The sequence below is a fragment of the Adiantum capillus-veneris genome, chromosome 15 (assembly GCF_014529385.1).
Source record: "Adiantum capillus-veneris isolate H3 chromosome 15, ASM1452938v2, whole genome shotgun sequence".
Classification (NCBI taxonomy): domain Eukaryota; kingdom Viridiplantae; phylum Streptophyta; class Polypodiopsida; order Polypodiales; family Pteridaceae; genus Adiantum; species Adiantum capillus-veneris.
In genome coordinates, this window is record NC_140945.1 from 129,460,843 (window position 1) to 129,605,021 (window position 144,179).

The 144,179-nt window shown below is 42.6% G+C and overlaps 1 protein-coding gene across 9 annotated transcripts; it reads left to right on the forward strand.

Moving 5' to 3' along the window:
* The first annotated feature begins 16,825 nt into the window (after nucleotides 1-16,825).
* Nucleotides 16,826-117,783, forward strand: LOC147441485 (putative pectinesterase 53). Of its 9 annotated transcripts, none has more exons than XM_086483113.1 (6): nucleotides 16,826-17,770; nucleotides 71,918-72,110; nucleotides 72,774-72,980; nucleotides 73,062-73,297; nucleotides 93,850-93,982; nucleotides 117,332-117,783. In XM_086483113.1, exons 1-6 carry the CDS (start codon nucleotides 17,175-17,177, stop codon nucleotides 117,431-117,433), a joined length of 1,467 nt encoding a protein of 488 aa, XP_086339239.1. In that variant the 5' UTR covers nucleotides 16,826-17,174; the 3' UTR covers nucleotides 117,434-117,783. The 9 variants fall into 9 exon arrangements, with proteins under 9 accessions (XP_086339239.1, XP_086339242.1, XP_086339243.1 ...); XM_086483116.1 differs by lacking the exon at nucleotides 117,332-117,783 and adding an exon at nucleotides 94,130-94,171; XM_086483117.1 differs by having other exon boundaries at nucleotides 16,827-17,770; nucleotides 117,327-117,783.
* Nucleotides 117,784-144,179: the final 26,396 nt, after the last annotated feature.

The following is a 144,179-nucleotide window of genomic DNA, read 5'->3' on the forward strand; positions in this document are numbered from 1 at the left end:
CTGATGAATTCCCAAGTCAAATCAACTCCAAATTGGACCAAATTTTCCTAGGAGGCCTTATCTAAGGCTATATGACAACATGGTATGGTCACAATAGAATTTTGGTCTCAGAATCATGCAGTAGACATCCTACGCATAGGATGTCTTTTGCTCAAAATGAACCCAAACTTGGACCAAAGATTCCCCTAGTCTTCAACAACCCACTGGCATGCTTAGATTTGAGTTTGGATGTCAAAAGACCCCAAAACTAGCTATTCTTGCCTTTTGTCCGTCCAAAAACGGTAAAGTCTGTTCAATCTTCACTTTCACTGACGCAAATGAGATGAAATTTATCACATGCACTCAATACAACATTTAGAGCATGCCTATGGAGTCATCCTATGGTTTGGTCTCAAAATTAGGCCTTGGACACAATTTGGGTAGGATGTCTAGCAATTCTCGTCTTTTGGCTTTAATCTGTCAAAATTTGGTCAAATTTCCACTTTCTAGGTGAAAATAGGGTAGAACCTACCTTCTAAACACACTGGTCAACTCAAAATTTCAAAATTTCCACCAGATCACCCTGTAAACATCCTACGCATAGCATGTCTCATGGCTTAAAATTTAATTTTTTCCTGACAGAAGTACTTCTGATGCTCTTCAGCTCTCTCAGAAACACTCACAGAAACTTTTGAACTTCACTTCAGCTTTCAAACACTCTTTTCAGTCTTTTACAACCTTGTGATGAACCTAACAGCAAATATAACATGCATGAAGTGCTCCAAATCATAAATCATGATGTCCTACTTACCCTACTCATACTCATCATGTGAGATGGTGATTTTGACGTCTTGGTTGCTTCCTAGCCTCACACAGACTCTCAAGTCAACCTACCACCACATCTACCACTCCAACTCCTACTCTCTACACCACAACCTACTACTACCTAATACTACCTAAGACGGAAGATCCAAGCTAGACACACGGTCCCTAGACTCCTCCTAAGACCTAGAGAGTCCACCACCCTTTGATCCTCTCTAAATGTGAAATAGTAGTCTGGCAAGCCAGAGGGACCTCTATCCTCTAAGACTAGTCTCGGTCACCTACCTAAGGCCCTCGTCCCCGGCAGCGGCTCCAATGTTGGCGGATACGCCGCGATGGACATCAGCATAGCGAGAACTCACCTAACATATAATTTCAACTGAGGACGGAGCTCGACCCGTAGGCACGTGGAAGCAAGCAAAGGGTCTCAACCTCTACTCGACCGACTAATGACTACTTCCTATAGAGATATCAAATCTACATGCCATCGGTTCTGTGAATGCGAGAGTCTTCTATAATGCTACCGCAAGCCAAAAGCCCATTAGACGATCTCGAAACGTCACGAAACTCAAGGGAAGTCCTACACACACTGGAAGGCCGCTATCCGTTAGGTCTTTGACCACAAATCCTAACCCAATACCCTTCGTGTAGAAAATGCATAGTATGTCTGGTCGGATTTTATAGGTCACTATTTCTAAAATCTAACATGCCTAATGCGTAGCTCTACTCCCTCTGATCGCGTGGATATGCTGAAATGCAAAAACGGACAACGTTTACTCACGAGAACTCTCAAAGTAGCTCGCGGTGAATCTGCCAAAACACAGACGAATGCGCGTGATGCAAGCATCAATGCGTAGCTCTCCTCATGGGCAACACGCTGCTGCTCTCCGTTTGCAATTCCGACCACCGTAGCTCTTGTAGCACACACACACTCTCTCACTCTCTCGGAGTCTCCCAGTCGACACAGAAGATAACATTATTAGAAGTCGCCTTATAAAGCTTTAGGTTTTGGTTTATATACTAAACCTTGGAAAACCTAATGTTTGGCCAAAATGACATGATTTGTCCCTAGGCTTCTATAGAGCTTAATTACAACACCCTGAGCTGGATTTGCTCATCCAACAAGCATCTGTGGCCAAAATACAATTGCCGACTTAAAATATGAAGTTCCTGTAAACATTACAAAAGTGGCCGTAATGGCTCAAAATGATAATAACGGGATATTTGATGATGTCCATGAGCTTGTATCTTCACATTACAACATCCATCTTCATCTTCATCACTTCATCAACATCTTCATATGGAATCTTTAAGGAATCTTCATGAGATCTTTGTGGAAGCGTTGTTGAAAGGATGGCCTGTCAATAACCACATAGTGCTCTTGCATTAGAGCAAGTTTTTTGGCATCAGTTGAGGGGATTTGCTCATTTTGTTTCATTACATTGATCGTCATATTTGCTGATACTTCTCTTAGACAGCTTGTGCTTGGTCTTGTCACAGATTATCTCCATGGATTTGGCATGTACATCATTGTCAGGGTTTGTGCTTTTCCATACAAAGTTTGATGGTTCAAACTTTGAGCATTGGAAAGCAGGTATGCATGATGCATTGACTCAGCTGGGCCAATTGTTGCCACTAAAGAGCATGGATTCTAGGCCAAAGTATATGACTGACGATGAGTGGGAGGACTTGGATGAGCTTGCACGTTCGACGATCATGTTACACCTTGGTGAGTTTGTCTATCATATTGGTTTGGATGCATGCACAATAGAGAGTTATGACAAAGATTGTGCAATGCTTTTGGCACAAATGAGTCTAGAGAGATGCCTATAGTCAAAGGACAATCTTGCAAACATAGAGATGTTGTGTGTTGGCATTGTGGTCATACATGACATGTACGTAGGTGTTGTTTTTGACGGATGAGATAGAACAAGAGGTATGCTATCACTTTGGATGATGTGGGAGCAGATGTAGCGTATGTGGCTACGCATGACAGAGATGTCGCCTTTGCTTCCATGTTTACTCTTGACTTTCTTATGTTGGTTTTTGACGACACATTACCTTTGCATTGGATACTAGATATGAATGCTAGATTTCATGTCACGCCGAGTCGTGAGTGGTTTACCACATATGCTAGTGGTATGCTTGGACGTGTGTGTCTAGCTGATTGTTTAGTGCATGACATAGTTGGTGCAGGAGATGTCAAACTATTGTTGCCGAGTGGTACATCATACATGTTGCGAGATGCACACCATGTGCCAAGTTTGATGCAGAGCTTGATCTTTGTGAGTCAGTTACGAGACAGCGGATGCCAAATAGTGTTGGATGAGCACAGTTTCAGATTGCATCGTGGACAGCTAGTCATAGCGAGAGGTGCTAGTGTTGGCATGATTCATGTGATGCGAGTAAATCCTATATGAGACGGCACAGTCTTTGTATGTACGCAACCATGCAGAGAGACGAGGCATGTCTCCTTTGCGGATGGGTTGCATGATGCTCCGGTTAGTGAGCATGTTGTGCAGACAGCTGTGCAACAAGGCATGTCATTCGTGGATACGATGACGGATATGGATGGATTGAGTGTTGAGATTCAGCCATGATTCACTCATTCATGGATATGCTTAGGCAAGAGGCTGATACATGTGAGTTAGAGCTAGGCATTGCTCTTACCACACAGGGTTCAGGATAGACAGATGCTCTTGGTGCCGCATGTGACATGAGATGGACACGAGGATGGATTCTAAGGATTGGAGTTTGGGTTTCCATGAGTAGATTTTTGAGCCAAATTTGACTAAGATGATCAAATTGGTAGTTATTGCTAGGATTGCATCACGATTTGGGAGTCTCATGTACGAGATACTCGTCTCGAGACCCGAGATTGCATTTGTGGTAGGTACATTTGCAGTCGGAGGAGTTAGTCGTGCAGTGACTAACGTTGGGCTTGAGCAGAAGGGCACTTTGCAGCATATGGTGAGATACCTGCAGGATGTGTGCGGCTTTGATGAGGAGTATGGTGTCAATCGCTCTATACTTTCTCTACAATCAGAGCTGGATGCACACAGATTCAGTGAGCCAGTGGGCGTTGGTTGAGGTCATACTTGTGATGGCCTTGTACAAGTTTTGTACGATTTTCTTTTCTCTCTCACGGCCACATTGGCCTTTATGTGGGAGGTTGTTGGGGTAAAGCCCGATGTGGTCGGTTTAGGCCAGGTGCCCACCCACTATACTTATTCATTATGTACATAATAGAATAAGGGGGCTCACATGTAGAGATTAAGTTTTAGCCCCTGCAAACACAAGGTCTCCTCTTCTCCTCTCTTCTCCATTGCTGCACACACTCACACACGCTGGAGGTTGTTGGGGTAAAGCCCCATGTGGCCGCTTTAGGCCAGGTGCTTGCCCACTATACTTATTCATTATGTACATAATAGAATAAGGGGGCTCACATGTGGAGAGTGAGTTTTAGCCCCTGCAAACACAAGGTCTCCTCTTCTCCTCTCTTCTCCATTGCTACACACACTCACACATGCTCTTGCTCGTGCACTTCAGTACACACAACCAAGTCTCCCACTAGCAAATGTGCTAAACCACTCACAACATGGTGTGACGTGGAAAGAAGCATCTCTATCTAGTAACCACTGTGGAGAAAGTGTGTTATCCATAGAGAAAACTGTAAGAGATACACTCGAGGCATAGGTTACCACTGGAACTGCTATACAACCTTCAACTAAGCAAGAGTGTATCCTCCTCCAATTGGATCTCGACAAAGCCTATGACTGGATTACATGGTCCTTCATAGAAGCTTTCACGAAATTTAATGGGCTTTGGTCCACGGATATGTGGGTTGGTACTCACCCTTGGTGCTGGAAGCCATTGTGAGCTTCTTTTTAACAATAGAATTGTGGGCACTTTTTCCATTATAAAAGTTCTATCAAGCATGGATGCCCTCTAGCCCCACTGATGTTTGCCATCAACTCTCATCCTTTGGTTACAATGCTTGAAGCCAATGCTGTGAGAGAGAAGATTAAAGGATTGTCATTACCTAATAATGATCAAATTTTAGCGAAGCTCTTTGTGGACAACTCCCTGTTATTTTTGTAAGCATGTTGGTAGGTGATTAGGAAGGCCTTGGAGATTGTGCAAGCTTTTGCCACTGCCTTGAGGTTCAAGTGCAGTATTGAGAAGTCAAGATTGATCTCATTCTCAAAAAATGGATCTTTTGACCCTTCTATGTGTACGGTAGAGCCTGTGACAAAAGGAACTATTTTCAACACTTGGGAGCCCCCTTGTGAGTCAACATTATGCACAATAAAATATTCCAGTGGGTCATAGATAGATTCAGGTGTAAGGTTAGAAGGTGGGAGTATGTGTTGCTTCCCCTTCCTAACTTGTTCAAAGTGATCATTCATTCATGCTCCCGTATATAGCCTTCACTAGCCTGCTCCTCAAGATAGCCAAATGCAACTAGAAAGAATCCTTAAAACCAATGAAAATATTCTGGTGGAAAAAGAACACTAAAGATTCATTGCCTTGGTAATGGGCCGTATGGGAGGCGATCTGTAATGACATTGGCCTATTAACTTGAGAGTAGCAGAAATAAAAGAGAGTACTTTTGTGAGCATAGCGGGTGAACATAATTGATGGAAGCAACATAAACATAGCAATTAGTTAACTTGGCATGAACAATACTTTTGCAAGAGAGAGAATTTAGAGAACATGACAACAATTGAGGACCGGATTTATGTGGAGCCGGCAGTCCCCCCTCCAATAGGCATTTGTATTATGTTTTCTCCCATTAAGAGAGACTTGTTACAATACAATTTTTTGTGTTCCTTGTGACATAGGTGATGCAATGAAGAGGTAAAACTTCATGCATCACAAGCATAACATAAACTTTGTGGAAAGCTTTAACTATCCCAAGCCTCAGTCCCAAGACCTCAAACACCTTTGAAGGTGGAGCGAGCTAGCAGGGAATGAGGGTAAGGAAGAGGAAGAAGAAACATTTCATAGGAGAAAGAATTAGTTCCTCACTCATCACTCTTCTTGCTAGCATACATAATAGCATAGTAATGAAGATGGAGAAGATAGCAAGCTTAAGAATTGAAGCATGGCTCTTGGTTGGATTTGCATTCCATAGCCAAGAGTGTTGGTGTAGGCTCTCCACCTCTCTACTTGCTTGGAGAAGGAGAGGGAGCTCTTGCAGTTTGCACTTCACCCAATGAGAGTGTGTGGGAGAGTATACCCCCTAAGCAGGCCCCCAGCTTCCTTGGTTGACCCCCTCTTTCAGCTCATGCTTGAAGCTCATTGGACCCCTCCAGGCCAATCAAAGCAGGAGGTAAATCAAGTAACAAGGGTAGCGTTGGGACCAATTTCCCCCTTTCCCCTTTGAGAGAGAGGACTTGATAAATGCAAAGACAATTAATTAAATCTTCTAAATTATCATTGGACCCCTTGGCACACCATGAGGGCACAATAGGCTTTAGGCACACCATGAGGGCAACATGAGGAGGTACTTGACAAGTGTCCCTTTTGCTTTCTTTGTACCAACTTGCCTTGAGTGAGTGTGTGGGTGTTCTCTCTCATCACCCCTCTTGTAGGGATTGCCCCCTCCTTATAGGGAATGGTGTTGAATTTTGTACACCTCAAGTCACTCAACCTTGGGCCCAGTTCCCACCACAAGCTTGGCCCTTAAGCCCCTCAAGCTTGGGCCAGGTTCCCACATTAAATACAACCCTAGCATCTCAAGCATGACAAGCACCTCAAGCATCCCAGTCATCAAGCACCTCGAGCACCTTAAGCACCTCAAGAACCTTAATCATCAAGCACGACAAGCACATTAAGCTTGGGCCGCGTGCCCACACTACAAGAGCTCACTTAAATTTTGGTGCCAAATTACCAGCGTCAATGGCGGGCGTCAGTATATGTATAGGTAAGTATGGAGGAGATGAACATTTAAAAAATTTTCATTTTTAAATTTCCAACACCTATACCGATGTGTCTTCCGACGCCTGTTTCGATGTATCTTTCGATTCCTGTTTTGATGTATCTTCCGATGCCTGCACCAGCACTTGTACCGACAAAACCTACAAAAAAAACAAACCCGCAGGTCTTTCCTTGCGCATTTCTCTAGTTTTGGGCCTCTTCTCTTGCTCCCCTCCTCCTCACCTGCAGATCTGGTGCCCAACAACTTTCCGGAGGTGAGAATCTTGCTTGTGAACTACTCCCTAGCATCAAGGTGAGATTCTTTTCAAGTTTACTTGTAGGTTTAGGGTTTAGGGTTTAACATAGTGTGTGTGTGCGTGCGTGTGCGTGCGTGCGTTTTTTGCAGGTTTGAAGACGTTTACAAGATCCTTTCTTGCTCAAATAGGTTACATGTGAGTGCTCGAAAGTTTTATGCCTATTTAATTAATTTAAAATTATATTGTATATTGACAAAATAAATTTCATTCATTAAGCTTTCAATGCTTTAAATTTTTATGCAATTTTGTTTAAAATTATGCTTTGGAAAAAGTTTGTTTTGAAATTATGGTTTGGGATAATTTTTTATTTGAAATTATGCTATGGGGAAATTTTGTTTTGAAATTATGCTTTGAAGAAAATTTGTTTTGAAATTATGCTATGGAAAAATTTTGTTTTGAAATTATGTGTTGAAATTACGCTACCAACTCATCATCATCATGCGATTGATGAGGTTTAGGTTATAGGTTTTGGTCAGGTTTAGTTTAGGTTATATGTTAGGTTAGGGTATAGGTTATATGTGAAGTTATAGGTTAGGTTATACGTTAAGCTAGATTAGGTTATAGGTTAGGTTAGATTAGGTTTAGGTTATAGGTTAGGTTAGGTTAGTTATATGTTAGGTTAGCTTATAGATTAGGTTAGGTTATAGGCTAGGCTAGGTTAGGTTATAGGTTGATTAGGTTAGGTTAGCTTATAGGTTAGGTTAAATTATAGGTAAGGTTCTAGGTTAGGCTTATGTTATAGGTTAGGTTATAGGTTATAGGTTATAGGTTAGGTTAGGTTATAGGTCAGGTTTAGGCAACATGTTAGGTTATAGGTTGTACGTAAAAGGTTATGTTAGGTTACAGGTTAAGTTAACTAATGTTTAGGTTATAGGTTTAGTTCGAAAAAAATATGATGCTCCCAATTGAAACATTGGCGGCCCATAACCATGATGTCAGTAGCTTACAAAATCATTGCCAAGTCAAAGACTCTCTCCCACTCTGGATAAGGGTATCACTCCTCACCAACAAGGTTTCATCAAAGGAAGATCTATTTAAGATAACACCTTGACAACAATGGTTGGATTAGAATACACACCAATCACCATCATGTAAGATTGTGTCAGTTATAGGTTAGGTTAGAGCTAGCAACAAATAGTAGAAAAAATGCAAACGAACTTCGAAAATGACTCTTGTACTTCAAAAAACGTAAACGGACTTTGATTAGGTTAGGTTATAGGTTAAGTTTAGATTATAGGTTAGGTTTAGATTTTATGTTAGGTTAGGTTATAGGTTAAGTTTAGGTTATAGGTTAGGTTTAGATTATAGGTTAGGTTAGGTTATAGGTTATGTTAAATTAGGTAATATATATGTTAGGTTAGATTATAGGTTAGGTTTAGAGCTAGCGGCAAATTAATAATAGAAAAAATATAAATGGACTTCGAAGATGACCCGTGTACTTCAAAAAACGTAAATGGACTTTAATTAGGTTAGGTTTAGATTATAGGTTAGGTTATAAGTTATTGTTTATGTTAGGTTACAGGTTATGTTAGATTGGGTTTAGGTTATAGGTTAGGTTAGATTATAGGTTAGGTTAGAGCTAGTGACAAATTAATAGTAGAAAAAACGCAAACAGACTACGAAGATGAGTCGTGTACTTCAAAAAACACAAACGGACTTCGATTAGGTTAGGTTATAGGTTATAGGTTATGTTAAGTTAGGTTAGGTTTAGGTTTTAGGTTAGGTTAGATTATAGGTTAGGTTAGAGCTGGCGACAAATTAATAGTAGAAAAAACATAAACGAACTTCAAAGATGACTCGTGTACTTCAAAAAACACAAACGGACTTCGGTTAGGTTAGGTTATAGTTTAGGTTTAGGTTATAGGTTTTAGGTTATAGGTTATGTTAGATTATGTTAGGCTTAGGTTATAGGTTAGATTAAATTATAGGTTAGGTTAGAGCTAGAGGCAAATAGTAGAAAAAACACAAACGGATTTGAAAAATGACTCGTGTACTTCAAAAAACGCAAACGGACTTCGGTTAGGTTATGTTATAGGTGAGGTTTAATTTGGTTATAGGTTAGGTTAGATTAGGTTATAGGTTAGGTTAGGTTATAACTTTCAAAAGCGCAATTGGACTTCAAAAACGCACACAGACTTCAAACACGCACACAGACTTCAAAAACACTAATATATAGTCATTGACCCTGTGGTCCTCATCTCCGTGCACCTCTAGACCAAGGTGTGCACGGATCGGGCATGGCTAGAGAATGTGAGGTTGTTAGAGCTAGCGACAAATAGTTGAAAAAATGCAAACGGACTTCGGAATTGTCTTGTGTACTTCAAAATGTAAATTGATAAACGAAGTAAAATAACGCAATCACACTTCAAAAGAGCACACAAATTTAAAAAACCTTAATATATAGTCATTGACCAATAAAGAAGAGATCATTACCCTGTGGTCCTAATCTCTGTGCACCTCTAGACCGAGGTGTGCGGGGATCGGGTTTGGCTAGAGAATGTGAGGGTTGTCATGTATTGTTATGTAGTTAGTAGTGTGTAGTTATAACAACTAGAGTGTTTTGATTATTTGTTGAATCATTGGTAGATAAAGTATGGATGATAGGATGGCGTTTCCTTGTACGCATTGCAAGCATCAGATCTTTCAAAAACAAAAAATATGTGACCAGCACATACACAATCACGGTCTCTTTTCGATAGAGCAACTACAAGACCTGCATTATCGATATCGTGGTCCGGAGACAATAGATCAAACTTCGCAAGTAGATATTGCTCCAACTTCATCCCAGAGAAGATAATTTTTAAATGAACAGCCATCGACTAATTCCTCCCAACCAATACTTGATGTGGCATTTCAAGAAGTAGAGATGAACAGATGTTAGACGCGTTCTTTGACATGGATCCCATCATTGAAAACATAGAAGACGATATCATTCAAGGCAATATTGCCAACCAACCTCAACCATCCTGTCCATCTCGATGGCATGATAGCAACGATAAAGAGGGCGATATAATGCAAACTCTTGCATGCATGCCACTTTACAATGGTGCAAAAATCTCAGTTCTCCGTATCGCTTTGGCAATGCTTAATTTGTAGTCTGTCTACGGGTGGTTTGACACCTCCGTCACTGAGATTTTCAGGTAAATACATTGTATCCTAAGCATGATCAAGTGCAAGCTACAATTCAATAATGTGATCAAGGAATTGACGTGTTTATGTAACGACAGGTTGCTCAACGAGCAAATCTTGCCAGAAGGGAATCACATGCCCCATACCCGTCTAGCCGCTAAAAAGTTTCTTACTAACTTGGGCTTGGATTATCACAAAATACATGCATGTCCTAATGATTATATACTTTTTTGCAATGAGTATGCAAATTTGGAACAATGTCCCAATTGTGAATCAAACAGGGTATAGAGAGAACACACAAGCAAAATTTATCCCTGCAAAGGTCCTTCGACACTTTCCTATCATTCCAAGAATAAAGAGAATGTTCAGGTGCAAGTCTATAGCCACTTTGATGACATTGCACTCAAATACTAGATCGACAGATGATGTGATGCGGGTACCTGCTGACTCTCGTACATGGAAGCACATAGAGGAAAGTTGGTCTACATTTAAGAATGAGCCTCGATATATTATCTTTGGTCTGGCAATGGCTCGGAAATGGATGGAGTAAACCCATTCGGATTACGGAGTTCGTCATGGAGCACGTGGCCTATTTGTCTGGTTAATTATAATCTTCCACCATGGCTAGCTATCAAGAAGGGCCATCTGTTGTTGTCACAAATCGTCCCAAGAAAGTACACAACAAAGAATGTGGACGTCTATCTAGCACCACTTATAGAAGAGCTCCAAATCTTGTGGACAGAAATTGATGTGGTTGATATGTCCCAACCAATCGGACGACGGAATTTACATGTGCAAGGCATTCACATGTGGACCATGCATGATTGGTCAAGCTTCGATGAATGTTCAGGTAAGTGCCTTTGAAACCCTCGCACATGTCATGTTATTCCTGGCTATGCCAATGCTTTTATATTTTAAATTTGTGCTTTTTCAGGCTTGAGTTACTCGAGAAATCATGCATGTCCAAAATGTGGTCCTCGACTTGGCTTCTGCCGTTCTGAGCATTTGAGCAAGACAGTTTACGAGGAGCATGGTATATTTTTTCTTGAAGGACATGAGCTACATGGACCAAACATATGCAAACATGACATGCATACACTGAAAGCGAGAGATTGGAAAAACATGTGGCTGGAGAGGAGAGATTTCATGCCACTTGGAATGAAAAGACTTTCTATTTTCTATGAACTCTCGTACTAGAGTGACCTGTTCATTAATCATCTGCTCGACCCAATGCACATCTTCAAGAATATGGGGGACATCATATGGAAAACCATCATTGGAAAAAGGGAGAGCAAGGCCCAAAGAGATGACCTACAGGCTGTGGACAGATGCGTGGGATACATTCGTACTTCCACAGCATTGTGAACAAGTTGTGTTCACACTAGATCCACTATGGAGAGAAAATGATGAAAATGATTTGTCTAAACCGTGTTGGCTCTATGTTGTTCAAGTTGCTCCACGGAGCAAGCAACTGTGTGAAGGATTGGACGTTGAGGTCGAAGAGGTGACTCGTGAACAAAGTGCAGGGCTGACGGATGATATAAATTTGGATTTTGAGCTGGAGGTCAGTGGTGAGCATATGCTTGAACCTAGAGATGAAGTGTCATGCGGAGAGCGAAGAAGAAGTAGGGTTTGATAACAAAGATGCAGAAGTACAGATTGAGATAGACATCTTTGGGTGCATCAGATCTCATAGAAGATGAGAGATTAACTAATGATTTTTGCTAGGAACTATTTTGTAAAACTCTTTTTATTAGTCTACAATACACTTTAGATTCATTCATTTGTGTTGGCGATTTGTTTATTTGTTATTTGTATTGATTAAGCGTTCCTTCTCTGTAAACTAACATATTTTGTGGGTGTTATTTGTGTATCTATAGCCATGGCCGATGATGATGAGCCATACTCTCCTAGTTTTAGTTTCCTGTCACTCCGACTGGCATGTCACCCAAGCAGATGGGTCTCTTTTTGACACAGTTCACACTAGAGCAGGTCACGATGACACCGAACCTTTGGGCAACAGGTTCCTCTAGACCTATTATGACCAACCCTATGCCTAGGACTCGTGTGGTCCCTACACTAACCGGCCCCACACCTCAGTGGAGTGTGACCCCTACGCCTAGGACTAGTGTGCCCCCTACACCGACGGGTGGTTCATCCTCAAGACGAGGTAGGCGTCATTTTGTGATGGGTGGCTAGGTATGGTGGATGAAGTCGGTGAGGGTTCATGGCGAGGAGAAGAGCGTGCTAGAGAGAGAGAGAGAGAGAGAGAGAGAGAGAGAGAGAGAGAGAGAGAGAGAGAGAGAGAGAGAGAGAGAGAGAGAGAGGGTTCATGGCGAGGAGAAGAGCGTGCTAGAGAGAGAGAGAGAGAGAGAGAGAGAGAGAGAGAGAGAGAGAGAGAGAGAGAGAGAGAGAGACTCGATAGCTTGTAGAAAAAATAACTATACGCTACATTTGGATTGATGATCTTACATATATAAAGTAAATGGCTTTACGTGATATTAGCCATTCTTTTTTTCATGCAAACTCCAAAATAACTTGAGCTATGTCTCCATGCTATAAGGGACTGTGCCCACCATGGGTATGGACAATCGAACGGGGCTTGCAAACCCAACATTTTGGAGGTGGTGGTTGCTATGGTAGATGTTCTACCAATACGTCCACACCACCGAGACAGCATCCCCTACTCTCTTCAGTAGATAGTTCACCAATTGGCACACCACGTACACCTTGGGGATCACACGAGCATGATCCTAGCAAGGTGTACAAGAGCAGGGATGGGGCAGTTGTGGTGGATAGGGTTGGAAAGAGCATGTGACAGAGGATTCAACAGCTCTGTACAGTTGGTCACTGTGTGATGGATATTTAGGATAATCTCGACGATGAAAGAAAGAGTTACATCGTCGAGGCCATTCACAGAGAGTACAGGCCGACCGAGGGGTATGATCCAATCTCAAATGGCTAGATTTTGGGCGTGGCAAAGGCCATAGTGTCACACCGTCGGTCAAAGGCGAGAGATAGGTACAATGCCGGCAGTCCAAAGCCGGCATGGTTGGACGCAGAGGAGTGAGCGGGAATTGCACGAGAGATATAAGACAATCCAGACAGATTTCAGCAGTAGAGAGATGCAACGAGAGCACGTTTGGAGTCTGATCGAGCATCACGTCTTGGGAGTGGAGGCTACGACACACTTCAATATGAGTTTGTAAGTATTATACGTATGCTTTCCATTTTTGAAAATATATATGAAGTTTGAAGATTTATCTCATGATCAAACCATAATCTTGTAGGAAGTTACCATGAAGCGCCTTTCGACACGCCGAGAGGAGAAGTACGGGTACAAGCATGGACTTGTGGCCCTTTTGACCCAACTGCAGGAGGAGGGAGAGGATATCAATTTGGAGGCATTACCATGAGGGTCTCCTTGATACAGTCTTACTCAGTCATCTTCATACAATCTTCTTTGTACAGTCTTTTTTGTAGGTGTGCTCTTCTTGATATAGTCTTACTCAGTGATTGTTTGCATGTACAGTTTTGTAGTGCTTATGCTTATGGTTTTGCATTTCGTTTGCGATTATGATTTGTTTCGCAATTATGGTATGGCACAAAGGTTATGGTTATGGTATTGCACAGAGGTGTTGGTCATGGTTTGGCAATCAAGTTATGGTTATGGTTTTGCAATGATGGTATGGCAATCATGGTATGGTTAGGGTTTGGCAATCAAGTTATGGTTATGGTTTTCAGTGATGGTGTGGCAATTATCTGATGGTTATGGTTTGGCAATCAGATTATGGTTATGGTTATGGTTTTGCAATGATAATATGGTTGTTATGGTTATGGTATGACAAGCAAGTTATGGTAATGGTTATGGTATGGAAAGTGGGTTATGTTTATGGTTTTATAGTTTTCGAATCATGTTTTAATTATGGCTATAAAATCTTTATGCCGTTGGGCCTATGGTTTGGGAGTTGACGTTATGGTTATGCTTTTGAGAACTTGTCATGATTAAGCTTTTGATTTTGTGGTTTTGTTCTTTTTACAGTTTTGCTAATCTTTATACACTCGCTCTTTAGTGTCAACTTGTAGGTGGAGTGTGGTTGCTTGTGCACTCTTCCTTTGGGTAGAGAGGGTTGTTTTCTATTGCTGCATTACATGCAACATCAATTCCCAGCCCTCTCTACCCAAAAAATATTTGTAGGTTTGGTCGTCAGAACAGAGTTCGGTATACGCTTCATTAAAGGCCTCGGAATAACCGTCGGTATTAGAAAAATTTCCGACGCTAATAACTATGTGTATTCCGATGCTAATAACTGTGTGTATTTCGACGATAATAACTGCATGTATTTGGCGGTTTTTATCGGTGCATATATCGACGCTACGATACCAGCGCTTATTACGATGCTTATTCCAACACGTTTTACTTTTAAAAGAAGCTTTGTCTCGTCGGTATCTGCACTGATTTTTGCACGATGTGTTATAGTGGCACCTCAAGCGAAGTCCTAGCTTACCTAAGGTCAAAGGATTTTTACACTAGCTATTGGAGGTCTTCAATGAAGCTAACCCTAAGGTCTGTATGCTCCATTGGTTAGCCTTGCTCTTTGATAGACCATCTCACATTTGGGCCCCTTTACCATTGGCCCCGTGTTGAGATAGATCTATAAGCACATGTCTATATCTTAACCCTTGGTCCCATTTATTCTTCCACATCAAATGGTTAGTTTAATATGAGAAAATCATTTGGATTGGTTAGATATTAGATTTTATGACACGATCACTAGGCCAGTGGAGCAAGGAGGTATCGAGGTTCTTAACCTGCTACTCATGCAGAAGGCCAATGTGCCAAATTTGTGGTATCAATTGCAAAGCAAGACCAGGCATGGACGATTATGACAAAGGATATGATGGTCAAGGCTAAGCTATTCTCCTAAGGGGGCAGTGGAAAGGGATAGAAGTTCATGACAAATTACTCGCCATGAGATGGTCCAACTTGAGACTAGGTGGTACAACAGGCGAGCTAGTGCACAAGTGTACAAAGCAGTTGAGGCTCTAGAGTGGGGAGAGTTCACCATATATTTCCAAAACTTCATAGCACACTAGTCCCTTAGGCTCTCCAAAGTAGGAGGAGTACTCTTGAACTCCTTTTGGAGAGAAATAGCCAAAGGGGGATTAACAAAGGTCTTTAATGGTTGGCCCATTTTTGGGATGACAACATTAAGAGCTAGAAAGAAGTAGACTAGCTAACTACCTAGTTTCACCTAAATGCCACTGAAAGGCTGCTGATCAGTGAATAAGAAAATTGAAGGGCTAGAAAAGTGTGTAATGTCTATCTGTGAGTCCAACCTCAAAAGCCTAGTGATGGCCCAAGCACATACATTTTTGTAATCCACAAACCAAGAGTATATACCACATGTTCATGTTCAAGACTGATTGGTTCTCCCCCTTGAACAAACAGTGGGGTTTGCAATGGTCAGAAGCAAGATGGGTGAAGGTAATGAATAACATTTGGAATCCACAATGGCTCTCATCGATGAGGATATTCTTGTGGAAGGTGTTGTGGGGGGCTCTGTCGACAGGCGTGAAGATTGTAGCCGGAGGTATTGGCTCAGGTAGGTGCCCGATGATTAGTGGCCAAGTAGGAAAGCTTTGTAAACGGGTTCAATGGACCTAGAAAATAGGGTTCTACAAGAAAGACTTGTTTTTTGGAGGGATAGTGATGAAAAGTCAAGCATTGTTAATTTGTGTACAAATTGTTAGGTTCTGCTACCTTCAACATGTTTGGAAGGCCAAGAACTATGGGGTGTTCAAAAACGACTGCACTATAGCTAGCTTTACGGAGATCATATAAGAAATCAGGAAAATGATTTTTGACCTTGGAGAAAGGAGGAACTCGGACGAGTAGAATCGGACCATTCTCTCTGCCTTGATGGATAAATATAGTATGTGAGCTAGAAATGAGGGGCTTTTATTGGACAATTTTTTTAGAAATTAACAAAATTACATGTATAGAAGGGAGTTTTTATTGCATTTTGAAATAAGTTTTATAGAATTTTTATATAAAAAGAGTTATTTTATTACCTTAGAGCATGTAATTACAGGGTATTTTTAATACCTTTTGAACGCACGTGATATAGGTCTTTCCTTATAATCCGAGTGAGCATGTTGGCCACTATGTTGTTTACACACCCTTTCATGCCTTTTACCAAGCTGCCTACACATATACAGACACAATAGGTGACTGATGTATAAACTAGAAGTGTAGAGGCACCCCAACTCGTGTGTACACTCTCTAAGCTGTGTGCAAAGCTGGAAGGACATGGGGTGGAAAGGGGACAACGCAAAGCTAACTTAATGCCTAGCCCAAAGAGGAGAGGGAATAGGACTAGTCTGCAAGTAGTCAAGGGGTGTTGGCCTCATGGTTAAGGTGAGGGGCTTTAAGCGCACCCACTATGGTTCAACCTTTGAAACATGTGGGTGTGGGTGAGTGGACGCAATCTCATAAAACTATTTAAAGCCAAGCTTCAAACTAAAAAAAAAGGGACTAGTCCCAAAGGAAGAGGGTGAAAAGTAGGTCACACAAATATATGAGGAGTGAAAAGTAAGGGATGAAGGTGTGAAAGGTATCATGCTAAAAATGGGGGTGTGAAACATTTACTGTGGTGAAGTGTGTGTGCATGTTGGGATAGTCTAGAAAAAGTGGCAAGAAAACCAAAAGGGCAGCAAAAGGTGGTCCTAGCTCACGAGGGTACCGTGGCATGGTGCCAAAGAGACAGCTGAGCGTGAGGCCGGACATCCCCGTGAGGTTTTAGCAGTTTCCCTGCCATCATTCCCTATCTGCGCCATTAAAGCTGTGTTTTGATCTGCATGTTATTGTGTCTTTACCGTATTCTATCCCCAAGACCGCTTTAAGGGGATGGAGGCACCTTCTCTACTGCAACTCTAGCATCCCATTAGAATGCACAATAGTCACCTTTGCTGTCTTCTATAATTTAGCAGAACCTTTTTACGATGCCCAAGACCTGTATACGGCTACTCCACCACAGAACTATCCTCTCACAACAAATGTCATTGCTCCGTTTCACAGTTATTCTTGTTATTTCAAGCATTCATCAGGAAATTCTGGGTGTCGAGGCAGCGACTGATCTAGGAAGATATGGTAGCAGTGGCATGCTTATGCGGCCGAGGCAGCCGCCGTCTCGGCGCACCACTAGGATAGACGGTGCTTCTCCAGTGGTGCCGGAGAGGCGGCCTGCGGTGAGCCCCGCAACACCGGCACCATTGGAGAGGTCCCAAAGGCGGGCTGCGGTGGCGGCACCGCCGACAAGGCACACAGTCGCCGCCGCTCCAGGTGGGTCATCCGTGGAGGAAGGATTCATGGAATGGGTGAGCTACATTGGCTCGCTACAGCATTCCACGTATGCGGTGGCGCAGAACCAGCTGACGGATCACACGTACCTGGTGGTGGACCCACGACGAGCAGCTGCTGCCTCCTCTGGCGCAGCCAACGCCAGTACCCGCTTCAGAAGCATCCAGGCCGCCATTGATGCAGTGCCGGACAACAACGTCGTTCGCACCAAAATCCTCATCGCTCCCGGCACTTACACGTGAGTTTCCTCGTTTTCTATGAGAGAGAGAGAGAGAGGGAGCGAGGGCGGACGCGATTTTTTTTTTCCCCCTAAAACTTAGGGCAAACCAGAAATTTTAATGGTAAATTGACTAAATTTGAGGTTTTTTACACGAAATTACAGTAAATTTTTTGAAATTTTGTAAGGGTTTTCACCTTCAAATTCTAAACTTAAAAGTAAATCTCCAAATTTGTAGGTGAGATTACACTAAAACTAGGTTTATTTTTTGGAGGGAGAGAGAGAGAGAGAGAGAGAGAGAGAGAGATGACTTTGATTAGATGTGGACACTCCGCAATTACAGAAAAATAACTAGCGTGCCATGATTACTTAATGGGAAATAGTTGAATTCGACTCTAATTATTAAATAGTGTGCAAGTATTAAGCACTACAACACGCTCTAAGAATCCTTGCGTCCACATCTCATTGTCGATTTGCTTAGCGTTTGGCAATAGCATCCATTGAAATACAATACGTACTCTTAAAAATGCCCTCACATAGCAAAATAGATCTACATGAGCTTGCTAAACTATCACTAAACATGTTATGCTCCAATGTAAAGTAATAGTACTGAACTTTATAGTGTAGGTTTATCCCAAGTGTTTGGATATAGTTCATTCAATGTCCAAACCTCGCGAGATTAGAGAAAACTATCAGTTATAAGATTTAATAGTAATAAAAATTTACAAAAATGATATTGGAATCGAAAGATCATGATCAATGCATTACGTGCTTGTATGTTGTGCCCATTAAAAGTTTGAAAAACCATACTTGCATATGACGGGGAGGTGGCATTGTGAGGTGTTGGAGAGTCACGGCATGCTTCTCCTCCCATGTTGGTCACAGTTTATTTTTTGCATTTACAATACATTAGAATCCATTACCTTAAAGTTTAGTATACTTGCTGCTACAATAACCCTTAAATAAAAATTTCATTATGTATTTTCTTTCCTTTGTCGATGGTTCCAATTGCAGATACACTTACTATTTTGTGGTATCTTTGCTAACATCTGATAGAAACTACTACCTTAAGCCTTTAGTTCTTGCCTTCCTTGTGCTGCCCGTGTCTCCTGTTTTTTGTTGGCCCTTTATTGCCTTGCCATCATGTCGACCGCCCCGTTCACTCAAGCAATCCATCTTTCCCACCTACACACCATATCATTTTGAGATTTTCTAAAAGCTACATTTATTTTGTGCAAGATAGGGCTTTCATTGCTCTTCCCCATCTACAAAGTCAGGGCAACAACAAGAGTGTTCTCCTTGAATCTCCTCACCTTAGATATCACCCTACACAATATTAGTATCCAAAAACAACTTGAAGAATTCATGGACTTTCTTCACTCATACCACCTCCTCACTCACTCTTGCTTTCATCTGTAGTGCTTTATTGATCCTCTTGGATACCTCTTCCAATATAGATGAGTAGTATCTCATTTGGATGCCATTTTGTACTCATGTTCATGTGTTCTTCCCATCCCTCTATAGAGAGACTTTCATTGGTTGTTGGTGTTGTGGGTGCATTTCTTGAACCTCCGAAATTCTATCATGTACTTGCCCTCATGTGAGGACGTGACTTCTTCCTCTATCGAGTTAGTCTCAAGAGCTATGGGCCAAAATGGATGTGGATCGACGTTGTGTTCCACTATGTAGAAATGAATATCATGTATGTACATCACCACATCCTTTGTTATTGGACACCATTAGGATGCTTGTGGTAGCCCTCGAAACTTGGTGTTGAACACCTCTCGAGCACCCAGGTATGATTTTTCCACACCTTCTTTTTTGAATTTTTGTGTCACTACATGATACTTTGTTCCCAATGAGCGTGCATTGTATCGCCCAAAAATCCTCATTCACTCTTTGCTCCATCACATACTACTCCTTTTTTGTCCTCTTATTGGGAATCCTCAACATTGTTTAAATTGTGTTTTGCTTTCTCTTGTGACATGCTGACTCTGGATCCCCTATCAAAGGAACTTGTGCTTGATACATGGGAGATCTTGCAATGGTTGTGTTCACCATCCTAACTATGTTTTTTGGTTGTACGAGCTTTGAGGGTCTCTAAACTAAGGTCGGACCCAAGGTGCTTTCCTAATAAGTAAGATATGGCCTTTGTTCTCTATATAATTGCATTTGCTATGACCATTGTGCCATTGTGCATGTGTCATAAAGAGAGATCTTCCTCCAAAACCCTTCAACTACCAACCAACTACGGTGTCTTGACTCTGACAAGTTTGTGCGAGGGGTTCCCATTCCTTCTTCTCCTCCCTCAATTTTGGGCATGCCTGTTGTGCAACGAGTGTCGTATTAATGATGCCTCAATGGCCATTGCTTCTTTTGATGGTAGTGTTCTCCACTTCTCACACATTGTCTTATGCTCTTGTCGAGCATGTCACTCAACATACTTAGAGTGAAACTGCAAACTATGTCTCCAATGCCACTCAAACGAGCATTCCCGTCTTAGGAAGGACACTCATATATATGTAGATATATCACGTGGGCTCAATAGAGGTGCTTATTAGAAATCTACATAATAAGGGGCTTCTGAACAAATCCTTAAACACATGTGATATAGAGGGTTTACATATAGTGACCCCCCTTGAGGTTTCCTTCTATGCAAAACATCGGATCCATTTCAGTCGCCAATTGATCCAAACTTCAGCCTTCATATCTCATTCACCGGGCATCCAACTGACGAGCGGTGAATTCTTTCTAGCTCCATGTAGCTCTATGTAGCGTCAAACTAGGACGGAATTGGCCCCCCATGAATCTTCAAACCCTCGTATCTTGGCATCTGGGACTCTAATTTTCGATCGGAAAAGACCGACAGGCTTCATAAATCAAGCACCAGGCATCTATTTGTTGAAATTGCCTCGAACAACCTGGAACCACTTGTCGTGTCCATCTCGGAAATGAAACCACTTCTAGTTTTAAATTTCCATATCTTGCACTTCGTGGCTCCGTTTGACAAAACCAACCTTGTGAACCTCCTTCACCTACCATCCCATCAGGCCCTTCTTAGAACCCTTTTGGCCTAGAAAATCACATAAAGCATACATCTCAGCTACCACTTGTGTAGCATATTGCCATGCATCTGTAAACATACACACCCCTCCATGTGCCCTCTGCTAGGGTCGACACACTTTGGCTGCACCATCTTTGCGCAACCCCCTTGTTGAACATTCATGTTCAATAAAAAACTGCTTTATTCTTCTACCAACTGCAAAAACTAGCAAACACTATTAGCAAACCAAAAACCACTACCATATGTACAAGGCCCTACTCTTGCCTACTGCTGCCAACAATCAAGTGGGTTGCCCCACCCCCTACATCACATAGTCTCCGCATGGATCAAAAACCTGGCAATGATTCCCTCCATTATCCATCTGTTTCTCTACAAAAGTGCTTCACCTAGGTACGTAACCATCCATGTACACAAAATGCCCATAGCACTTTAGCACCTCTCCGAGCATTAACCTGTCTCATCAACATACCTAGCTCTGCAAGTATATCATCTGCTGACCCTCCCTCCCAACCATGTAAAGTAGAAATCCTTTCAAGGGAATCCTGTATCTGGCATATAACGTATTGCACTGCTGCACTTACAAGCATATACCTCAACCATGCATTGTATAACTCTTTAGATACTCTGGACACACTATGAGAATCTCCTCCATCTACCCTAGAGCACATATACTGCATCAGACTCTCCACCATCTTTGAACCCGTACACTCCTCTTTTTGCAAGCAATGTCTTTGAATTCAACCTCATCAAGCCCTTCTTCTAGCATCAATTCTTCATCATTGATTGGTCCTTCAAGATCAACCAACTCCAGTTTCCTATCCGCTTCGACTGCCTGCACTTCAATCTCCTCTTCTACCACTGCATCATGCTCTGCCAAAGTGGAGAGAAACTCGCCCCACATTGCATCATCTTGGTCCTCATCCATAGGCAATGCCAACTCATTCCTTTTGGAAAAATCCTGCACCATTTCTACCTGCATACCCTCATCGGTGGGCAAAGACTACTCCACTTGATCCTCATCAACCATTCCAGCTTGCATTGCTCCCTGCTCTTCATACATATCCACCGTATCTCCATGCACATGCAAAAGATCAAACTCTTCATACCTGGACTAGGTTGACTCTATTTCCTAGCTTGTATTCGTGTCTATAGAGCTGCACTCACTTGTTTCAACCTATCTTTAGTCTCAAGCTCAAGAATCTCGTATCATTATTCAAAGGAGACTGAACAACCATACCTCGATTTGGCAGTACTTCTCTTTTTGGATCTCCAACTAACACTTCTTGCAAAATTGGAGCTACACTACTTGGCATCCTTGGCATGGGAACCACTCCATCTCTTTGCAGCCACAAAACCCTTGGTTCTCCTTGCACCGGTACATTTGTTTGGCGCAGTATCTTCGGCTTGATTTTCACTGCTTCAATTGTCCTATGCACCACAACATTTGACAACCCCTACTTGGTTTCCGCTTCTTCAATATCTTCTTGGTCTGGTCTCTTAACAATTACATCACCTTGACGTACGTCACAGGCCCATCTGTCTCCACTTTATCCCTAACCTCCTCATGCAGGCAATCAAAAAACTTGCTCAACTTTAGAAAATCAACACTTTGGGTAGTAGCTACCTCCCTCAGCTATCTCCAAAGGGCTTCAAGCTCCCATATGAATGCCTGAAAATCTCCGTCCAGCCTTTGCTTTAGATCATCCAGATTTCTCTTCACCTCATAGGGGGAAAAACAATGTAATCCAGCATCAAGATGTTTGTGTTGATTTCATTGAACCTCCCACACAACTATGAACGTATGTTTGCTTATCTAGGCATAGATAAAACTTGTTAAATTGCAATCCAATGTTCCAAAAAATAGTAAATTAATGTCCATGTGCATTCTATAAAGGAGGTGAAAACTTGCATCCTTATATATGATGAAATGAAGGATCCCTTAACACACCCATCTTTAGTTTTGTATAGTAATCATTCACAACATGACATGTAGAGAACGTGCATAAATAAACTATAGAGAAAGTCATTTTGGTAGTATGTATCACATTCAAGATTAGATACATTGATTCATAGGGGAGACATGCATGGTTGAATGATCACATTTAGAAAGAGAGTAGACACAAGTAACTTCTATTAAAATGATATGAAATGGTCCTCTTATAAAGAGATGAAGTAGAATCACAACTTACTCACTTAATGAATCCACTACCAATTACTCAAGGGATTAATTGGTGGAGTTGGTAGATACACTTTTAGGAAATACCAAGTTGTGGACTGCATGTGGGCATCACTCCTTGATTTTTGGATACATGTGAAGGATATTGTATGATGACCATACAACTATGCCTCACGAGAATAATCATTAGAGGAGATACACACTACTAGGATATAAGTCAAAGGTTATCCCTACAACTTCTCCCCTAAGATTTGGTGTATGTTCTAAACCTAGTACCTCCCCTTGGTCTAATGGGTGTTTATTAGGAATAGTAATGGTCAACTTGTGACTACTGGGATTTTTTCACTGCTAATTGTCCCCATAAGTCTAAAAAGGTTAGAAGACCCAAAGATACAAGACAATATGACTTGAGTAACCCTCTATGGAGGCAATCATGAAGGTTTTACTAAACGTATGGTTGTGGTTGCGATGTGGTTGGCCCTTTGTTGACACCCTTCTCATTGTGCTAGATGAGTCCATGGTTTTCAATTGTCTATATACATAAGTCTTATTACATGGTCCTTCACTTGGGTCCATTTGGGCATCATGTTGAACTCCTTAGATTTAGGTGTTTGAAAGATTATAATGAATATCTCTAAAATGTACGCAATAAGACCATAAGTTGCATAAAAGATGTTCTTATACCCTCAACACTCACTCACACGGGCAGGGTGGGATCGATGATGTGATGAATGAGGGCCATACATCATGCTGGTTGAGATTACAAACTATAACCTTTTGCACCTAGGGTGTCATCCATGTGTTGAGTGTGTAGGATTTATCTCATGGCATCAACGTCTCTTTGTGAACCCTAACTTATATCTTGTTAGAGCCTTCATGTGTAGCACGTCTTTTTCATATGTAGTACTTATATAGTCATGTGACTACCATATGTATTTGATATGTTTTAGATGACTCGAACTGAGGTTTACATCATCATGCCAAAGGAGTCCCATAGCTTCATAGGGGCTCATTTTAAAGCTTTCTTGTGGCCTCACATGCTTGTACTACCTACACCCTGGAGATCTACTTAAGCGAACTTCTTCTAGCCACTTTCTTTAGTTGATTAATAATGCATTTCTTGTTTGTTATTGGGTTATCTCTTATGCCATTAAATTTATCATGAATGTTTCTCTAAATTATCCTCCTTTGCCCAACAATTGGTATCAAAGACACAAGAGGATATAAATTAAAAATCCCTTGAGTTAAATTTGTTTAAGCAATAATTACATCATCGAATTGTTTGTGCTATTGATCAAGTATGATTCTATTCTTGAGTATTAGTCCCATGGGCCACTACTCATATCTTGATTAATCAAGCTTTGATTGGTAGAGAATTGGTTTAGAGAGAGAGAGAGAGAGAGAGAGAGAGAGAGAGAGAGAGAGAGAGAGAGAGTGTATGCGTATTAGAATAACTTGGCCTTGTTGTGTCTCTAATCCTATTAGAAAAAATCTGAACCCACAAAGGTCCTTGTAAGGATCCCTAATTTTAAGGGATTAAGGTTAAAAATGTGTGTGATTTAAGAGACAAGGCCATTGAATGAGGGTATTCTCAAAGGCTTTCTTTTAGACTATCACTCGGCTGTCATAGGCTTGTTGTAGGCTAAAATAGAGGCTAGGGAGGGAGGATAAGTACATTCTCTCTCTACCCAAAAGAGTGGTGGCCCTTATGACAATAACTACCCTCCCCACTTTCTTTTGCCATATCATCAAGGGCGTCCATAACCCCATCCCAAAAAGTAACTTCAATAAAATAAAATCAAATAGATCTAATTCTTACTCTGAACTTCTCCCCAACCTATATGTATACCCAAAATCAATTTTGTCTCTCAAAATCTCACTGCTAGACCTGCAAAATGTCAAGCTTCTCACCTTATTTATTTCTCACTCCCCTCTCTTTCATTCCTCTCCCTCTCTCTTCTCTCTCCTACTTTTCAACACACACTCTTCCTCCTTCCCTCTCCTTGTTGTAGGTCCACTCCATAAATTTGTTGCAGCTCTCCCCCCATAGATCTCCAATACATGGCTATCCTCTCCACTTCGTAGCTCTGCTCTACAGCTCTCCATTCCACAGATCTTCACTCCATAGCTCTCCCCTCCAATTTGTAGCTCTTCTACAGCTCTCCATCCCATAGCTTTCCACTCCATAGCTCACCTCTCCAGTCTGTGGCTCTCGCTGCAACTCTCCATCCCAATGCTCTCTTGCTTGAGGCCAAATTTATTCCCCTTGCCATGGAGCTCAATGACATTACAAACCTCCCATACATAGCAAGATCTTCGAGTAATTCAGAAACAGTGTCTCTACATGTTTGACTGCTAAAGGACTTTGCACCCTCCAAGCATCATTACTTGCAAACTGCACAACAACTACGTGGTGCAAGTCACACCAATGTGGACCTTTGGGTGCATGGTTGCTTCTACCCTAATGATCAAGCCATCAATGTGTATCCAACATTCCATAGCCTTGCTTCATTCTTACAGTATGTACGTAGAGGGGAGCAAGGTCTTCTTGGACACTGCAAGCGATTGTCGACTATTGCACCCGATAGCGCACAATGGTCTTTGCATCAATGCCAACTTCTTGTTGGGGTATAAAGCCCAATGTGGTCGCCCAGGTAAGTGGGCGGGTCGCCAGGTATGTACACATATTCTTTTGTAAAAACCTAATAAGAACTCACTATGCTCTGTACATTACAATAGAGCGAGTTCACCATATCGTCGTGCTCTTCTTCTCGCACTCTCTCTTGCGTCGCACTTCCGCTCGTACTCCTTCAACTGGTATCAGAGCTCAGATTGAGGCTCGGGGCAGCACTACAGGAGGCTAGAGTCACCAGCTCAGATTGGAGTGAAATTCGACAGGCAAAGACACGGCCCCAAATCCAGTGGGATCGACCGTAGGGCTTGGTGTTCTCAGAATTTCATTCTGAGGTCATCTCGGCCACCGTTCGACTTCGACAAAGTTCTGCGCAAGCCATTTTCGACTACGTGGTCTCGGCAGGTGCAGATCTGACTCTGCAAATTTGGGGTTTCGGCTTACGATTGCAGGTGCTGAGGATATCGACACTCCCAGAGTGCTGATTTGTGGCTGTCTACACATCGAAGGACGGCTCACAGTTCTTGGAGGCGTGTCACATACGACACGGGCGCATCTACACACAGACTGTAGGCGGCATCCACTAGTTCATTAGGTAGCTTGTGTTTGCTGCTTGATATTCCAGATTTCATCCTGACATTGCAGGTACTTCCACATGGGATGTATTGTCAGAGATGATGTATGTCTGTTGAGGGTTTGCTGGCTGTGAGTCACGCAGCAAACAACCGCTGCAGCGGTTACAACATATAGTGGGAAATTTGTGGATGTATGACTTTGTGGGAAGTCTATGTACTGTCAGATTTATTGCAGCCATTGTTGAGGGTCGAGTGAGGTTTTATTGAGCTGGGGGATTCTCGAATGTTGAGATCCTTTCGGTGATACAGGTCTTGGAGCGATCCCTCGAGCACCCTTAGATAGGCAGCTAGGATGTATTGACTGTGAGTTAGATAGTTGGGATTGCATCTTTGCTTTACTGTCGTTGAGGCATTGTCGCAGTCTATGCTTACAGGACAGTGACAGGACAGTGAGAGACAGTACAGGTGCAGGACAGGTTTACCCACAGCTTACAGTGTTAGAGAGACAGTGTTTTTTTGAGCTGTTTTTGGTCTGTTTTTTGAGTACACCAGAGCCATTTTACAAAGGAGACTCTGCCGAAATTTATGCAGAATCTGAAGCTTTCTTGGTTCATTTGACAGGTTGATATTGGTTCAGAGGTCAGTTTACAGGGGAAACTCTGCCGAATTTTTCCCAGGAAAGTAAACCACTGTGAAGCGTAGCTATGGCTGGATCACAGGACACTACTCTTTACAATATCAAGAAGCTGGATGGAACCAATTTCCCATTGTGGAAGAAGCAGATTTGGCACGTGTTGGTACAAAAGAAGCAGATAAAACCTATAAAGCTCAAGGGGATAAAACCAGAAGATATGGATAATGATGAATGGAGCGAAATGGATGAATTGGCACTTTCTACCATTATGCTGACTTTGGCAGAAAGCGTTTACTTGAATGTAGCAGACGAGATGTTGGCTTATCAAGCATGGATAAAGCTGAGTGATCTTTATGAGAAGCAGAGTGCAGCTTCACAGGTATACTGGCTTAATAAGCTTGTTGACTTGAAGATGAAAGAAGGGACCCCTATGTCCAATCATCTGAATGAATTCAACACCATCTACAGTCAGTTGTCAGCTCAAGGTGTCAAGTTTGATGAACCTGTTAGAGCTATGTTCCTGTTGATCACATTGTCGGAAAGTTGGGACACTTTTCGCACAGCTTTGATTAATTCTGCACCTCTAGATGGTTTGAACATAGCAGGTGTAGAAGGAAGTCTGCTTACTGAAGAAACAAATAGAAAGACAATGGACAAAGGCAAAGGAACAGCCTCAGTTTTCAGGGGAAGGACCAAAGAAAAGTACAAAGGTGGAAAGAGGAATCAGTCTCGTAGCAAGTCCCGCAGTGCTAAAGGCAAGAGTGACATAGAATGCTACCATTGTGGCAAGAAGGGTCACATGAAAAGAGACTGCAGAGAATGGAAAGCAGAAAAGGAAAAGAGAAAGCTGAAGACCATGGTGAGAAGAACAAGTCCTCAGTGAAGATTCAAGAAATAAATGTGACAAACACTGTTGCAGAGGATGACAGTCTAGTGTCAGGAGACATCTACTTCTTGAAGAATAAAATGGACTCAGCTCTTCTTACAGCATCTGATGGAAATGCACTGAGTGACTGGATTATAGACTCAGGGGCATCACTTCATGTGTCTCCAAACAAGGAGTGGTTTACCTCTTATGTGACCACTAAAGATCGTGTTCGGCTAGGCAATGGACAGACATGTGAGATCTTAGGTGTTGGAGATGTTCAATTGAAGTTTCAGAATGGATCTTCTTTCACGCTGAAGAATGTGAGACATGTTCCCGCAATTACAAAGAGCTTGATCAACACAGCTTTACTCCATGTGCTACGTCACCACTTTTGGACAAAACATGTGGAAGATATCCAAGGGTTCGATGACAGTAGCACATGGAGTAAAGCTGGAGGACTTTACATGATTTATGTATCAAATGTCTCTAAAAATGTAATCAATGTAACCGAGCAGCCGAACGTTTCTGTGGCATAGCCGGTTAGGACATATGTCCAAGAAGGGAATGGAAATCTTGTCTCATTCTGGTTATTTGCCTGGCTTTTCATTTAATGATTTTGAATTCTGTGAACATTTTCTGTATGGTAAGCAAACACAACAGCCACATAAGCATAGAAACAGTAGAAGAGATACACAGTTGGCACTTGTTCATAGTGATTTGTGTGGACCTATGCCTAACCTATCTCTAGGGGGAGCTTCTTACTTTATGACATTTATAGATGATTACTCGAGGAAAGTATGGGTTTACTTTCTCACGCACAAGGATGAAGCGTTTCGTGTCTTCAAAACGTTTGTGACACTTGTGGAGAATCACAGTGGCAAGAAGCTTAAATGCTTATGCACTGACAATGGTGGAGAGTATGTTTCAAAGGCCTTTCAGGACTTTTGTGAGTCAAAAGGTATAAAACGTGAACTTACTGCTCCTTACAATCCTCCTCAAAATGGTGTTGCTCAGAGGATGAATAGGACCATACAAGAGAAGGTCAGAAGTATGTTGTCTAATGCACAGCTGCCAAATGGGTTTTGGGCTAAAGTTGTATCAACAGCTGTTCATCTTATAAATAGATCTCCTAGCAAGGTTTTGCAGAAGGATTCAGTGCCAGAGATGGTATGGTCAAGCAAAATGCCCTCATACAAGCATCTCAGAGTCTTTGGCTGTGAGGCATATACTCACGTTCCAAAGGAATTTAGGAACAAACTTTAGCCAAAGAGTAGAAAGTGCATCTTTCTAGGCTATGGTAATTCTGGTGAGATGGGGTACAGACTTTGGGATCCCGAATCCAGAAAGTTATCCGCAGCAATGATGTTCACTTTAATGAATCCAAATATCATTCTAAACTAGAGAGGGTTGAGGAGATTAGAAGAGTTGTCTTCCAAGAAGATGGACCTGCACGTGCAAGACAAAATGTCAGGGCTCAAGAGGAGCAAGGACAGGATAGATTGGAACCACAGGTTGTGGCTGAGCCTGAGCCACCTATTGTGCGTAGATCTGGACGTGTCACGCGACCTCCTGATAGGTTTGTTCCATCTATGAACTATGTCATGTTGACTGATTGCAATGAGCCTTCATATTACAAGGAAGCAGTGCAAATGAAGGACTCCGGGAATTGGCAATTGGTCATGCAGTCAGAGATGATAGCTCTGCATAAAAACCATACATGGAAGCTAGTTAAATTACCACAGGGCAAAAAGGATCTACCTTGTAAATGGGTTTACAGGTATAATACATGTATAAGATCACCGCTCATGATAGTCAGCCAAAGTACAAAGCAAGGCTTGTTGCCAAGGGCTTTAAGCAAGAACAAGGTATTGACTTTGATGAAGTCTTATCTCCAGTGGTCAAGATGACTACATTGAGATGCTTTCTTGCATTGTTTGCCATATTAGATTTGGTGTTGCACCAAATGGATGTCAAGATAGCATTCTTGCATGGTGATTTAGATGTGGAAATTTACATGCAGCAGCCAGAAGGGTTTGTTGAGAAAGGTAAGGAAGATTTGGTATGCCATTTGTTAAAGAGTCTTTATGGCTTAAAACAATCACCGAGGGCATGGTACCATAAGTTCCACAAGTTTATGCTTTCTCAAGGATACAAACGTAGTGAGTTCGATCACTCTCTATATACAAAGAAGGCTAAGGATGGCAGTTGGCTGATCCTTATTTTGTATGTGGATGACATGTTGATTGCTGGCAAGCACTTGGAAGAAATTTCAGCTTTGAAGTCAAAGATGGAAAAATCGTTTGACATGAAAGATATGGGTGAGGCAAGTCATATACTTGGTATGCGCATTGAGAGAGATAGATCAAGGAAGTTGATTTGGTTATCTCAAACAGAGTATATTGAAAAGGTTTTGCAACGTTTCAATATGGAGAAGGGAAAGGCATTGAGTGTTCCATTGCCACCATATGTGAAACTTAGCAAACAAGATTGTCCTGTGTCTGAAAAAGAACGAGCTGAAATGGATAAGATTCCATATGCGTCTGCACTGGGTAGTTAATGTATGCAATGATTGCTACTCACCCAGACATTGCATTTGCAGTGGGAGTAGTAAGTCGATACATGTCAAACCCAGGCAAGAAACATTGGGAGGCAGTGAAAGGAATATTGAGATACCTGAAAGCTACAAAGAGTATGCGTATATGCTATGGGAGTCAGGAGCTAAGTGTAAAGGGTTTTAGAAACTCAGATTATGCAGGTGACTTAGACAACCGAAGGTCTACGTCAGGGTATGTATTTACATTGGCTGGTGGAGCAGTATCATGGCGTTCTAGATTACAAGATTGTGTTACTCAGTCTACTACAGAGGCTGAATATGTTGCAGCATCAGAAGCATGCAAAGAATCAATTTGGCTTAATCGACTAGTAACGGATTTGGGAATCAAAGAAGAGATGCCTGTGTTATCTTGTGATAGTCAAAGTGCTATACAATTGGCTCGCAATCCAGTTTATCACTCAAAGACAAAACATGTGGATGTGAAGTATCATTTCATCAGGGAAATGCTCGAGGATAAGCAACTTCAGCTTGTCAAAGTTCACACCACAGAAAATCCTGATGATCTACTTACAAAAGGACTTCCCTCAGAGAGCTTTGCGCATTTTCGCAAGCAATTAGGTGTAGGGTAGTACATCACTTCTCTACATCTCTTGTATATTAGCTTGTATAGTAGCTTCTCTCACACTTAAAGTACCACATTGGACTTTAAGTGGGAGGTTGTTGGGGTATAAAGCCCAATGTGGTCGCCCAGGTAAGTGGGCGGGCCACCAGGTATGTACACATATTCTTTTGTAAAAACCTAATAAGAACCCACTATGCTCTGTACATTACAACAAAGCGAGTTCACCATATCGTCGTGCTCTTCTTCTCACACACTCTCTCGCGTTGCACTTCCGCTCGTACTCCTTCACTTCTTTCCCATACCACTAGTGGATTGCGCAAAAGGACCGTTCATGTAGAGGAGGAAGTGGAAACTCTTAAGCTACAGGTGGAAGAGAAAGATACTAACATTGCAAAGCTTGAAGATAAGATTTTGCATCTTAAAAAGACGCCCTTAGGTGCAAGGGAATGTAAGAGGATCTTCGCATCCATAGATACTTTAGCCCCCAAAGGCGGTGCTAAAAAAAGAAGGATTACAACAGCAAGGTGCATTTTGCTATGGTCCAATATGTGCTTTAATTTTGTCTCTATGGTAATGTTTTTGTCCCTTCTTGTAGGAATTTTATCCAGTGGTGGTCACAACCAAGAGGATTGCATCCATTTGTTGAGTTTGTGCCTCAAGAAATTGGATGTCATTCCTCTTCTACAAGCACCAAATGAAGAACATTTAGCCATTGTTGTTACAAATAAGGTGATGCAAAAGTTATCAAATCTTGTGAGTGATGATGATGTACAGAAGGATTGTGTTGAAGTGGGAATTAGTCATAAGGGCTACATTGCCTTATATGGTCTCCTTAAGGATTCTTTAAGAGAAAGAGGAATTAATGAGACCGGTTTTCCTATACCACTTAGGGTCAATCTTCCTAAGAAGGATTTGAACAAGGATGTGTACTTTCAAATAGGGGGCTATTTGCACAAAGAGGAGATAATGCCTTCATCTATCTTTACCAAGCGGTCAAAAGGGGTAAGAAAATGTACCAATGCAAGCGTAGGTGCAGATAGAGTGGACAAGGGATTTCCTTACTCAATGTCAAATGATATTTTTGTTGATTTGAGAAAGCTTGTAGTAGCAATGGTACATTTTTATGGTGTACCACCTAATGGTGAGGCTACAGTAATGCATAGTCTTTTTTTTCAAATTATGGTATTTCATATGTTATTTTGAAAAGTTTGTAGTTTTTTCATTGTTTGATTGTTTATGTAATTGTTCATGTAGACGTTTAGCTCTATGTGTTTGAATAGTTCTCTACTTTCGTGTGGCTTTTTCCTTCAAAAGATTATTTTCTCGTCCTTTTAGCGGTTCTTTTCCACCGTGTGAACACACCCTTATATGACCGCCCTATATAAAGAGGGTGTCATAAAAACCTAATATCTACTTTTCCAAATGATTTTCTCATATTAAACTGATCATTTAATATGGGGAGATACCAAGGGGAGCAAAGGCTAGATATTTGGAAAGAGTTCCAAACCTGTCTCAACAAGGGATCCAAAGAAGGGGAAATAGGGATCCAGATGGGGATGGTCTGCTAAAGAGAAAAGTGCACCAGTGGAGTTTAAAAGACCCTTAGGTTTAACTCCATTAAAGACTTCCAAAGGCTAAAGTTCCAAATTTTTACTCTAAAAGTTCTAGGCCATGGGAACTGCTCTTAGTGACTAAAGTGCTGAATGCTAAAGTCAACAAAGTGGCTACACAGAAGAGCGAGCAAGCTGGGAAAGAGACATCACACTCTCTCTCACACACACACATCAATTTACCTTTACACCTAAAAGCAAATAGGACACATTTCAAGCATGCAGGAAAACCCCCAATTCTTGTTGAATCCTATTGGATGGACATAGAGATGGACCAATGAGGACTCAGCTAGTGTAAACTAAATTTCTTATTTCAGAAATGCTCGATAAAAGAACCAATGAGAATTAATCTCCCAACAAGACTATTAGACAGTCAAAAGTTCCAATGAGAAATAAGCAGCCCACAAATTTGCTTAATTCCTATTGGCCAGAAGACTAAAAGGTCCAATAAGAATTTAGATAATTATATTAATTATCTAAGATTTTACAAAAAGGGAAAAAGGGACGACACTTGTCACAAGGCTCTTGACTTGGCATCTCAAATGCTATTGTCTAAGCTTTTCAAGGGCCAATAGGGAGCCAACATGAGTAAAAAGCTTTCTCAAATTCTATTGGCTAAGCTTTTCAAGGGCCAATAGGATGCCAATTACAAGAGTAAATTGGAAAAGGGGTCGCCCAAGAAGAGAGAGAAGCCTCAATTTTGCCTAAGACATTTACACACACACACACACACTCACACAACTCATGTGTAGAGCAAGAAAGTGATCTCCTTCTCCAAGCTTTAATGGAAAGCTCATCTTCTTCTCCAAGTTTTGAGAATGGAGGCTACACCAACAACTCTTGGATATGGAATGCAAATCCAACCAACAAGAGCCAAGCTTCAATGCCATGCTTCTCTCCTCTATTATCTAATTACTAAGCTAAGCTAAGCTACAAGAGTAAATAAGAGAGGAAATACTCCTTTCTCGTAAGAATACTCCTTCTTCCTCTAGATCTACTCTCATACCCCACTAGCTCTCACCATCTTCAAAGGTGTGTGAGGTCTTGGGCCTGCGACCGTGAGGGAATTGATGTTATGTGCTATCACGTGTAAGTTTGGTGCATGAAGCTTCCATCTTCATTGCATCAACGAGTTTTTACCAAGGAACACAAAGAATTGTATTGTACAAAGTCTCTCTTAATGGGAGAAGCTATAATACAAATGCCTAATGGAGGGGGGACCGGTCCATGTAAATCCGGCCCTCAATAGTTGTCAATTGTTCTATTTCTCTTCCTCTTTCAAGTATTGTTATGCCAAACTAATTAGGTGTTATGCTAATGTTGTTATCTCCAACCAAGCACTCTTCTATGCTCATTAGAAACTTGCTCTTAATGAAATGCTCACTATGTTAAGTTATTTTCCGCTATTTAGACCATTAAATGTTACATTGGTATCAGAGCTATCGGTTTCTCTTTTCTTGATCAAGAAGAGAGGTCCTTAAGCTTGCTACAAATGGTTGGTATTATTAAGTGCATGAGGGTAAGTAGAATAGGGATTTATTATCCTTGAGGTGCGCCTGCTTCGTGCAGTTAACGGGGTATCACCGTCGAGAGCTATGGTCTTAATAATGGAGTCCCAAGGGGATTGCCTACGGCTTAACCATTGTTGAGCTATTAGAAGCTTGACAGGAACCGGTGTCGAACGGGCTATGATAAACCCTCTCTTCTATTACTTGCAATTAATGATATTTTGAGCCATGGGTATAGATGCTTGAGTGCTTATCTTTGAAAGTAAAGAGGAGTAGCAACTAGGGCTTGAAGTTCCAAAGTACAAGTAAAAATTCACCATAAAACTTAGTTAGAATGGATGACAATAGTAGAGATAGTGAAATTGATGTTGATGGCTTTGATTTAGCTAATGATCAAGCTACTAATGATGCTCCTATGCTTGTGAACTATCTTGTTACTAGGCTTCAACAAGCCATGGGCAACCCATCCCTCCAAGGAGAAGTGCAACAACAACTACGCATCCATGGGATTCTCCAATCTTCTCACCTAGAAGACGGAGTGACTATGAAAGCTGCTAGTGAGATTTCTAAAAGAGGGCTCTCTAGAGTGAGAGAAGAGGAGGACCCATATGAAGGGTTCAAAAGCTTACAAGTTGATGGGGCAACTCCCTCACAAAGGAGAGCCCAAATCTCAATGGTAGAGCCCCCACCGAAAGAACGAGAAAGAAGTGAATCTCTCGCCACCTCGGTGGAGATGGCACTACGAAGAGGGTGGGCAAAACACTCTTCACCACTCCCTAAATAGAGAATACCATCTCATAGTCCTTCTCAACATAATTCAAAGAAGGAAGAAAGGAAGTATGAGAAGAAAAAGGGGAAAAAGAGGTCACCCTCTTCTCCATCTTCATCATCCTCCTCCTCTTCTGAAGGAAGTAATGGTGCAGCTCCCAAAGAACTTAAAAGGAGAGGCCATAGGAAATCCTATGCCTCTTGGAAGAGGCTGTCCAAGCTCAAACAGCTCAACAAGGGGGGAAAGAGTATCTCTTTTCTTACCTACGATGACACCTTTGGTGCTACAGAAAAAGTCTTGGCATTTATTCAACAATTTGATGCGGCATTTGGAGATGAGGGCTTCATGGAGTCCTCTAAGATACGTCATGTAGCCATGCATCTCCAAAAGTCTGCCAAGCAATGGTGGTCTATCCTACGAGCACACGGTGAAGCTCGACGAACATGGAAAGCTTTAAGAGCTTTCATTATGAAGCTGTTTTTTGCTAGCGATGCCAAAGACAAAGTACTCACCGAATGGCGAAGCTTGAAGCTCTGTCCCTACGAATCTATTCACAAATACGTAGACAAGTTTTAGGATTTACATCTCAAAGACACTGTCTACAAAAAAATAGATTTTGGAGAGCAAAAACAAACCAATTTTGTGCGGGTTTATGGTGGAGTATGTCAACTCCCAAAGGCCTCACAATATTTCAGTGGTCATATACCATACTATGGTGGCTTCACGAATCAACTTCCAACAAGGGGCTAAGAAAAATCTTAAGCCCATGGAAAGCAAAGACCGTAATGAGTCTCAGGGGAAGGACCATGTCCAATAGTCTCCCAAGGGCAATTTCAACAACAACAAAGCTAAGGAGAAGGGAGTCGACAAAGGCAAAAATAGACTCTCTCTTGAAGAGCTAGAGTGTTATCACAAGGATAACCGTTGTTTCAAATGTGGGGAGCAAGGGCATGTTTATCGTGCTTGCCCACAAAAGAATACACGCAATGAACCTCTAGAGCTTCCATAGTTGAAGTTCAAGAAGAAAATGCTCATCCCAAAGGTTCTCCTCTATGTCATGCTTGGGGAAAGGTAAGAGAACTTGATTCTTTCATTCGCTTCGATAATGGATTTACTCACAATTTCATATCCACGGAGTTGACCACTAAGCTAGGAATCCAAGCCTTTGAAATGGGAAATACCCTACCAGCCGATGGTGATTTCAAGGGAGAAGAAGTCCCAGTTACTCCCTTAATTAGAAATTGAGGCTTTATGTCCAAAGCTATGTGGACAAAGAGGATTTCTTCATCTCTCCCCTTAAGCATGAGGACGTAATCCTAGGGGCACCATGGTTTGATCGCATGGCGGCCAACATCAAGTGCCCAGAAAGGCAAATTTACTTTAAGTACAGGGACAAAGACATGTACATATTTGCTAACGAGTCAGGTAACACTATACCTCTTGTACATAAGCAAGCTTTTGATAAGTCAATAAAGAGATCTATTTCCGTGTACATGATATTTGTAAAAGACTCTCAAAATGAACCTAATGTTTTGTCAAATAAAAATAGAGGGAATAAAAGAGATTTAGATTTATCTAATTTCCTTAATGAATTCCAAGATGTTTTCATTGACGACATCCCTAATGAATTGCCTCCAAAAAGAGGGGATGATGACCATGCAATTGAGCTTCTTCTAGGAAGCTCACCGCCTAATAAACCTCCTTATCGAGTTTCTCAAGCTCAAAAAGAGGAAATTATGCCGCAAGTGCATGAGTTGGTTGAAAAAGTAATGGTTAGGCCTAGTTCATCTACATTTTGTTCACCAGTTTTATTAGTGCAAAAAAAAAGATGGCACGTATTGTATGTGTGTCAACTATAGAGCACTAAATAGGATCGCTATCAAAAATCGGTTTCCCGATCCGCGGGTAGAAGACCTATTTGATAAGCTACAAGGATCAACCTACTTCAGTAGAATTGACCCGAAAAGTGGCTATTACCAAATAAGGATAGTGGATCAAGACATTGTAACAACCACATTTTGCACTACGTTTGGTCTCTATGAATTTATCATCATGCCTTTTGGCTTGAGTAATGCACCAGCTACATTCAACCTCATGATGGAGAAGCTCTTTAGGCCTCACCACAGTTACACTGGAGTGTTCTTTGATGATATAATTATCTATTCCAATTCCGTGGACGAACACAAACAACATCTCCAGATAATTTTTCAAGTTCTGCAAGAGAATAAGCTTTACATAAATACAAAAAAAAGTGAATTTTTGTTACAAGAGATTCAACATTCAGGTCATATTATCTCTAAAGATGGTATCCAAATGGATCCATCAAAGTTACAAGTAATAAAGGCATGGCCTAATCCAAAGAATCTACATGAATTAAGAAACTTTATAGGTATGTGTGCATACTATAGACCCTTCATAGAAAAATTCTCACTCATAGCAAGACCATTGCATGACCTAATAAAAAATAATGTTAAGTGTGCATGGTCTACCAAGGAGAACACTGCTTTTGAAAAGCTTAAAGAGAAGCTTATCTCTCAACCCGTGCTTACACTACCGGATCTCTCAAAGCCATTTGAGGTCCAATGCGATGCTTGTGGTGATTGCCTTGGAGCCGTGCTACTCCAAGAATCGCACGCCATAGCATATGAAAGTCGAAGGCTCAACCCAGTTGAGCAAGCTCTAGGCATATATGAAAAGGAACTATTAACAGTTCTACATGCCCTAGACACATGGAACCACTATTTATTGGGGACTCCTTTCATTCTGTGAACAACCAACCTCTCCGACAAACAAATGATGTGGGCAAATTCTCTTTTGAATTTCATTTTCATATTGCTCACATTGCTGGCAAGCATAATCAAGTAGCCGATGCACTCTCAAGACGACCAAGAGTGAATGCGGTTTCCATAGGAACTCACAATGATGTATCTTCTATGATAGATGAATAAGGTATCAATCCCAATTTTAAAGATGTGATGTCAGTCCTTGCACTAGGGAAGAAAGAGGAACCATTTACCCTACAAGATGGTTATCGTCTCTATGGTAATAGGCTATGTGTTACTAACTCACTACGTGAGAAAGTAATGTATGAATCTCATGCTCCTCCATATGCGGGGCATAGAGGGATTCAAGCTACCCTAAGAGGGATAGAAATGTACTTCTATTGGACTACCCTGAAAGCGAACATACAAGAGTTCAAAATGTGTGGTTTGCCAAAAGACGAAGTTTGATAGAGGGAAGCAACCTGGTTTGCTTCAACCTTTGACAATCAGTAATTCACCCTCGAAGAGCATATCCATGGATTTTATCTTTGGATTGCGTAAGTCTATCCATGGAGATACGGGAATATGGACAATAGTAGACAGGTTCAGCAAAAACAAGTGCATTTCATGCCTGCCAGAAAGACTATTAAGGCCCATCAAATGGCAACTCTCTTTATATCACAGATCTTTAAGTACCACGGATTGCCAATGTCAATAGTGTCGGATAGAGATCCTAGAATGACCAGCAGATTCTGGAAGGGTCTCTTTGAGAATTTAGGTACAAGGCTAAATTTCTCTTCGACCAAACTAAAAGCTTATGTCACTGAAGTAGATCAAAGGTCTCAATGGGAGAAGTACTTACCTTTAGTGAAGTATGCTTACAATAGCACAATATATACATCCACGAGAAAAGCACCTTTTGAGGTAATTGAGGGAAGATCAAAAAGTCCCCTGCTACTTAAGGTACATGGGAAGATCTTCACTGCATATGAAAATAGCTGCGACGACCTACAAGAATCTTTCCAAAAGATTAAAGATGCTATATCGATCTCACAACAAAGGAAAACGGCTACTACTAACAAGAAACAGAAGAGCCCTGACCTTTAAAGAAAATGATAGGGTCTTGCTTAAATTTCCCAAGGCTCGTTTAAGGTACACGATGGGCAATAATCCTACAGGACATCAAAAGTACTATGCTAAACTAGCAAAAAGGTACTATGGCCCCTTTCAGATTCTTAAGCCAATCAATGAGACGGCTTATCAGCTCAAGTTTCCCAACCACTGGCTCATACACAATGCTTTCCATGTGAAATGTAACATTAATGGTCTAAATAGCTTGTAAATAGCGGAAAAAAAGTTAACATAGTGAGAATTTCATTAAGAGCATAGAAGAGTGCTTGGTTGGAGATAACAACATTATCATAACACCTAATTAGTTTGGCATACCAATACTTGAAAGAGGGAGAGAAATAGAACAATTGACATCTATGAGGACCGGATTTACCTGGACCGGTCCCCCCTCCATTAGGCATTTGTATTATAGCTTCTCCCATTAAGAGAGACTTTGTACAATACAACTCTTTGTGTTCCTTGGTAAAAACTCGTTGGTGCAATGAAGATGGAAGCTTCATGCACCAAACTTACACGTGATAACACATAACATCAATTCCCTCACGATTTCAGACCCAAGACCTCACACACCTTCGAAGATGGTGAGAGCTAGCAGGGTATAAGACTAGATCTAGAGGAAGAAGGAGTATTCTTATGAGAAAGAAGTATTTTCTCTCTTATTTACTCTTGTAGCTTATCTTAGCTTAGTAATTAGATAATAGAGGAGAGAAGCATGGCATTGAAGCTTGGCTCTTGGTTGGATTTGCATTCCATATCCAAGAGTTGGTGTAGCCTCCGTTCTCAAAACTTGGAGAAGAAGATGAGCTTTCCATTAAATCTTGGAGAAGGAGATGCTTTCTTGCTCTACACATGAGTTGTGCAAGTGTGTGTAATTGTGTTAGGAAAAAGTGAGGCTTCTCTCTCTTCTTGGGCAACCCCTTTTCCAATTTACTCTTGATGGCATCCTATTGGCCCTTGAAAAGCTTAGCCAATAGCATTTGAGATTCCAAGTCAAGAGCCTTGTGACAAGTGTCGCCCCTTTTCCCCTTTTTGTAAAATCTTAGATAATTAATTTAATTATCTAAATTCTTATTGGATCTTTTAGTCTTCTGGCCAATAGGAATTAAGCAAATTTGTGGACTGCTTATTTATCATTGGACCTTTTGACCGTCTAGTAGTCTTTTTGGGAGATTAATTCTCATTGGTTCTTTTATCAAGCATTTCTAAAATAAGAAATTTAGTTTACACTAGCTAAGTCCTCATTGGTCTACCTCTATGTCCATCCAATAGGATTCAGGCAAAAATTTGGGGGTTTTCCAACATGCCTGACAAGTGTCCTATTTAATTTTAGGTGTAAAGGTAAACTGATGTGTGTGTGAGAGACAGAGAGAGTGTGTTGTCTCTTTTCTAGCTTGCTCACTCTTCTGTCCTTGCCACTTTGTTGACTTTAGCATTCAACGCTTTAGTCACTAAGAGCAGTTCCCATGGCCTAGGACTTTTAGAGTAAAAATTTGGAACTTAAGCCTTTGGAAGTCTTTATTAATGGAGTTTAACCTAAGGGTCTTTTAAACTCCACCGGTGCACTTTGATCTTTAGTAGACCATCCCCATTTGGATTCCTATTTTTCCTCCTTTGGATCCCCTGTTGAGACAGGTCTGGCAGTCTTTCCAATATCTATCCTTTGCTCCCTTGGTATCTCCCCATATTAAATGATTAGTTTAATATGAGAAAATCATTTGGAAAATTAGATATTAGGTTTTTATGACATTACCTCTATCTTAATATCATAATCATCCTCGACTATGAGGTAGAGAAGATAAATCCTAGTAATTACTCCATTTGCTAGCGGGTAGAGGATCCCTATTTTACCCTATGACATTGTTCTAAAATGGATGACTAAACCATTTGGTGCTTGAGAGACTTAGCTGCCGCAAGAATGTCTGCTCATTAGTCTGTATCAATCTTCCATAGTAGAGTGACAAGCTCTACTTGGTGTTTGGGAGATGTCGTCGCCACAAACATGATCCTAAACATGCATACTTCTTAACATTTGTGCACAATAAAGAAAAAGAGAGTCTTATAAGACAAAAACATTCATCATTTAAAACATATTTACATTTGCTTACTCTAGGGAATCATTGTAAGCAGTGACAAGGTTTAGGTTATCCTTTGATTGTATGCCTTGCATCCATCTAGCATATTCAAAATGATAATTCTTAAACTTAATAAGATACCGTCACATAATCTTACTGCCTCTCAATAACTTGTCTTCATATCGGAAAATGGACTCGGGCTGCAGTACCTCTTCTTGGTCTTCAATCTCCGGTGGTTCTTCTATGGTTGCTTCTTGGGGTGGCTCTCCTTGGTAAGGCTTTAACAGGCTCACATGGAAAGCATTGTGTATAAGCCAGTGGTTGGGCAACTTGAGCTAATAATCCGTCTCATTGATTGGCTTAAGAATCTGAAAGGGGCCATAGTACCTTTTTGCTAGTTTAGCATAGTACTTTTGGTGTGTTGTAGGATTCTTGCCTGTCGTGTGCCTTAACTGAGCCTTGGGAAATTTAAGCAAGACCCAATCATTTTCTTTAAAGGTCAAGGCCCTTGTGTGCTTGTTAGCAGCAACCTTTTGCCTTTGCTGTGAGATGGATATAACATCTTTAATATTTTGGAAAGATTCTTGTAGGTTGTGGCTATTTTCATCTGCAGCGAAGATCTTCCCATGTACCTTAAGTAGCATGGGACTTTTTGATATTCCCTCAATTACCTCAAAAGGTGATTTTCGCGTGGATGTATGTACTGTGTTATTGTAGGCATACTCCACTAAAGGTAAGTACTTCTCCCATTGGGACCTTTGATCTACTTCAATGACATAAGCTTTTAGTAGATCAAGAATTGTTAGGTTAGCTATCTCACTTTGGCCATTCGTTTGCGAGTGATAGGCCGAAGAGAAATTTAGCCTTGTACCTGAATTCTCAAAGAGACCCTTCCAGAAATTGCTGGTCATTCCAGGATCTCTATCCGACACTATTGACATTGGCAAGCCGTGGTACTTAAAGATTTGTGATATAAAGAGAGTTGCCATTTGATGGGCCTTAATAGTCTTTTTGATAGGTATGAAATGTGCTTGTTTTTGCTGAACATGTCTACTATTGTCCATATCCCGTATTCCCATGGATAGACTTAGGCAATCCAAAGATAAAATCCATGGATATGCTCTCCCAGGGTGAATTAGGGATTGAAGGTTAAAGCAAACCAGGTTGCTTCCCTCTATCAAACTTTTTCTTTTGGCAAACCACACATTTTGAAACATACTCTTGTATGTTCGCTTTCATGGTAGGCCAATAGAAGTACATTTATATCCCTCTTAGGGTAGCTTGAATCCCTCTATGCCCCGCATATGGAGGAGCATGAGATTCATACATTACTTTCTCACATAGTGAGTTAGTAACGCATAGCCTATTACCATAGAGAGGATAACCATCTTGTAGAGTAAATGGTTTCTCTTTCTTTCCTTGTGCAAGGACCGACATCACATCTTAAAAATCAAGATCGATAGCGTACTCATCTATCATAGAAGATAGATCATTGTGAGTTGCTATGGAAACCGCATTCACTCTCGGTCATCTTGAGAGTGCATCGGCTACTTGATTATGCTTTCCAGCAATGTGAGCAATATGAAAATGAAATTGCAAAAGGAAATTTACCCACCTCATTTGTTTGTCGGAGAGCTTGGTCTGCGTCATAAAGTACTTAAGGCTTTGGTGATCCGTTCGCTGAATGAAAGGAGTCCCCACCAATAAATAGTGCTTCCACGAACTGCTAATAGTTTCTTTTCATATATGCATAGAGCTTGCTCAACTGGGTCAAGCCTTCGACTTTCATATGCTATGGCGTGCCCTTCTTGGAGCAGCACGGCTCCAAGGCAATCACCACAAGCGTCGCATTGGACCTCAAATGGCTTTGAGAGATTCGGTAGTGTAAGCACAAGTTGAGTGATAAGCTTCTCTCTAAGCTTTTCAAAAGCAGTGTTCTCCTTGGTAGACCATGCATACTTAACGTTTTTTTTTGTTAGGTCATGCAATGGTCTTGCTATGAGTGAGAATTTCTCTATGAAGCATCTATAGTATGCACACATACCTATAAAGATTCGTAATTCATGCAGATTATTTGGATTAGGCCATGCTTTTATTACTTCAACTTTGATGGATCCATTTGGATGCCATCTTTAGAGATAATATGACCTAAATATTGAATCTCTTGTAAGAAAAAATCACTTTCCTTTTGATTTATGTAAAGCTTATTCTCTCACAAAACTTGAAAAATTACATGGAGGTGTTGTTTGTGTTTGTCCACGGAATTGGAGTAGATGATTATATCATCAAAGAACACCTCCATTGTAAGTGTGGTCAGGCCAAAAGAGCTTCTCCATCATGCGGTCCAATCTAGCTGGTGCATTGGTCAAGCCAAAAGGCATGACAATAAATTCGTAGAGACCAAACGTAGTGCAAAATGCGGTCTTTACAATCTCTTGATCCACTATCCTTATTTGGTGATAGCCACTTTTTAGGTCAATCTTACTGAAGTAGGTCGATCCTTGTAACTTATCAAATAGGTCTTCTACCCATGAAACGGGAAGCCTATTTTTGATAGGGATCCTATTTAGTGCTCTATAGTCGACACACATACAATATGTGTCATCTTTTTTTTGCACTAATAAAATTGGTGAACAAAATGGAGATGAATTAGGCCTAACCATTCCCTTTTCAACCAGCTCATGCACTTGCCACATAATTTCCTCTTGTTGAGCTTGAGAAACTCAATTAGGAGGTTTATTAGGCAGTGAGCTTCCTGGAAGAAGCTCAATTGCATGGTCATCATCCCCTCGTTTTGGAGGCAATTCATTAGGGATGCGGTCAATAAAAACATCTTGGAATTCATTAAGGAAATTAGATAACCCTAATTCTTTTTTATTCCCTTTATTTTTATTTGACAAAACATTAGGTTCATTTTGAGAGTCTTTTACAAATATCATGTACAAAAAAATAGAGCTCTTTATTGACTTATCAAAAGCTTGCTGATGTACAAGAGGTATAGTGTTATCTGACTCGTTAGCCTATATATACATGTCTTTGTCCCTGTACTTAAAGTAAATTTTCCTTTCACGGAACTTGATGTTGGCCGCCATGTGATCAAACCATGGTGCCCCTAGGATTATGTCCTCATGCTTAAGGGGAGAGATGAAGAAATCCTCTTTGTCCACATAGCTTTGGACATGAAGCCTCAATTTCCCAATTAAGAGAGTAACTGGGACTTCTTCTCCCTTGAAAGCACCATCGGCTAGTAGGGTATTTCCCATCTTAAAGGCTTGGATGCCTAGCTTAGTGGCCACCTCCGTGGATATGAAATTGTGAGTAGAGCCATTATCAAAGAGAATGAAAGCATCATGTTCTCTTACCTTTCCCCAAGCATGACATAGAGGAGATCCTTTGCGATGTGAATCTTTTTCTTGAACAACTATGGAAGCTCTAGGAGGTTCATTTCATGTGTTCTTTTGTGGGCGAGCACAATAAGCATGCCCTTGCTCCCCACATTTGAAACAACGGTTATCCTTGCGATAACGCTCTAGCTCTTCAAGAGAGAGTCTATTTTTTCCTTTATAGACTCCCTTCTCCTTATCTTTGTTGTTGTTGAAGTTGCCCTTGGGAGAATTTTGGACATGGTCCTTTCGCTTAGGCTCATTATGGTATTTGCTTTCCATGGGCTTAAGATTTTTCTTAGCCCCTTGTTGGAAGTTGATTCATGAAGCCACCATAGTATGGTGTATGACCGCTGAAATAGTGCAAGGCCTTTGGGAGTTGACATATTCCGCCATATCTTCAGATAAACCCGCACAAAATTGTCGTTTTTGCTCTTCCAAATATATCTTTTTGTAGACAGTGGCTTTGAGATGTAAATCCCAAAACTTGTCTACGTATTTGTAAATAGATTCGTAGGGACAGAGCTTCAAGCTTCACCATTCGGTGAGTACTTTGTCTTTGGCATTGCTAGCCAAAACTTGCTTCATAATGGAAGCTCTTAAAGCTTTCCATGTTCGTGGAGCTTCACCATGTGCTCATAGGCTAGACCACCATTGCCTTGCGGACTTTTGGAAATGCATAGCTACATGGTGTAGCTTAGAGGACTCCGTGAAGCCCTCATCTCCAAATGCTGCATTGAATTGTTGGATGAAGGAAAAGACTTTGTTCGTAGCACCAAAGGTCCCATCGTAGGTAAGAAAAGAGATACTCTTTCCTCCCTCCTTGAACTATTTGAGCTCGGACGACCTCTTCCAAGCGGCATAGGATTTCCTATGGCATCTCCTTTTGAGTTCTTTGGGAGCTGCACCATCACTTCCTTCAGAAGATGAGGAGGATGATGAAGATGGAGAAGAGGGTGACCTCTTTCTCGCCTTTTTCTTCTCATACTTCCTTTCTTCCTTCTTTGAATTATGTTGAGAAGGACTATGAGATGGTCCTCTCTGTTTAGGGGGTGTTGGAAAGCGTTTTGCCCACCATCTTCATGGTGCCATCTTTGCCGAGGTGGTGGGAGATTCACTTCTTTCTTGTTCTTTCAGTGGGGTCTCTACCGTTGGGATTTGGGATCTCCTTTGTGAGGGATTTGCCCGATCAACTTGTAAGTTTTTGAGCCCTTCATATGGGTCATCCTCTTCTCTCACCGTAGAGAGCCCTCTTTTAGAAATCTCACTAGGAGCTTTCATAGGCACTCCCTCTTCTAGGTGAGGAGATTGGAGAATCCCATGGATGCGTAGTTGTTGTTGCACTTCTCCTTGGAGGGATGGGTTTCCCATGGTTTGTTGAAGCTTAGTAACCAGATAGTTCACAAGCATAGGGGCATCATTAGTAGCTTGATCATAAGAAAAATTAAAGCCCAAAACATTAATTTCACTCTCTATACTATTTTCAACCATTCTAGCTAGGTTTTAGCTATTTATACTTTGGCACTTCAAGCCCTAGTTGCTACTCCTCTTTAGTTTCAAAGATAAGCACTTGAGCATCTATACCCGTGGCTCAAAATATCATTAATTTCAATGAATAGAAGAGAGGGTTATCTTAGCCCAATCGGTAACGGTTCCTGTCAAGCTTCTAATAGCTCAATAATAGTTAAGCCATAGGCAAGCCCCTTGGGACTCCATTATTAAGACCATAGCTCTCGACGGTGATACCCCATTAACTGCACGAATCAAGCATCCCTATTCTACTTACCCTCATGCAATTAATAATACCAACAAGCTTGAGGACCTCTCTTCTTGAGCAAGAAAAGAGAAACCCATAGCTCTGTTACCAATGTAACATTTAATGGTCTAAATATCTTCTAAATAGCAGAAAATAACTTAACATAGTGAGCGTTTCATTAAGAGAATAGAAGAGTGCTTGGTTGGAGATAACAACATTAGCATAACACCTAATTAGTTTGGCATAACAATACTTGGAAAAGGGAGAGAAATAGAACAATTGAAAGCTATTGAGGACCGGATTTACATGGACCGGTCCCCCCTCGATTAGGCATTTGTATTATAGCTTCTCCCATTAAGAGAGACTTTGTACAATACAATTCTTTGTGTTCCTTGGTAAAAACTCATTGGTGCAATGAATATGGAAGCTTCATGCACCAAATTTACACGTGATAACACATAAAATCAATTCCCTCACGGTCTTAGACATCACACACCTTCGAAGATGGTGAGAGCTAGCAGGGTATGAAAGTAGATCTAGAGGAAGAAAGAGTATTCTTACGAGACGGAAGTATTTTCTCTCTTTATTACTCTTGTGGATTAGCTTAGCTTAGTAATTATATAATAGAGGACAGAAGCATGGCATTGAAGCTTGGCTCTTGGTTTGATTTGCATTCCATATACAAGAGTTGTTGGTGTAGGCCTCCATTCTCAAAACTTGGAGAAGAAGATAAGCTTTGCATTAAAGCTTGGAGAAGGAGATGACTTTCTTGCTCTACACATGAGTTGTGTGAGTGTGTGTGTGTGTGTAATTTTGTTAGGCAAAAGTGAGGCTTCTCTCTCTTCTTGGGCGACCCCTTTTTCAATTTACTCTTGCTGGCATCCTATTGGCCCTTGAAAAGATTAGCCAATAGCATTCAGATGCCAAGTCAAGAGCCTTGTGACAAGTGTCACCCCTTTTTCCGTTTTTGTAAAATCTTAGATTATTAACTTAATTATCTAAATTCTTATTGGACTTTTTAGTCTTCTCGCCAATAGGAATTAAGCAAATTTGTGGATTGTTTATTTCTCATTGGACCTTTTGATTGTCCAATAGTCTTTTTGAGAGATTAATTCTCATTAGTTCTTTTATCAAGCATTCCTAAAGTAATAAATTTAGTTTACACTAGTTGAGCCCTCATTGGTCCACCTCTATGTCCATCCAATAGGTTTCACGCAAGAATTGGGGGTTTTCCTGCATGCCTGACGTGTGTCCTATTTGCTTTTAGGTGTAAAGATAAACTGATGTGTGTGTGCGTGAGAGAGAGTGTGGTGTCTCTTTCCCAGCTTGCTCACTCTTTTGTCCTTTTCCTATAGCCACTTTGTTGACTTTAGCATTCAACACTTTAGTCACTAAGAGCAATTCCCATGGCCTAGGACTTTTAGAGTAAAAATTTGGAACTTTAGCCTTTGGAAGTCTTTAATGGAGTTAAACCTAAGGGTCTTTTAAACTCGGCTGGTTTACCTTTCTCTTTAGCACACCATCCCCATCTGGATCCCTATTTTCTCTCCTTTGGATCCCCTGTTGAGAAAGGTCTGGCAACCTTTCCAATATCTAGCCTTTTCTCCCCTTGGTATCTCCACATATTTAACTGATCGGTTTAATATGAGAAAATCATTTGGGAAAGTAGATATTACCCAAATGATTTTCCCATATTAAACTGATCATTTAATATGGGGAGACACCAAGGGGAGCAAAGGCTAGATATTGGAAAGGCTCCCAGACCTGTCTCAACAAGGAATCCCAAGGAGGGGAAATTGGGATCCAGATGGGGATGGTCTGCTAAAGAGAAAAATGCACTAGTGGAGTTTAAAAGACCCTTAGGTTTAACTCCATTAAAGACTTCCAAAGGCTAAAGTTTCAAATTTTTACTCTAAAAGTCCTAGGCCATGGGAACTACTCTTAGTGACTAAAGTGTAGAATGCTAAAGTCAACAAAGTGGCTACAGGGAAAGGAAAAAATTGTGAGCAATCTAGGAAAGAGACATCACTCTCTCTCTCTCTCTCTCTCTCTCTCTCTCTCTCTCTCTCTCTCTCTCTCTCTCTCTCTCTCTCTAGCTCACACACACACACACACACACACACATCAGTTTACCTTTACACCTAAAATCAAATAGGACACATGTCAGGCATGCAGGAAAACCCCCAATTCTTGCGTGAATCCTATTGGATGGACATAGAGGTGGACCAATGAGGGCTCAACTAGTGTAAACTAAATTTCTTATTTTAGAAATGCTTGATAAAAGAAACAATGAGAATTAATCTTTCAAAAAGACTATTGGACCGTCAAAAGGTCCAATCAGAAATAAGCAGCTCACAAATTTGCTTAATTCCTATTGGCCAGAAGACTAAAAGATCCAATAAGAATTTAGATAATTAAATTAATAATCTAAGCTTTTACAAAAGGAGAAAAGGGTGGACACTTGTCACAAGGCTCTTGACTTGGCATCTCAAATGATATTGGCTAAGCTTTTCAAGGGCCAATAGGGAGCCAGCATGAGTAAAACGCTTTCTCAAATGCTAATGGCTAAGCTTTTCAAGGGACAATAGGATGACAGTAAGAGTAAATTGGAAAAGGGGTCGTCCAAGAAGAGAAAGAAGCCTCACTTTTGCCTAACACAATTACACACACAAACACACTCACACAACTTATGTGTAGAGCAAGAAAGTCATCTCCTTCTCCAAGCTTTAATGGAAAGCTCATCTTCTTCTCCAAGTTTTGAGAATGGAGGCTACACCAACAACTCTTGGATATGGAATGCAAATCAAACAAAGAGCCAAGGTTCAATGCCATCCGTGTCTCCTGTATTATCTAATTACTAAGCTAACCTAAGCTACAAGAGTAATTAAGTGAGGAAATACATCTTTCTCATAAGAATACTCCTTCTTTCCTCTAGATCTACTCTCATACCCCACTAGCTCTCACCATCTTCGAAGGTGTGTGAGGTTTTGGGTCTGAGACCGTGAGGGAACTGATGTTATGTGTTATCACGTGTAATCTTGGTGCATGAAGCTTCCATCTTCATTGCACCAACGAGTTGTTACCAAAGAAGACAAAGAATTGTATTGTACAAAGTCTCTCTTAATAAGCGAAGCTATAATACAAATGCCTAATGGAGGGGGCACCGGTCCATGTAAATCCAGTCCTCAATAGTTGTCAATTGTTCTATTTCTCTCCCTCTTTCAAGTATTCTTACGCCAAACTAATTAGGTGTTATTCTAATGTTGTTATCTCCAACCAAGCACTCTTCTATGCTCATTAGGAACTTGCTCTTAATGAAATGCTCACTATGTTAAGTTATTTTCCGCTATTTAGACCATAAGATGTGTCATAAAATCTAATATCTAACCAACCCAAATGATTTTCTCATATTAAATTGATCACTTAATGTGGGAGAATAAACGGGAACAAGTGTTAAGATATAGATATGTTCTTATAGATTTATCTCAACACGGGGCCAATAGTAAAGGGGCCCAAATGGGAGATGGTCTATCAAGAGCAAGGCTAACCAATGGAGCATAAGACCTTAGGGTTAGCTTCATTGAAGACCTCCAATAATGTGTGTAAAAGTCCTCTGACCTTAGGTAAGCTAGGGCTGAGCTTGAGGTGGGAACCCGGCCCAAGCTCAAGGTGCTTGTCGTGCTTGAGGTGCTTGTCCTGCTTGAGGTGCTTGTCATGCTTGAGGTGCTTGATTAAGATGCTTGAGGTGCTTGGCTGGCTCCATGCTTGAGGTGCTTGACTTGGTGGATGATTAAGGTGCTTGAGGTGCCTTGAGAAGCTTGCCTGAGATGCTTGTGGGAACACCCCCTACTTCAAGTGCTTAGTCATGCTTGATGACTAAGGGGCTTGCTCATCCAAAGTCAAAAAGATCCCTACAAGGAGGGGGGCGAGCCTACAAGGGGGGGGGGGGGTATGAGAGAGAACACACACACACACACTCAAGGGAAGCCCCAGCTTGAAGAGGCAGCAAGGACACTTGTCAAGCTCCTCCCCATGTTGCCCTCATGGTGTGCCTGAAGCCTATTGGTTGGCCACCCAAGGGGTCCAATGATAATTTAGGATATTTAATTAATTGATTTTGCATTTATCAAGTCCTCTCTCTCAAAGGGGAAAGGGGGACACTTGTCCCAAGGCTACCCATGTTGCTTGTAATGGCTCCTACTTGTGATTGGCTAGGCCTGGAGGGGTCCAATGAGCTTCAAGCATGAGCTACAAGGGGGGGTCGACCCAAGCAATCTAGGGGGGTGCTTAGGGGGTATACTCACCCACACATACTCACAAACACTCTCATTGTGTACTATGCAAAGTGCAAGAGCTCCCTCTCCTTCTCCAAGCAAGTAGAGGTTGAGAGCCTACACCAACACTCTTGGCTATGGAATGCAAATCCATCCAAGAGCCATGCTTCAATGCTTGAGCTTGCCATCTATTTCTTCTTCATTACTATGCTATTATGTATGCTAGCACAAGAGTTATGATAAGTGAGGAACTAGCTCTTTCTCGTATGAAATGTTTCTTCTTCCTCTTCCCTACCCTCATTCCCTGCTAGCTCTCTCCACCTTCGAAGGTGTTTGAGGTCTTGGGACTGAGGCTTGGTATAGTTAAAGCTTTCTTCAAGTTTAGGTTATGCTATGATGGTGATGCATGAAGCTTTCCATCTTCATTGCTTCACCTAGGTCACAAGGAACACAAAGAGTGTATTGTAACAAGTCTCTCTTTATGGGAGAAATCATAATACAAATGCCTATTGGAGGGGGGACCGGCTCCACATAAATCCGGTCCTCAACTGTTGTCATGTTCTCTAAATTCTCTCTCTTGCAAAAGTATTGTCCATGCCAAGTTAACTAATTGCTATAATTATGTTGCTATCTTCAATTATGTCTACCCGCTATGCTCACAAAATCATTTCTTGAAAGTACTCTCATTAAATTCCACTACTCTCAAATTGAATAGGCAAATTCCATTACATTGGTATCAGAGTATTTGGTTTCTCTTTTCTTGCTTAAGAAGAGAGGTCCTTAAGTAGCCTATAAATGGTTGATGTTGTTAATTATAATAGAGTAAGTGGAACTGGGATCTAATATCAGTTTTGTTAAGCCCACTATGTGGGGGATGGTGCACACCTCGGGAGCTTTGGACTTACTAATTGAGTCTTTTTAGACTTGCCTACGGCTTTACCATTATTGAGCCATAAGAAGTCCGAAAGGAGCTAGCCCTTGGCAACTCTGCTATGTTAGACCTACTCCTCTACTCTCTATAATTAACCACTTTGAGCCGTGGGTGTAGATACTTAAGAGCCGATTTTCAAAGGCTAAGAGGAGTGGCAACTAAGGTTTTGAATTTCCAAAGCATACACTAAGTATAAACATAAATTTTGTTAACATGGCTGACAATAATCAAGAGAGTAGAATGAACATTGATAGCTTTGATTTTGCACATGAAGGTGCTAATGATGATGCTCCCATGTTTGTGAATTATCTCGTGACTAGGTTGCAGCAAGCTATGGGCAACCCTGCTTTGCAAGCCGAAGTTACTCAACAACTTCGTGCTTATGGAATTTCCCTTCCTCTCCCAGAGGAGAGAGAGCTTAGGAGGCCTCTTGAAGAGACCCCCAAAAGAAGACTCTCTCCCATTCGAGAGGAGGAATCCAAAGAGAAAGAAAGCAATGAAATTCTAAGTTCTTCTGAAGATGTGGCTCCACGAAGACGGCGGTCTAGACGATCGCCTACTCCTCCCAAGAGGAAAAGAGCAACTTATAGTCCTTCTCCTCATCACTCTGAAAGGCAAGAGAGGAAACAAAGGAAGAAAAGGGCTAGGAAGAGGTCACCCTCTTCTCCTTCTTCTTCACCTTCCTCCTCTTCCGATGAAAGTTATGGCTATTCTCCTAGAGAATACAAGAGGGGAGGACATCGCAAATCATTTCCTGCATGGCGAAGGTCACAAAAGCTAAAGAAGTTCAAGGAGGGAGGAAAGAGTATCTCTTTTCTCACCTACGATGGCACCTTTGGTGCTACCGACAAAGTGTTGGCCTTCATCCAGCAATTTGATGCGGCCTTTGGGGACGAGGGCTTCATAGAGTCCTCCAAGCTACGCCATGTAGCTATGCACTTCCAAAAATCAGCTCGTCAATGGTGGGCTAGCCTTCGTGGCAATGGAGAATCCCCAAAGAGATGGAAAACTCTACGAGTTTCCATCATGAAGCAATTTCTTCCAAGCGATACTAAAGATAAAGTTCTTACCAAATGGCGCGGCTTGAAGCTTCTCTCTCATGAGTCTATCAACAAGTATGTAGACAAGTTTTGGGATTTACATCTCAAAGCTACTGTCTTTCAAAAGATAGACTTTGCCGAGCAAAGACAACAATTCATTGCGGGATTACCTGAAGAGATGGCCGAATACATCAACTCTTAACGGCCTGGTACTATTACCGAAGTAATCCACCACACCATGGTTGCTTCACGCATCAATTTCCATCAAGGGGCTAGACGTAATGTCAAGCCCATGGAAAACAAAGATAAAAATGATACAAAGGGGAAATCCAATGCTCAAAATAATTCCCAAGGCACTTCCAACAACAACAATAACAACAACAACAATCAGTCCAAGGAGAAGGGAGTTTACAAAGGTAAAAAAAAACTCTCTCTTGAAGAGCTTGAAGATTTTCGCAAGGACCATAAGTGTTTCAAGTGTGGGGAGCAAGGACGTGGCTATCGTTCTTGCCCCAAGAAGAATACTCGCAATGAGACTCCTAGGGCTTCCACCATCGCAGCTCCAAAAGGGGATGCTCATTGCAAAGGATCATCACTCTCCTATGCTTGGGGAAAGGTAAGAGAGCATGATGCCTTCATCTTGTTTGACCCTGGCTCCTGGTACTCTCAACTTCATATCAATAGAGTTGGCCACCAAGTTGGGCATTCAAGCTTTTGAGATGGGAGATATAGTAACAGCTGATTCAGCTTTCAAGGGACAACAAGCCTCCGTTACTCCCTTGATTGGGAAGTTGAGGCTTCATGTCCAAAGCTATGTCGACAAAGAAGACTTCTTCATCTCTCCTCTCCAACATCAGGATGTTATCCTAGGGGCACCATGGTTTGATCGCATGGCTGCCAACATGAAGTTCCCTGAAAGGAGAATTTACTTCACCTACAGGGGAAAGAACATGTATATAGATGCTAGTGAGCGTGGTCGCACTATTCCACTTGTAAATCCTCTTTTTTTTTATAAATCAATGAAGAGCTCAGTTTCTGCGTACATGATTTATGTCAAAGAGTCTCTAAAAGCTAATAATGTTTCATCAAATGAAAATGATAGGAATCAAGAAGAGTTAGACTTGTCTACTTTTCTAAAAGGATTCCAAGATGTGTTCATCGATGATATCCCTATGGACCTACCTCCAAAACGAGGGGATGATGACCATTGTATTGAGCTCATTCCAGGAAGCTCACCGCCTAACAAACCTCCTTATCAAGTCTCACAAGCTCAACAAGAGGAGATTATGAGGCAAGTACAGGAATTGGTAGACAAAGGGATGGTGAGGCCTAGTTCCTCTCCCTTTTTTTCTCCAGTCCTTTTAGTGCAAAAGAAAGATGGTACATACCGTATGTGTGTGGACTATCGAGCACTAAACCATATCACTATCAAAAACAGATTTCCCGTGCCTCGGGTAGAAGATCTGTTTGATAAGCTACAAGGCTCTACCTACTTCAGTAGGATTGACCTTAAGAGTGGCTATCATCAAATAAGGATAGTGGATGAAGATATCCTAAAGACCACGTTTCGCACAACATTTGGTCTTTATGAATATCTAGTCATGCCTTTTGGCTTGACTAATGCACCAGCTACTTTCAATCGTCTCATAGAGAAAATTTTTAGACCATATCGTAAATTCATTGGAGTGTTCTTTGATGATATCATCATCTACTCCAAGTCTTTGGAGGAACATAAGCAACATCTCCAAGTGATTTTTCAAGCCTTGAGGGAGAACAAACTTTTTCTCAACCAAAAGAAAAGTGAATTCTTCCTTCAAGAGATTCAATATCTAGGTCATATTATCTCTCACGATGGTATTCGTATGGATCCATCAAAGTTAGAGGTAATAAAATCATGGCCTAACCCAAGGAATCTACATGAGCTAAGAAGCTTTATTGGTATGTGTGCATACTATAGACGCTTCATAGCAAAATTCTCTCAAGTAGCAGGACCATTACACAACTTAACAAAGAAGAACGTTAAGTTTGTATGGACTGCTAAGGAGCAAAATGCTTTTCAAAAACTCAAAGAGAAGCTTACTTCCCAACCAGTCCTCGTGCTTCCGGATCTCTCAAAACCATTTGAGGTCCAATGTGATGCTTGTGGTGATTGCCGGAGCGGTTTTGCTTCAAGAAGGGCATGCCATAGCATATGAGAGCCGAAGGCTCAATAGTGATGAACGAGTCTTGGGCATTTATGAGAAAGAGCTTTTAGCTGTTCTACATGCCCTAGATACATGGAAGCACTACCTATTTGGGTCTCCATTTATCCTACGAACCGACCACCAAAGTCTCAAGTATTTCATGACGCAAACCAAACTTTCCGACAAACAAATGAGGTGGGCAAATTTTCTTTCGCAATTTAATTTCCATATTGCTCACATAGCTGGTAAGCACAATCAATTTGCCGATGCACTTTCACGACGACCAAAAGTTAATGCGGTGTCTATAGCTACTCACAATGATCTATCCTCTATGATAGATGAGTATGCTACTGACCCTGACTTTAGAGACATAATTTCAGCCCTTGCTTTGGGGAAGAAAGAGGAACCATTCACCTTGCAGGATGGTTATCTTCTCCACGGCAATAGGCTATGTGTTACCCATTCCCTTCGTGAGAAGGTTATGTATGAATCCCATGCTCCTCCATATGCAGGGCATAGAGGTATTCAACCTACTCTCCGAGGAGTAGAGACGTATTTCTATTGGCCTACCATAAAAGTGGACATACAAAAGTATGTTTCAAAATGTGTAGTATGCCAAAAGACCAAGTATGATAGAGGGAAGAAACCTGGATTACTCCAGCCATTGCCTATTCCAAATTCACCATGGGAGAGTATATCCATGGATTTCATCTTTGGATTACCCAAGTCTATCCATGGGAATACAGGAATATGGACAATAGTCGACAGGTTTAGCAAGCAAGCACATTTTATTCCTGTCAAAAAGACTATTAAGGCACATCAAATGGCAACTCTGTTCATATCTTAGATTTTCAAGCACCATGGATTACCCACATCCATCGTGTCAGATAGAGATCCTCGAATGACCAGTAATTTCTGGAAAGGTCTCTTTGAAAATCTAGGAACAAGATTGAATTTCTCTTCGGTCTATCACCCACAAACGGATGGCCAAAGTGAGATAGCCAATCTTACGATACTCGATCTACTCAAGACTTATGTTACCGAAGTAGATCAATGCTCACAATGGGAAAAGTATTTACCTCTAGTAGAGTATGCCTACAATAATACTGTACATACTTCTACGGGGAAAGCACCTTTCGAGATCATAGAGGGAACACCTAAAAGTCCCTTGCTACTCAAAGTACATGGGAAGATCTTCGCCGCCGATGAGTATAGCCGTGACCTACAAGAATCTTTTCAAAAGATTAGGGAGGCTATAGCCATCTCTCAACAAAGGCAAAAAGCTGTTGCTGATAAGCACAGAAGAGCCTTGATGTTCAAAGAAAGTGATTGGGTCTTACTCAAGTTTCCTAAGGCTCGATTAAGGCAAACGACGGGCAAAAATCCTACAGGCCATCAAAAGTATTATGCTAAACTAGCAAAAAGATACTATGGTCCTTTCCAAATCTTGAAGCCCATCAATGAGACGACTTATCAACTCAAGTTGCCCAACCATTGGCTTATACACAATGCCTTTCATGTAAGCCTACTTAAGCCCTACAAAGGAGAGCCACCAACTGAACCAATTATTGAAGACCCTCCCGAAGTTGAAGACCAAGAAGAGGTGCTACAACCCGAAGCTGTCCTTTGGCATGAAGACAAGGTACTACGACATGGTAAGATAATCTGACGGTATCTTATTAAGTTCAAAAATTATCCTTTTGAAGATGCTAAATGGATGCAAGGAGTACAACTTAAGGATAGTATGAACCTTGTCAATGCTTACAATGCTACATTAGAGTAAGCAAATGTACAACTCTCTTTTAAATGACTCATGTTTTTGTCTTATAAGACTAATCCTCTTTTTAATTGTGCACAAATTTAACTAGTATGCATGCTTAGAATCATGTTTGTGATGACGACGTCTCTCAAACACCAAGTAGAATTTGTCACTCTACTTTGGGAGAATGAAATGGACTAAAGAGCAGACATGCTTGCGGCAGCTATGTCTCACAAGCACCAAATGGATTAGTCATCCATCTTGGAAAGATGTCGTAGGGTAAAAAAGGGATCCTCTACCCGCTAAGTACGATTGACTAATGACAAAGGATTTATCTCTTCTACCTCATAGTCGAGGACGACTATGATTTCAAGAGAGAGGTAATGTCATAAAATCTAATATCTAACCAACCCAAATGATTTTCTCATATTAAATTGATCACTTAATGTGGGAGAATAAACGGGAACAAGTGTTAAGATATAGATATGTGCTTATAGATTTATCTCAACACGGGGCCAATAGTAAAGGGGCCCAAATGGGAGATGGTCTATCAAGAGCAAGGCTAACCAATGGAGCATAAGACCTTAGGGTTAGCTTCATTGAAGACCTCCAATAATGTGTGTAAAAGTCCTTTGACCTTAGGTAAGCTAGGGCTGAGCTTGAGGTGGGAACCCGGCCCAAGCTCAAGGTGCTTGTCGTGCTTGAGGTGCTTGTCCTGCTTGAGGTGCTTGTCATGCTTGAGGTGCTTGATTAAGATGCTTGAGGTGCTTGGCTGGCTCCATGCTTGAGGTGCTTGACTTGGTGGATGATTAAGGTGCTTGAGGTGCCTTGAGAAGCTTGCCTGAGATGCTTGTGGGAACACCCCCTACTTCAAGTGCTTAGTCATGCTTGATGACTAAGGGGCTTGCTCATCCAAAGTCAAAAAGATCCCTACAAGGAGGGGGGCGAGCCTACAAGGGGGGGGGGGGTATGAGAGAGAACACACACACACACACTCAAGGGAAGCCCCAGCTTGAAGAGGCAGCAAGGACACTTGTCAAGCTCCTCCCCATGTTGCCCTCATGGTGTGCCTGAAGCCTATTGGTTGGCCACCCAAGGGGTCCAATGATAATTTAGGATATTTAATTAATTGATTTTGCATTTATCAAGTCCTCTCTCTCAAAGGGGAAAGGGGGACACTTGTCCCAAGGCTACCCATGTTGCTTGTAATGGCTCCTACTTGTGATTGGCTAGGCCTGGAGGGGTCCAATGAGCTTCAAGCATGAGCTACAAGGGGGGGTCGACCCAAGCAATCTAGGGGGGTGCTTAGGGGGTATACTCACCCACACATACTCACAAACACTCTCATTGTGTACTATGCAAAGTGCAAGAGCTCCCTCTCCTTCTCCAAGCAAGTAGAGGTTGAGAGCCTACACCAACACTCTTGGCTATGGAGTGCAAATCCATCCAAGAGCCATGCTTCAATGCTTGAGCTTGCCATCTATTTCTTCTTCATTACTATGCTATTATGTATGCTAGCACAAGAGTTATGATAAGTGAGGAACTAGCTCTTTCTCGTATGAAATGTTTCTTCTTCCTCTTCCCTACCCTCATTCCTGCTAGCTCTCTCCACCTTCGAAGGTGTTTGAGGTCTTGGGACTGAGGCTTGGTATAGTTAAAGCTTTCTTCAAGTTTAGGTTATGCTATGATGGTGATGCATGAAGCTTTCCATCTTCATTGCTTCACCTAGGTCACAAGGAACACAAAGAATGTATTGTAACAAGTCTCTCTTTATGGGAGAAATCATAATACAAATGCCTATTGGAGGGGGGACCGGCTCCACATAAATCCGGTCCTCAACTGTTGTCATGTTCTCTAAATTCTCTCTCTTGCAAAAGTATTGTCCATGCCAAGTTAACTAATTGCTATAATTATGTTGCTATCTTCAATTATGTCTACCCGCTATGCTCACAAAATCATTTCTTGAAAGTACTCTCATTAAATTCCGCTACTCTCAAATGGAATACGCAAATTCCATTACAAAATGTTACAGAGGAAAAAACCCCCCCTCACAAACACAAAACACTCCCTCTTTCACCGAATATCACAAGCTCTAAGAACATACCCAAACACACTTTCTAGATGTAAAGGACCAAACAAACTTCAAAGAAGAATCCAAAGACCAATGAGGTGTGCAGGAGGCAAAAGATGCGTTCAAATCGGCAACCTAAAAGCTAGCCGACCCCAAATGCAGAGAGAGGGACACGTCCAGTGAGCGTCCTCCATGGGAAGGGGAGGACATCCCAGTGAATCATAGGGTGGGTGGAAAGATGTTGGTAGGAGGGATGGGTGTGAGGCCATCCAACCTAGGTTGTTAACATGTGGCCGAACAAGTTATTTCCCAGGGGGGTGGTTGCCATGCCATTTGATCGACTCAACAATGATGAGCGCAACAGCGATGATGAAGATTATGATCCTGGTGAAGATGCCCCCGAGCCACCTTCCAGCCGCCGTCGCAAGTCAAAATTCTACAAGAAGCCGCAAAGAGCATGCCCACAAGGATCTCAAAGGCCCCCACAATAATGACCTCAAAGAGCACGACGCTTCTATAGAGCGTTCGCTTAAATCCGACAATACCAAAAGACGACAGACCTACTTATCAGGAAGGCACCATTTGCACGGATGTGTAGAGAAGTGCTACAAAGATACAACACAGAGCTCCGGATGTCTGATGTTGCCCTCGAATCAATTCAGGAGGCTGCAAAGGCTTATTTGGTCAGTCTTTTTGAGGACACGTTCTTATGTGATGTCCATGCTAAGCATGTAACAATCATGGCCAAGGACATGTAACTAGCACGTCACCTTAGGCATGAGTGACATTTTCTCATGTTAAACCTTTTTGTATCTAACCATTGTACTGGAATCAAGTTTGCTTTGGAACCCTTGTACTGAAATCAAATTTTCTTTGGAACTCAATGTATTTGCGCTTTGCGATAAATACAATCATGTCTCTTATTGTCTCTATGTAATCTTGAAATAAATATATTTTTTTGGTGTAATTTAGCTCATTTTAAAGGAACGCTAGAGGGCATATCTCCCAATGAAGTTAAGCTTCATATCTATAATTGTCTACATTTTTTTAAGTTAACTGGTTGAATGTGAGATGATAAGCAAGTGTCCAATTGGTACTCCACATGGTATGTCTCGCTACCTTGTGGACAAAACTAATTTGGCCCAATTAGCCATCATCTAGCATATGCAAGCCACCTGGAGTACCTAATGGACATTTTCATGCCAATCACATGACAATTTTTTATCAATGTACAAAAATAACATTCAAATAGTTAATACATATCACTAAAGATAAATGTTTTACAAATTGCATGGTCACTAAAAGTGATAAAAAACAATAACCCGAAGTCGCAATAGATCATGGACAAGAGTGAGCTGATTTTCATTTAAAAAGGTTGTACATTAGGCTTAACTATATTTTGACAGGAGGCTCTTTGCGATCTCTCTATGACGTTCTTCAGCATTGGGTAGGATGGATGTAAGAAGTGAGGCAGCTATGGCTTGGGCATTGTCAATCACCAAGGCTTGACTAAGTGCTATGCGTGTCATGACCTTGCCGCAAAAACCAATGCCAAAAGTGGCAATTGCAAGGGAGTTTTTCACCAAAATAATTACATGGGATGTTTGAGGGATGGTGGCTAAGCATAGGAGTTTGCTAGCAGCCTTAAGCACCCACAAAACAAAATGACCGTTGGGGGAGAAATCCTTGTGTATGATGCACACAACTTGCATTGGTAGTTTGCCGATGTAGTGTGCAAGGGATGCCTGAGGCCCAAACACCGTGTGCTCCCCCCCCTTCCTGCTAGCCCACAAGTCCATGTCCAAAATATCCTACAAAAATGGAATAAACCAATTGCAAAGAAGAAAGGTAGAATTCTCAACGTACAAGATGCTTAGACTTACCTCTTGTTGCTTATCCTCATCATCCATAGTTGGTGTGGCTTCAAGGTTGATAGAGGATTTTCTCTCATCAACTTTGTGGGGGTTGTGTGAACCAGGCGAGTCGGGGCAGATAGGAGTTTGGTTGGCAACAACCCTGGCTTGTGTTACAACAAACTCCTCATCCGTGACTTGACTCTATTCTGCATCGACAATATCCGCTATCACCAAAGCAATCGTGTCAGCAATAGAGTCTTCCAATGGAAGCAGCTTGGCATCTATATGTTTTGGTGTAGTATCAAGGGGGAACTCCCATCTTGGTGCATATGAGGCTTATGCACTCATCTAGCCGGACACCAAATGCCTTTTCCACATCGTGCAAGAATAAATACTCTTCATCTTCAATAATTATGCAGTTGAGGCGGCTGATCTCCACTTTGGATCTTGCAGATGGGTCACGATTGTCGAGGTCGGGCACGTCGGAGGAGCCGGAAATCTGCTCTCTCACTGCACTTTCCCTTTCCAAGACGTGAGGATAGTAGGTGGCTTTCAGTCTTCGCTCACTCTGAACATCTATAGGGGCGGGCTTGGGATCGATCCGGCAACACCCCGCCCACTGTTAGATGCGGGATCTCCATCTCCTCGAAGGAGGGCTCCTCATTGACAAGGAAGTAGAGAGTGGCAATGTTGGACAAGAAAGATTGCCCAATTCTGTGCTTCTTGAAGGATTTTGCAACTTCCTTTGTCACTTGGCGGAAGTGGTTTGCCTCTTTTGCAATCGCCTCAAAGCAGCTAGTCTATTTGAAAATGCAATCTCCCCCTTGTGGACGTAACGAAGCAGATCACATGGCAACCACAACATGGCGTTGTCTTCAAAGTTCACAACATACTTGAGTATATGCACATGCATATACTCAAGTATGTTGTGAAAAGTGTCATTGTGGAGTTGCATGGTTTTTGTCAGGACACGGGTCCTGTACCCTAAGAACTAGGCTAGGCAACGACTACGGCCAAGGGCCGGGCTAGGCAGTGTGGAAAGGGGATCCGTCTCGGGCAAGAGGCTAGGAGCCCACCTATATAGGGAGGTTGGGAGGAGGATCCAGGAGAGCCTAGTTGCCTAGTTTCTTACACTGGTATCAGAGCCACTCCTTTTTTAGGACACAAGCGTGGAGAACCAGCCGTTTTTGGCTTTGCATGGGCATGCAATCTAAATTGGGAGAGGGAAGAAGAAGCTGAGGCTCGAGCGTGTGCAGCAACCCCGAGTGGGGGAAGAGAGCGTCTTTCGACCTGCTCCAAAACCGTCGAACTCGGGCTCAATGGGAGTGCAAGGGGAAGACCCACAATTGCCATCTCTTGCCCGGTTTCAAAGGAGCTCGCCATCGCGAGTTAACTCCATCACAAAGAGTGCGCAGGCGGCCGCGCTGTCTGCAGAGCAGAGTTCGTCATTTTCTTTTTTTTTTAAATCCCTTAAGGGTTGGCCGTTCCCACTCGGACAACCCTATTGGACATTATAAGGGAGCCGATGCCCGTGCAGCTTGTTTTCTTTTGCTCTTCGGCTTCCCTCTCCGATACGATGGGCATCATCACAACAAATTTATGTTAACTACAGTAAATCTAGAAATTCGAACTTGCTGCACATAGCTTTTGGACGTTTCGACAAGCCATCAATTGGTCGAAACTTTTTCCGTTTTGGCTTCTTGCATACGATGCAAGCCCCATCGGAAACAACTCCACAGTGATTCGTCTGTTCACGCTTCTTGTTGGGTGCGAATTTCGTCGACACATTTCAAAGATTAACTGGTGTATTGCATATGACGCAAACCAGATTTTTGGCCGCTTGAATATGCTCCGTACTTTCGAGTGAATCATCGACTGTCGATTTGCTCATTATTTTCAAGCTACTCTGGGTTGGACATCAATGCCGATTTAGCACGACGATTCACTGCTACGACACTAAGTAGCTATACTTTACATGTACTACCGACATCAGGTACCGTTTTCTCTTTGTTCGCACAACACAGATTCGCCATGAGTGCGGAAATTGATGATCGACACATGTTCGACTTCGAATATATCGAATGGGCTCCACCTGTGGATGTCATGGGGCCGGAAACTCTCACGGAGAGTACCCTCGTGGCAACAGGGATGGATGGTGCAAACCCAGGTGATCCATCTCTGTCTCCCCGTTTGTCAACCTCTCCTCCACAGAGCGTGTTGGACATTCTAGAGGATGACAGTCAATTGCTAGATGCCAGGGAGTTTGTCACTCGACAGGACTGGAAAACTTTTGATGCCTGATTTCGCAAGCTCGCTGTCAGGGTTCAAATCTTGGTTACACAAGTAGAAAATCTTACACAATTAATCTACAGAATGCTACCAGAATCAGCTCTCCACTTGCCAGCAACCCAGGGGGTTGCCAATTTACCAGTTATGACCAAAGAGGTCCAACATGTCCATAATACTTCGGTTGTCGGAACACATCGGGGCACGACCAACGTGGTCAAGAAGCGCCTATCACCATCCGAATTTCAACGTGCAAAAAGTCAAAAATTATTCTTTATTTGCTTAGGAACACATCAAAAAAATCAATGCCCACATGTCAGAAAACTTTAGCATGATGCATGAGTTTGTGCTTTGACATAAACTCCAGTTTTGGTGCACGGCACAGTAGTTATATGGCTTTTTCAATATGTTATGCGTAGCCATTTTCTCATACTTCAATATGGAATTTTCAGCGTATTGTACGTTTTTTTTGAATTGGGTACTGTTAAACCCCAATTGTTTTCTGCCACAGTCGTTTTTGGCACGACCAGTCACATCATCTCGGCTTATATGATCTGCCAAAAACATTCTGAGATGCAGGCAAGATCACTGAATTAGGGTGTATATGATATACGTGTCCTACAAATCACCCTTTGCATTTACGTTGGACCATACACAAGTCTGGGGCACCTACTTTATTCAGGATATCATCTCATCGAATCCTTACCAGTCTAGCCGGTGCAAGGCACTTAGGATATCATCTCATCGAATCCCTACCAGTCTAACCGGTGAAAGGCACTTAGGATGTTGACTTCAACAGTTATTACGGTAGCCACGGGCTCTCGTTTTTGTTTGCACTGCATGATACCCAGATGGTATACAGTACGCTCTTACAAATCAGTCTGTCAAGGACACTATTAGTTAAGCATTGTTTCCCATAATTTTCGGTTGCTATCCAGGCTCACAATTGGTTAAGGATAAGATACGTTCTGGATTGTTTTTGGGGTTGTTGTCACCATACAACAACACTTCTTTCACAGGCAACGTGCCCATGCTAAGTCATTTTCATACAATCACGACCCCTACCAGGAAGGTAGATCAAGATGTGGTACCTCTCTCAATGAGCGAGTCATACCGAACACTTATGGAATGCTTATACGATAAGCTACAAGTTAGGCATAAGATGTGTAAGAGCACACAGCTTGGGTGCACACTCTAAAACTTAAGGCAATTTCCTCAGCCCAGCATGCTCTTCTTCTCTCTCTCTCTCTCTCTCTCTCTCTCTCTCTCTCTCTCTCTCTCTCTCTCTCTCTCTCTCTCTCTCTTTAAGGGAAACATGAAAATCTTCTAAGAAGATTTTGATACATGTTTTGCTCGTGAGTCAGCCTGAGCCAAGGTGCTCTAACTCTCAGCTAACACATGGCTAAGATGCTACTCAAATTAGTCTTCATCGGTTTGTTGATTGAACACTATTTTGCATAAGGGCTATGAGCCAAACAGGCTAAGAGCCGATGTTAGGATAAGGGTAAGACCCAACTATTGGCATTCTTTGGGTGATTGTTGTCAAGCTATACCCAAGGAAGTACACATTGATGTTAAGGGACAAGGAAGAGTCTTGTCATATTACGGATATCTAGGGTGTCATTTTTGCACTATAGGTTTCTAGTACGATGCTCACGTTGAGTTTTTGATACTCTTGCACTTCCATCAGCTGATCTATACCATGGAGTCTAGAGCACACAGTTAAGACAACATGGCTGTTAATACGAGCTAGCCATTTGACTTGTGTGGATTTCTTGCTCTCACTATAGCACTACGGCGTGTCTATGGATATACTTGTTGGGGTAAGACCCGGCGGGTGATTGTTACATCACCCCATAGGCATTAAGGATCACAGTTTGATCTGCATTGAGGATCACAGTTTGATCTCTCCCAGTTAGACTTTCAAGAAAAGAATTATGCACTGTACCACGCGGTAGCGAACAAATTCAACTTTTCAAGTGATTTCAATCATTACGTACACAGTTAACTATGTTGGTTACTGTTACCTGCTAGTTGAGCAGTTTCTACAAAAGGTCTTACCAAAGGGTTTGCCTATGTAGATTTTAACCAAAGAGGTTGGATTGCGAGGGCAACACCCATGGTTCCCACTGCAATGTTGTTTGTTTTTTCAGGTAGGAGACATGCTCCTCTCCCTTTGAATACGGGTAAGTGAACATTACGTCCAAATCTCCAGGTATGCATCTATTGATTTGGTGTTATTCCATTTTTAGTATGCTTTGCTTGGTTTTTCAAGACGTATAAGTACCCTTGAATGTTACAGAGTCATGCCAAGGGCATGTCGACACAAAGTATTTTTGGCCAAGTATCCAATCTATCTTTCTGCCTTATGTTGTTATGAACCTACTTGTAGGGTTCAATTTGGCACATGGGATACAATATGGTCTAGGAACTCAAGGAGTTCGGTTTAGCCAGTGAAGAGTGACGAATGAGGGTCCCTCTCACTCTTGTCATAGAGTGTTCAGAATTATCTCCACACACAAGTACGTCTTGTACTTGAAGGATGTTCCTTTTCACACATCCTTATATGAGACATATTCCACATGTGGAGAATATGAGTCTCTGGACTGACACTGGCGCCATTATATCAATTATGTGTCACGACAAAGTCCCTAGGTGCTGGTCACATCTGTTCTCTAGACCATTTTTAGCACGACATATCAGGAGCAATTTCGTGGCCAGAAATTGTCGGATACTTAGAATGACTTGTTAAGGTACAAGTATTGCTAAACAACATTACAGATGGTTGTTTATACATATAGCAAATGAAAAAAGTTTCATTGTCTGTATCTAGAAGTGATCACTGTTTTACCTTCTATTATGGTTAAGCAAAGCTTGCAAAAGATTGCAAATAAAAGTATTTAGTTTCTTTTCAGAACTATTTACATTCCTGTTAATGTGTGCTAGGCGCATCACATTTGCCATAAGTATTGGCAAGAATTACCATGGAAATACAGGTTCGGATCTGTTTTTTTCTAGATGCATGCACACTAGGTGTTATGGGCCCTAGTGTTTAGCAAAGGCTGATTTCGAACGGCATGCATATTCCTCAAGTTGTTGCTTATGAAGCATTTTGCACTTTATGTACACTATCTCTATGAGATTACCTTTGAGTCTATAAATCACCAATAGAGGTCATGGCTCGGTTTGGGCGTTTGTGGATTTTTTCAAGTTAACCACGATGGTTATTTCGGACATTGTTGATTCTTCACCAATGTTAAATACTACTGTGATTTCCCATTCACCAGTCATCTATGACGACTGTCTGTAAACCGTGCGGAAAACACACCTCAGTACTGTCAGTTATCCAAGGGGATAGGCAGATTACAAAGATTACAAAGAGTAATCTTGTGCTAAATGATCTGCTAAGAGCATACGTTAGCACAATGCATTTCTGAATAGATGATTTTCTCCCTATTCTAGAATTTGCTTAAGTACGATTTTCGACTTTGAACACCTCTTGTGGTGGGGTTGGAGATTGTGTCAATACTTTAATACGTCAAGGACTTACCAGGTGTGCTGACAAAGAATGTTGGCAAGTAACCTTCATTAGGGATGCACATGTAACAGACTGTTCAAGATACTCAGGCGAGTAGGAAATCTGGCTCACAACTGCATGGAAAGTACGCCAAGTTTTCCTTGCATTATTCCAGAACCTTCAGAAGATCTGAAAACTGGTTATGCCTTTGGACAACTCTTAGTTGTGGTTCCTCCTTTACAGTACTCAAGTGAGTTATAAATGGAGTTACCATTTAAACCCAAGTGACTCTTAGTTGTGGTTACTCCTTTACAGCACTCAAGCGAGTTATAAATGGAGTTAACATTCAAACCCAAGTGGTTGCAAACGGACAACAAGGTTGAAAATCAAGATATTCATCTTGGTTTCATTGAACCTCCTCACTGCACCAATTATCGGTCATACAGACAACTGGCTCACTTATGGGATGTCAATAAAGAGAACACCAGTATTCTTAAGAAGATGTTACTACTTGTGTTTTCGAGGACGAAAACTCTTCCTTAAGGGGGAAGTAATGTCAGGACACGGGCCCTGTACCCTAAGAACTAGGCTAGGCAAGGACTACGGCCAAGGGCCGGGCTAGGCATTGTGGGCAGGCGATCCGTCTAGGGCAAGGGGCTAGGAGCCCACCTATAAAGGGAGGTTGGGAGGAGGATCAAGGAGAGCCTAGTTGCCTAGTTTCTTACAGTTTTTGATAAATCGACCGTTCAAGTGAAGAAGTCGTGAAGATCATTTCATACAACATATTCAATGTTCTCTATGAAAAGAAGAATCCGCAAAAGGAGGGTGTGTGGCTCTTTCGATGTTGCTGTTGTGTGGGAGGAGGATACACTAGCATCTGATACCATGGAAATCTCTCTCTCTCTCTCTCTCTCTCTCTCTCTCTCTCTCTCTCTCTCTCTCTCTCTCTCTCTCTCTCTCTCTAGCATTGATAGAGAAATAAGCCCCCTTACCCCCCCCCCCCCCCACGCCCGCTGCAAAAAAAGATACCAACCCAAAGCTCTTTGAGAGACACACAAACACACATTGGTGTGCACACAAACACCCAAACAAAATTTTAAAAACTTAATCAATGATGGTGATACTATAACGACAAAAATATCTGTATTCCCATTAAACAAAATGCTTTACAACGTGGCATTAGAGCCGGTTACATTGATCCATCAGATCAACTTAAAGATAATGTGTTGCCAACCCTCCACTCCTCTTACACTTTCATGGTTACCTCCATCCACCTACCAATCTAAAACAACAAAAAACCTTTTAGCAAGACTAACATTGGGACACATGTAGACAACACAAAAATTTAATTGACCTTGTGTCGATTGAGACGAAAGTAGGCATCTTTGATATCTTCGTAGCCCAAGATAATCGAGTGTTCTCATACGTTGGAGAGAGTCCAGTGGTCACTAACTTGCACAATCTCATAAACACCATTTGACAAAGTAATGGGCATGTCAAATGTTACAAAATTAGCAACACTGGGTTTTAGGGGTATCCACTTTCCTCTCTTACACATCCACCAGCGCTCATAGTGGAAGCGTAGGTACAAAGTACTATGCACTTTAAGATACAGTATCCCAATACCTGAAGCCCCCACCTTACACTTGAATTTATCTCCTTAGTGCAATCCCTCAACCATTCCACAATTATCTCCACATACAAATTTTAGTGCTTCATACATAACAGTCTTGCTACAAAACATAGTAGGTGTGACAATGAATGGCGATGTCTTGAACAAGTGTACAAAAATATGCACGGGGCAGCACCAACTGAGCCCTACTGATCTGGAAGCCTTCCCAAATTTTAATGAAGAGCAAATATTGGAGAGCATCTTCTCCTTCACAAAGAAGAGTGGCCAAACATCGGGTTGTGGCCATTTCATGCTCAGTAATGAAGGTTTGTCAAGATCAATGATCTTATTATATCCATCCTCTGAGGCTAGCACTACATACGTGTGTGGGTAATATTCTACGTTGCAGCAACATCGCAGGTGGCGAGTTGGGAAGCATCATAACACCAATGTTGGCATGAAGAGCATTGAAGGTTCCTGTGAGACTCTTGATTGGTTGTTCCTCAACAAAGTCGGATGGGAATATATCTATGACAACACCAACAACTATCAAGTCAAAAACAATTAGCAAGCATTTAGGATTAATCCACGACCACAATGTTTTATGACTTACAATTTAATGGGAAATCTCTTGAGCTTCCATTCCTCAAGCACATGGAACGCCAAGAGTACACATGTTGAACAATGGCCATTGTACCATTGACCCTATGGTTCTTTTGCAGGTTGCATGGAGACCCAAGATCCTTTAGATAACACTTACGACACACATTCCCCATCAAAGTACCTAGTATTATGCAAGCAAACTGCTTCTATCTCATCCTTTGGCTTCCTTGAAGTAGAGGGGGTTGACATTGTAGCACCAGAAGAAGAAGAGTTATGGTGTTAGAGAGATAGGCATGTTGCTTCAACAATGAAGTGAGGAGGAGAAGCGGTTGAATGGGGAGCAAGGGGAGAAGAAGTAGTTCAAAGGGATGGTGTGAATGAAAGGGGGAGACAGGTGGTGCAACTATGGAAAGCTTGCATATGTGCTGCATCTATGGAAAGCTTGGAGGGAGGGGGAGAAGTGGTTCAATGGGGAGCAAGGGGAGAAGAAGTAGTTCAAAGGGATGGTGTGGATGGAAGGTGGAGACAGGTGGTGCAACTATGGAAAGCTACCATATGTGTTGCATCTATGGAAAGCTTGGAGAGAGAGAGAGAGAGAGAGAGAGAGAGAGAGAGAGAGAGAAGAGAGAAGAGGTAGAATAAAGGGCATTGTTGAGAAATGCAGATTTTGATAAAAAATAATAATATTTTGACCATGTATTTGGTTAGGAGAGCTTTTGGGGAGTGAAAAGTGAGATTTAAAGATTTTTTAAAAAAATTTGAAATGTTAGGGTTACTTTATGGATGCCCATGAAAATGGAGGGAAAGCTCCCCTACTCCCCCCCCCCCCCCCCCCCTAGACTAAGTGGCACAAGCATGGGAGGGTAGGATCTACGATAGGGGATTGTGGAAAAAATAGGAAAAATGAAACTAAGAACGGCTAAAGGGCCCTTTTGGGGTTCATATTTTTCCTCATGCTTTATTAGTTCCACCAATAAGGAAATGAAAAATTCCCCAACTTCACACTTGAATTTGAAATTGAATTGATCTCACTTGTCATTGAGTTGTGTGAGTAATTGAGTATTATTCTTTTGTGAAATTTAGCATTTAGTTTTTTGTTTAAATTGTGTGTTCTTAGTTTCATATTCCCTATTTTGCATCCATAATTTCTATTGCATTTGTTTTTCGTATAATTTTGTACTCATTAGCATCCAATTGAGCTCTTAATCATTTCATTTGGAGACCATTAGGTCTCCCAATTATCCTCCCCCCCCCCCCCCCCTCCCCCCCAAAAAAAAAAAGCTTACAATAGTGAGTGTGCGTATTGTATTTACCAAGATAATGTACAAAGACACCTCAAGCTTGTGTCGAGCCTTGAGGGACATCAGATTACATTAGACAGCTATAGGGCTTCCCAAAGCAAAAATAAACTACCCCATCAATTAGGTCCCTCAGTTACCCTCTCAAAAGATGTAGTTTTTGCATAAAACTTTGTATATCAAGATAATGAAAGGGACTTTCCCTTGTGGGGCTAGGAGGAGCATCCTATCTTTGGGTGTGTGTAGAAAGGCTCAAAACCCATGATCCCACTTATTTGATCACTTGAGCACATTGGCCAGATGTGAGATTGGCAAAAAACTATATTTGATAGTTGTTTGAGTTTGGTGGATATTGTTCCCATATGCATCACCTTTTCCAATTAGCATTGGACACTTGGCACTATAAAGCCCATCAAGTCCAACAAGGGCACTTCCCAGGACATGTTTCATCTTCCCTCAAAGCCCCAAGTTTCAAGCCATCAAGGGTGGCTTCTTACTAGACTCTAGTCTCTTACTAGCTAATGGGTCTTTCCCATTGCAACAAAAGTGCCAACGTTTATTTTGGGTTGAGTAGTCCCACACCACCACCATAGCCTATCCTAAATAGGGTGTGTCCCCACAAATAGCAACTATGGCCAAGGATCAACTTTCACTCAAAGAACCTACTTAAAAGGAAAATTCTCCCCATCTCTCTCTCTCTCTCTCTCTCTCTCTCTCTCTCTCTCTCTCTCTCTCTCACACACACACACACACACACACACACACACACACACATATTTGTACTTAAGAAAACTTTTGGAACGAAGCGTCATGGTTTGCATGCAAAATTTGTGATGCATGTTCTATTGTAAGGAGTTAGAGGTTGTCATTGCACCACCTCCAAGTGATAAGAGCTCTCCATTAGCACCATGGAAGGGAAGAGGGACACACCATCAAGAGAACAAAAAACATTTTATCTAGCCATGCACTTGTATCCCATAAAGGTATTAGGAAGTTCTATGAAAGTAGGAAAATAAGGCATATAGCTAGAGACTATTGGAAGAAAGAAGAGAGTAACTTCATGGTCATAGTGATAGCTTGTAGATTATATGGGTGATCCATGCCACCTCATCATTGGAGCCTTTTTGGGATCATGCTAAGACAGCTTGGTCTTAGGTGACTCTTTGTTTGAGATCGTGCTAAGATAGCATAATCCTAGGTGATTGTTTAGTTGAGGGGAGCTATCTTCAGCCTTCAGGGCACCATATGGCATAGACCATTGAGACCCTAATAACCTATGTGGCTTGATTTGCATGTGTAGGATGGCCTCTATGATAGTGTGGTCTCTTTGAAATTGACCACTCTTTGTGAACCATACTTTGTACCTTGTTAGAGCCTTCATGTATAGCTCCTCTTGTCAAGTCAGATCATATGTGGCAGCTAATCATGTAGCTTTCCATTTGTGCATGTATGATGAGTTGTAAATGAGTGTACATCATGTCAAAGGAGTCCCCTAGCTTCATGGGTTGATCCCCTTTGTAGGTGCTGATTTGGGAGTTTTCTTGTGGCTTAGCATGCTTGTACAACCTATTTGTACTTACTACTACCCCCTTACGCTCTACTTAAGAGCACTACTTGTAATGCTATTTTCTTGAGTTGATCAGTAATGTGATTCTAGCTTTTTATTGGGTTATTGCTTACTATATCGAGTACTCTCTTAATTATCATGAATGCTACTCCAGTTAATCGTTCCTAGACCAACACCATGCCCTCTCTTGAACCTGCAAGTATTAAATTTACCACCTAGGCTTTGAGAGGGAGATGCCTTACCCACATTGCTCGTGTTTGCACTCATGAGTTATAGGCATCCATGTTTAACTTTGATGTGCAAACATGCTGAGAAGACAAAGTAATCTCGTGTACTCAAGTTTACTTTGTCAATAGAAGTAATCTAAGGTGCCCGAGATTGCTCTTTTCAACAAGCTGTATAGTGCCAAGTTCATGGCAGCACCCAAGATTGACAATTTGGAAAGGGCCCTTTGTCCCATCCTCCTATGCCCATGTGACTTAGTGTTGAGGTTGCTATAGATCAAGTATAACTCCAATAACTAAAATTTGAATGTGTCAAAAACACTCCAATAGGTTGGTAAACTACATTTCAGGCCTTCATGAGCAAAGACTCCGTGTGTGTGTGTGTGTGTGTGTGTGTGTGTGTGGGAGAGAGAGGGGGGGGGGGGTTGGTTCCACTCATAAAAGTGCAAACATACCACATGAGTTCGACTTAAAGAGTTTTAAAAATCACTAATTGATATATGTTTTACATACATAAGGGTCCCATTGAACATGGGCATTTAAAGCGTGAATACGAAAAGGCTATGTTTTTTCATGAAAAAATTATAGATAAGGGGTTAAAAATAGACCTTGAACACAGATGGTATAGAGGCTTCACATGCAGTGAAATCTCGGAGACTCCATGCACATATTTCTGAAACGGATTTTTAGCCATCTTCTGCTGGCATTGGTTTTCATCTTGGCAAGTATATTTGTTGTACAAAAAGTTAACAGTACACCATTTCTACACTCACAAATTGTCCTAATTAGGCGGAGCTTAACTCATCTTCAACTTTCTTTTGATGATTCAAGCAGAGAGAAGGTGTTCATACCCTACACCAAGCCATTCATAACACTCCAGGGGTTCAATAGCAGCACAACTATAATTGCATGGAATGACACTGCTGGCAAAAAGGGTGTCGATAACAATCCCCTTGGTACCTACAAAAGTGCCACGATTGCAATTGATGCACCGTATTTCATTGCTAAGAACATCACTTTCAAGGTAAGAGCTCAAGACCGATGCATGCAAATGCACACAAACCATATGCACAACACCCCCAAGCTATGTCACATTGATGCATGCACATGCACACACATGGTAGCCCATATGCACAAACACCTCCAAGATAGGTCACCTTAAAATTGGCAATTCATCGTCTAGACTCTCATTGTACTAAAAGATGGCCTCTCTTGATCCAAACCACAGTTGGGTGGGTGGCACTTTATGTGATGGGTGGCACTTTCTCTAGAGCAAAAAAAAGATTAGGACTTTGAGGGCAGCCTTCTATGCTTGTGATTGCATTGACCATAAAGTGATCGATCACACCACGAATTCATTTTGGCAGAAACTTATGATTTTTGAAAGTCTTGTGTACTCTATATTGATGGAAAAGCTAGGCTAGGACACACTATATATATTGTCTATATATATTTATTTATTCATATTTATTGTATATATATATATATTTATTTATTTATTCATATTTATATTTATATAATATATTTATTTACTTTATGTAGACACACATATTTATTTATTTATATTTTTATTCATATTTTTATATATGGACAAAAACACACACACACATGCACACTTATGCATACCCTTCAACATTGTTTTTTCATGAGAAAGTGATCATAAGGAGACATTCATTTGATAGTGCAGAACACATCCCCAAGGCCAACTCCAGGATCAAACAATAGTCAAGCCGTGGCACTACGTATTTCAGGAGATGCTGCTGTTTTCATGGGTTGCCAATTCTTAGGCGCTCAAGATACACTCTATGATCATAAGGGTCGCCATTTTTTCCAAGATTGCTATGTGGAAGGCTCAGTAGATTTCATTTTTGGCAATGGCCTTTCCATGTATAGGGTACTAATCTCTCTCTCTCTCTCTCTCATGTAGTTCAAATACTCATTGCTTATCTTTTGGTTTTTTTGTTGAAACATGTAGAATTGCCATTTGCATGCCATTGGGGCTCCATACCAAGCAATCACAGCACAAAATAGAGCAAACCCTCTAGATGATAGTGGGTTCTCATTTATAAATTGCAAAGTGACGGGATCAGGGCCTTTATACTTGGGCAGAGCATGGGGCACCTTCTCAAGGGTTATCTATTCCTTCACTTATATGGATGAGCTTGTTCTACCCAAGGGTTGGAACGACTGGAATGATCCCAAAAGACAATTGTAAGTGGTCCACATAATTAGTATTTTGGCTTATTGATCATTAAACTTTAAATACATGAAGTAATGAATCCTTGCATGTTTCACTATGCAAAATTCAATCACTATGCAATCTTACAAACCAAAACACACTCGCGTTTCGGCCTGCCGCATGGAAAGAAAAAACAAACAAACAACAACATCGCAGTGTATGTTTCACTACATGGGTTTGAAACCCAAAAAGACCGTCCAAACCAATGACAATGGGCTGAGTATATACCATGGAAGGGTCCAACAAAACCACTTGAAACAATAAGTAGAATCCTTTCTTTGACAACAACATCGAGGTGTGTGTATTTCTCTCAGACGACAATCAAAGTGAGGACAACAGTAACTCAACCAAATAGATTTAAGGAAGTCTTACGACCTTTTGTTTGTGGCAGTGTCTATACCCATTAAAAAAAAAAGTATTGACTATGGCAACATAAAGAAATTGAAAATACGAACATCACTTCCAGCTTACACCTCAACGGCAATCTAGAGATGCCAGAATTGAAGGGACATAGGCTATGGGTAACCTAGTCATTTCTCCATGTCAATAAAACCATTTTACACTACCAACCTTTCCCCGTAAAAAGTGCGACCCCATGGCGATCGGCGGGGAGCGGGAGCCATGGCGGGAGCAGTTTTTACGAGGGAAAGGTCAGTAAAAGACCTTTCCCGGCTGTCAAGCTCTAGGGGAGGGGGGCCAAGCACTGACTCTGACGACGAGCATGTGCAATCCTGCAGCGCAAGTACAGGCAGCCATTTTTTCGCATGTTGAGGTGTCATAAAATGATTGCCAATCATTGCCATGAGTGATTACGCGTGCTGATTTGTCTCACATCTGACGGCCCATGCTGAAATTACTGTCAGTAATGGACAGTAGATGAGTGGCCGAGATCCCCTGCCCCACGACCCTGGACCTTGACGATAGCCCCAAGAATACGAACTACTGTGCCCCCAAGATTTACCAAACCACATGGATGTGCTCTATTCCCATACAAAAAGTTAACGCAAAGGTGAAAATGACAATCCTTGGTTGCAAGAAGAATAAATGATATCTCTCTCTCTGTCTCTCTCTCTCTCTCCTCTTGGTACATGTGTGTGGTGCCATGAAGGTATTTTTTCTTTGTTGCACATCTTCAGGTGGCAAATATCTCTGTTTCTTTTGCTATGCTAGGTCCCCAAGTGACTGGGTGGTGGAAGGAACCAATCGGAGCCAACAATCACAAGAAGATTTAGAAATTTTCTCATGTAGGAAAACGGAGTGTTTTTCCCCTGCCCCCAATCGTACCTAGCTAGGTATGCGGTGCCTCCCTCACAGAAGCTCATGATGTTGAGGTAAGTCTCCCTGTGGGAAATATTGTGAGAATTTGTCCTCGTGAATGAGGGAGGGTAGGGAATGCCTTGCGAATTCACACTTGGCGTAGTAGGTGTTACATATTTCAAGTTAATGGGTCCCCATCGTCTCTAATGCATGTGAGGCATTGATTTTCATTGAAAATCTTGCTTCTCTACATACCATCGCTCAGATTTCTTCACCAATTCTCGTGCATCTTCTATGCAGTTGTACTCGGTTGAAGAATGGCCATGCCGCTCTCTCTCTCTCTCTCTCTCTCTCTCTCTCTCTCTCTCTCTCTCTCTCTCTAGTCAGCATGGTGTGCTGTGTGTTGGGTAGGACATAGAACTGCAAATGCAGGTCCTTGAGGGAATGCTCTTGCATCGTGAGCGGCTATGACTAGGACAAAACATGTCATCAGGTCCTTGAGAGATAGGGCAGAGAAGCCATTGGGTGCATTGGAGCAGGGCGAAAGATGTGGGGGGCAGCATCCAAAGGCACCATGCGCAGGGAGAGGTGAGGAGAGTGGTGTAATTTAGTGTGGAGGTGTGTCTTGGTGTGCAGCTAGTAGGAGTGATGTTGTATCTCTCTCCCGTCTCTCTGTAGGTGCACAGTAATAGACAAGGTGACGATCGTATTGTCCCCTCTCTGTATCTGCACATGGAGCAGGAGGGAGGTTGTCTATCTGTCTCTATAAGTGCTACAAGATGAGCGAATGGGGGGAGATCTGCGACTAGCTCGAGCTCTAGGGAAGGACACGACTGTGATGGGAGCGAGGGGTCTATGGAGGACTTTGCTATGCGTAGATTGGACCATGTAATCTATAGAGATTCCCTCTAATATTGTAGATTCTTTTATAATTAGTCTATTTCTTGCTTACTAGCTCCATGCAGCCATTAGCCTAGTCTATGGATGATCAATAGTACTTATGTTGAACATCATACCCAGCGCCTTTTGAATAAAGCTTGCCAAAAGAAGCTATTGAAGTTTTGGATTGTCATTGCTAGCTTACTTGGAAGCCATATTACAAACAACCCACCCCCCCCCCCCCCCCCCCCCCCCCCCCCGCCCTCCTCTTTTTTTTTTTTGTTGTTGTTGTTGTTTGGTTGGGAGCAAAACTCACAATTGTGAGTGATTGTATCGTAATGTCACTACAAAATATACAAATCAGCCTCCGGCTCATTATGAGTCTTGAGGGACATAGGATTACATTCGAGCTTTAATTACAAGTACCTAGTAACGTACTATTACGAAAAACCCAATCTTTTACAAAGCAAGGCTCGATCGGATGGAGAGGGTCGCCCTAAGCCAATCATCTGAGTTATGTATTTTACCTACCACATATATTATCTCCTTACTTTCTTGTACAATCTCTGAGAAGCTAGCCACAGAGAGGTCGCTATCGAAGAAATAGTATCTGACAATTTGAGTACAGATTATTAGAAGTATAGAACTTCGAAACTATTTGCCACCAAGGCACAGATCCTTCCTAAACACCCCTGTCTTCCACGTTCTTTGTAATCATTTGCACATCTTTCCTTCAAGGCCTCTAATAGCCGGGCATTCCATGAAAAGGTGGGCGAGGTCTTCAAAGCCAATCTACACCCTAAGAATTTATCGGCCCCGTCCTGAATCTTGACAATTGTCGGCAAGGACCCCATAGAACCTTCCACAAAAATATCTTCATAAATTGAGGCCACTATGGATTCCAAATGTTCTTCGTAACCTCTACCCATCGAGCCTCTGACCATGGCTTCTTTCATTGCTTTTTTACAGGGGCGAAATAATCAGCCTTGTGTATTAACACTTGGTAAATGCCCTTGGTATGGGGTTTAGAGAATTGGTTACTCATGGGCCCAAGCTTTCCACTCAAAAGTAGATTCACAGATCGGCATTAGAACATTGTCCAAGCCTTCTACAACCCTATTGATAAGTAGCTTATCAGTGCCATTGAGCTGAAACTGGGAAGCCATCTGGTCAGAGGATTTCCAGTACTTGCTATTTATATCCTAGAAGTGGCCCAACCGTTGAAGTGCTTTATTGTTTTATCCTTCTTGCAATAAAGGTTCAGGATAATCCCAGTAGCTTTAGATAGCCAGGGAGACCAGTGCGAGATGGAGTTTTGGAAGTATCTGGTTAATTCAACCCATTCTAGTGGCCATGTTGCTCTATTGCACTTTTGCATCAACTCTCCCATGATGCCACTCAATCTTACGCTAGCCCACCTCGCGGCGAATAGTTTTTTGTGTACCTTGCATTAGAAAATTTCGGAGGTATTTTGGAGGGCCTTTTAGTAGAGAGAGGAAAAAGAGCTCCTCCAATGAGAGAAGAGCTTACGTTACGTAGAAAAAAGCCTGATACTAACAAAAATATAAAAGATGCATTCGATGAGCAAACGGTCCTTGAAAGCGGTCACCTTCTTATTAAATGTGAGTGTCTTTATCACGAGTTCGGCGTCGCTCATTCAGAATGTCTTACGTCATCAATGAAATTTTTAAAAATCACAAAACTCTCAACTAGTGTCAAAATTTGAAGATTTTGACACCGCAAGTGCGTTCAGAACGCCCAAAAACCTAAAAATCGAATGTTTACTTGCTCTTTTCTGACACCCGGAGAGGGAGAAATTACCAAAAAAAACCCCTAAAAATGGGTCTTGGGATCGCGACGCACGAGGGACAACTTTTGTTTTTTTAAAGTGGCCTCTGCGCACCGTGATCCACTTTGTTGTCCCTCGCGCATCGGGATCCCAAGATCCATTTTTAGGGGTTTTCTCCCTCTCTGGGTGTCAGAAAAGGGCAAGTAGACATTCGATTTTTAGGTTTTTGAGCGTTTCGGACGCACTGGCGGTGTCAAAATCTTCAAATTCTGACACTAGTTGAGAGTTTTGTAATTTTTTTAAAAAATTTCACTATGACATAAGACATTCTAAATGAGCAACGCCAAGCTCGTGAAAAAGACACTCGCATTTAGTGAAAAATTGACCGTTTCAAAGGAATGTTGAAAAGTTAGATTCACTTTTCTGAGTATTTAGTTGTCCTTTTGGACGTACTGAATAAGCGTAAAGGCATTTTAAGAAATTTTCTAGAGAGAGAAAATAGAATTTCTTAGAAGGCCCTCCAAATGACCTCCAAAATCTTCTAATGATCCCTTTCCATTGACTACCTTCATAGAAAAGTTGTCTTGTATATCTTATCCTTGGTCATGATAGCCCAAGATTGGTCTTGTTTTGAGATTGAGACCACAAACTTGGTACACAGGGCCTCAACATGAATAGCAGGATTGAGAATTTCGAGGCCACCTTGGACCAATGGTCAAGCAATACCTTCACACTTTGCCCATTGCCACAACGACAAGGCTTTATTGTTGTTCCTCCATAAGAATCTTTTAACACGTCTAAAAAACTCCTTCCAGTTACATTTGGCTATTTTGAGGAGCGGATTGGTGAAGGTAATATAAGGAGGCATAAATGAGTTGATCACTTTGACCCGACTCTGGAAGGGAAGCAACACATACTCCCACCTTCTTCTTTTCCTCTAGATCTTCTCTGGAACCAGTGGAACCTTTTCTTGTGAGTAATGTACACCCCTAAAGGGGCCCCAAATGCCGAAAAGTATTACCTTTAGACACAATCTCCCCTGGCCAGACCGTTGGGTCAAATGAGTCGATTTTTGTAAGGGAGATCAATTTAGACTTCTCAATACTATACTTTGACCGCAAAGCCACATCAAATGTCTACACAATCTCTAGGGCCTGCATGAGCACCTGAGGGTAGGCTTTCAAAAAGAGGAGGGAGTCATCCACAAACATATTGGCCAAGAGCTAGTCGTTATTTACAAGGCAAAGTTAACCCTTGTATTTTCCCCCGTGTAGTAGCAGCTTCGAGCATCGTTATTAGAGGATGCAACCCAATAGCAAAGAGAAGAGGAGCAAGGGGGCTTGATCAATCTCTTAGCTTCAAAGGAGCCCACAATTCTATCATTGAATAAGAGCTCAGATTGGTTGCCTACACCCATAGTGTGATAAGATGATAAAGGCAAGGCCCAAATCCCAAGGATTTTATGAAATCTTCAATGAAGGACCACATAATCCTATCATAAGCCTTTTCCAAATCTAGCTGCAGCAAAATGCACTCCTGTTCGTGAAAGTTGTGTACTCGATGCCAACCATTGATGTCAAGATGTTGTCATATATTGACCTTCCTTTGATAAACCCGTGCTAATGAGGGGAGATGACTCTATCCAAGAGGGGGGCCATTCTAAGAGAGACTTCCTTGGCAATGATCTTATATGCCACAGACATCATATTTATGGGACACCATTGCTTAAGCTACGAGAAGCAAACCTGTTTTAGGATAGGCTTGATAAGCCCTCTTTTCACACTGAGATCCAATGACCCCTCGACAAAATCCTAGTATGCATACATGTGACTGGGACCTTGAGGTCCTCCCAGAACTCTTTAAATAATTCAATGGCTAGAACATCCCAACCAAGGGACTTCTCCTTGCCAAGAGATTGCAATGCAAGCAAGCATTCATCTTCAAAAAAGGCCATCTCAAGATGAATGACTTCAGGTTGGTAAATTTTCATGTTGACACTATGGAGCAAGGTCCCTCTAGCTTTATCCACTTCTTGAGACTGGTTCTCTAGCTAGCCAATGATTTGGCCTAGGTGATCAAGCATCATCATAGCCATTATGTCTTGGTCTTGTGTAGAATTCCCATTTCCTCTTCCAACTGCTTCCAATGCCTTTTTTGAGCCTTTTTCATTCGAGGGCCTAAGCTTTTGATCGTTTTCTGTATACTTTGAGCAAAGAGGTCCCAAGCTTTAGGTTTTTTAAGATTAACATCTTTATTGAGTTTACTCAAATCTTTTTTGGTAAGCTTTCTAAATAGAGGGTCTTTAAACAGGTGTGCCCCAATAACAAGTATCTTCTTAATTCCCTTGGGGGCTTGCTCCTCTCAATTGGCTTTTTTGAGTTTCAAGTGTGATGATATATGGTCTGACATTCTCTTTGTTGGCAGCACCTTCATCTCAAGTAGCGATGGGATCCAATCAACCTGGTGAAAGCAATAGTGCCTGTCAAGCTGGGAAGCCATGCAAGCATATTGTAAGCTTGTGTACATGAAGCCTAGCATGCTATTCTAGGGACCCACCTCCCATAGGTCCATCATAGCCCATTTCTCACACAGACCCAACCATTTAGTTTTTTGAGAACTTGCCAATAGACTGGCTGACCCTGTTCTATCCTTGCTCTTCTCCACCATATTAAAGTCACCAATTAGTAGCCACTCTCCTTCAATAGGGGAATCCCTAAGGTGAATCCACAATTTGGCTCTATCCTTTGCATTGCAGGGGCCATATATGTTGACTATAGTGAGAGGCTAATTTGCCCACATGACTCTCACTCCTAGGGCTCTCCTAGAGGGGTGATTAAGGACCACTTTGGGCTCCAAGTCCTTGTCCACAATAGAGAGGACGCCAGTGAACCCGTGCACTCCCTCTCCATAAAACACCAATTTCTTTCCCAATGCCTATTTTATTTTGCTGCGAGCCTCCATATGATGTTCTTGGATGGCCCATAAATATAGGTCCTTCTCCTTTCTAACTTCCTCCCAAAGGGCGTGCTTCTTTTGGGTCTTCAATCCTTTCACATTCCATGATTGAATAGCCATGACTTCCATTGAGAGAGGGGAACAAACTCTTCAACAGTTGACCTCTACGTGATCTCGGAATCTATAAACCATGAGAAGTGGCTACATCGTTGTTACCGTCTTTTCTCTGAGCAGCAATAAAGGCATGTTCAACTGCACGTTGTCTAATCTTGTTTTTACTTTTGGAAAGTGACTCTTGCAACAGCAATGTGCATAATGCATCAAACTTGACAACTTTTGGATTTTCTTGGGTCATAAGTCTCCAAGTACTAGCAAAAGTCGTACGAATCTGGAAAGCATCAAGGACAATCTGCACAAGGGAACTGTCAGAAATGACTTCACCCACAAAAATTAGTTGCTCAGTTATATCCTTGATGCCAACAAGGAAAACGTCCATTTTATCTTCCTCATGCATAATCTTTGACTCCAGCTCTTTATGCAGCAATGCAATTTTAGCCTCATTGCGACTTGCATAAAGATTAGCTAGAATACCTGAAGCCTGTTTTGTAGATTTTACTAAACGAATCTAAGGAGTAATAGTGTGCTTCACAGACAGTGCAATCAATGCATGAGCATGCGCATGTTTTACATCTCAACGAGTTTGCTCAACCGTCGGCAAAACAGCTCTGGCAACAACAATCCTGCCATCAAAACCTGCAATATCCTCAACATCGCCTACATCCTCAAAACTAGGACGTACATCAATGCCCTGCCCAATGTTCCAAATTCACTTTCACAATAGATCATGTTGCATCGTACAAGCCCACATAGGATAGTCGTCCCCTTCCAATCTATCCTCAGCAGCAAACATATTGAATACATTTGTGTTGTTGTTAGCCATAGTAAATGTTGCACCTGATGTGAAAACTATCTGTAAAGAGGAGAAATAAAGTGAGAACAACACGTGCTATATAGCACAAACCATAGAAAACTAGAAGGGACCTGTTACGCAAAAAAACGTTATTGATAATAAATTTGCACAAAATGACGAAATAGCAAGTGCAATACCGCCTGTACTGAAAACAGAGGCCTAAATGAGCGCGAATTAAAAATTTGAGCAAACCAGTCTCTACAAGCTCTTCCAAAATATTTATCAACATGCAGAGATGCTTGCCAAAGCTCATAGAAATTGGAGAAAGTGAGTAGGTGTGTACTGGAGCTGCTGGCGACTAAACCTAGGAGGATGCAACCTACTCTGATACCAATTTTTGGAATTAGGGTTGCAAGAAAGCACACACATCTTGGAGAAGACAAAGGAAGCTCAAGGCGCACAACAGAGAGTATATTACTTAGTGTGCAATGGAAAGATGAGATAGCCCTAGAGTGATGCGCGTATTACAATGCACTGGGGAAAAAACCTCCTAGTGAGGGAAAAAATGTCTTGATGGTCCTAAGTGTGTTCACACACATCACTACTGTTACCATATACATGTGAACACACTAGGACCGCCAGGGCATTTTTTCCCTCTTTAGGAGGTTTTTTCCCCCGAGCAGTACACAACTCAGAATTTTGATTTGGGCTCATTTCGGCCTCCGTTTCCACTACAGGCAGTATTGCACAGCCTATTTTGTCATTTTGTGCAGAATTTCTGTCAGCGTCGTTTTTTGCATAACAGGTACCTTATAGTCTTCTACGGTTTGTGCTATATAGCACAGGTTGTTCCCGCTCCGTTTCTCCTATTTTCGGGCAGTTTTCACATCAAGTGCAGCATTTACCATGGCTGACAACAACAACACAGATGTGTTCAAGATGTTTGCTGTTGAGGACAGGTTGGATGGGGACAACTACCCTATGTGGGCTTATATGATGCAACATGTTCTTGTGTCAAAGGGTGTCTGGAACATTGTGCAGGGCATTGATGTATGTCCTGGTTCTGAGGATGTAGGCGATGTTGAGGATGTTGCAGGTCTTGCTGCAAGGATTGCAGCTGTTAGAGTTGTTTTGCCTACGGCAGAACAAGCTCGTTGGGATGTTAAGGATGCGCAGGCTCATGCATTGATTGCATTGTCTGTGAAGCGCACCATTGTTCCTCACATCCGTTCAGCAAAATCTCCAAAACAGGCTTGGGATATTCTAGCAGGTCTTTATGCAAGCCGCAATGAGGCTAAAATTCCTTTGCTGCGTAACGAGCTGGAGTCAAAGATTATGCATGAGGAAGATGATATGGACACTTTCCTTGCTAGTGTCAAGGATATCAATGAGCAACTTATTTCTGCAGGTGAAGTTATTTCAAACAGTTCCCTTGTGGAGACTGTTCTTGATGCCTTACCAGATTCTTACCAGACTTTTGCTAGTACTTGGAGACTTATGACCCAAGGAAATCCAAAAGTTGTCAAGTTTGATGCATTATGCACATTGCTATTGCAAGAGTCACTTTCCAGAAAAAACGGGACTAGACAACGTGCAATTGAACAAGCTTTTATTGCTTCTCAAAGACAGGGTGGTAACAACAATGCATCCACTTCTTATGGTTCTGCTGCGAGTGGCAAAAATTCTGTTCCTAATGCTTCTACTGGCAGCAATTCGTCTGGAAATTCTGGTGATAAGGGCAAAAAGAAGATGCGTTGACATTATTGTAAAGCCAATGATCACTTGATCAAGTCATGTCCTAAGTTGAAGGCCAAAGAGGCTAAGAAGAAAGAGGGTGGTTCCACTGAATGGTGAGTCTTCTGTGAAAGGAGACTGTAATGCTGATGTTGATGCAGAATGGGCTTTTAGCGCAGAGTGCACTTACAATCCTGTTGTCCATGATGCATGCTTGTCAGTTGTTGCTGCAGATTCACATGTGTGGTATTTAGACAGTGGTGCTACAAAGCACATTACCTCACATCGTGAATTGTTTACCTCTCTCGAGTCTGTCCCTCATGGGAATTCAGTCACTTGTGCCAACAATGCCTCTTATCCAGTTCAAGGAGTTGGAAATATTGTGCTTACTGCTGCTAATGGCAGTTCTTTCACACTTGTTGATGCACTTTATGTACCTGGGATCAAGAAGAATCTCTTGTCCGTATCCGCACTTGCTAGACTTGGACTTGTAGTCAAATTTGTGGATGACAAATGTACAGTTCATGATCTCAGTTTTGGTGATGAAATTGTTGCATCTGGGCTTTTGTGCCGTGGGCTATATAAGCTCACTTTGTACGACAAGTGTGGATAAAATTTTGCAAATGCTGTTGCAGATTCAAGGGCAATTTCAGATGCAAAACTTTGGCATGCACGTTTTGGTCATCTGAATTTTGCCAGTTTGCTGCGTTTGCAGAAATCTGATATGGTTGCTTCTTTGCCGCCTCTTGAAGCACCTGTCAAACATGTTTGTGAGGGCTGTATTTTGGGTAAATGCAGTGTTCTAAGTTTCCAAAGGATGGTTCAGTTCAGGCCACATACAGGTTGCAGCTTGTGCATAGTGATGTTTGTGGGCCCATGCAAACTCCATCCTTGAGAAATTACATGTACTTCGTGACTTTCATTGATGATTACTCCAGGCATGCATGGGTATTTCCGCTTAAAGTGAAGTCCGAAGTTTTTATGTGCTTCAAACAATTTCTGGCTATGGCTGAAAATGTCTCAAAATGTACTATGGGCACCCTCCGTTCCGATCGAGGGGGGGAGTATATGTCTCATGAATTTAATGAATTTCTGGCTAGTCGTGGGATAAAACACCAATGTACAGTGCCTTATACACCTCAGCAAAATGGTGTTTCTGAGAGGAAAAACAGGTCACTGACGGAAATGGCATGATGTATGGTCAAAAGTGAAGCTTTACCGCATTCTTTTTGGCTTGAGGCCATCATGTGTGCCACTTATGTACTAAACAGGTGTCCTACGAAAGCTTTACAGTCTATTACTGCATATGAAGCATGGCATGATAGAAAGCCTTCTATTGAGCACATGCGTGTTTTTGTTTGTTTGGAATATGCTTTGGTGCCACAAGTGCAACGCAGAAAATTGGATGATAAGGCTGTCAAATGTATTTTTGTTGGTTATAGTGCTGAAAGCAAAGGTTACAGGTTGTATCATCTGCAAACAAAACGTATTCTGGTTTCTCGGGATGTAGTGTTTGTGGAAGATTCTGTTCAGCCCTTGATGTCATGTACTAGAGACAGTAATGTAAGCTCACAGGACATTTATGACACTTTGTTGCCTCTTTTTAGTGGTGGAAATACGAATGTAAGTTCTAATGAGGCAAATGTACAGCCTATGGGGGTTTTTGAAAATGTTCTAGATCAGCCTATAACTGATGCGCATGTACATGATGTACTTGATGAGGAAAGGTCTAAAAATGAGCAGGCTAGAGGTATGCCAAAATGGCTAGTGCACACTTTGCGTGACAGTAAATTGGATGCACATTTGTCTAGTCGTACTCGTTCAGGCTCTCGCCATGCATCTTATGCATCAGATTGTTATGCTTTGGCTGTGTCTAGCTTACATGATGTTGAGGAGCCTCTGTCTTTTGATGAAGCACAGAATTCAAAAAATTAGATGGCTGCCATGCAATCAGAATATGATGCACTCATAGAAAATGACACATGGACTTTATGTGATTTGCCTCCTAGCAAAAAGGCCATTGGTACAAAGTGGGTTTACAAGTTGAAACGCAAGCTGGATGTGAGATTGATCGCCATAAGGCTCTACTTGTTGCAAAGGGTTATGCACAGCAAAAAGGCATAGATTATGAAGAGACTTTTTCTCCCACTTGTCGTATGACTACTGTGCGTTTTCTATGTGCATTGGCAGCTCATTTTTGTTGGGATGTACATCAATCAGACATTGTTACTGCTTTCTTGAATGGTGACATATTGAGGAAGTTTTTGTAACCCAGCCTCAGGGTTTTGTCATAAAAGGACAAGAGGACAAAGTGTGCAGATGTAAGAAGGCTTTGTATGGGTTGAAGCAATCTCCTCATGCTTGGTATGAGAAAGCTGACACTCATTTGGTTAAACGAGGCTTTCGTAACAGTCCAACAGAAAGCACATTGTATGTAAAGTGTGAGGGTGATGTACTTCTCATTGTGGTTCTTTATGTTGATGATTTGCTGATCACTGGACCAAATGAGAGACATATTGATGAATTTAAGGCTGATTTTAATGCTACTTTCAAGATGAAAGATTTGGAGTTGTTGCATCATTACTTGGGTATACAGTTTAAGCAGTGTGATGGTGGTATTGCCTTGTGTCAGAAAAGTTACATAGAGACATTGCTATGTAAGTTTGGACTTGAGGATTGCAAACCTATTGCCACTCCCATGGAAACAGGTTTGAAGTTGAGTCTACATGATGCTAGCGATCCTGCTGATGTCACTCTTTACCAAACTGTTGTTGGCTGCCTCATTTATGTATGCAACATGAGGCCGGATATTCAGTTTGCAATCTCACAAGTCAGCAGATTTATGCATAGCCCAGGGTCTAAGCATTGGCAGGCTGTCAAGAGGAATATCCGCTCCCTTAGTGGCACTTTACATCTTGGCTTTTTTTATCCCAAGGGGGGATCGTTGCCGCCAGACTTACATGCTTTTTCGGACTCGGATTGGGCTGGTTGTTTTGACACGTGAGTGTCCACAAGTGGTTTTTGTTTCATGTTTGGCAGTTCATGTATATCATGGTTAAGCTAGAAGCAACCTACTGTGGCCACTTCGAGTTGTGAGGATGAGTACAGGGCAGTCTTCACAGCTACGGTTGAGTGTGTATGGCTCAAATGCCTTATGGCTGATTTGGGTGTTGGACAGGACACTGCCAACACTATCTACACTGACCGTCAGAGCGCATTGGCAGTTGCGAGGAACCCAGTTTTTCATGCTCGCACAAAGCACATTGAGGTGCATTACCATTATGTCAGGGAGAGGGTCTCAGTAGGAGAGATCAGCTTGGCTTATGTGCCAACACAAGACAACCTTGCAAATATTTTCACAAAGGCATTGTCTCGTGAGAAGCTTGAAGCTTTCCGCAAAGCTTTGGGCTTACTCGGCTTTGTGTATTGATCATGTCCTCAGGGCATGGCACTTCCCTTTACTCATGTGCCAGCTCTCGTTCACCGCATCACTCCAGGGGGGATTTGTTACCATATACATGTGGTAGTGATGTGTGTGAACACACTAGGACCACCGGGGCATTTTTTCCCTCTTTAGGAGGTTTTTTCCCCTGAGCATTGTATATACGCCCATCACTCTAGGGCTATCTATCTTTTCATTGCACACTAAGTAATACACTCTCTATTGTGTGCCTTGAGCTTCCTTCGTCTTCTCCAAGCTATGTGTGTTTCTCTGCAACCCTAATTCCAACAACTACGACATTCATATGGTAGCATCAAAAGAGATTATTGGTATGAGAGATACAAAAACCGTTTCCACTTTCCATCCATAAAAATTGTACATTGCGGCTCACCTGTCTTGAGGGATTTCACCTTGAAGTTACCTCCTCTAGCATTTTGGTCAGTCATTCTTCCTTTTTCTTCAGCAGCACTGACCCTATCATTTGGCCATGCTTTATTAACAACCTGCGTTAGACCCATTGTCAAAGAAACAGCCCCCATCAACAAGGCTCCATTTGATGTTCCCACATATGTCCCATCGCCTTCATTCATCCGGATGATTACATCATTCAATGGTAGTTTCCTAGCTACGAGAATCTATGAAAACTTAACAATGTCCTCCTCCATGGGAAGAGTGTCCACCTCCATTGCTAGCACAATGGAGGAGCGGCTAGGGTTCGGATGATAGAAGTGCCTAGCACAAACAAGAACTTGCAGAAGTGGGGAAAGGGCTAGAAAGCCCCGGGGGAACAACCCCCAGGTAAGGGGATAGAAGCAAAATGCGAAAGAGAGGTAGCACTGGAGATACAACTTCAATGTGCATAGTATACAAAGACACTAACAATACAGATAATAGCACTAAAAATCATACTTCAATGCACAGAATGTACAAAAAATTCTCAATATATCAAAGTTCGCCTATTATACCATGCAGGAGATCACGATCGGTGACTGAGGGAAGTTGCAAAGCGAGAGACCTTGGCGATACCGAAGAAGGGAAGACCTAGGCGATACTCAAGAATGCGAAATTGCATGGAGGTCAAAGAGAGAAAGGCAGGTCGTGACAGTACATCCCAAGGAGCTTAATGACGATGGATGGGGGGAAAGGGGAATACACCCGGCACAAAATAGCAAGCCTCTCTATAGCCCAGGATACCCACTGCACTTCGATCCACTAGAGTTCACCTTCAAACCTCAACAATTCATCTACAAATCTTGCACACAACCATACACACACAGCCTTTGCATTAACCTTGCTTGCTGACAGCTCCCACACAACATAAACCACTCTCTCTTTCTCTCACACCGTCACACCATAGGACCTGAGAGGCACACACTTCTCAAATCGGCACCACATAGTAGGGATAGAGCAAAGAGGAGAAGGGGGAAAATAGGGGAAGGAGATGACATCAAAATTGACTATTGCTTCCTTCAATTAAGGACAAAAAAAAACTACTACAACTCCCAAGAAATCCATGCTATCACACGGCCTAGTCGTCTCCAATACGACGAGTAGCAAGGGGTGTAGAAGGTAATTGATGCCGCCTCGGAATGTTTCCCTTCTTGAGAGCACAAGCAAGAGGGGGCTGAAAGTCTTTGTCAGCTTGAAAAGGCTTAAAAACCGCCTCTGTCCCGCCATCGGATGCTCCCTCTCAAGTTCCGTACCCAAAAATCTCCCTCTCCCATGCTCCGGGAACCCCTCCTCTCCTTCTTTCTCTTCTTCTTCAAAACAGCCTCCCTATCATGCAAAAAGTCGGCCTCCTTCTTGGCGTGTGGGAGTCCTCTTCCACATTTTGTTCTCCCCGTCTATTTTTAGACCTCTTTTTTGCATGTGATGCACCCCATGTGGATTTGCCTTGAGCACTATACTCTTCGTGTGAATTCCCTCTTCAAGCGGGGCAGACCCGTCGATGCTCTCGCCACTTGGTCTTCAAAAAGCTTTTGCAGGACACGACCCTCAAGGGTTTTCCACGTCATCATCTTCCTCCCATTGGCAGCGCCACCAAACGGCCACTCGCGCCATTGAACTGTCGGCCACACCGCCCCCGCGCCACCTTACGCAGTGCCCACCATCGCCAGTGCTCTTCAGAGCTTCACCCCTTCACCTTGCAATACTAATGGGCACCCATGCTCTAGCATATATACCCCTGCCTTGAGCTCCTCATTTGTGCATGATGTGGGCTCACCCCTCGCCACATGGCGGCATCCCCCTCCAAATTCCTCCGGGTTCACCACAAAAGACCTCAAAAAAACTCCATTTTGCCCCAACTTCATACACATGTCACTCACTACTTGCAATTCCAATTCTCAAGCAATCGAATCCCTATGCAAGCCCCAATCTCAGCTTGAGCGTGTGTAGACCTCACAAACTTTTGACCTTCCTGGGCACTCCAATGAAGCATGCCAAAACTCGAAAAAAAAATGGTGTTACTTCATTGCAATTGCACTCCAATTTCAGACTGTTGTAGCTTGTAGACTCAGAGTCCCTTTGATGCACTGTAACTTCCTGTAGCCTTCACTTGCTGCATTGAACACATACAATCCCTAGCCGAGCTCCAAAATTCTTACATGGCACATCTATTGAGGCAGCCAACCCGGCACCAACGGCACCAACGGCACCAACGTGGCCCCCGATGAAACTTTGATTGGTCGTAACTTGGTATTTGTAGCTCTAATGGACGACCTTAAAAGACCGACACGCTTCATAAATCAAGCACTACACACCCACAGCTCAAAACTGGCTTGGACCACCTGGCATCACTTGGCCTATCCATCTCAAATCTACAACCACCTCCAACTTTAAACTCCTATATCTTGCATACTATAGCTCCATTTGATGAGCCCTCTAAACTTGTTCCTTCAGCACTTGAAGCTCTACACATCTGGGCCAAAAAATAGCACTTTGATCACCCTTCATTTTCCACCCTGTGAGGCCCTGTCTAGAGTCTTTTTGGCCTAGAAAACCACATAGAGCATACATCTCTACTGCCATTTGCCTTCCTAGGCTCTTCCCATCTGTCTAGCCCTTTGCTATGCATTTTTAAGCATACACATCACTGCATGTGCCCTCTGTTAGGATCGACACATTTTGGTTGCATCATCATTGCCCAACCCCCTTGTTGTACATATATGTTCAACCAAAAAGCATCTTTATTCTTCTACCAACTACAATTTTTGGCAAACACTATCCAAAACTATGAGCAAATCAAAATACCTACTATATGTACAAAGTCTTATTTGCAGCTAGTACAAACCCTATTCAGGCTGGTTGCCCAACCCCCTCTATCAAAACCTGATGCACTGCTGGCACCAACTCCCTCTCAAAATATAGCTTGAGATGCACACCATTCACCCTGTTCTTGAGAAGACGACCATTCATCCCCATTAACAAATAAGTACCATTAGGAAAGGCCTGATGGACTTTGTAAGGCCCTATTCACTTCTTCTTAAACTTCTTTTGGAAGGTAAAATTCAGATAGCTTTCATACTTCATCACCAAATTCCCCTTCTCTATCTGCTTCTCTGGCAAGTGCTGGTTCAGCTTTGCTACTCTTTTCTCCCACTGCTTATCCTTCTTTCGAGATTCAAGACTGGTGATCTTATCCTACAAAACACCTCGGTGAGACTTGTTAATCTTCCACATATCTTTTAGTGCACCTAGCTGCACATGAACAGGCAGCATTGCTTCCTTGCCATAGACCAACTCATACGGAGTAAAGTTGGCATCCACCTTGTAAGAGGTTCTTTATGCCCACAAACACTTATCGAGGTTAGCTTCCCACTCTTCTACCTGCTTATATATGTACTTTGTGAGCATTTTGACTATCTGTCCATTTGCACTCTCAACCAAACCGTTGCATTGAGGATGGTATGGAGATGAAAATCTATGCTGAATCCCCAACTTTTTCACTAGTGCACACACCAGTTAGGAGGATACACCGTAGGCAACTGGCACAATATGTCCTTCACCTTGTCAAAGGCTACCTGTGAATCTTTAGTCCATCAAAAACCATGAACCTACTAGCTCAACTTTTGAAGGGGGTACACATACTGGGAGAGCATCCAGAAGAACCTAGCCAAATACTTGAGTTGTGCACAAAAGAAGCCAAACCTGTCGCATCGGTGGGAGGCTCCATCAAAACTAAAGCCTTCACTTTTTCAGGATCCACTTCAATTCCATTCTACAAGACCACATGGCCCAAAGATGAGCTTGTGGCTGTGCCAATTTGCACTTCTTCGGGTTCAACTGCCCTCCTTTGTCATCTAGTCTTTGTAAACACAACTTCAACTTGGACAAGTGCTCCACCCTGGAACTATAGCAACCAATATCATCCATAACAACTTTAATAAACTTACCCAGATATGGCCCGAATACCCTAATCATCCAATCTTGAAATGTCGCATATGCATTCACCAATCCAAAAGGCATCCGACGATAAGCAAAGCACCCCCATGGTGAGATGAGCGTAGTCTTTAACTGGTCCTCCAACATGATACCAATCTGAAAGTAACCTAGAAAACCATCCATTATCGCTCATATCGCTCATGTCCTGGGACGGTTCAAAATCTCATCCTAAAACGGTAAAGGGTAGTGGTTCTGCTTGGTAGCAACATTCAATGGTTTATAGTCTACACAAACTCTCCACATCCCATTCTTCTTTGGTGTAATGACAACACGGAAAACCCACTCAACCTCTTTTCCGGGATACATAATACCTGCCTCCAACAGCTTGTTGATCTCCTGCCACAAAGCCTCCTTTTGAATGTCTCCCAGCCTTCTCAGTTTTTATGTCTTTGGCTTGCACCCGGGCTTAAGAAGAATCCGTTGCTCCACTCCTTTAGCTCCCCGCAAATCCTTGTACTCCGTGGCGAACAAATTAGGATATGATGCACATAGCTCCAGATAGCTTTCCTTTTCCTGCTTGGTCAAATCCTTTCCCAACATATTCTCTACCTCACCAGCTTCCAGACCACAAACCGAAGCTTGTATACCTTTAGAGGGTTTAGTAGAATCAACCATGACTCCAAATCCTAGGGGATTCATTGTGTTTTTTTGTATGGTACAATGTGAGTGTACAAGAGGGGGGTTTTTAGATTTTGTACATAAGTGTATACAATAAGGGTAGCCCCTCATTATTTCATACTCATATCATATACATAAGGGAGAGAAAGAGGGGGGGGGGGGGGGGGGGGGCTACATACAACTACATGTGCCACCTTAAATACAATGGTTGTTTCCCCCCCTCCACACACACACACACACACACAGATTGTATCCTAAGCTCCCGTGGACCCCCTCTCTACCTCGTCAATGTCAATGTAGGCCGATTTAGCTCGTTTTTTATATCCTTTGATAAAATTTGAAGTTTGATTTTTGAAGTCTCAAGATTGGAAATGAAACCTTATGCTTTGTAGATTATTCAAAGTGGAGCGCTTGCATTGTTGATAGAATAATACATACTAGACTACAGTCACACAAAGTGATAGCTCTTATATTGACTAAGTGGTGGGTACTTCCTTGAATGTGATTTATTAAAACAAATGAAATTGTTAGCAATGGAGTTTGCATTAAGACCCAAGAGCTCAATAAGTCTTACATGGAGTTGTGATTTCTCTACATCCCCAACAGTTCACATGGGAGGAAATTTTATTGGGAAGTTATCATAAGTTGGATGTCTATCTGTGGACTCAGATTAGAGCTGCCTATATCTGGCAAATATGGGTTTGCAAAAATAGAGACACTACGGTCAACCCTATGGTATCACCTCAACCCTTTTTGTATGAGATTAAATGTATCTCAAAATCTTGTATACAAGAGATGAAGAGAGTCAATCAACATTCTCAATATGACATTCAAAATCTCTCTCCTTGGTAGAGATGGAAAGATTTGTGCTTATCAGCCTATTCTGTCTCTAGGATTACCATGTTCAGACTCATTCATAAGATGTAACTTTGTGTTCCTATGAGGGCTTGTCCTCATACCCACCTTCAGGACAATGTTTTTTCATTTTTGTCCTGTTAATAACATTTATTCCTTTTTCCAAAAAAGAAAAGTTATTGGCCTGCCCAAAGGGTAGAGTTGTGTTTTATTTTTGACCTGCCCAAAGGGCAAAGGCCATAGAGATGGGTTCTCTTTCTGGATGGGTAAAAATAGAATCATTCTTTTTTTGGGACGAAAATATTTAATTGGTGAGTGATGAGATCACTCAAGAGAGAGTCATGAGTGCTAGTGGTGGGTTGTTGGAAAATATTGCCAGATTGAACGAATCCAATGTTTGTAGGTGAATAGGGTTTCAAGAGGGTGTGGTAGCCAAAAAGTCACCATTGGCTTCTAGGGCCACCATTTCTTCCACGCTTTCTCTTCTCCTCTTAATCCTTGCCCTAGGTCCCTCTTTACAACTCCTATTTTTGTTGCCCCTACGTTTGCCAGCCATGTTTGCTTGGCAGTGCATGCTCTCAAGTGGCAAGCCAAAAGCACTAGGTGACTAGAGCATGGAGCTTCTACTAGAGCATGGAGATTCCTCTACTGTCCCTGCAAAAACCTTATTACTATATGCATTTTGGTGGTGTTGCCTTGCGTGCAAGAAGCGTGTAATGGCACTTTTTACCATGGCGGCAAAGGTGCCGTGAGTTAGGGAGAAAGATGAAATACTTAAGGTTGTATCCTCATTAACGAGATAGAAACTCTAAGAATATTGCATTCAAGCTGCTACCCCTAGTTCCCTTCATCCATTCCAATTGAGCGTTCTATCGCTTGACTTCTACAGGAGCATGCCCTCGAACCGGAGGTGGGCGGCATGGAGTCTTGCAGTAGACCACGGAACTACAATGACCTTCGGTTTTAAAGTGTGCATGCCATGTGTAGGAAATGTAGAGTAGATGATTGCCTCTCAATCCTTAATTTGCAATATTTGGACTTTAGTGACTTTCGGTGTGTCTTTGTGACATGTATGTGGCCTGCAGGCCTAATTTCTGTGTTTGTACTTAATTCTTGCAGATTCAGGCCCTGAGTTTCTTCATCAACAGTGTTAAGCTTTTGCCAATATTGTTTGTCTATGTTTCAATACGCACCGTGAGTTTTTGCATGTCCTAGCCCTCGAGCATGCTATGTCAAGCCGCCTCGAGCCTTTTCATCTAAAATTTCTTGAGCCCGTTCTCTATAGGTTTGGCCAGTCCTTTTTGTCGCTAGTTTAAGGTGTTGGATTGTTTCCAAAGCATGTCTTTTGTAAGAACAGATTTCTGACCATAAGATGTGTGTTTCCAGATCTGAGAGTTTTCAGTTTCATTTCCACATCTGAGGGCTTTTGTGTTGAGGCCCTCACTATTTTATCTACTGCTTTGTCTCTCTACTGAGGTTACTGCTCTTGTATGTATTTTGAGGTTGAGGTTATCGATACCTTACTAAGCACATCTATTTAGATTTTTTGAATTATGTGTGTGCATCTGCTTGCGTGTTTATCTCTTTTTTAGTGAAATCCTTGGCTAACCTTGTTTTAATCCTTATTTTTCATTTGGTTGAGCCATGTTTCAAATATTCAAAGCTGGCCGGTCCAAATATTCCAAAGGGTTGTTGCAGAAAAATGTATTGGGTGTTGTATAGGACCTTCTATCTTTCTCCCAAGTCAAGGGCCCCCTTTTTCCCTATGTGAGCAGGTACCATTGCTCATTCTAGCATAATCCTATGTTTCCCTACGGTGTGCATGTGCAAATTAGAGTTAACAAAATAATAGGTGATTATTGATGAGCTAACATTGGTTGTTGCTACCCTGCAAATAATGTGCTACTTTTGAATGCTTGCAGTCATGGCTTAGTGTTTGGGGTCTCTAGGGATGATAGTTCCTGTTGGTGTGTCACAACTATGTATCCACCTCATCGGAAGGGATTTCTCTTAAATTATTTGCCTTGGTGATTGATTATTCTTTGTGTGGTATGGGTCTTGATCATCCTTTTTCTTTTTGAGTGTGGTACTGTGTGCTATATGTTTGGTGTGCGTCTATGTGGTGAGAGTAGTAGACAAGATTTTTTAATATCGTAGGGACAATTTCAATAGGCCTCAAAGGTCTATCAAATGATTCTTCAACTCAAGACTTGCTATTCAAGTGAGAACTCAAAAAGCCAATCTACCACACTTGGATGGCTTTGATCAGGCAGGTAGGAACATTGACTAGGGATGACATAGCTGAGATTATGAATGCATGTGTTATGTCATGGGCAATATGGGGGTTCTCAATATAGATGACATGGTTCTCTTTCTCTAATTCATTGTGACCGTTGAGATATGGTGTCTCGTAAGTTTTATTGCATATCTCTTCAAAAAATGGATTGGCCTTCATGAATGTCATGCTAGACTATGAAATTAACCAAATTCGTCCTTGATGCACCTAATGTGGGCTTATTGCATCCTTTGCTACGTATATCAAATTGGGATATAGGCTTCTTCCTAAGACCATCATGTGATGGGATGGCCCTTCATCAGTGTCTGGCTCAATTAGTGTCTTTTGGAAAGTTTGTCTATTTGTGCTCTGAAGTGAAATGGCGCCTACACAGGTTTTCGTCAAAAAATACTACAAACCCAATAATTCTTCTGATGCACTTGCACATGTATGTGTTGACGGGAGCAAAGCGAACCCCAACCCCCGACGGCCTCTAAAACACCGGGGATCGAATGGAGCGCCTCGAGCCTGTCATGGTAAAGCAAACAGGGGGCACCAACTAGCTTCAGCGGCTAGGATGCAAACAACACACCACCATAACAAAGTTTTCATCCAAGAGAGATGGATGCTTGGGAGTAATGATGAAGAGGAAAGGGAATGAGATCAAGTGAGAGAGAGAGAGAGAGTGAGGGAGGGGGTATAGCGGCTTAGTACTTAGGCACCACAAAAGGATGGCGAATCCACACACCCTTCACACATACACAAGCTCACTCCAAACACAAGACTAGGTGGCGATTCCGCACACCTCACATGGGAAGAACATTGCAAGAAAACATACTCACAAAACCTCAAGCTTTTTTTAGAGAATAAGGCGATGAAATGGGGAGCATAGGGTAGGGGAATGAGAAGGGAGAGAGTGGTAGAGCACATGGCGGATAGGTGGGAGTTGATGGCGAAGACTCGCACGAGGGTTATGGCCATCATCCTTCATTTAGTTGCCCTTCATCTTCCATAGCCCAAGGGTGTAGAGGTCATGCTCAAGATGAGCATGGTGATTGCGGTGATGGTGATGGTGTGGGTGTGTATGTGTGCACTAGGCACACACACTGCATAGTGTACTCTTTGGTGATGGTGTGTGTGTATTTAGTGTGATGGTGACCCCTCTTTATATAGGGGAGGAGGGGGGAGGAATTCTAGAATTTAGAAATGGAGAAATCATTATCTACATAGGCCATGTGACTGTGGGCCCCACTTGTCTGGCTGTGTGTATATGTGCCAGAACAGCAGTCTCATGAGAGAGAGACTAAGAGAGAGAGATGCGTTGATGAAAAAAAGTGAGAGGTGACATGGAGAATAAAGTAATTACAAGAGGGGAGAGAGGGGAGTGTGTTCAGAGGTGAATCTGTGTGCAGATGTGTGTGAACACAAGAAAAATGAGGTAACCACCAGGTGGGGATGGATCTGTGGGCACCTTTTTAAGTGAAACTGAGTGTGTGTGAGTGTGGGGGAGGTTATTTAGCTACAAGACAAGAGACATGGCGCCCTTTAGAGAGAGGGGGGGGTATTTGGGTCATGGGATATGATAGGAGAGAGAAAGGGGGGGTGGGGTATACTATTTTGGAAGATAGGGTAAGTTGCATGTGAGTTAGGGTGCATTATTGGTGAGTTAGAATGCATTATTGGTGAGAGGTGGGGTAGCTTGAGGGGAGAGAGAAGGGAGAAAGGACAAGGGGAAGAGAGAGGGGGTTGACCTTTTGAGTGGAGGAGAGGAAAAGGGACACACGGCGGGGCAACAGTGAAGAAAAAGGAGGCAAGGTGGGGATGGGCGGCCCCGCAGGCATGAGGTGGCCTATTTTACCTTTCTGATATATTTACATAATCATACTTTATTTTTTCTTACTTTTTTCAATGTCTTTTATCACTCCCTCCCTAAGAGGGGGTTTTCATGGGGTGGGGACGAGAGAAGAGGGGTATGGGAGCTTGGCTTGTGAAAAGCCCCCATCATTAGCCCTCCCCTTTTGGCTGAAGGCATTCATGTCTCTAGCTCATCTGTTTGATCATTATCGTCGGAGGTGGCGGCTGATGGTGTGTCCTCATCTGGAATGTCAATAGGTGGAGCCTGGTCAAATCAAAGAAAATAAGGTTTAAGTCGCCAACCATTTACCTTGGTTTTATGAAGTTTTCCATCAGCCTCCATAAGCTGGTAGCTTCCATTGGCATACTTTTTCCTGACGATGAAAGGACCTTCCCATCGGAGTAGGAGTTTCTTATCCTTGTGCGTGTCAAAGCGATTGTCATAGCGGAGCACCAACATTCCTTTCTTCAATTCTTTTTTCCGGAGATGCTCGTTAAAGCTAAGCCGTCTCTACTCTGCTTGTGCCGCATAATAATTTATTGCTTCTTCTCTGTCCAGCTGCAGTCTTTCCAAGTTGATGATGTGATCTCTCAAATGTATGTTGGGCTGTTCAAGCTGGCTTGCCATTACTCTGAGACTTTGTAGTTGCACTTCAATTGGCAAGATTGCTTCCTTACCAAATACTAGATGATACGGTGTGAATCCCAAGGATGTACGAAATGAAGTTTTGTAGGCCCATAAAGCTGGTAGTAGATACTTATCCCAGTCTCCAGGATGATTGTTTACCTGCTTGGTAATAATTTTAGAAACCATTCCATTTACCTTTTCAACTAGGCCATTACATTGAGGATAATATGGTGAAGAGTGCCTCCTTGTAATGCCCAGTTTCTGCATTAATTCTCCTACCAAGTCTGCTCTGAAACCTGGCCCTCTATCAGAGATGATCTCTAAAGGTGTGCCAAACCTACAGCATATGTGCTCGTAGATAAATTTAGCTACCTCTACCGCTGTGATTCTAGTGGTGGTTGTAGCCTCTGCCCATCTAGTCATGTAGTCGACCCCCATGATAATGTAGAATTTTCCTGAGTTGGCCCTAGGTAATGGACCAATGGCATCGATACCCCATTTTTCAAATGGGCCATATGAGAGAATAGGTGTCTGTGGTTCAGGCATAAGTGACCTAGTGCCGGCCTTTTGACACAACTTACACGTTTTGCACCAATGGTGTACATCACGGTTGAGGCTAGGCCATATGAAGCCTACCTGCAAGATTTTCCTACTTGTTATGTCTAGGGCAAAGTGACCACCACAAACCCTGTCGTGACAGCTAGCAATTACTCCCGTGATTTCGTGAGAGAGAGGGACCTTCCTGAGTATTACAGTACAAACCATCATTGATGAGTCGATACCTTGTGGCCTTCCGCGTCAGCCATTGCTTCTGTCCCTTTGTTAAATCTGATGGGCATTCCCCTGTTTCCAAAAAATGCATGATGTCAGGCAAGGCATCACTTTCTTGAAATAGAGGGAGCTTTAGTTTTATTGCTCCAACCACCACTTCCTGTAGTCTTTCACTTGCTAGGGCATCTGCTTCTTGGTTTTGAGCCCTTGGGATATGGTGTATTTGAACTTCTTCAAACTTACCCAACAAGGTTTTTACACCACTTAAGTGAGTCCTTAAACTAGGATTCTTGCATGTCCATGCTCCATTTACTTGCCTTACCAGAAGTAGAGCATCCCCAAATACATTAAGGCGTTGTACACTAGTGGTATCCCCAAATACATTAAGGCGTTATACATTAAGGCGTTGTACACCGCCACCTGGCAACTGCAAAATCCCTCCAATTCTCTTCAAAATGGGGGAGAAAAACCCCAAATTCTTTGTTCACATCCTGCTTCAAATTCTTCAATTTTACATCTAAATCAACAGGATATACCTCTTTTTGAAAGTCTTGCAAAAATCGAGTCCGCAATGCTGGCGACATAAATCTCGGTTCGCCTTCCAAAGCATAGAACCAAGTCTTTGCCCTTCCTTGCATCAGCAGTGGAACCGTCTGCATCTTGTTATCCTCCGTAGGCATGTGCAATGACAACATATATAACTCAAAATTGGTCATCCACTCCTCCGGTGAAAATCGGACCATAACCTCTTGCTGCCATCTTTCCATGATGAAAAAAGCTTCTTTGAGAAAATCCAAAGAGCAACCAGATGGTCCTCAGTGGGGGCTCCAGAAGATGGATGGGGAGAAAGGGGAACACACCCAGCACTAAATAGCAAGCCTCTCTATAATCCAAGATAACCATTGCACCTTGATCCACTAGAGTTCACCTTTGAAACTCCAAATTCATCTACAAATCTTGCACACGGCCGTACAGCCTTTGCATTAACCTTGCTTGATGACAGCTCCCACACAACATAAACCACTCTCGCCTTCTCTCCCACTCACACCACAGGACCAGAGAAGCACACACTTCTCAAACCAGCACCACACAATAGGGATAGAGCAAAGACGAGATGGGGGAAAATAGGGGAAGGAGATGACACCAAACTCAGCTATGGATGCCTTCAACTAATGATAAAAAATAGCTACTACAACTCCAAGAAATTTACGTTATCACACGGCCTAGTCGTCACCAATACAACGAGAAGCAACTGGTGTGGAAGGTAGCTCATGCTGCCTTGAAATGTTTTCCTTCTTGAGAACACAAGCAAGAGGGGGCTGAAGGTCTTCATCAGCTCGGAAAGGCTTCAAAACCACCTTTGTCCTACCGCCGGATGCTCCCTCTTGAGCTCGATACCCAAAAAGCTCCCCTCTCCCGGGCTCGGGGAGCCCCTCCTCTCCTTCTTCTTTCTCTTCTTCTTCAAAACAGTCTCCCTATCATGCAAAAAGTCGGCCTCTTTCTTGGCGTGTGGGAGTCCTCTTCCACTTTTCGTTCTCCCCCTCTATTTTTAGACCTCTTTTTTGCATGTGATGCGCCTCTTGTGGACTTGCCTTGAGCACTACACTCTCCGTGTAAATTCCCTCTTCAAGCGGGGCACTAACGGTGTCGTCGGTGCTCTCGCCACTTGGTCTTCAAAAAGCTTGCACGGGACACGACCCCCCAAGGGTCTACCACGTTGGTGCAGCCAAAGTTGGTCCAAGCTAGGAAGTGGTCTATGCCAGGCAGAGGCAGCGGGCAAGTGCAGTGCAGAAGGCTAGGGTGGGTGCCAAGGACCTAGGTAGCCAAAGGATAGTGGAAAAGTATGTCTGAAGCAGTTTTTTAGACCAAAAGTGTTGTGGGATGGTTCAAATGGGATGCCAAATGAAGGTGTCAGTGTGCTCTAGAAGCTGGTCCAGACGGATCATCAAACGGAACCCCTGTGCTCAAGATGTTGCAGTTTAAAGGTAGAAGGTTTAGCAGATCCCCGACAGATAGGGCAGCTAGGGACAGGTGGCCCAGGCAGGTGTCAGTGGATACATGTGTAGTGCTCGAGTTTTGGAGCATACCGGTCTTCTCGGATTGCCACTCGAAGCTCTAGTTAGCAAGTTATGGCCATCATAAGATTTCTTAGGGGCAGGGTCTGAGCCCACTTGACTGCATTGGAGGATGCTCCATCTGGCAACGTTTTGGGCTCACCAAGGCTCTTGGTGATACTGTGCATCATGTGGAGTTAGCACAAATTGATGGCGCGTCAATCGGGTACTCGGTCAGCATGATACCGCAGGATCAAGTTGCATTTGGCGGTGAAAAGATTGCAGATATTTTTTCCTATTTTTTGTGGCATTCGATAACAAGGTCAGAGAAGTCCGAGGGTGGTGACATTTTTACGGTGCGGGACCGGCACGGCAAAGGTTCAGCACATCTTGGGGGCTCGAACTTCCGACCATCGACCAAAATACGGGGACCAGGAGGAGGAAGGCAAAAAAAAGGTTTTTTTAAGTTAAAAACGGTGGGTTTTTTGAGGCCTTGGAGGCCATTCTAAGAGGGAATGCCCCAGCAACTGCCACGTGGCATGGGGAGAACCCACATACGCACGTTGGCGCGTCCATCTTAAGATTTATGACCCCAGTCATGACCTCCCATAATATGAAGCAAGGGAAGAGGAAGCTCCCCTTCTGTGGGTGATGGCAGACCCCCGAGGGGGCGCTGTGCTGGATGTCACGCGGCCTTGTTGGGCGCATTGTTGTGGGTTTTGGCCAGTGAGGCAGCGCCACCGGTGGCACGCCTGCATGAGGCGTGAGAGGGAACACTCTCTGGCGGTGGCAATATCCAAATGATGACATGGCAGGCGCCAGCAAGGGCACGTGCCCGCGGCCATCAAAGGCCCCATCTTTTAGAGTTGAGGGGGAGAGGGAAATAGCGACCTCGCTAATGCCCCCTCTTCCCGGTGTGTGGATAAGAGAGGAGTCCCGCAGGGGTCAAGGAAAGAGCCAGGGAGGTCAGGGGGTATAATACCAAGAGGGCGGTCCCATGGCAGTGGAGTGAGCCAGAGAGAAGGCCTGAAGGCAGCCGGGAGATCAAATGCCAAAGGGGCTATACCCACACACACACACACACACACACACACACACACACACACACACACACAGAGAAAGGGCCTGAGGCTGCCAGGCATACAAGGCAACGCAAAGGGACCCATTCCGAGGAAAGGCCAAGGCAAGAGCAAAGGTAAGGCCGGGCAAAATGAAGAGACAAAAATAGAGAGGGAGGAGATTAGTAAAGGGTAGGTCAAAAGAGCTAGACAAAAGGTAAGGCCGGGCCAAATGAAGAGAGAAAAATAGAGAGGGAGGAGACTAGTAAAGGGTAATCAAAAGAGCCGGACAAAAGGTTTCCAAGGGTCAAAGCTAGGTCAAAAAAGCAGTGCAAAGCTAGGCCCCCATAAAGGGGTAAAAATGAAGGAGAAAAAAATAAAAAATAAAGAGAAGCCTAGGGACAATAGCGACATCGCTATTGCCCCCCCCTCCAAGTGCAAAAGAGAGAAGGATTGAGCAAAGGAAGCAAGGCGAAGCCCCCTTCCCAAAAAATACCAAATTAGGGTACGAGATGGACCAATGAGAGGGCAATTTTCCAAATTGAAGACCCCCCCTATAAAAGTCAAAATTGAATCAAATTAGGGGCTTTTTTCTTGGTTTTTTTGGTGCCGTTTGAAGCCTACAAAGTGGAGTTCTCTGACAAGCTAGCCCCTTTGTAACTTTTTCTTGAAAATGGCTATAGTGATGGCAGTACAAGCCAGTGTCCATGCTTTTTGAAGTATAATCAAGCCACCGCTTCCCCCTATTGTTGTTGTTTCCCCTTCCCCCCTTCTCCTTCTCCCTTTTTCATGTTTCCCCTCGGTGCCGGCAGTGTGGAAGTGTCTTCCCCCCCGGACCGACGGTGTTTTGTGTGAGGGAGTGAGATTGAGCGGCTGTGAGTGTGTGTAAGGGTGGAGACAGACTGTGTTAGGAAGTGTGCATTGTGTGGTGGATTTGTGGAGTGTGTGAGCAGTGGAAATTGAGCAGGCGGTGGTCTGCTAGTGTAAAGAGCTTTTTTGAAGGTGTTTTCCGAGAGGATAGGGGTGTTGTGAATACCCTGAGCTATAGCGAGGCCCTTGTGTTTGTGTTGGGCATGCTCCCCCATTACCCCTCTCCATATTCTGGTTCCCCCACGAAGGATCACGTTGATTGCTCCCAATTAATCGAGACGGAGCAGTTTTTTGTGTTGGAAGTCATGGTAGCTAGAAGCTATGGACTGATTTTCACAGGCGAAGAGAGCCCTGATGAGTGGATGTCGGATTTCGAGCTGTATATGCTATCGTTGCATATGCCGAACGAGGATAGCAAAATGCAGACTTTTCCTTTAGTGATGCGTGGTAAAGCTAAAGTACGGTATGAAGCATTGGAAGGCGATCCAAGGCAAGCATGGCCGGCTCTACGGGCAAGGTTTCTTCATGACATTCGCAAGGAGGCGTCCCCAGTTGAGATGGATGCGAAGCTGAAGGCACTTAAGCAAGACATAAGTGAAGAATTCAATATGTTTTTAGGTCATTTCAAAGATTGTTGGGCAGAACTAGCAACCACCATGCAATTAGCTAATGGATACTACTTCAAGCTGGATAAGTTCACGGCATGTCTGCATCCCAAGGTGAGAGAGAAAGTCGATTTAGAGAGCCCAGAGAATTCCAATGGTGCGGTAGTCCCAAGTACAATCTGGTGAGTGATGTTCAAAATCAAAAAACAAAGATTACTTTTGGTCAGCTGTTAACTTTAAGTCCAAAGTTAAGAAGGCAGTGGTCCACAAGTGTTAGCACCAGGCTACCGAGAGCTAAGGGAAATGTCCAAGTGGTGCAAAACATGTCTTTGAGGGTAGGTAACCCCACTGATGTTCTTCCACTGGTGGACGCGATTATAGAAAACAGGATGCAAGTCCAAGCCTACATAGATGGTGGAGCGCAGGTTTGTGTCATGACAGAAGCAGCCATGAAAGAGACGGAGTCAAGGCAGTAGTCAAGTCAAATGTGCGCATGAGGATGGCTAACCATACTAAAGCCAAGTGTCTGGGTGTGGCTCAGGATGTGAAAGTCAAGGTGATGGGCATAGAGTGCCTAATAGACTTTTTTGTGATGAAAGCAGGGGATAATGCTTATCCGATCATTTTGGGTAGGCCATGGCTTTTGGCGGAGCTAAGCAAGATTGGGAGAGCAAAGTGTTCACCTTGCCTGACAAAGAGAGAGGAAGTTAGATTGTGCTTGATTTGAATACCAAGGAGAGCAGTTCTCGTCCTATGGCAGTTAAAGATGAGGGCAACACGACGAGCTATGAGTACAAGATAGAAACGGGCTATGATGAAGGCTATACTAGCACAGAGGAAGAGGAAGAGTGAGGACGACATGCTGAAGATATATGCATACTTATTTGGAGTCACCATAGATGATTCCCCACCTAAAGAAGAAGGTATGCAGCCTCAAGCTCATGGTTTAAGCATAGAGGAGGTTTCAAGCATGATAAGTGAAGATCTAACCAAAGGTGAAAAGGAGGGTTATGTTCAACTGTGTGATTCCTATCCAAACATGTTTGCGATGGAGTACAAGTATTTTCCTGGTGCAAAGGGGGTAGAGCACAAGATTTTTCTCAAGGAAGGACATAGGCCTAAAGCACAGAAGCTGAGAAGACTAGGGGAAATCCAAAAGGAGGCCCTTTGGTAGGTGATCAATAAGCTACTGGATGCAGGCATCATATTCCCTGTGAAAGAGTCGGAGTGGGTCTTGCCAGTGGTTATAACCCCTAAGAAGAATGGGAAATGGAGAGTGTGTGTCGACTAAAAGCCACTGAATACCGCAACTAAGAAGAATCACTACCCATTACCATTCCAAGACGAAATCCTAAACTAGGTGGCTGGGCATGAGAGATACTCGATTATGGATGGTTTCTCGGGGTATTTTCAGATAGGGATTGCGCTTGAAGACCAGTTGAAGACCACATTCATATCTCCATGGGGTTGTTTCGCTTACCACACAGGATGCCGTTTGGATTGGTGAATGCATATGCCACCTTCCAAGATTGGATGAATAGGGTATTTGGTCCATACTTGGGCCAATTTATCAGGGTCTTTATAGATGATATAGGCTGCTACAGTTCAACATTGGAGCACCTATGGAAGCTGCAGTTATGCTTTCAAAGGCTTGATGCAGAAGGAGGTCAATTAAACCCCAAGAAGTGCAAGCTAGCACAGCCTCGAGCGCAGTTGTTGGGTCATGTGGTGTCGCAAAATAGTATAGAGGCTGATCCCGAGAAGGTGAAGGCGTTGGTGTTGATGGAACCGCCATCAGATGCTCAAGGTTTGGCTTTGTTTGCTCATAAGCTGAAGTATCTATCATGTTTCTTTTGGATGTTGTCGCAATACGTGCATCCTCTTCAAAAAAGATCTCAGCAAGTGCATGGTTTTGAATGGGATGGGGAAGCTCAGGAGGCTTTTGATAGGGTCAAGGAGATTTTGTGTCAGCTGCCAGCGGTATGTCCTCCCAATCAAGAGGACGACTTCTATGTGTCTATGATAGTGGGCACAATTGCTATTGGAGCGGTTCTACTGCAAAAGGTAGGGAGAAGCTACAAACCGATATACTTTGAGAGCAGGGTGATTAACCCAGGAGAGGCTACCTACATCGAGGCAGAGCAATGGGTGATGGCTCTGGTCTTTGCTTGTAGGAAGTTCAAGGTGCATTTGATTGTGTGCAAGTTTTTTGTGTTGACAGCTAATAATCTATTGCTAGAGGTACTGCTACATTTGAAGCCAGGAAGGAGGATTATGAAGTGGGTGTTGGAGCTGCAAGAGTTCGAATTCGAGTTCAAGGTAGATCACACGAATCGGTCTCACTTGGCAGACATTCTTGTCAACAAGGCCGTCGATTTGCTGGCCTATCCAAGAGTGGTACGAGATGAAGCTAAGGAGGAGCCGGATTTAGAGGATGCTTCTACTATGTGGTTCAACGGAGTGTATCGAAGGGTAGTACAAAAAGCAGGAGGAGGTGTGGCGATACACGACCCACATGGTAAAGCTATATTCTCGAAGGCGTATGATCTAGAGGATGTCTATACCAATAACAAGGTGGAGTATCTCACTCTGCATCTGGGTTTAAAGCAGTGTATAGAGTTTGGCATTTCAAGGTTGGTAGTGAGGGGAAATGCGTTGCTAGTCAACAAGCAGCTTTTAGGCCAATGGCAAGTAAAGCGCGATTTGTTGAAACATTGGTTCTTTTCCATCAAAGAATATGCTAAAGTCCTTTGAAGAGGTCCAATTCAAGCATGTGAGAAGAGAGAAAAATCAAGAGGCGGATCAGCTAGCAAGTAGCAAAGTACACGTGCATGTTGCAGGTCTGTATGTGGCCCCAGCCACATATGTAGGTAGGGAGACTCTAAAGGAGATTGAAGAGTTTTTTAGTACAGGGAAATACTCAGAAGGTTTGTCCAAGTTTCAAAAGAGAAGAGTGGTGCAAAAGGCCCGCAAGTTCACAATGGTAGGTGAAGATCTTATGAACTATGGGTGTGACGGAGTGCTTAGAAGGGTGTTGTACAAAGAGGAGATAGTAATGGTGGAACAATGCCACGTAGAAAGTGGACATCATGGCAAAAACTAGGTTTTGTTTTGAGTGCTTAGAGCAGGCTTTTGGTGGCCTTCCATAGTGAAGGATGTGCATTACTGGTGCAAGACGTGCCATGAGTGTCAGACTATAGGTGAAAGACGACTGGTAGCGGAGTCACAAGGTGCCATCATCGCACAAAGTGCTTTCAAGAAGTGGGGTTTGGATGCCATAGGCCCTCTCCCAAAGTCTACGAGCGGTAAGAAGTACGTGGTGGTAGCCATTGACTACCTTACAAGGTGGGTTGAGGCCAAAGCTGTGAAGGAGGTAAATGCTAATCTGGTGGCTCAGTTTGTGTTCAATAACGTCTGTTGCCGTTTTGGTGTTCCATGGGTGTTAGTTTCTGATAGGGGTCAGGGGTTTAGAAGCAACCTCATGAGTGCATTAGTGGAAAAGCTAAAGATTCAGCATCGGTTTTCCTTGCCCTATCACCCCCAATGCAATGGTCTAGTCAAAAGTGCAAATGGGCAAATTGTCAAGATGTTAACAAAGTACGTGTATAAGCAGGAAGCTAACTGGGAGACAAATCTAGAGAAGTGTCTGTGGGTGTATAGAACGTCCTACAAAGTAACTACAAATTTCACTCCATTTGAGCTAGTCTATGGTAAAGAGGTTGTGTTGCCGGTACATGCACAGTAAGGTGCTTTAAAGGGTATGTGGCGTGTCAATGCCACTCAACAAGGGGTTCTACAAGATCGGATAGCCAGTTTGGAGGCTTTGCCGATGGATAGAGAGGTAGCCGCAAACTACTATGTGAAGCAGAGAGCGAAGCGGGTTGCCAAGTTCAATCAAAACCTGCCAGACAAGAAGATAGAAGAAGGAGACCTGGTCATGAAGTAAAAAAGCTACCTGGATTTCAAATTCAAGAAGAAGTGGACAGGTCCGTATAAAGTGAAAAAAGCCTTCCCGAATGGAACCTATCAGCTGGTAAGAGCAAATGGCAAGCTTCTCAGAGATAGGGTGAATGGTGTGCGGCTCAAATTATATTTCGAGAGGGATTTAGTGCATGAGGTGCATCAAATTATAGTCAAGGGGGGTGGGCAACCCACCTAAAGCATGCAGTGTGCGAGACAAAGGAGATGAAGCTTTTGTACATAGCTTGTACATACAGTTATGGTTTTGCGAGTGCTTTTAATCATCAAGTTGGTGTGCCGATTTTAAAGTTTTGTACTTATGCTTTTGGTCGAATATAAATGTTCGACGAGGGGGTTGGGCAATGATGGTGCAGCCAAAGTTGGTCCAAGCTAAGAAGTGGTCTATGCGAGGTAGAGGCAGTGGGCAGCGTGCAGAAGGCTAGGGAAGGTGCCAAGGACCTGGGCAGCCAAAGGATAGCAAAAAAGTATGTCTGAAGCCATTTTTTAGACCAAAAGTGCTACGGGATGGTCCAGAGGGGACGACAGATGAAGGTGTCCAAAATGCCAATTCAGTGCTCTAGAGTGTAGTGTTCAGTGTGCTCTAGAAGCCGGTCCAGACGGCTCATCAAACGGAGCCCTGGTGCTCAAAATATTGTAGTTTAAATGTAGAAGGTTTAGCAGATCCCCAACAGACAGGGCAGCTGGGGACAGGTGGCCCAGGCATGTGTCAATGGATACATGTGTAGTGCTCAAGTTGTGGAGCATGCCGGTCTTCTCGGATTTCCAATCCGAGCTCTGGTTAGCAAGTTATGGCCATCAGAAGATTTCCCGGGGATCGGGTCTGAGCCCACTTAACCGCATTGGAGGATGCACCATTTGGCATCTATTCAGCCTCGCCAAGGTTCTCGGTGATAGTGTGCATCATGTGGAGCTATCACAAATCGACGGTGCATCAATCGGGTACTCAGTCAACAAGATACGGCAAGATCAAGTTGGGGGCATTTGGCGGTGAAAAGTTTGCAGATAGTTTTTCCTATTTTTTGTGGCCTTGGATAACGACCTCAGAGAAGTCCGAGGGCGGTGACATTTTTACGGTTCGGGACCGGCACAGCAAAGGTTCAGCACAGCTTGGCGGCGTGAACTTCCAACCATCGAGCAAAATACGGGGACCGGGAGAAGGAAGGAAAAAAAAAAGGTTTTTTAAAGTTAAAATTGTGGGTTTTTTGAGGCCTTGGAGGCCATTCTAAGAGGGAATGTCACAGCAACTGACACGTGGCATGGGGAGAACCCACATGCACACGGTGGTGCATCCATCTTAAGCTTTATGAGCCTAGTCGTGACCTCCCATAGTATGAAGCAAGGGAAGAGGAAGCTTCCCTTCCGTGGGTGATGGTGGACCCCCGAGGGGGCGCTGCACTAAATGTTGCATGGCCCTGTTGGGTGCATGGTTGCGGGTTTTGGCCAGTGAGGCGGCACCAGGGGCGGCACGCCCGCGTGGGGCGTGAGAGGGAACACTGTCTCGTGGCGGAGATTTCCAGGTGATGACGTGGCAGGTGCCAACAAGGGCACGTGCCCACGGCCATCAAAGGCCCCATCTTTTAGAGTTGAGAGGAAGAGGGCAATAGCGACCTCGCTAATGCCCCCCCTCCCTGGTGTGTGGTTAAGAGAGGAGTCTCCCAGGGGTCAAGGAAAGAGCCAGGGAGGTCGAGGGGTATAATACCAAGAGGGCGGTCCCGTGGCAATGGATTTAGCCAGAGAGGAGCCCTGAAGGCAGCCAGGAGATCAAATGCCAAAGGGGCAATACCTAGAGAGAGAGAGAGAGAGAGAGAGAGAGAGAGAGAGAGAGAGAGAGAGAGAGAGAGAGAGAGAGAGAGAGAGAGAGAGAGAGGGCCCGAGGCTGCCAGGCATACAAGGCAAAGCAAAGGGACCCATTCCGAGCAAAGGCCAAGGCAAGAGGAAAGGTAAGGCCGGGCCAAATGAAGAGAGAAAAATAGAGAGGGAGGAGACTAGTAAAGGGTAATCAAAAGAGCCGGACAAAAGGTTTCCAAGGGTCAAAGCTAGGTCAAAAAAGCAGTGCAAAGCTAGGCCCTCACAAAGGGGTAAAAATGAAGGAGAAAAAAATAAAAAATAAAGAGAAGCCTAGGGACAATAGCGACATTGCTATTGCCCCCCCCCCCCCCCCCAAGTGCAAAAGAGAGAAGTATTGAGCAGATGAAGCAAGGCGATGCCCCCTTCCCAAAAAAATACCAAATTAGGGTACCAGATGGACCAATGAGAGGGCAATTTTCCAAATTGAAGGCCCCCCCCTATAAAAGTCAAAGTTGAATCAAATTAAGGGCTTTTTTCTTGGTTTTTTTGGTGCCGTTTCAAGCCTACAAAGTGGAGTTCTCTGACAAGCTAGCCCCTTTGTAAATTTTTCTTGAAAATGGCCATAGTGATGGTAGTGCAAGCCAATGTACATGCTTTTTGAAAGTATAATCAAGCAACCGCTGCCCCCTATTGTTGTTGTTTCCCCTTCCCCCCTTCTCTTTCTCCCCTTTTCATGTTTCTCCTCGGTGCCGGTAGTGTGGAAGTGTGTGCCCCCTCGGACGGACGGTGTTTTGTGTGAGGGAGTGAGATTGAGCGGCTGTGAGTGTGTGTAAGGGTGGAGACAGACTGTGTTAGGAAGTGTGCGTTGTGTGGTGGATTTGTGGAGTGTGTGAGCAGTGGAAATTGAGCAGGCGGTGATCTGCTAGTGTAAAGAGCTTTTTTGAAGGTGTTTTCCGAGAGGATAGCGGTGATGTAGATACCCTTAGCTATAGCGACGCCCTTGTGTTTGTGCTGGGCATGTTCCCCCATTCCCCCTCTCCAACGTCATCATCTTCCTTCCGCTAGAGAAGCCGCCAAACGGCCACCCGCACCATTGAAGCGTCGGCCACACCGTCCCCGCGTTCACCCCTTCACCTTGTGATACCAATGGGCACCCATGCTACAACATATATGCCCTTGCCATGAGCTCCTCGCTTGCTTATGATGTGGGCTCACCCCTCGCCACGTGGCGGTACCGCAGGGGTCCCCCTCCAAATTCCTCTAGGTTCACCACAAACGACCTCAAAAAAACTCCATCTTGCCCCGACTTCATACACATGCCACTCACTGGTTGCAATTTCAATTCCCAAGCAATTGAATCCTTATGCAAGCCCCAATCCTCGGCTTGAGCATGTGCAGACCTCGCAAGTTTTTGACCTTCCCAGGCACTCTAATGAAGCTCACCAAAACTCAAAAAAAAATATGGCGTTACTTCATCGCAATTTCACTGTAGTTTCAGACTGCTATAACTTGTAGATTGAGACTCCATTTGATGCATTGTAACTTCATGTAGCCTTCACTTGCCGCATAGAACACATACAATCCCTGGCCAAGCTCCAAAATCCTCACATGGCCCCCGAGGAGAATGTGATTGGCCGTAACTTGGTATCCCTAGCTCTAATGGACGACCTAAAAAGACCAACACGCTTCATAAATCAAGCACTACACACCCATAGCTCCAAACTGGCTCGGACCACCTGGCATCACTTGGCCTATCTATCGCACGTCTGCAACCACCTCCAACTTTAAACTCCTTTATCTTGCACACTATAGCTTCGTTTGACGAGCCGTCTGGACATGTTCCTTTAGCAATTCAAGCTCTACACATCTGGGCCAAAAATAGCACTTTGATCACCCTTCATCTGTCACCCTGTCAGGCCCTATTTGGAGTCTTTTTGGCCTAGAAAACCACATAAAGCATACATCTCTGCTGGCCATTTGCTTGCCATGCTCTTACCATCTGCTCTAGCCCTCTGCTATGCATCTATAAAGCATACACATCATTGCCTATGCCCTTTGTTAGGATCGACACACTTTGGCTGCACCAACGATGCGCTACAACACACAGCGGGACCTCTTCACCATGCACAGCGAGCAAGCTCATTCATTAGTAAAAATAGACATACACATCTTTTTAGAATAATCTAACACAACCCAAATAAAATCACATCCATGATTTTGCGATGGAAATACTATGTAGCCAAAAAGAGTGACTCTATTTTTACCCATCCAAAAAGAGAACCCATCTCTATGGCCTTTTCCATTTGGGCAGGAAAAAAATAAAACACAACTCTACCCTTTGGGCATGCCATAACTTTTCTTTTTTGGAAAAAGGAGTAAATTTAATTCACAGGAAAAAAAATAACAAAACATTGTCCTCAAGGTGGGGCTGAGGACAAGCCCTCATAGGAACACAAAGTTACATCATATGAATGAGTCTGAACATGGTAAGCCTAGAGACAGAACAGGTTAATAAGCACAAATCTTTCCATCTATGCCAAGGAGAGAGTTTTTGAATGTCATGTTGAGAATGTTGGCTAACTCTCTTCATCTCTTGTATAAAATATTTTGAGATACATCTAATCTCATACAAAAAGGGTTGAGGTGACACCATGGGGTGAACCATAGGGTCTCTGTTTTTGCAAACCCATATGTGCCAGATATAGGCAGCTCTAATTTGAGTCCACCGATAGACATCCAACTTATGACAGCTTCCCAATAATATTTCCTCCTATGTGAACTGTTGGGGATGTAGAGAAATCACAACTCCATGTAAGACTTATTGAGCTCTTGGGTCTTAATGCAAACTCCATTGCTAACAATTTGATTTGTTTTAATAAATCACATTCAAGGAAGTACCCACCACTTAGTCAATATAAGAGCTATCACTTTGTGTGACTGTAGTCTACTGTGTAATATTCTATTAACAATGCAAGTGCTCCACTTTGAATAATCTACAAAGCATAAGGTTTCATTTCCAATCTTGAGACTTCAAAAATCAAACTTCAAATTCTATCAAAGGCTAAATCGACCTACATTGACATTGACGAGGTAGAGAGGGTCCAGGGGAGCTTAGGATGCAAAATCTCTCTCTCTCAGTCTCTCAGTGTGTGTGTGTGTGTGTGTGTGTGTGTGTGTGTGTGTGTGTGTGTGTGTGTGTGTGTGTGTGTGTGTGTGTGAGAGAGTGAACAACCATTGTATTTAAAGTGGCACAGGTAATTGTATGTAGCCCCCGCCCCCCCTCTGCCCCCCCCCTCCCTCCCTTATGTATACGATATGAGTATGAAATAATGAGGGGCCACCTCTATTGTATACGTTTATGTACAAAATTTAAAAACCCCCCTCTTATTCACTCACGTGGTACCATACAGAGAGGGGGGGGGGGGGGGGGGGGGGGGGGGGGTTGTTAAAACTCTCTCTCTCTTACCATTTGAGTTCTCTAATGGATGCAATCATTCACCTACCTTTAGACTTTGGCCTTGCTCACTTGGCACTTTTGATAATGTAAGACATACTATAAAAACTTTTGACACAAGTGTGCTTAGCACAACTACCATCATACTACTTGGATAGATGGCATCGTATACCATATAGTACCTAATGGCTCTACTCTTCCAAAATTGAGTTAAACTTGCTAGATGATTCCCTCTGGGCTCTACCCAATGGCTTGCATTTAAATAAAACACCTAACACCTGCGGAATGTGAATGTGTGTGTGTGTGAGTGTGTGTGTGTGTGAGAGAGAGAGAGAGATGCACATGGAAAGGTTTTATGGTGTACAAGAGTTTCTTTTATAGGCAACTAAGACTTCCCATTTGATCAATTCTACTTTCTTTGACTTTTTTTATCCTTCACAACAACTTTTCACCTTTCATCTCCTCTATACTCTTGAATTTCAATATCCTTTACACTCTGGAATTTCCACATTCTTCTTGAGTCCATCTATTTTCTTCGTGACTAGACTTTACACTTTCTAAAGTGTTTTTCTTCTAAAGTTTCATACCCTTTGTCATTCAATTTTAAAGAATTCTCCGACGAAAATGAATGGGTGGAAACTACTAGTTTGTATCTCCTTTATGTTCCTAGTGACTTAAACTTAGACTATAATTATTAGACTCAAAAAGAATTTGGTGCTTAGTGTCTCACTTTGTGGGTACACATGTTATTCCTTTATGCAACAAGTACCCATATTCATGGAGGGATGTTTTCAATTATTTAGTTCAGCACTCTATGGTGTTGGGTCGCTTAAAATCAACATTTTCTCTTCTTCAAAAAGTGACCAAAATCTCTCCTTTTTATGCAACTCCACACCATAGAGTATGCTTAGATCATACTTGCACTCAAATTGTAGCTCTGTGAAGCTAAGATTACTAATGCATGGCCCTCTACTAAGAGCATTTTCTACCACAACATCATCCCTTAATGATATTGTAGCCTACAATCATACTCCTAGAGAATATTTTCCCATCTACTTTTTTGGCCCTTAGATCAAGTTGAGATGTAAACCATTCTGATATCCTTTGGAGATTAAATACTAGCTCAAATCATCAAGTATATAATAGTAACCAAGGAAAGATGAGGAAAAGATGTACTTGAGATGTAAACCATCTGATATGCTTTGGTGATTAAATACTAGCTCAAATCATCAATCATATAATAGTAACCAAGGAAAGATGATATCATACAACTCTCTCTCACAATCCGAGTAAATTTTTTTTTATAGGTGCTCAGTTGAGCTTGAATTGCATTAATCATAAAAAGTTACAAACAGCCCCGTCATATCCTTTGCATAACTCCATAAAAGTTTACACCGTGGGGGATGCACCTCCACAACTTCTTTTACTTCTTAAGCTTGAAATTTGTATTCCTTCTACAAAGAGATTTCCACCTGCATGACTCTAAAACAGAATTTGTATCTAGAGGCTCACACTTCTTTTGAAAGAGTAACGCATTTCTAAACTGCCATATGGTCCTCAATACTGTAGATCTTACTATGAAAATGTCAATCAAAGAATCCTCATTGTCAATGTGCCTAGAGGCCATAGCAAGGTTATATCTGAAGAAGGGAGTTTTCATATGTATGAATACCCACCTACAGATAGTGCTTATGATGTTTTTAATTTTGGGACATCCCCAAAATAGGTGTGTGAGGCTTTCATTTGGGTGCTTGCATCTAACACAAGAACCTTTGCTAGTCCTCTTGCTTTAGTTTTATCTCCAATTGGCACAAATCCAAAGAGAATCTTCCAAAGGAAGACTTTGTCTCTCTCTTCACATATGGCTTTCTATATGTTTCCAACTTCTTGACACCATTTGCTTGCAGCCCACTTTTTCGACCAGATCGTGTTGAGGTGTTCGCTCTAAGCCTCTGAAGAGCATAGCTTTTCATATATAAATTTAGTTTTGGGCAAGCAAAATAGTCTTTCTCCGGTCCACTTCCAAGCTTTCTAATCCAACGGTGTGGAGTAGGGAGGAAGGATTAGGTGTGATATTCTTTCGAGAAGTCTCTTTATGAGGATCTCCTCTTGGAGTGAGAGATTGCAGCATAGCTTAAGATGCTCCAAGGATTTCCAATCCCCTTTTTGATAGTCCCAAAATGAATCCAAGGTGACAAAACCCTTATTATTAACATTCATGTGGCTATTTCAATTTAATGGTTATTAAGGTCCAAGTCTTCCATAATAGGGTCCCAAGGACACGAGTGATGAGGTGCACCCTTCCAGTACTACCTAGTCTCTTCCTTCCACATGAGTGCATCAAGGGCTTCATAACATTTTTCAATAAATTTCATAGTAAAACCCTTTAATTGAGACCTTACACCGCAGGAGCGGACAAGTCTATTGTGAATGTTGAGGTTAGACCATGAGCCACCTTTAGATCTCATGCAGGCTTCCATCACCACATCCCTTGCCATGCAAGCCCTATTCTCTTCAGAGCTAGCAAGGGTGCAAAAAAATTTAGCACATAAAGCCAGATCATGCGTGACAGCGTCAACGATTCCCAATCCACCTTGACTTTTGGCTTAGCAATAGCCTCCCATTTTCCCCATTGCCACGGTCTACCTGCAGTCAATTTATTTCTCCACAAAAATTCCTTGATTGCCTTCAAAAAGGAGTTCCAAATTTTCCCAGATAGTTGTAAGAATGGTGATGTAAAGGTTATATACGGGATGAAGAAGGAATTAATTATCAAAGCTCTATAGTGGAAAGGAGTTAGGATGAACTCCCAACGCTTCATTTTCTTCTTAATTTTCTCTTGAACCCAGTCAAAAGCTGTCTTTATGTAATTCCTTCCCCAACGGGAACCCCTAAGTATCAAAAGATGTTACCTCTCTTAAAAAGCTCTCTAGTCCATCTTGAGGGATTAAAATTATATTCCTCTGACAAGGAGATAAGTCTTGACTTTTCTATGTTACATTGAGACTTTGACTCTATGGCAAACACCTGGACAACCTCCATGGCTTTTCTAACATTATCACCTTCCGCTTGGAGGAAGAGTAAAGAGTCATCAACGAACATCTTAATAAGTAGTTGCTTATCATTCTGGATTTGAATCCTTTTAATCTCCCCTCTTGCCATTGAAAGTTCCAACATAGCAATTAGAGGGTGGAGCAATTCAAAGGAGCTCCCTTCCCCAAGAGTACTTACTGCTTCAAAAATTTGTGGACCGAACCCCAAAATTTGCAAATTTTCTTGCACAAATGACCAGGTTATCCTATCATAGGCTTTATCCAAGTCCAGTTGCAGAAGGACACATTTCGATTTCCTGAATTTGGCATATTCCATACCAATCATGGCCGCCACGATGTTATCATATATTGATCTTCCTTTGAAAAATCCATGTTGGTGGGGAGAGATTCGTTGGGAATCTATCCTTTGACAATCATCTTGTAGAAAAGAGAAATCGATGCCTTAGCATTTCCATGTTGTAAGTAGTAATCATCACATTCCAAACATTAGCATACTATCCTTGCCATTCATCCTATCAAACATCATTTGTGCTTCTTCAATCCTCCCATAGTTTCCATATATGGTAATAACAATGGAATGGAAGCATCTATTCCATTCATTGTGTCAAACATCATTTGTGCTTCCTCAATCTTGGCATAGATCCCCTACACGGTAATAATGGCAATTTGACCTGTAACATCCAACTCATACACAAAGCCATCTATAAGTGCATGCAAATACCTTGCCTCATACACAGTAAATTTGCTTCAAAAGGCCAAAAACATGCTAGAAAAGGGCACCTCATCAGGCAACACTGCTTCCACCTACATTGTTAAAAAGAAAATCTTCTTTGCTTTATAGGTTTTTTTGGCTTGAGTAAAAGCTGCAATCATGGCATTCCAAGCTATCAAGTTTTTGTCTTGCGTTTCATGAAAGATACAACTTGCATCCTCTTAACTAGCACATTTACCATAAAACATGATGAGGCATTGTGGAGACAATTGCATGTCTCATATGAGCCACCTTGATAGATATATGTAATCATTTTTCTTCAACCAAGGATCCTTGTTTTGTGTATATAGAGATCAGACTAATAGATGTGATCCCATTGCCAATCATGCATTCCTGCATCATTTGAAGAAAGAGCTAATTTGAGCAGTTGATGTCTTCTTGTTGAACCCATGCTACAAGCATGGCTATCCATAAACAAAAAATTTGTTGTGGCATGTTTAGAAATGTCTAGAGAGCATGCTTGATTGTACCACTTTTCATACATGATTAAAAGGGCCATTGCAGCAACAATATGGCACTCAAATACAAAGACTAGGATGAGTTGATGAAGCCACACACACACACACACACACACACACATAGAGAGAGAGAGAGAGACCATGCAAGCAAAGAGGGCATTGAAAAATTTGGCGCACTTGGCGCACTTGGGCACGCATGAGTTATGCAAATACAAGGACATGCAAAGAGGGAAAGAGGCGAGGAAGCAAGGTCAAATCTAGAGGTAAGCGGCCATGATGAGGTTCCACCAGGAGAAGACATTACGGCTATGTGTGTGATCAATAGTCTAGCAGATGTTTGTGAAGCCACCCTAGCACTTGAGGAGGACTAGAACACAAAAGGGGGAGAGAGAGGTTAGGAATGAGTAGTAGCATTTACCATTAGTAGTTGAGGCTAACCAAGATCTAGATTTTTTAATCAACGAGGTTACTTTTAGACACCACAAAAAATAAAATTCCTATATTTAGTCAACATAAAAATGATACTCAACACTATAGCCTATGCCCTTTGAGTGGGCCAAAAAGTGACTATATGACATGTCATAAAGATATATTCAAAAAGAAAATTAGTCGAAATTATTTTTCAATGCATGAATTATTTATGTTCGTTAAAACCCTTAAATAGGTTGCATGATATAAAACATGAAATATTCTTCTTCTTCTTTTTTAAATGCTCAATTGAGGTTGAATTGCATTAATCACAAAAAGTTACACACATTCCGTGGCATATCCTTTGCATAGGGGTTTCCAAAAAAATACATCAAGGGGGTCTTAGCACTCTAACTACTCCTTGTGTAGCTTACAGTTCTTATTTTTTCTACTAAGGAGTTGCCACTTGCACGTTTCTAGAATTAACTTTGTGTCGAGAGACTCACACTTCTTTTGAAAGAGTAACGTATTTCTAAACTGCCAAACTGCTCTCAAAACATGAAACATTCTAAATCTGAACAAATCTTTCTGTAAACCTTCAAGTTTCAAATACAAAAAGAAAACTTTTTTTTCGGCAGATCGCACAAATCCCCTGCAAAACAACAAACACGTCAGTGAGTGCTACCAAGGTTGCTTGGTTGCACTCGAACCCATGACCCGGGTCACGATAGTCGAGTGCTCAATTCATGTTTGAGTTTTTATAGGGCATAGTATAAGGGTGCCTGACCTATACTAGCTTGGACAAATATTGCAAAAATGGTTCAGATGGAACATGAATGGATGTAGGGCAAGGGCGTAAACATCGGAGGCTTTCAAGTTCTCAATAAGAACAAACAATTTCATGTCGTATAATGGTCAGGCTGTTTTTGCTTGAAGTGTTGAAATACATAATTTTTTGACACAGAGGAAATTTGTATTTGTAGTACATCACATTTACACGTTCGTTATTTTAAGTTTATAGAACAAAATACTATGTAATATGTTTGCTAAAGTATTCACAAAATGGTTTTGTTATTTTCTTTCCATGCAGGACAGTTTATTATGGTCAATTTAGATGTTATGGACCAGGAGCCAATGCATCAAGCCGAGTATCATGGTCCAAGGAGCTTACCCTACAAGAAGCACAACCATTTTTAGAGCTTGCATTCATTGATGGCGATGAGTGGTCAGCGTCAACTTAGACACCATCATCAACCCCATCTTGTTAATTAGCGTATTTTGAATTACTCATTCAACTACAAATTGCTAAGGCTTATTGCAGCTATGTATTTATACTTGCTAGCACCACCAAGCCCCTCCATACATGTAGGTTGTACTTAAGCTTATACTCCCTATTGAACCTAAGGCAATATAACAATGTCTCCCCACAAATTTGGTCTCACCTTCAAGGGACACATCAAGGACTCGAGCCATTTGCAAAGCGTACCTTGTTTAGACATTATCTATATTGCAACTTATTTTTGACAAATATTCGGTTGATTGGTGTAGGACTTCCCATGCCATTGTGGCAAACTGTGATAAGTAAAAAGCTTGTTATTTTAGTACACCTACTGTGTTCTTAGTAGCCTCAAGGAGAGGACAAATGTGTAGTCTTCAATACCTCAAGGCTCCGCTTGAGCTTCAGGCCGTTTTGTAATTTCTTTGAGATTTAAATACATTCACTCACTATTGTGAGTTTGGCAAAAAAAAAGATGTGTTTTGGTCTATCAACACAATGGGCTTCAAAGAAAGAGTTGAGAAGGAGATAGCTTGAGCTCTTGCAAAATACACACAACCATACGCAGAAAAGAGAACATGAAGAGACATATGTTGAAATTTCATCCTCCTACTCACTACTCAAAATAATGAGTAGGGTATACTTCATACAAAAGCATAAATAGAGAGACAACATTGCTAGGGTAGAAGAGCCACTTCCATAGTGTAAGGTCCACTATCATGCTCAAGAACATGGATGGCAGTTGCCAAGGATTTGAATTGCATACCATGCGATCTTTGTTGCTTTTTTGCACTTCAAATTGTAGCAGGTATGGTATTCATCCTCATCTTAGTTTTTATCATTTATGTGATCTTTTAATTGTTTTTTATGTTCGGGTTTACTGTTATTGAAAATTTGTCTGGTAGGTAAAGGTAATTCATTTTGAATTTTAACTGCCTCTATGGAAAGAAAGGTGCCAAGAAGCTAAATAGTATGGACACAAGAAAAGTATTGGAAGATCTTTATGAAGATGAGGATGAGTCTAGAGAATGAAGAATCTTCCTCAGTGACCGATGAGGACAGTGATAGTACTACCAGCAGTGATGAGGATGTTTATGTTGCATTTCTTTTGATGGACAAAGAAATCCAGGAGTCTGGTTTAGTTGCATTTGCAAATGAGATTGAAGATGAAAGTGAAGGCCCTTATGAAGTGATTGAAGGGCTGATGCAAACCAAGGTTGAATTGTCAAAGAAGCAAGAATTGATGACACAAATGATCAGTGGAGACCTCTCAGCTATGGAGAAGGAGATATATTTGCACATGCTGGCTAGTTTTCCTGATTTGTTCATTACTTCATATGAAGAGATCAGAGGGTTCAAGGGAAAAGACATGCATATAGAGCTGAAAGAAGGTGCTAATCCAGTGCGGAAAAGGCTACGAAGGATGCGTCAAGATCAAATGGAAGCCTTGCGGGAAGAGGTAGACAAGTCATTGAAGGCAGGGTTCGTAGTCCCAGTGGAAACCACAGAATGGGTGAGTCCAGTAGTAGTCAGCCTAAAGAAGGATGGAAAGTGGAGGATTTGTGCAGATTTTAAACCCTTAAATGCAGCCACTAAGAAAGCCCATATCCTCTCCCATTCATCGATCAGATCTTGGATTCAGCGGTGGAAGGTTTTGAGAGGTACAGTGTGTGTGATGGTTTTCCAGGCTATTTTCAATTGAAGATTTCTCTTAAAGACCGAACAAAGACAACTTTCATTACGCCATGGGGTTGTTATGGCTACAAGATATTGCCATTTGGGTTGTCAAATGGATCGTCTTTCTATCAAGAGAGAGCAAATTGAGTATTGGAACCATTCACTGGTAGTTGTGTTAAAGCCTTTATGGATGACTTCTGTGTCTACAGCTATAGGGTTGAACACCATGAGAAGCTGCAGATGGTATTGGCTCAATATGATGAATGTGGAGGATAACTAAATCCAAAGAAATTTCATCTAGCACAGCCAAGGGTGAAGTTATTGGGCCATATGGTGTCAGAAAATGGCATTGAGGCTGATCCAGACAAGGTTAAGTCTATTATTCTTCTTCCATCACCTACAAGTACAAAGCAATTGGCAACCTTTATACACAAATTAAAATACATGGCGCGGTTTATTCCATTGTCTTCACAACTCTTTTATCCATTACAACAAGTGACAAAGCATGATCCATTGCAATGGGATGACAAGTGTGAAGAAGTGTTTCAAGAGGTGAAAGAGGTGTTAGGGGGGTTAACAGCCATGCAGGCTCCTGATTGGGGGCAAGTGTTTTATGTAAATCCAACAATAGGGGATGATGCCATTGGAGCCATGCTATTACAAAAGGGGAAGGGCTGCCATTATATGGGGCCAGTGTATGGTGCAAGCCAAGTGAAGTTGGTAGCAGAAAGAAAATTGTTGGAAGTAGAGCTAGTGATGGCCAGTGTAATATTTGCTTGTCGATGATTTCATCATTACTTGCTACCACGACCTTTTGTTTTCTTAACGAGTTACACCTTTTTGCCACAATTAATTAATGGCACTAACATGTCAAATGTGGTCAAGAAATGGGTAATTGAGTTGCAAGAGTTTGAGTTCTCTTTTTTAGTGGAAGACAGTACAAGAGCTACCCTAGCTAATTTGTTGACTTACAAGGAGAATCCCCTTCTTGTTAAGGAAGAGGTGGTGAAAAGGGTAGTTGAAAAGGGCACATGTGTTTTTCTTTGATGGCTCATACAGAAAGAGCCATGATGCGGCTTCAAGGGGTATAACACTATATGATCAAGAGGGGAAGCTAGTATGCAAGAGAGGGTTTAAATTGGATGCTCTTAGTAACAATGAGGCTGAATATTCTACTTTGGAAGCCGGATTACACATTTGTTTGAAGTATGGGATTAGAAGGTTGAGCATAAAAGGTGATGCCTTGTTAGTTGTGAAGCAAGTATTGGGTGTGTGGAAGAGCAAGAACACCTCATTGAAGAAAATGTGTTTTAGAATTAAACGCTTGTTAAAAAAGTTCAAAGCATGGAGCATCAGACACATTGAATGTGCTCTAAGTGGAGAGGCACATGAAGCAGCTCAAAGCATGATTGGGGAACTATTTGTGTTGAGGACCAATTTACCTCTTTATCATGGCCGGGAAAGTTTGGCTCAAGAAGAGGAGTTTCTGCTAACAGGAATCATTCCGAAGGACATTCACAAGTCTAAGAAGTATAATTTTGTGCGTAGAGCATCCACTTACAAATTGATTGGTGATGTCTTGTACATGAAAGGGGCTGATCTCGTGTTGAGACGTGTACCTTGGCGGGAGGAGCTTCATAGATTGTTGGAAGAGAATCATGAAGGCACATGTGGCGGCCATTTTTCTCTAAAGATCACCTTGCGTAAGATCTTGCAAGAGGGGTATGTATGGCCTAGTTTGCACAAGGATGTTCACCATTGCTATAGGTGTTGCAATAGGTGTCAAGAATTTGGGAAGAGAGTGTTGAAGCGAGAGCTAGGAAAAACCATTATGGCATTTGATGTGTTTAAAAAGTGGGGGATTGATGCAATAGGCCCGTTACCTATCACAAGCAGGGGAAAAATCTATATTTTGACTGCAGTGGACTATCTCTCTAGATGGGCAAAGTCTATAGCAGTAAAACAAATCACTGCAAAGGATGTGGCAAAATTTGTGTACGATGAAATATGTTGCAAGTTTGGGGTGCCACTAGAGCTACTTTCAGATAAGGGGCCAGGATTTAGAGCTAAGCTACTAGACTTTTTATGCGCAAAGATGAAGATTAGGCACCAACATACCACTCCTTATTACCAGCAATGTAATGGCTTAAATGAAAGATTCAATGGTGAGTTGGTACAAATTATTTTGAAAGTGACAGAGCACCAAGGAAAGAATTGGGATTTGGAATTGCCTAGTGCGTTATGGGCTTACGGTACTTCGGTGAAGACAGGTACAGGGTTTACTCCATTTCATTTGGTATATGGAAAGGAAGCACTATTGCCTATGGAAGTAGAGTTGCCTGCGGTCAAGATGCTAGAAAAGTTGCTTGGGCAGTCCAGTGATGCATTCAAAGAGAGGCTCTTACAATTACAAGAGGTTCACCTTGATAGTATGAGCGCATTGGAACATTATGGACAGATGCAAGATAAAGATTTAGCAAAGATAAATAAAAATGTCAAAAGTAAGGGTATCAAGAAACATGAGTTGGTTTTGCGCTACAACAGTAAGCTGGATAAGACATTCCAAAAGAAGTTTCAATTTAAGTGGGAAGGCCCTTTCAAGGTAGTGGAGTGTTTTTTGAATGGTACATATCAGCTGGCTAACCTGGATGGGATTCTACATAAGTCAAGGGTAAATGGATTTCCTCTTAAATTGTATCATGCTAGATTGATGATGGTGGAGCAAGATGAGCTGCCTGCAGAACAAGGAATGTATGTGAGGGATGAGGAGACCTGTGATGCGGCGAGTCTCATATCTCTTTTGCTGCTGCTGATCATGAATGATCTAGCAAGCTAGGGGATGGGCTAATTATGTTAGGAGTTTTTTGGAAGAAGCGATTGTGCATATGTACATACCCATGCATGGTGCATCGAATAAAGGATTACCCATTTTCTAGAGCCAAGTGGTTGCGTGGGGCCCGCATGTGTACAGGTAGGAGAGCGTGTACATAGTACATTGATTTTCATTATCACCAGTACCAGTGTGTTTTTTCTATAATAATGAGGAGTTGGTAGCATGTAAAACTTATCAAGGAAGCTATCCACGGGCCATGACATGAGGTAAGCAGGTGCGTCAAATGGCATCTAGTGGCGTCAGGAGGTCGAATGGGGTCAATACTCGGACGTGGATAAGTACGGGCACAACTTGGGTGTTTTCCTGTGATAATTTTGCAAAAAGGTAATCATGAGAAATATATTTGGTGGCCAATTCACGTGGTTGTGGGATGCATTATTGGAAAAAGTTGAGTGCCAAGTGTGCGGATGGATGTAGAAGAGCGACAAAAATGCACTGCATGGCCAGTTTTTGGCCTGTTCGGGGTCCGTTTGAGGTCAACAAAAAGGCCAAAGGTTCCCAAGTGATAAATTGAAGTATGGACACTAAAAAACCTGAGAAAAATACCAGTAAAACATGGAGAGAAGAGGAGGAACAGCCGCAACTGAGTTTTTGTTGTTTTTGGAGCCTGTTTTGGCCATAAACTGCTCATCCGAGGTCGAATTTGAGCACTTTAATATTGTAGACTGGGATTTTGGGCTGTTCTGGATGCAATGGCACTATCCTTTTTGTGAAATTCCTCTCTTTTTTTTTGGCTATGTAAGTTTCTCCTATGAGCGAAGCCTCTGTTCAAATTTGTGATTGTATCTGGCATACTTCATCCATATTGTGTGAGCTATTTGCCCCATTGGTGTTGGCCCAAGCTCAATTGTATCTAAAAATCAAAAATCTTCCTCTTTTGAGTTGAGTTTTTGGGGTGTGTGTGTGTGTGTGTGTGTGTGTGTGTGTCTTGAGTGGGCAAATGGATAGTTTCTCTCCTCTCACTCCATCGGTGTGTTCCCTGTCTCGGCCAGGTGGGATGTGTAAGCCGAGTGGTGCCCCATAGTGTGTGTGTATATTATCACTAAGAGTGTGTGTGGAATGATTATAGAGGCATTGTGTGTGTTTCTATCCCGCTCACAACGACAAAAGAAGAAGAGCTCCAAGCACAACTAGACAAACTCTGCATCTCCATCGAAGCTCGAGTGCCAGACATAACGGTAATCGATTTGCAGTGGGAGAGTCAACCAACACGCTAGACTCGGTGGATATACATAGGCCAGGTGCCAAGGAGAAGAAGGAGGAAGTCGAGACCATGTCCGCAACCTACAACCAACGTGCAACAACAAGGTGGAGGGAGCTCTACACAATAGAGAATCAACACTATTCTACTTCAAGAATCAGGTAACTCAAGTCACCAAGGTAATTATTACAGTCAGTTTCCAAGTCGCACCTGATGCTGTAGCACAGATAATGAAAGAACATGCTCATGCTCTCACTAGAGAGATCACGGATCTAATGAGCTTGTTTCAGGAAAGAACACCACCTTCTCCCACAAGCTTGGACAGTGACTAAGCACCTCTAAGCTTCACATGAATCAGTACAACTTACCTCAAGGCAGATCACACATTCCGATATGAGAACGCTCAATCAAGGTAATACTGGACTGGAAGGCTCCCTACTAGCACATCATCGACACCATGTTGGGTGGGGAGTGAGGGAGCGGTTCTTTGAGGTTCTAGCATCAGATCGGCCATTTGTCTTACCTTTGGTACATGGCAATGTACCGTTTAAAATTTTAATCTATGTTCTAGTATAAAAAGGGTATATACACCTCCTTGTAAAGAAAAAAAAACTTTTGATTGCAAGCAAAGCAATGTGTCTTTCTAGCTCTCTCTCTCTCTCAGTAATCATGGCAAGTGTAGCATTTCCAACATTACAAGAAAGAAGGGGGAGGATTTGGTAATAGATTTCCTAGATGACTTTGAAGTAGCATGTGTAGTAAGCAACAAAGATACAGATGAATCCGGGTTAGAATCTTTAAGCATCTCATGCAGCTAGAAGCTAGGTCATGATACAACGCACATCCACAAGCAATTAAGGATGACTAGGAGCCCTTAAAAACTGCTTTTAAGAGGAGATCTGGGGGAGGTACCACTTCAGAGAAGCTGTGGGACAAGTTGAGAGACTTGAAGCAGGAGGGTCTTTTAGAGTATGCCACCTATGAGTCCAAATTTGTGGATTTGTGGATTGGTGAGTTGCGTCACTGGCAAGAGGCGAAGCTGCGCCCGATTTCCTCAAAAAGGACCGGTTCACGCATGGCTTATGGACGCTTCTCAAGGAGAAGGTGAAGGGTAGATTCGCGGCTACGTACGAGTTAGCTGCGAGATTGCTCGCCTTAAGGACAAGAAGTTGTAGATGAAAGCCAAAGAAACCGAGTCAACAGAAGCAGAAACATGGCGTCGACCAACAACCACGACAACCACCATTCTTCCACCACGGGCTTCTGCGGTAAGAAATGACCAACAAGATATGTTGGCCCACATTACTGACCAACTACAGAATTTGTATGTCCACTTGATACAGCAAGAAAGGAATCAGGAAAGAGATCAAGACCCGGGAAGAGCACGAAGACAAAACAGGGAGTATCATTGCTACAACTGCGGAGAAGATGGTCACGGTATGTACTACTATCTCAAATCGCAACAAAACTATAATAGAGGAGGTAGGAGAAACCAATTGTCACCCCCTAAAGAGAGAAAACCTCCACCCCGAGCACCATCCCCACCAACATAAATTCTACGTCCACCCCAGCCACCACCACAAGCACCCATTCCACCTCTTCCATCGGCAGCACCACCTGATCGCCCTGTAAACATCATAAGGTTAGAGGAGAAAGGAAAGGCTGTAGTAGTGGATCCACCCAGAGTAAAGGAGAGGGATAAGGGTAAGGAGAAGGTAACCTATGTAGAACCATTTGAAGCCATGACTGTAAAGAGATCTAGGAGGGAGAAATCTACACAATCTGATGATGAGAGAAGCATGAAACAAGAGACTAGCAAGAGGCCGTCAAGGCCACGATGGAAAATAGGCATCACCAACTTCTAGTTAGGGGAAGGTTTTAGGCCCTATGATCTAACATTGTATGTGGCAGAGCAAGGACCAAAGATTACATGGCCAGATCTGCTACATCTTGCACCAAAGGTAAGGCGGCAATGATCCAAAATGGTAAGTACAAGGCGCTCCAAAGAAAAGGTAGCCGGAGCAATTTCGGGATGCAATATGGATGACATCCTTCCAATTGTCGACATCAACATAAAGGGTAAAAGGGTTGGAAACGCCTACATTGATGGAGGTGCACAAATTTATGTGATGAGTGAAGCTATGATGCTTCGGCTAGGGCTCGAGGTTGATAGTCCTTCTCCATGCAAGGCAAAGATGGCAAACAACACAAAAGTAAAATGTGCACGTGTGGTAAGTGCTGTAAAGATAAAAGCTTTCAACAGTGAGGTAGAAGTAGATGTTTTTGTGATGCCTACTAAGGGGGAGGGCTATCCATTAATCTTTGGAAGGCCATGGTTGATGGCCATGGAGGAAAAGAAGGACTGGGGCACTGGCCTTCTACGCATGACTGGTAAGAAAGGGGAGACAATCTACTACGACATGAACACTGGCAAGCAGAAGCAAATGGACCTAGAGACATTAGCAGATGAAACCACTAGTGAGTCTTCCACTTCTGAGGAGGAGACCACATCCACCGACAAAAGCGACAGTTCCATCGATGTGATGGGTATCATCATGAAGGATCTACAAAGGTTAAGCACAACTGGTGACCCGTCACGAGAAGGGCAAAGCAACGAAGAGCAAAGAAAATCACCTGGCCTAAGAGAAAGTATGTTGAAGAGTATGCTGTCTATGGAGCTAAGAATTGAAGAGAGAGATAAATTTTTGCAAATGCTAGTGGGATTTCCTGACCTTTTCATTGACAAATATGAGAGAATCAAATGTATTACAGTAGTGTAACATCATATTAAGCTAAAGGAAGGGGTAAAACCAGTTGTGTAAAAGCTACAACGGTTGGGGATCATACAAGAAAAGGCACTCCTAGCCGAGGTAAGGAAGCTACTAGAAGCAGGGTTCATCTATCCTGTGGAAAACTCAAAGTGGGTGTCACCCGTAGTAGTGACGCCTAAGAAGAATGGTAAGTGGAGGGTCTGAGTTGACTACAAACCACTAAATGCATCTACAAAGAGAGACCACTTTCCTCTCCCTTTCTTGGATGAAATTCTGAATGAAGTGGCTGGTTTTGAATGCTACATCGTGTGTGATGGTCATTTCGAGTATTTTCAAATACGCATAGCCTGGCAAGATCAGCTAAAAACTACTTTCATTACGCCATGGGGTTGTTTTGTGTATAGACTTATGCCATTTGGTCTCACAAATGCACCTGCCACATTCCAAAGATATGTCACATATGTCTTTCAGCCGTTCTTTGGAATATCCATAAGAGTGTTCATTGATGATTTTTGTATATATAACCCTCGTACTTCACACTTAAAAAAGGTAACTGAGGGTTTGGCAAGGTTGCAAAGCCTAGGTGGGCAATTAAATGTAGACAAGTGCCACATTGGGGAAAGTAGAGTCATTCTTTTAGGGCATGAAGTTTCAGCAAAAGGTATCAACACCGATCCAAGTAAGGTGTCCGCACTCATAGCCCTACCTTCACCAACAAGCGCACGTCAACTGGTCTCTTTTTTACAAAAGGTGAGGTACTTGAGTAGATTCATACATCTACTATCACAACTTGTTCTACCACTACAACAACTCACACAACGATCAACTCTCACCTGGGATGAGGAGAGCGAACATCACTACAACAAGGTAAAGCAGGTCTTAGCCACCCTACCAACTATCTCACCACCTAATTGGGATGAAAAATTCTATGTCACCTCAAGTTTGGGTGATGACTACTTGGGGGTTGTACTATTCCAGAAGGATACAACAACATCTTTCATGAGGCCAATCTACTTCTCCAATCGAATGATGACAGCAGCAGAGAAAGGTTTCACCCATGTGGAACACCTAGTCCTAGCTCTTAGATTTGCAACTACAAAGTTTAGGTCATATTTGTTCCCTAGGCAATTTGTGATTTTAACCATGGATGAGATGTTTCCCTATGTGGTAGAACACATGGAGGTTTCTGCTAGGATCACTAAATGGCTAGTTCATCTGCAAGAGTTTGACTACACAATACAGGTAGAAAGCATGACAAGGGCAATTTTGGGGGGACTCATGACCTACCAAAACTTTGAAGAAGAAGGTAAAGCAATCTAAAGGGGAAGGAATTTGATCACTTTCAGAGCCACCGGTGGTAGAAAGAGCACACTCTCTCTACTTGGATGGAGCCTACAAGCGAGCATCTGACAAAGCAGCTGCTGTAGGCATAGTGGTCTTTGATGACAAAGGTATCAAGGTATTTTTGCTTGGCCATTTTTTGGAGTTACATTCTAACAATGAAGCTGAGTATGCAGCACTGACTAAGGGTTTACAATGGTGCGTCTTGAAGGGGATCGGGGAGCACCTCAGACGGAGAGTGAGAGAGAGAGAGAAGGAGACAGACACGATGTGGGTGGGAAGACTCCAAGAGTGAGCAGCCCCCTATACACTTATGCTATGTATCAGGTATACAAGTCAGTGGGCGCCCAGACTCTGGGCGGCCGGGCAAGGCACAGACGCCTATACCCCAACAACCTCCCACTTAAAGGCGACTGTGCCTTTAAGCAAGAGAACCTAGTCTAAAGACTACAAAAGGCGAGAGAAAACCGCTCTCAACCGATGCCCACTGGCTGGCTGTGATCGTGTGCATCCGGCTGTCCTGCTCCCGTGTAAGTCCATACACCACCAGACGTACCGCACACGTACTGCAAGTATGTACGCAATACCTGCAAACCTCCCCTATGCTCTATGCCGAGATCAGTCATCGAACGACTAATCAACCCTGCTGCAAATGCTCCCACTGCAGCTGCTATGTCGGGCCTCGAGATCAGCATCTCGTACATAAGGACACCGAACGTTGATGCAACCCTGGCAACCTCTGCCACCTCCAACTCAGAACTCAACACATGGCAATCCTGTCCCCTATCATAGAGACCATGGCACTCTGACTCCGAGCTCTGGAGTGACTCCTCGTGCCCACCACATATCACATGTGTACAAAGTGTATCCATATGTCCTGAATCTGCATCAAGCTCTGGCATAAGCATATTAAGAAATGACTCCACAATAGTCGACATCTCAACATCCATGTGAGTCATCTCTGTCATCACCTCTGATGACTCATCCTGCTGTGACTCACTAGAGCTGTCCCGCTCTACCTGTGCATCCGTAGATGCAACCTGCACAACAAGGTCACTGCTCTCCACTCCATGCAAAGCATCCTGCAACCCACAAGCAAAAGAGACTCGCTTGCTCTCTCGCTCTCTACCTGGCTGCGTGATCACAGAGACAACACCGTCTCTCGTGTGATCCACATGCAATGGGTAACGTGTACCACTCCTGGCACCTCTCGCAATCACTAGCGAACCCAAATGCATCACAAAATCTCGCTCTCGTAGCGAAATCTGACATCCACAATCTCTTAGCTGACCAATCGAGATCAAACTCACTGTCAAATCTGGTACATAGCGCACATGTCGTAACAAGTAAGATGCACCACTCGGTAATGACAGTCTCACATCTCCTGCACCTGCTATCGCATGCACCGATCCATCGGTCAAACGTACACTGCCAAGCATCCCGCTAGAATAGCTACAAAACCATGCACGATGCGGCGTGACATGAAACATAGCATCTGCGTCTAGCAACCACTGCGAAGGGAGTGCACTATCCACATGTATAGCATCTCGTGCATAGGTCGAGATAAAAGTGACATCCCCGTCACTAGTATACTCCGACACTACATCTGCCTCAACTGTCAAAGCAACTGAGTCCATGGCATCACTACATACATCTCTGAGACTGCCATGTCTCCTACGATGTCGCATACGACGAAAACAACGCCGTCTAACGTGTCCAGAATGACCACAATACCAACATGTTACCTGTCGGCGTGCTCGTGAATGTACATGTCTCACACGAGTCCGTGATGACTCAGATCTATCATACATATCATGTAATCTGCGCCAAAGTGCTCTCGAAGTAGTCTCATACATAACAAGAGCATATACAGATTCCGCAAGGTGCAAAGAGAGCGTAGATAGTGCCATCTCCTCTAGCTCCTGCCACTGATCGTCAGACATGTTTGAAGGTCTACCTACATCACCACTCAATGGTCGATGAAACCCTCGCTGTGTCAATGCATCAAGGATACACTCTCTCCATGCCGCAAAGTCTGACCCATCAAACACGCGCATCTGTGAGAGGTCACAATCTGATCGATCACCTGTCTCTGCCATGAGCACAATGTAGCAAACTAGAAAGCAAAACCACCTCACCAACAACACCTGGAAACTGTCTACCAATATGGCCAGAAACACAATGTAAAACCTGTGAGACACACTCCAAAATAGAGCTCCCGCAATGTCAATACAAGCCTCGCCTGCTCTAGTATCACACTGCAATCTGTGAGCTAATCACCAAGCCCACACTGTGCGGTATCGATGCATACACACGCACAAATCTCCCACCTGCAGAGAACACCGCACGCAAATGCTGAGTGCCCTGCAATCTCTACCTAGATCGCATAAATGGTGCGCATAAAACTCCTGGGAAAATTTCGCCAGAGTTTCGTCAGTAAAACGGCCACAAAACCAGTAACCAAACTGACTGTACGCTCAAAACCATGAGCAACCAAAGAGCATCAAACCGCACTCCAAATGCATGCACCAATCTCCACACTTTGCATACATCATTGCAAACACCTGCAAATCTAGTACACAAATATCTGCTCTACGTGTGACTGCCAAAAAACATGCTCGAGGCATACATTGCCGAGCTCAAAATGCAATCACATTAGTCTCCCTGAGCATCAAACCACATAAGGCATACATCGTATCCTCCCACCTGTGAGGAAACTTGCAGCAAATGTCACTCTCACATCTGAGAGCAAACCATGTGTGGAATCCTCGACACACAATAAACAATTGCTGCTGCTGCAGAAAATTCAACGTTCAGAATTTTAAAATTCTGATATGACGAGCGCGTCCGGAGCATGCCAAAACCCCAAGGTAGACTCCTGGATCATATGCATCCGAGTCCGGGTGTGAAAGCTATGCCAAAAACAGTGTTTTTGGAACCCGAAAGTGCACAAATAAACTTGCTGCTGTACCTGCTGTAATTCAAAGCATAATTTCAGCAAATAGACATCACCATCGCGTTCGGAGCGTGCCAAAACCCTGACCTAGACTCCTGGATCATGTAGATCTGACTCTGTATGACGGAGCTACGCAAAAAACTACGTTTTAGAGCCCGAAAATGGCAAAAACGAGCTGCACACAGTCTTGAACCTGCTCCTGCTCCACTCTGCGTGATGCAATGTCCTCTCAATGCAAGCTCCAACACAAGAGCTCTGCCACAACAGCATCCAAGCACTCGAATGTCAAGCTCTCCTCCGCCGAGCACTTCTCTAACGAGCTCCACTGAGCTCAAAAGCTCTTCTCACCAAGGAAGCCGCAACCGCCTCCTCGACCAAGCTTGACCACACCAAGCTCCTAAGCTCCAAAGGCAATGCTCCTCAAGCTAAAATCGCTCTCCGTGAAACTCCGCGATCGAACTCCACCGTCGAGAGCGAGCGAGCTATCGCCTCGAAGCTCTCAAAGCCGTCGTGCTCTCCGCGGTCACCATAGCTCTGATACCAATTGAAGGGGATCGGGGAGCACCACAGACGGAGAGTGAGAGAGAGAGAAGGAGACACACACACGATGTGGGTGGGGAGACTCCAAGAGTGAGCAGCCCCCTATACACTTATGCTATGTATCAGGTATACAAGTCAGTGGGCGCCCAGACTCTGGGCGGCCGGGCAAGGCACAGACGCCTATACCCCAACACGTCTCGCAAGGGGTAAAACGCCTTAACGTATTTGGGGATGCTCTACTTTTGGTAAGGCAAGTAAATGGAGTATAAACATGCAAGAATCCTAGCTTGAGGACTCACTTAAGCTATGTAAAAACTTTGTTGGGTAAGTTTGAAGCAGCTCAACTACACCACATCCCAAGGGCTCAAAACCATGAAGCCGATCCCTTAGCAAGCAAAAGACTACAGGAAGTGGTGGTTGGGGCTATAAAGCTAAAACTCCCTCTATTTCAAGGTAGTGACACCCTACCTGACATCATGCATTTTTTGGAAACAGGGGAGTGTCCACTAGATTTAACAAAAGGACAGAAGCAATGGCTTACCCGGAAGGCCACAAGGTATTGGATTATCAATGACGGTTTGTATTGTAAGGGTAAGGACCAAATACTCAAGAAGGTCCCTCTCTCTAATGAAATTACGGGGGTAATTGCTAGTTGTCATGATGGTGTTTGTGGTGGTCACTTTGCCCTAGATATAACAAGTAGGAAAATTTGCAGGCTGGTTTTGTACGGCCTAGCCTCAACCGTGATGTACACCATTGGTGTAAGACATGTAACTTATGTCAAAAGGCCGGCACCAGGTCACTCATGCCTGAACCACAGACACCTATCCTTTCATATGGACCATTTGAAAAATGGGGTATAGATGCCATAGGACCATTGCCTAGGGCCAACTCATGAAAGTTTTACATCATCATGGAAGTCGACTATATGACTAGATGGGCGGAAAGCTACAGTCTCAACTAGGATCGCGGTTGTAGAGGTAGCTAAGTTTGTCTACGAGCACATATGTTGCAGGTTTCGCACACCATTAGAAATTATCTCCGATAGAGGACCAAGTTTCAGAGCAGACTTGGTAGGAGAGTTAATGCAAAAACTAGGCATTACAAGGAGGCACTCCGCACCATATTACCCTCAATGTAATGGCCTAGTTGAGAAAGTGAATGGAATGGTTTGTAAAATAATCACCAAGCAGGTTAACAATCATCTTGGATATTGGGATAAGTATCTACTCCCAGCTTTGTGGGCCTACCGAACCTCATTCCGTACATCTTTGGAGTTCACCCCATATCATTTGGTATTTGGCAAGGAGGCGATCTTACCTATTGAGGTGCAACTAGAAAGTCTCAGAGTGATGGCAAGCCAGTTTCAACGACCCAACATGCATTTGAGAGATCACATCCTTGACTTGGAATGGCTACAGCTGGACAGAGAAGAAGCAATCAACTATTATGCAGAACAAGGAGAACACAGACAGCTTAGTTTCAATCAGCACCTTCGGCGCAAAGATTTAAAGGAGGGGATGATGGTGCTTCGCTACGACAATCGCTTCGACACACGCAAAGATAAGAATCTCCTACTCCGATGGGAAGGCCCTTTCATCATCAGAAAAAAGTATGCCAATGGGAGTTACCAACTTATAGAAGCTGATGGTAAGCTTCATAAGACCAGAGTAAATGGTTGGCGGCTCAAACCTTATTTTCTACGATTTGATCAGACTCCATCTATCGACATTCCTGATGGGGATACACCATCAGCCTCCACCTCCGATGACAATGATCAAACAAATGAGTTAGAGGCATAAATGCCCTAACCTTAGGGGGAGGGCTAATGATACCGATTTAGCCGCACCGCCCTCTAGCCCGGCCAAGGAAACTGAATTTTGGCCGATTTTTGAAACCAAGGCTGCAAGAACCAACCCCAATCGGGGAGGAGCACAAAACCAAAAAAAAACAATAAAAACATTGCTTTTAACATTCACCACCCCCCCTCTACACTTCTTCCACTAGCAGGCCATCACCAGTTGGCCACACACCCCCTCCATTATCACCAGAGCTCTCTCTCTTTCCCCTGCTCGGCTTCGCCAACCCACCATCTCTCTCTCTCTGCTTCTGTGTCACCTAGCCCAAAGGCCGCGTAAAACGAACTGTCCCTATCTTTTCTTCCACTCGCGGGCCGCCATGCATGGACAAGAGTCAAACTCTCTCTCTTGCATTATTCATACACACACACTTTCACATATTCTTTTTTTTTCTCTCTCTCTCTCTTCCCTACCGTCCATACTCTCCCTCTTCCCCTCTTGCTTGTCAACCAAGGCAGGGCGCCACCATGCTAACTTAGTACCACACACACCCACTCCCTCCCCTCACACACTCTCTTGCCACCTCATCAACTTTCCCCTTGTTTACCTATGGCGGGGCCGACCACGCTCACACACTCACACTACTCCCTCCCCTCACACTCACTCCTTCCCTCTCTCACCCTCTTCCGTCCTAACTCCCTCTCTCACTCTCTGTGAGAACGCCCCCCCTACCATTATCTCTCTCTCTCTCTCTCTCTCTCTCTCTCTCTCTCTCTCTCTCTCTCTCTCTCTCTCTCTCTCTCTCTCTCTCTCTCTCTCTCTCTCTCTCTCTCTCTCTCTCTCTCTCTCGCTCGCATGCGTGCTCTCAACAGGCTCAAAGGCACATTACATGTTCTCTCTCCCTCTCTTATTCACACCCCACCCCCGCCATATCACCCCTCCCTCTCCCCATCTCACCTCTCTCTCTCTCTCTCTCTCTCTCTCTCTCTCTCTCTCTCTCTCTCTCTCTCTCACACACACACACACACACAAACACACACACCCCTACACACCTATACACACACACACACACACTCTTCACCCCCCCTCTCTCCCCAGCATCCGTGCTCTCTCTCCCTCTCTCACTCTCGTTCTCTCTCTCTGTTTCCCTGCGCACTAGGCAGCGTTTTAAAAATAATAATAATATATATATATATATATAAAATCTATTATTACTCCCTCTCTCTCGTTCCCACACACAACACTCTCGTTTACACACACTACACCTATACACACACACACACACACACACATACACACCCACAACCATATACATGCGCAAACACATTCACAAAACAAACACACACACTCACATATATATGAGCACACACGCCTAATGCATCTGCACACATTCAAATGCATATGTGTACACTCACACATACATACACAAGCATGCCTACACGCACGAACATAAACACATCAAACACGCATATACGCACGCACACACTAGAACAATCACATGCACGTCATACGCACACTCACAAGGAAAAAGATAAAAGCAAGAAGAACTCAACATCGACGAAGGAGAAACGCCAAAAGCACGAGGAACCGACACCAAAACAAGGAATGATGCTGAAGACGCGCCCCGCCCGGCACCAAAAGGAAGTGACACGTAGTATTTTGACTTCACACAACAAAGTACCAACTTTGGTAGCATTAAAACCTCACACCGGCCACCCGAACCATCAGCAAAACCCTTGTAAATGCCCTGAACTCCACTCTTCCCTAATAACCTAGCCAATGGCTAGTGAATTGTAAAAAAACCTCTCCCCACCCCACTCTTACCCTCTCTCTCTCTCTCTCTCTCTCTCTCTCTCTCTCTCTCTCTATCTATCTATCTATCTATCTATCTCTACCTTCTCTCCCTCTCTAACTCTCTTACTAGAGAGGCATCTAGACTTTCTACAACGACCAGTAGATATTTGCAAGGACCATTAGGTAAGGAACACCTCTCAAACCTATATAAAGAGGCCTCCACTAAGCACAGAGGGGGACAACTGAAGGAGGAACACACTAGCTCCATGCACTCTACATTTTAAGCACCACTAAGCACATAATGCACCTCCCAAGCTAGGAAGCTCATGGCATCATGTTTTGTTGCAAGCATGGGCATTTAAGCATTGGCAACATCACCATTTTTCCCACTCTCCACCACACCACAGTTGAGTTACTAGTCACGACCACTCATAAGGCAGCCACTACTACCTCGCAAGGCAACATGAGCACGCTAGGATTGAGTGCATCGACACCATGCTACCCCGGGCCGCTCTCGATCCTAGTGATTGACGTCGTCGGTGGCTGCATCGTCGATGTTTTTCCTCAACTAACCTCCCGCTAACTCCAAACTTCGCCATACACCATATGCTGCTCGCATTCCATCATGCATCCCTAGTGCCAAGAGCCAGGTTTGTAACAGTCACAACCACCGTTTGTAAGTATCATCATCACCAATAAAAGTGTGCAATGTTGTCTTGATCTATGGGTCCATTCTCTATTCTCCTTAGCTTTGTTTTCCCAGATTTGTGGGATGTTTCATCTCTTGTATATCACTCTGCTCGAGCTGCATCACGTGCGGCCTCTCCAGTTAGTCAATATGATCCATTCTGACCTTGTCACGTACCTCTCTCTCGTACACACACTACTGACTGTTGACTAGGCATTTTCTACATGTGGACATTTGTTGTATCACCATTTCATGTTGGTTATCTAGAGGGCATCTCACTTTTGCTACCCTAGGTCATGTATGACTACGTCGTAGCCAAAACATGCAACATTGAGGCATAGATAAATAAACATGATGATATAAATTTTCCATAGATGCAAATAAAGATCAACAAAGAGTGATCCATTATGCTTTTAGACAAGTACAATAGATGATCAATGCAATATCTTGTTTCTCCCTTTCTACATCTAATTTCTTTATCTTTGGTTGTTTCTTTACATTGCTGACTTTTGAAACCTTTGCCTTTTGGGCTCTTTGTTCTTATTCTTTAGCTCCTTCTGAATTTATTTTGCCTCAAAGAGTGTTTTTTGAACCTCCATCAACTCCGCCATCATCTTCTCAAAAATCCCATCATGTCATCTCAAAAATATGATATTCTTCCTTCTTCTTCTCGTACTCTCTAGTCGCAACCAGAGCCTATCTACTTAGTGCCCTCACCTTTCTAGGTTTTCTTGTCTCCTTTCACAAATGGATGCCTTCTAAATCGAGATAGAGGAGCAGTTTTCTTGCTCAAATTAGGTACCCAAGGACAAGATCTTCCATATGCTATATCAAAATGGCCTTCAACAACGGAGTAGGATATCAAGCCAATTTCTAATCATGTCTTTTTCAGGACATTTCCTTGCAGAATTTCTTCAAACCTACCAACGACAGATAGTCAGTGGCACGTTTGAGTTTGAGCATTTTTTATATGTCCAAATGAAGGACATAAGTTTAGAGCGTTCTAAGAAAGATATTTTTTATAGGAGAAGTCTCAAGCTACCATTGTATTTGCATAGAAAATGTCATGTTCATAATCAAAAGTGTCATGTGGTAGAGTACTATATTGGGTTTATACTATTTTTGAATGTAAATCTCAACGACCACCGGGACAAAGTGGAGAAGGCAGAGAGTAGACAACCTTTCTTCATAGCTGAAAGGTTGGTGCCACTGCCAAGTGGAGCTTTATGTGTATCAGAGTGTGTACATCTTTGAGAGGGAGATTCGCCAACAATTGTCACCCTACCCTACCCTCCCCATTGGTGATCATCATTATTAAATGCTTCATGAAATCATGGAACTATTGACTTGAGAGAGGACTTTTGCCTTGCTATAGTTGCCTAGAAGCTACAAGAGGATGACAATATAATTGACCCTATAGATGACAAGTATTTTTTCGTGGATGCTAATGTAATAGCAGGTTACTTTGTTGAGATAGCATAGGCATTTGCAATGGTATACAAGGATGTAGAGGCATGTGTCGCAATGCTCCGAATAAAGGTGAAGTTCAAGTTAGTGCAGGAAAGGCTTGAAATCACTAATTTGAGGATAATTCCTCCGTCAACATTATTGGCGCTCTTCTCATCCTCTACCTGGATAGCTCTCTTGACATATTTTTGCATTACATTATTCAAGAAGATTAAAATAAGGAGATATACTTCTATATAAACAATTAGTTTCTTTCCTATTGGTAGTGCATAAATGAAGACTTCCATGTGTATGTACCAACACTTGGTTTTAATTTCTTGTGGTTGGTTGTCTACAATGATAAGTTCATTCCTTATCCCCATGGATAAGGCAAGGGAGACCTTGGAAATAATTCCTCCCTTAGACAATACTTGGAGAGTTTGAGTAGCTATAAGCGTCAATTGAGATGTGACTAATCAAAACTTGTTGCAGAAGGAGGTGAGGGCAATGGAGAAAAGAGAATTAAATATTTACGTACTAGAGCATGCAAGAGGGAATGGGGGGGGAGAATGAACTAAGAAAGCAGAGCCTAATTTTCAAAAGTGCAAAAGATTGAGATATTCATCATTGACGTCTTAACCACCATAGACAGTGAAGTGCTAGCAAGGTTGGATTACTTTTTGAGTTTTTTCTAAATGTACCTTGTAATAAAGGAGCTATTCATATTTTTGGAAAACATGTATTATGAAAAAGGAGAAAATGGATTTTACATTATCTCTCTCTCTCTCTCTCTCTCTCTCTCTCTCTCTCTCTCTCTCTCTCTCTCTCTCTCTCTCTCTCTCTCTCTCTCTACACGATGACATGGCATTTCTTACAATGCCCAAATTTGGGTCCAAACTTTTTCTAGTGTGAATTTAAGTTGCTTTTACTTGGGCTCAGAGATGTGGATGCGTGTTGTTTGGGACAATCCTTATTGTAGTGAGCCTTAGCCTCAAGCCAATGACATCAATGAGAAGACCCTTCTGGCAAGGGGCATTTGCTTTGGTAATTCCCATAAAACCGCATGGGCTGATTGGATGGGAGAGTTGGCGGATGAGGTGGTCTTTGCTCCTATTGCATGGAGGTGGAGGCTGAGGTGTAGAAGCTCTGAGGGGCTAAGGTAGAATTAGCATGATAAAATCTCTGAGATGGAAAAGTGCTCTACATACCTTGCATAGGAGGTGTAGTCAACAAAGGTGGCATGTAGTTTGGATGGCCATAGGGGCAAACCATGTTGGATGTAGGTGCCAACCCTTGCTGAAGAGTAGGAACAAGACTTTGTTGTAATTTTTGCAATCCCTTTAGGTAGTAGAAATACTTGTCTTCATGTCGAGAATTTTCACAGAGGTGGCAATAAGCTCCAAGGGGGCATTTGTGTGGAGAATGCCTTGGAGAGCGACATGAGGTGCACCAAACCACAAGCTTAGACTTCTTCTGAGCTCAAAGATCTTCTATCCCTCTCTTGATTTGGTCCAAAAGTTGCTTGATGTGGGGAGTTTTCGTGTCAAACAGAGAAGGACCTCTCCTCTTGAAGAGGTGATTGTAATTTCAATGGTTTGATTTCCCTACGTATAGAAATCAAGGGGTCAGAAGAATTTTCCGTCAAGACTAAGGTACACTCTACTTGAGGTGGGGCCTTGAATAATCACCTACTCCCTCTATTCTAGTAGCCACCATAAAAGTTCCTCTAGAGTTGCTTCAAGTCGGAGAGTCTCTTGTAGCTTCTATTGAGATGTCTAGGAGAGTGCATTCTCCATCCACTTCTTGACCATGAATTCTCTTTCTGGGGAATCTTGGCTACCAGAGCCTTTGTTCTTATGATGAGTTCTGCAAAAGACTCATCTGGTTGGAGCACTAAGTTTGCCAACTCATCCAAGACTTTTTCTTGAAAATGACCCCGTCTAAAAGCTTCATAGAATTGTTGCCTTAGAGTTTCGCAAGTCATAAAGTGGTTCTTGGAAAACTTATTGTACCATTTATCTGATAAGCCATCCAAAATTGATGGAAAGAGAACTAGGTAGGCATCTTCTCTATTGAGTCCACGACCTTTGCAAAGGGATACAAATCTCCTAGCATGGTCGCCTGATCCTCTATGGTGAGTCCTTTGAAAGTTGGAAGCTTCATGTTCACCAAGCTAGCCAGAATGATGCCTGCTCAGGAGACTATTGCTCAAGAGCTTGTTGTAACATAATTGGTGTAAAGTGTATTGGGGAAGGTGATCGAGGTCGTGAGGAGTTGGTTGAGGGAGATTCATGAAAGGGGAGAGATAGTGGGGGTGGAAGACTTCTACTTGGCATAAAAGGCTGGTGCTTTCTATGCTAGTAATGCAAAGGACTCTTTAGGGGGGTTGTATGATCTTTATACTACCTTGTACGTGTCATACACTGGCAATAGAACCATCATACTTTGGGCAAAACCCGGGCAAGAAAACTCTTGAAGGTGCTAGACAACGTAGACCCACAACCCGTGTGGCTAAACTCTAGTAGGCCGGGATCTTGACTCAACTAGAAGGGGACAAGGGTGTACTAGACCAATCAAACAAAGTTGGACAAGGGTGAAGGTGGACTAGACCAAACGGTACTGACCAGTAGACTAGGCTAGGCAAGGGGTTGAACCAGCACTCTCCTTGACCATGTATGCTCAGTGGAGTGAGACTTCACTTGAAGTCCCACTAGGCATGCCAAAAATGAGAGCATGTATAGTAGGAAAAGTGTGATGTGCTCTCTATTGTGGGTGCTCCTCAGCACAATATGTGCAAAACCTCACTCCAACAGAAAGAAAACACTATATAGCAATGGAACAAGCAACTCAAAGACACAATAACATACTCAAAACTGCTTTTAACACACTCGGCTCCAAGCTGAGGACTCATAGGTATAAGGGGGTTGTCCAGGCCCCATTGTGTAGGCAGAGTGAAGATGTGGGGTGTTGGACACAAGATACAAGACTCTCAACTCGTAGAAAGTATGGTTCATATTACAAGTCGAACCAACTACACATATATACAATCATAAAGACAAACCAATGGCTAGCAAAATATCCCTGCTAGTAGAGCTACGTGGTGGTGAACTAGCCATGAAGTCCACTAGACCACCACTCGTGTCTCTATCATGTGTCACTGTAGGCAAGAGTCCATCAGTGTGAACCCAAGACCAATTGTAACTATAACTACCTATAATGTGAAAGTGGCATAATAGCCCTGCTACAATGGAACAACACCTATTGCACATTGTAATTTCACATAGTGCGGCTTTAATTGATCCTGAACGAGATGCATTTTAATAGTAGCACCCGCACCATCAAGTTCACCCTTCCCATGATTTGGTCTTAAGAAGTGACATGTTATCTTCAACACACGGTCACTAGTGCAAAGAATCATAAGGGTGTAATATGAAGAGATAGTTCAAAATATTAGTGAGTATGAAAGTTGATAGTCACTCCAATGTCCTAGTGGACTTCATAGCCAAGGCTCTAAATGGTTTTAATCTTTTCAAAAAAGACATTTTCCACGTCTTTAAGAGGGTACACAGTATAAAGCCAATCCCAAAAGCCAATGTTTAGCCAAAAACTTGAGAGGAGGAAGCTTTTCCAATATTTTTCATTTATTTTGAGGGAGAGCATAGCAAAAAGTCACACATTCCCTTCTTTTGACAGTAGGCAAGGGCCATTGGACCCCCTTTCCCTCACTATCTCTCGTTTGTAAAAAAATCATTTGAAAAAGCACCAAACCAAAATGTGAGAAATGTTTCAAAAAGAACCCCTTCCCTAAAACTAGAGCAACATTTCAAAAAAATAGAGGTAAATTAGATATTAAGTACCACTATCATAACCAGCCAAGTTGCTCTTTCCCTTTCTTTCAAGCAATCACAACAAAAAGACCATTACAGAGTTCTACCAGAGTAAGGTGCAACCAACTAGTACATGCCATTATTGCTTTTTGTAGGGAACGGTTTACTTCCAAATGACATTTATGAAGTAGATCACTAACAAATATGTTGCACTGGAAGGGTAGTAATGTACCTATATTTTGTGTCAAAATTTTATCCAAAACTTGCACGTGTAGAAAATTTATCAATTGGCCAAACCTCGCAAGAATGGAAAATTAGAAGTTAGTAGATGTTGTTGGTGGTAATAAAATATTTATTGACACAGGCCCTATAAGATCGTGATCAATGCATCATGTGCTCACATGTCGTGCCCCAAAAAGAAAACCCATCCTTAAGTATTGGGGGGAGGTGGCACCATTCTCACCCAATTATAAAAAGCGTAGGAAACATGCCCTTCCCCCATATGCTTGTTGTCTCCTCTAGTGTTGGATGGTTATGATATGCTTATCCTTTAGTGTTGAAGGGTCACCTTTGCTTCTCCTCCATTATAGGAGGGTCACCTTTTTTTAAAGAGAATTTGCAATGCATTGGGAGTGATTCATTTCCTTCATGGGGGACTCTTGTGTACTTTTTCCTTAACCAGTAGCATTATTTTTGTGTTCATTGAGTGGCTCAACATTATTATTTTGTTCATTGAGTGGCTCAACAGAAACAAAAAAAAACATCCTCATTTCCAAACAAACTAGATATGATTCATTTCAACTATATGCTCGCACATTACATCAATTTGACCAAGTCTCTAAGACTCGCTCGTCATGAGTCTAGCCCTCTACTTGTTGTGGAAATTGTTGTACTAGCCATCGTGCTCTACTTGATCAATCCATGCTCTTGTGTACTTTTTCCTCATTAGCATTATTTTTTTGTTCATTGAGTGGCTCAACAGAAACAAACAAAGCATCCTCATTTCCAAAAAAAATACATGTGTTCACATCTCTAGCCCCTCTGATCTTCATCAATGATACCCTAATTACACTCTCACACTTACGTCAGCATGCAAAAAACATTTTTTGGGATCTTGATGCCTTCCAAGAGATGACATTCCAAGCAAAAACTTCCTTCTCTTGTTCCACTTTTCTTTGAATCAAACTATCTGGCTACCACTAGCATGTGGTTATACCTTTTTTCCATAGTTAGCAAGTTGATCTTAGTCTAGGAAAGAACTTCAACCTTATCTAGCTCGTTTCTGTTCAAAAGTTGCAAGCCCCTTCACAATGTTTTCCTTTTACTCTCCCTTTGCTTGCACCTTGTGAAGATTACCCTGTTCTAATTGGCTAAAAACAATCTAATTATGCAAATGCACCAAAGGGGGTTCAAGCCCAAAATAAATCCAAGGCTTTAGGCCTCCCAAAAAGTGATGGCTATCATGCGCATGCTCCCACAATCCTCATGGTGACATTGATACAATACAAATGCATCTATAAACACACACGTAAAGGGTTCTTTCCTCAAGCACACAAAACCTATTGCAAATCAACATGTGAAATCACAAAGGGCTATTCCCTCTAATCTTAGATTGCATGTCTCAAAGGGGGCTGAATCCCTACAACAATTCAAGGCCCTAGGCCTTATTGTGACCATGCTTAGTAAAAGCAACCACCACTTGGGCAAAAGCGAGCATTGACATGCACCATATGGCGCTCGCATTCCATCATGCATCCCTAGTGCCAAGAGCCAGGTTTGTAACAGTCAAGACCACCGTTTGTAAGTATCATCATCACCAATAAAAGTGTGCAATGATGTCTTCACCTTTGGGTCCATTCTCTGTTCTCCATAGCTTTATTTTCTCCGATTTTCGGGATGTTTCATCTCTTGTATATCACTCTGCTTGTGCTCCATCACGTGCGGCCTCTCCAGTCAATCAATATGCTCCATTCCGACCTTGTCACATACCTCTCTCTCTCGTACACACACTCATGACTGTTGACTAGGCATTTTCTACATGTGGATATTTGTTGTATCACCATTTCATGTTGGTTATCTAGAGGGCATCTCACTTTTGCTACCCTAGGTCATGTATGACTGCGCCGTATCCGCACTTATGTTAGGTGGTGCCCCCCCTCTCTAGTCATAGGATTACTCCTACCTTGAGAGGATTCTTGGGGATGTTCAGGCTATGTGTGGTGTAGAGGCCACCCAATATGGCATGTCATTTCCGGTTATCAGCACGATAAAAAAAATTCATGTCACAATGCAAAACAAGCAAGAGGGGTCTTGTAGGCATGTCTCTATCTCACATTGTAGTGCAACATTTTTTTTTTGTGCCACAACACGACACAAAGGAGATGATCGACCATGCCAACATCCTTCTTGCATTGTGACGCAACATTTCTTTGTCATGCTATAATGTGAAGAGGGTATTCTTCCTAAGCATACTTCTTAATTCCGTTGTGGCACGACAAACAAGTTATCCCAACACAATGTGAGGTAGTGAGGGGATATGCTACTACGCAAACCTCCTTCTTGTGTTGTGAATTAAACGTGAAAATTTTTTGTCGTGCCACAACCCGACAGAGAGGGTACTCTATTGTAGGCATACTTTCTTATTGCATTGTGGTGTGACATTTCTTTGTCGCACCCAACCACGACATGGAGTGTACTCTCCATATTTGCTATAGAAGCATCAAGTTGTTACACAACAAAGAAATTTTCATGACCCAATGCAAGATTAGTGACTTGGTTTGGTATACAGACCTCCTCCTGACATTGTGGCACGATATATTTTTGTCACACCATGGAGGGTAATCTATCACATGCATATCTCATTCTCACATTGTTTCACAATAGTTTGTTGTTGTGCCACAGTGGGACATGGAGGGTAGTTGTCATTGCATGTAGACATACTTTGTTATCATATTGTGGCGTGACATTTCCTTGTCTTGTCACAAGATGACATATATTGTACTCTACCTACTCTCTACAGATGTGTCGCATTGTGGTGCGACATATTTTAATATCACCTTAAGCATCACCAAAAAATGCAACATTGAGGCATAGATAAATAAACATGATGATATAATATTCCATAGATTCAAATAAAGATCAACAAAGAGTGATCCATTATGCTCTTAAGACAAGTACAATAGATGATCAATGCAATATCTTGTTTCTCCCTTTCTACATCTAATTTCTTTATCTTTGGTGGTTTCTTTACATTGCTGTCTCTTGAAGCCTTTTCCTTTTGGGCTCTTTGTTCTTATTCTTTAGCTCCTTCTGAATTTATTTTGCCTCAAAGAGTGTTTTTTGAACCTCCATCAACTCCGCCATCATCTTCTCAAAAATCCCATCATGTCATCTCAAAAATATGATATTCTTCCTTCTTCTTCTCGTACTCTCTAGTCGCAACCAGAGCCTATCTACTTAGTGCCCTCACCTTTCTAGGTTTTCTTGTCTCCTTTCACAAATGGATGCCTTCTAAATCGAGATAGAGGAGCAGTTTTCTTGCTCAAATTAGGTACCCAAGGACAAGATCTTCCATATGCTATATCAAAATGGCCTTCAACAACGGAGTAGGATATCAAGCCAATTTCTAATCATGTCTTTTTCAGGACATTTCCTTGCAAAATTTCTTCAAACCTACCAACCACAGATAGTCAGCGGCACGTTAGAGTTTGAGGATTTTCGATATGTCCATATGA

Excerpts from the sequence above, each read along its gene's own strand:
- LOC147441485 (XM_086483113.1), top strand. The coding sequence starts at position 17,175 with ATGCCCAAGACCTGTATACGGCTACTCCACCACAGAACTATCCTCTCA. Across the intron at positions 17,771-71,917 it reads ATCGCTCCCGGCACTTACAC|CAGAGAGAAGGTGTTCATAC; the intron begins GTGAGTTTCCTC and ends TGATGATTCAAG. Across the intron at positions 72,111-72,773 it reads CTAAGAACATCACTTTCAAG|AACACATCCCCAAGGCCAAC; the intron begins GTAAGAGCTCAA and ends TTGATAGTGCAG.